At 45.5% G+C, this 144,179-nt stretch overlaps 3 protein-coding genes across 5 annotated transcripts; 2 read left to right on the top strand and 1 right to left on the bottom strand.

The window, feature by feature from the left end:
• Positions 1-36,898: 36,898 nt before the first annotated feature.
• det1 (DET1 partner of COP1 E3 ubiquitin ligase) lies at positions 36,899-54,240 on the top strand. Of its 2 annotated transcripts, XM_070859329.1 has the most exons (6): positions 36,899-37,205; positions 40,155-40,288; positions 42,700-43,810; positions 47,162-47,352; positions 51,903-52,094; positions 53,042-54,240. In XM_070859329.1, the coding sequence occupies exons 3-6, from the start codon at positions 42,725-42,727 to the stop codon at positions 53,229-53,231; spliced, it is 1,659 nt and encodes a 552-aa protein (XP_070715430.1). In that variant the 5' UTR covers positions 36,899-37,205; positions 40,155-40,288; positions 42,700-42,724; the 3' UTR covers positions 53,232-54,240. The 2 variants fall into 2 exon arrangements, with proteins under 2 accessions (XP_070715430.1, XP_070715429.1); XM_070859328.1 differs by lacking the exon at positions 40,155-40,288.
• Positions 54,241-63,797: 9,557 nt separating this feature from the next.
• mrps11 (mitochondrial ribosomal protein S11) lies at positions 63,798-92,064 on the bottom strand. 2 transcript variants are annotated; one of them, XM_070858454.1, is made up of 6 exons: positions 91,724-92,064; positions 90,031-90,159; positions 84,890-84,988; positions 78,638-78,767; positions 69,988-70,053; positions 63,798-65,046 (listed from the first exon to the last, which is right to left on the bottom strand). In XM_070858454.1, the coding sequence occupies exons 2-6, from the start codon at positions 90,141-90,143 to the stop codon at positions 64,939-64,941; spliced, it is 516 nt and encodes a 171-aa protein (XP_070714555.1). In that variant the 5' UTR covers positions 90,144-90,159; positions 91,724-92,064; the 3' UTR covers positions 63,798-64,938. The 2 variants fall into 2 exon arrangements, with proteins under 2 accessions (XP_070714555.1, XP_070714554.1); XM_070858453.1 differs by lacking the exon at positions 91,724-92,064 and adding an exon at positions 91,263-91,411.
• On the top strand, positions 91,835-101,749 carry mrpl46 (mitochondrial ribosomal protein L46). The gene is made up of 4 exons (XM_070858452.1): positions 91,835-92,103; positions 97,683-97,881; positions 100,797-100,970; positions 101,429-101,749. The coding sequence occupies exons 1-4, from the start codon at positions 91,861-91,863 to the stop codon at positions 101,689-101,691; spliced, it is 879 nt and encodes a 292-aa protein (XP_070714553.1). The 5' UTR covers positions 91,835-91,860; the 3' UTR covers positions 101,692-101,749.
• Positions 101,750-144,179: the final 42,430 nt, after the last annotated feature.

Below are 144,179 nucleotides of genomic sequence, written 5' to 3'. Positions count from 1 at the left end.
AGAAATCTCAATACTACAGGTGAGGAGAGAATATGATTATACAGGGTGAAAGCCTCAGAGATAGAAACAAAACTGACCATGAGGCAGAGAAAATACTCTTCAAGTGTTTGGAAGGCTGTGCAGAGCCTGAAACAGCAACATGACATGCTGAGGATCCAGTAAAGATTGAATCAGCAATACTGCTGTAATTAGCAACATGCACAGTATGAGACATTGGACCGTGACATCACTGATTGGCTCCCATGCAATAAACCTCTCACAGGACATAACAGAAGCAACCAAGGCCGTTAATCACAATGTAAACATTTTCAAAGAGACAGCAAAATAAAGTAAAAGCCCAGTTTTATTTCAGTCTGCTCTTGCACTCTCACCGTAGCCTCCGTGTGTAGTCTTTCAATTAATTCCTCTCTCCTTATTAGGTTTCCTCTCCCCTTTTAGGTTTCCTCCTGCACACTCCTGCTTTACTGTTTAACTTCTCTCAACTCCCTCAGTCTTTCCTTCTTCTTACAATCTACAGGCCTTTAAAACCCGAGTCTCTCGTCTTCTTTTCGACCCTTGCTGGTGTCCTGTACTTTGACCTTTCATCTGAGTTTCTCCTGAAAAAGATATAAAATTCCTGCTTCTTTCTGACTTAGGCATTCTCATGATTTGCTTTCAGTTTCCTTCCTTGAACTTTCATTGATGCCCATCTATATCTTCCTTCCATTGTCATCATGTCATATGACCTATTATTCCAGGATAAGTTAGTGTATTTTCATAAACCACCACAATATTACAAACAAGTCCATTGAGCCTTGTATTCTGCATTGGAACATAAGCCAAGGATGCATGTACATTTCAATAACTTATTAAACAAACATTATATTAATACAGTACCATGTGTTCAATATGATACACCATAGACCTGATCACCTGTAAAAAACATGATTTTATCACTTGTTTGTTATAGGGTCAGAAACAGCTCATTACTTAGATATTGTGCAACACTACAACCATGTGACAACAGGAATAGTCACTGTACAGAAGCTAGTGAAACTATCTGACAACCATTATTGATTTTGCAAATCACTAGATACATAAATCACTTGGTATGTGGGAATATAATCACATCCTGATTAAAAACTCAAAGGCCATCTATTCTTCCTAATCACATTCTTCAAATGCAATCTTAATTGAGTCAGATAATACTTTTATTACAATTCAGAAATGCTAATGCAATCTTCAAAGAGTTAATTGTTAACAAAATGCTGGCCGTGGATCTGTATTCAATGTACAGAGAGGATGAATTCATTTAGAAGGCAGCTATAATCTGGAGTTCTGCCTGGAGCATAAATAGGGTGGTCCTTCAGAGGAACAAATGTTGTTACCAGATTAATATACTGGACATTTTATGGACACGCAATCATTGCTGTCAACTCAAGAACCCATTTGTCTCAAACTGCTCATATAAGGTGTTGGTACTAGGATTTCAGTGTGAATTATCCCTGACAGAATGCAATGTATTCTGCTCAACACAGCAACATACAGTTGCTCCTGTGGGACATAAATAGAATGAGAGCAGTCTGATGCTGGAGGGGAAAGAAGGCTGGACACAGGGAATATGGAAATGGAAAACAGTCAGGTGAAAGACTGAGGCCATTGTACAGAATGACAGAAATTTTGTCAGCTGTGTGTCAGCTGTGGCTCATTTGGTAGTTGACTCCCATTTCTGAGTCAGAAGGTTGTAGGTTCAAGACCCACACAAAAATCTAGGTTGACATTCCAATGCAGTACTGAGGGAGCACTGCACTGTTGGAGGTGCCATCTTTCAGATGAGATGTTAAACCGAGGCCCTGTCTTCCCTTTCAGGTTGACGTAACAGCACTATTTCAAAGAGGAGCAGGTGAGTTATCCACAGTGTCCTGGATAATATTTATCTAACAATCAACATGACTAAAAAGCAGATTATCTGCTCACTGAAGCTGTTTGTGGGAGGTTCCTGTGTGCAAATTGGCTGCCGCATTTCCTACATTACAAAAGTGATTACACTCCAAAAGCTATAAAGCGCTTTGAGATGTCTGGTGGTCAGGAAAGGCACTATATAAATCCAAGTCTCTTTTTTCTACTCACACTCAAATGAACTTTTCATTGTAATAACACTTCTGATTTTCCCACCCAGTTCATCGTGATGATATTCTGTTGAATTGAAAGATCTCTTTATGGGGAAATTGTGTTGACTCCCAGTGAGAATTGGTATTGTTGAGGACATTTTGAATCTAATAAATGGTTCAGCTATTTACAGTAGATTGTCCCAATTAACAATAGTTTGCATGTACTGTACACATCAATGTTAAAGTATATTTTTAATGTTTTTGTTTAAAAATTCCCAACAGATTTGCAGATTTGTATTCATGTGCTTTCCGATCAAAACATCCCAAACTGAAGGCAGTTTTTTTTTTCGAGTTTCTCTCTTCCTCTCCAGAGGGGCTGTTTTTTTTACTTCATTGGCTGTAAAGCGCTTTGGGACGTCTGGTGGTCGTGAAAGGCACTATATAAATGCAAGTCTTTCTTTTTTTTATTATTTTTGAAAACAGTAAAAGACTAGGTAAATCAGGAAGCAGTGACTCGGTTGCACCAAGCTTGGGTTGGGAAAGCCTGGAGAATCTCGGAAGAAAGAAAGACTAAAGGAGATAAGAAGTTCCATCGTTTTGAGTTCCTGGGAGCGAATGTGTTCGATTAAGGGAAGGTGAGATAGGTCTTGATTCCAGCACAGTAACTGTGTAGGGAGGGAGGAATGGTGTGCAGAATATTAGGAGGAATCAGACAGGAAAGTTCAGATGAGCACTAATCATGGTATTGATAAAATAGAGAGGGGACAATGTAAGTCATGATGAGAAACAAGATGTTGCCGGCTAGATAGGGATCAGTCACCAGAGAGCAGATCTGTATACTGGATTGATAGATAGTGACTTAGTGGATGGATGGACAGGTAGATAGATAGGCACTGGACTATTGGGTGGTTGGATACAGGATGGATAGATGGAAGAATAGAAGACTAGGTAGATAGATACTGGACTAATGGGTGGATAGACAGATATTGGGGCTGAGAGATCGGTGCTTGGACGGGAGAACTGAACTGGGCTCTGGGCGCTGTCCCTCTCCCCCCGGTGCTGAAACTCGTCACAAATCTCGCCTCAAAAACAAGCCTCAAAGCGAGAGCAGCACACTGGCCTAGACACTGCTGCACAACCCAGGGGACCCCAGCAACCCCTTTGCGAATGTGGGGTAATAACTATAGCCCAGAAGAGGAACTGGGGCGGATCGAGCTGTAAATGCAAAAAAAACTTCTAACTGATTCTTGAAATAACTGCCAGATCCGCAGTTAACGGCGTTTTGCATATCAGTTAATACGATGATGAGTTTACCCGTATTTTTGCTTGTCTAAAATCGCTCTATCTGATTTTATGGAGCTTGCAGGAATGATCGGAGTTTTACGGAACTCAGTTGAGAAGACGCAGGTTTGTTAATGTAAATGTACTGAATATATAAAATGGCCAGGAGCAAATGCAGGTGTCTAGTAATCGGAGACTCCTTTAATGTTGCATTCAGACCCCTCAAAAAATAAATCTCTCGCCAATAAAGCACACCCATCCAGGACTTGTGCAAGTTGCCAGGAATTTGAAAGATAATGATGGTATTTTATTTGCAATAGAGTTCGGGTCGGAGCCGCCTTGTGAGTGGACACGAGTCTGTCTGTGAATGTACCGAACCTGCGTTGGACTGAAATGGATTCACAGCGAACAGTCTGCCCAAACTCTCACTAACCGAGTTTTATTATTCGGAGAGACGGACCCTCAGAGGTTGTGTGGGATTTATTTGAAAATATCCAGATATGCTGACAGATTTTTTTTAAACACTCAATCAGCTTATGTTTTATTCATGAATTACAGATGTAATCAGCATAATTTTACAAACAAACAGCACCACAAAGTTATTGGGGTAGGAGACAAATCTGCCCAGATAAATGGTTTATCGCACAGAGACAGACATACCCAGACAGACACAGAAAGAGACAGAGAGAGACGGACAGATTCGGAGAGAGGGACGCAGGAAGACATTCAGAAAGAGGTTCAAACACACACACACACCAAACAGAGACGCACACAGACATCGGGAGACGCAGAGACAGACATCGAGAGAGACACATCGACAGACATCGAGACAGAGAGACATACGAATAGACACAAAGACAGACAGAGAGAAACACACAGGGAGCAAGAGACACAGATACAGAGAAAGAAAGACACATACAGAAGCCTGAACACTTGGAGACAGAATGACACACAGACACAAGACACAGAGAGCCACATACTAAGCAGTCAGAGATCTATCCGATAGGCAGTCAAGGACTACTGGCGATTGAGAGCATCAAGTCTCCCGAATTAGCCAGAAGACCCTGCCCTGATAGTGAGGAACCAGGAGGAGTGTAGGTCACCTCTACCTCCATCCTTCTAATATCAGACTCTAAAGTTTAGGTCGGGATGTCGGTATGCGCCTGTGTATATGTCTCTACCACCCTGTATGTGTCTCTCTTGGTCTGTGCATATATAGTCCTCTAATTCTATCAGCAAAACTCCCCGACGCCTCTCCATTCCAGGAATGAAATACTGAAACATTCTTAATGCAATAAACTTCCAGCTAGTTAATCTCTGAGATCTTCTACAGAAAGCCCTTTGGCCGAATCGACAGATCAGAGCTGCATTTAGTCCGAGATGGTCACCTCCTTTTCTCCAAGTTTCTTGACCGTCCCCGCCTTTTTTTGTTGTTGTTGCTAATACTTCTTTGAACTTCCCATCCATGATGCAGATGAACTTTTTCAGTAACTGGGAAAAAGTGTGACAGCTCACGGCAGGACTGGACATGCAAAGGACAGAGGTGGAACCGAACCTGTTGAGGGTCATCCCGAAGGTCCATGGGCAATTTGAGCCACAATGAGATAACGCAATCCGGGCTAATTCGGGGCAAGACAGTTTAACAATCCATTCGAGCTAAAAATTATTCTGTTTTATATGTTTTTTCCGACTCTCTATTTAGCAACCTTTACCTCCAGTTCATTATCTAGCTGCCCATGTTGGACTCTCTGTCTTTCTACACAGTTAGAATTTCATTTCAACTGTACATTTAAAATAAAAACTCGTGTAGGAAATAGATTAAAATGGTTATTTTTTTAATGCTGGAATACAAGTAGCTGAAATAAAAGTTTGAATTGCAAACCTCCCTGCCTGCAAATTTACAGGCAAATGGAATTTAAAGATGAAATATACTGTCTGTTTAACGCCGGGACATCGATCACACATTTAGACATCCTATGAACACATTTAGTAAATATAAAAATTTAATATAGTTTGAATCAACCATCCCGGCGCCACCCCACAGACCCTTCCCTTGCTCACCTCTTTCTCTCGTGATCTTCTCTGCAACTCGCGGTCCATAGGTCTGTTAATGTCTGTAAGTGTAAGCTGACAGTGCTGCTGACAGAGAACTGGAGCCGAGCCGCTGCGTCACAGGATCGTTGGCTCTTGCCCAGACAAGCTCGCTGCTTGTCTTTATTAGCGGTGACAGAAGCAATCAGCCAGGGGGGACTGGGCTGGAGATGACAACCTCCCTTATATGTTAGGCTGGAACAATAGGCAGGACTTTTTTTCCTCCCCACCCTCCGCCATCCTATCCCCTCCCCACCTTCGGCAGGGGGCTGTCCGATTAAACTCCTTTTCCTCCTAGTCATCCCACAGGTGGCCTGTCAATTACACCGGAGCTCGTGGCGTCATCTTAAAAGGGGAATCTCATTTTCAAAAGAAGAGCCTCCGAGTTCGAGTCTCGAAATGCTGGCGAGACCCCCGGGGTCGCGAACAAGCTGCTTGCGGGAACATTTTATTGCGACGTTTGAAAAATAAATTCAAACTGGTGTGTGTGTGTTGCCTCGCTATGTGTCTTGCCCAGGGACCGACATAAACAAGTAAAAACACTGGGCGGGTGAACTATTTATAAAGGGCGCGCCACACTTAATCTTGATTTAAAAAAACCGCAAAATAAAACCTGCAGTACTCTTATGAGACCTGTTGCAATTTAATTTGAGAAATGTAATCAATTGTGCATGTGAAATATCATAGAGTTTATTCTCTCACTAATGCAGCCAGTGCACTTCAGGCCAGTTCAACGTATGTTGGGTGCATCTGCGAGACGGGTAAAGGTGTTTATATATACTAGCAGCACCTCACAAGCGTAAACGTGTTTATTATGCCGGGGTGTCTGTTTAATTTTTCAATTGTAAATTCATATATACATTTAAACAATATTCACTAACTGGGCACACTCGGTGCATTTTATTTTTGCAAACTGCTTTTTCTAATCCCACTTCAGCCGCTCTTGCCGCCCACACACTCGGGTGGTGCAAGGCTAAATTATTCTCCAAAACAAAAAACACATTTCTAAATAAATTCGTAAATCCTTTGGGCTAGATCATCTGAGCTGTTTGAAAAGCTGGATGCACGCATTTATATTCAATCCTAGTTGCATCTCAGATTCAGCAGAGCTGTGAAAATAATTATACATACAAATGTATTTTTGCAACCAAGATAGAATTGACCTCTCCCCAGTTGCAGTTGATATAAATCAGTATTGTGTGTGAATTCGATCAATAATCGAGTTGAGAATAGGAACAGAATAGAAACCTTTTACTACAAGTCCTGTATTAACCCTTTTTGCATTGTATTTGTGCTCAGCCCGAGGCAATGCGATTGAACTCCGCACCTCTGGGTTCGAGAGCCAGAAATGGCTCACGTCCCCACTCGGGAGGGGCAATTGTAACCGAACCCGAGAGCAATATTGCGCGGGATGTAAAACCAGCGTTCCCGCCAGGCGAGCTGCTTGGTCGCTGTCCAGCCATCATTTGCTCCAAAGTGCATGAGTGTGGAGTTTGGGTGAGAACAAAGTAAGGCTTAGCTGGGAGTCCCTCTCTCCCACAAAACGGCCTGTGATCGAGGGCTGGTTCTGACTTGAATCTGGCAAATATGGCACCATGCCGCAGCATCAGGCAGCCCTCGAGTCAACTTTGTTACCCCTACCCTGCCAAAATTAAACAGGAGCTGTGCATGATTCATGCAGCCAGTAAGGGGTCAGCCCGTGACTCTTTGCCCTGATTGCATAGAATATACAGTATAACAACAGGCCATTCAGCTCAACTGGTCCATGCTAGTGTTTGTGCTCCACAGGAGCCTCCTCCCACCCCTCTTCATCCAACCGTATCAGCAAATCCTTCCATTCCTTTCTCCTCAGTGTTTTTCTAGCTTCCCATGAATAAATAAGAATTGAGTATGGTTAGTACACCAAACGTTTCGCCCTTGTCACTCTGAATAAATTGCTAATTCAGGAACTGTTCCTTTAGGTTTATCATAAACATAACTAAAAAGGGAGATTTTCCTGAGTTGGATCCAAGTCATTACTTGGGATATCTTAAAACCTGACTTGTTGAATCAAGTCACCATCATTTCTTGCCTGTGCGGATCTCACAGTGGAAAAATCGAGATATTACAATTGGGCTGAATGCCCCTGAGCTAACGAGGGGGTAAAATCGCCCAATGTCCCTGTCCCTGATCACTATCCAGTGTCTCCTGCTGTAAATGCTTGTGGGAGGATATTGGTTGAGAACAGGATCAGTCTCAACTCTGATACTTCCCGTGGTTAATAGTCTGTTAACTCTCTCAGTTCTTATCCTCCTCCTGACTTGGAAAGATATTGGCCATTCCTTTATCATTGCTGGGTCAAAATCCTGGAACTCCCTCCCTAACAGCACTGTGGGATCACCTTCATTTTTATAGGCAGTCCCTCGGAATCGAGGAAGACTCGCTTCCACTCTAAAAGTGAGTTCTCAGGTCTCAGGTCTCACAGTCCAATATGGGAATTACAATCTCTGTAACAGGTGGGAAGGAAGGGGTGGGTGGGGAGCCTGGTTTGCCACATGCTCCTTCCGCTGTCTGCGCTTGGTTTCCACTTGCTCTCGGCGACGAGACTCGAGGTGCTCAGCGCCCTCCCGGATGCTCTTCCTCCACCTTTGGGCGGTCTTGGGCCAGGGATTCCCAGGTGCTGGTGGGGATGCAGCGGTTCAAGAAGGCAATTAGGGACGGGCAATAAATGTTGGCCTGGCCGGCGACATCCACATCCCGTGAATGAATTAAAAAATGGACTCGCTGCCAGGTTCACCAGGCTCCCATGGAACTGTGCCTGACCTGTGCCTTCCTGCAGGAGTAGAGAAGGGAAAACAAAACATGAAAGAGAGAGTTCGTTGTCATGCGTGCCCTTCGTTTTCTCAGAACTCATTTGCAAAAGCAGATTGGAAGGAAACAAGGGCTGCATGATACTCCCCCAGCCTGCCACCAGCAACATGTACACATAACTCTAACCGATGCATGCAGTGAGCACTTCTCCGAAACACACCACGCTTCTAATTTCATTAAACACCAGCTGCACATGGATTAACCAAACACCTGCTGCACTAACTCCAGCCCCTTGGACAGGCAGAGGTGGGGGAAGTGGGGGGGCGGGGGGGGGGGTGGTGGGGAGGGGGTGAGAGGTGGTGGAGGGGTGCGGGGAGAGGGGGGTAGGGGAAGTGGCAGCGACATGGGTAAATAAAACCAGGATGTAATTAATGCTTAGAAACAGCCGGTGCCGAGTGCATTTGAAATTTATCTTCCGAGCAATAAACACGCAAACATAGTTCGCCTGGAAGATCTGTATCCAGAACAATAACTTGTCTTTTCTCTTTCAGATGCCCACAGGCCTGCTATGCTTTTCTAGCATTTGCAGTTTGTTTTTATTTCCATATATTATGGAGCTCCCTGATGGCTTAGAGTAAATATGACTCCCTGGCCTCAGTCCCCATTGCCCGCTAGATTCAGGGCAGACCAATTTTGGAAAGAACTCCTCAAACAGGTGTTGGGATTATTATATGCAAAGGGGTCTGGATGTGCCTTTTTCTGCCTTTACCAATATGGCGGGTGGCGCACTCCTGGTGCGGAATGTGTGCGGGCATCCTGCCCACCTTATTGGATGCTCTGGTGCCCATTTTACACCTGTAAAATGGGCACACCATCAACCAATTTCTATACCATTTTGCCCATGTTAGCTCTGACTCTAAATGAAGCATGTAACATCACTGACCTGGCTCAGGGCTCTGATAGACAGATCAAAAGCTTCAGGTTGTTTAGCAAAATGCTGCAGATCAGATTAAATTAATCACTTTCTCAGATGAAATGCTTCTCTCAGGTCGTCATCTTTACTTTGCTGATTTGCAGTCGATGATATTTCTCACGGTGTCACAGAGGCAGCTTATTGACACAGTCAGTACAAGCTTCCTGTCAAATACACCACCTTCAACATTCAACTCTCCAGCACCGGGTCACCACGTCTGCAGTGTGTACCAACTACAAGATGCACGGCAGCAACTTGCCAAGTTTTCTTTGACTGCATCTCCCAAACCTGCCTAGAAGGGCAAGGACATCAGGCACATGGGAACACCACCACCTCCAAGTTCCTCTCCAAGTCACATGCCATCCTGACTTGGAAGTATATCGCCATTCCTTCATCGTCGCTGGGTCAAAATCTTGGAACGCCCTCCCCAACAGCACTGGGAGTACCTTCATCTCATGGACTACAGCAGTTCAAGAAAGCAGCTCACCATCACCTTCTCAAGGGCAATTAGGGATGGGTAATAAATGCTGGCCTTGTCAGCGATGCCCACATCTCAGGAATGAATTAAAAAACCTCCCAATCTGAAATGGACCCATGAAGTCTAGGCAGTTTGTAGATTCCTTCTCTGGTCTATGATGAGTTAGATTTCCTCAACTGGTTTTCAGTTGGGGCATATATTTCATTATTTTAAATTGTGAGTAAGATAAGGTACACTAGCCTAAAGATCTCGGCACGTGATGCGTGGGTTCATGGGTGGTAGGGGGTTGAGGGGGTGGAGCGTGGTGGGAGGTGCAGGGTGCAATCCCTGAGCCTGACTGGTGCCACACAAGCGGCCATGATATTAGGCCTTGGGCATTATTTCCATCAAGTGGCAGGTTGTGGAGAGTAAAGCATTGTTGAAGCATTGCTCAGGATTGGGCCAGAGTGACACTACCAGTGGCCATCGGGTAAGAGAGGAAATGGGGGGGGGGGGCATTTGTGGGTGGGGGGAGGGAAGGAGCGGTCACTAGCTGAGGGATAGGTTTCCTGACTGGGGAGGGGGTTCACTAGCTGAGGGGAGGGAGGGGGTGATCATACCAGGGGTGGGCGATCAGTTGGCGAAGGCGAGGTGGGCGAAGGGGCGGTCACTAGCCGAGGGATAGGTTCCCTGACTGGGGAGGGGGTTCACTAGCTGGGGGGAGGGAGGGGGTGATCATACTAGGGGTGGGCGATCAGTTGGCGAAGGCGAGGTGGGCGAAGGGGCGGTCACTAGCCGAGGGATAGGTTCCCTGACTGGGGAGGGGGTTCACTAGCCTGGCGATGTGGATGTTGGCCGGGGGGGTGATGGGGGTGGGTAGTCGATAGCTGTGGGGATGCGATCGTTAGCCAGAGGTGGATGATCGTTAGCAGGGGTGGTGGGTGGGGAAGGGGGCAGAGTTCGGACCTTGTGTCAGGGAGGGAGAGATCGGTGGCCAGGTCGGGAGGATTGGTAACCAGAGGGGAGCAAGTGCGAAGTGCGGCCTGCAACCTTTTAATGTGGGATTTGGAGAAGCACTCCCTGCTGCTCCCGACTCCATATTCAGGTAAACTTGGGCCTTTCCTGCTGGTTAGTGCCACGTTGGGCCATGTGTGTTCAGTATGTAGCGAGTGAAGCGCTGGGGTGATCGAAAATCAGGAACGGATCCTGCAAGAAGCGCGGGATCCTAATTCAAATCATTTATTTTCCACCTCCCGACACCAGCACAACCAACTTATCCAAAATTGGAAACCTTCCGGCTGGAAATGTGCCCGCACTTCCTGCTTGCCACGTTGGAGGCTGGGGAGGGGAGTGGGGGGGTTGGGGCGTTTAGCACCCAAAAAACAGGCCGAATTTCTAGGCCCCATAGGTTCAACCCAGTAAAAGCAAATTTAGGACTGGTATCAAGAAGCTTTTCTTCCACAAAAAGTGATCAACACCCGGAATAGATTCCTAAATAAAGGTGTGGAGGCAAAAATCCCCAAACCATTGAAGAACCCATTGGTTGCTGTAATGGGAGGACATTAGGGTCTTTCTGAATAGATGCACTAAGATAGGTGAATGGCGTCCTTATTTATATTTATCTTGTGATCCCGGGCATGGTAAAATCAGCCAGGGTTCCTGCTCCTGATTGCTAACCAGTTACCCAGGCTGCTAAATGTGTGTGTTTGTGTGGATGTCAGATAGGATCAAGCTTGAGAATTCTGGCTGATTTTTTCCCCCTCCTTGGCCTGTGGGTTGTGAGGCCAGTTGTAGCAGCTTATCTGTTGCAGGTTGAATCGTGGGACCTTCCCATGGCCTCACACCAGGCAAAGCAGCTGCCAATTGAATCTTTGGAAGAACTAGTTAGCTGTTTCATTTAAGTATGCAGGAAACCTAGACCATAGGAAGACACAGCGTGACCTACTCTGATGCAAAGTAACAAGTGCACTGCATACAATCAAACCTACTTCCTTGCTTTGATGGAAGGAGTTTCATCACTGGCTCAGCTCATTTCACATTGATCGATGCTCCACTGCAATCAGAACAGACTCGTCTCTAACTCAATATGGAAGCTCGAGCAGTCTTTAACCAGTCTCCGCCTGTAATGTATGCACCTGTGAGTATGCTCACAGGTTTGTCGAGCTGTTGCAGGCCTCCTCGTAGGATTGCTCCTGGGCATGGCCAAGGGGGCCTTCAACTGGTCCAGGCAGCGGGCGGTCGAGGGGGTCGTTCAGCCCGACTGCCTGCCTCTCTTCCGTGGCTACATCTGAGCCAGGGTGTCCCTGGTGATGGAGCACGTGGTGTCCACTGGTACGCTCGCGGCCTTTCGCGAGAGGGGGGAACCGGAGGAACTGGAGTGCATCATCACCCCCGGCAACCAAATTTTAATTTGATTCGTTTAATGTCTAAAGTGAATTTGTGAATTTGTCGGTTCTAGGTCCCTTTTAATGGAGGCACTTGATTTATAGTTTTCCTTAAAATAGTTGTCGAGCTGTTGCATTGTGAGTGGCTTAGCCAGTCACATGATGTTCACAAGACTCCATAAAACCCCAGTCAGTTGGATCTAGGTCATCCACCATGAGGCATACTGTTGTGAGCCTCGTGTATGAACTGGTAATGTGTAGTATGATTGTGGAACTTTTGTTAATAAACCAACTAGTTCTTAACAGCAATGTGTTGCTATGAATTCTTAAGCAAAGAACTCATGAAGCAAATATATTACAGTACTCATCAGATGGAGTCCGACAGCACAGAGAGATGTTCAAAGCAGCGATAAATTATTCTAAAATGTCACGGTGAGGTCAGTGCTTATGTAAATAATACTTATGCATCCCATAAACAGGAGCAATCGTGTCCCATGGTCATTGAACATCAAGGACATCATAGCTGAACCTGGTCTTGCATTCCCCTGGCACACTACACAGCAATGGTATCCTGTTGGCAAAAATGGTCAATTTCTATTGTTCACCCCCCAAAAAAAAATTCATGAGCCCTGGTGTGGAGCTGGAAAACAGCTATAGCACTTGGGGCAGCACCAACATTTCACCTTCATCCAAAACTCTGCTGTGCCCATTCATCCGTAACTCTGCTGCCCATATCCTAACTTCCACCAAGTCCCATTCATCCAGCACTCCCCTTGCTCACTAATCTACATTGGTTCCTGATCCAGCAATACCTCGATTTTAAAATTCTCATCCCTGTTTTCAAATCCCTCCATGGCCTCACCCCTCCCTACCTCTGTAGCCTCCTCCAGCCCTGCAACCCTCTGAGATACCTGCGCTCCTCCAATTCTGGCCTCTTGCGCATCTCCAAATTGAATCGCTCCACTATGGCGACCATGTCATCAGCTGCCCAGGCCTCAAGCTCTGGAATTTCCTCCCAAAACCTCTCCACCTCTCTACCTCTCGATCCTCATTTTAAGACGCTCATTAAAACTTACGTCTTTATCCAAGCTTTTGGTCATCTGTGCTAATATTCCCTTATGTGGCTTGGGATCAAATTTTGTTTGTATCACTTCTGCAAAGCGCCTTGGGACATTTTACTACATTAGAGACGCTATATAAATCCAGGTTGGTGTTGCAGATCCTACAAGCTGGAAGAAATAGAGGGGGAAAGTACTGGCTTCTGCTCTGTCACAGTGCTTGCCCAACTTTCTGGAGCATAGTTCCCAGATACCATACAGATTCCCATGCACCCATAGGAATTCTTGCTCTGCACCCTGGCACCCTTCACCCGCCACCCCCCCCCCCCGCCCCAACCCCCATACCCCCACTCTCTGCAGATGTGACCACTCTAGCCCAGCAGGGATGGGCTGTGCATAACAACGTGAGTGCAAAAAACACAGAGTGCTGAGGATATACAGCAGCCTCTGTGAAGAGAAAAGGATCAGATTAACATTTCAGGTGTGGACCCTGTGACTGATCTGATGCAGGAAAGATAACTTGTCCTTCTGTTGTTATTCAAGATTTAATTCTTTAAAGCAGTGTTGGACAGGTATTTGCGGATGAGGAACTTACAGGGTTAAGGACACAAAGCAGTGATGTGGGACTAAGCCGGACTGCTCTTTGACAGAGCCAGCATAGGCACGATGGGCCAAAAGGCCTCCTTCTGTGCTGTAAGTTTCTATGAATCTATGAATTTCAACAGTCGCAATTTTTCCTTTGGATCAGCTCGACTGTGATGCTTTCAGAATGTTAAATCTGCATTCAGTGTGCGACAGGCAGAACACAGGAAGATTCTGCTACAAGGAGCTAGGTGCACTGAAACAGATCCTATAAATAAGTAAAGATATAGATAAAACTAAGAAAGGGAGAAAGGAAGGACAGAAGGAAGAAAAAGAAAGGAATAAAATGAGTGAAAGGAGAAAAGAATGAAACAAAGGAGGGAAGGAAGAAAATGAAGGAAAGAAGATAGAAAAAGAGAGAAAACTGGCTAGAAGATTGAAATTGAAATGAAAGAGTTAACATTTGGGAGACTTGTTGTTCCTTTGGGGAGGGATAATAATAAGCAGTTGGGAGTTGCTTTGAACATCAAAAATCTCCTGGTCTGCAAGGAGAACAATACAGCAATCATTTCTGATCTGCACTCAGTCTGCTGCCGATGAAACACTTGCAGCACCTGAGAAACACATGCTTACTGCCACTGATTATGGAGGCAGTTCAGAGAAGGTTCACTGGGTTGATTCCTGAGATGAAGGGGTTGTGTTATGAAGAAAGGTTGAGCAGGTTGGGCCTATACTCATTGGAGTTTAGAAGAATGAGAGGTGATCTTATTGAAACATAAAAAATTCTGAGGGGGCTTGACAGGGTAGATGCTGATATGTTTCCCCTCGTGGGGGAATCTAGAACTAGGGGACATAGTTTCAGAATAAGGGATCGCTCATTTAAAATGGAAATGAGGAGGAATTTCTTCTCTCAGAGGGTCGTGAATCTGTGGAATTCTCTACCCCAGAGAGCTGTGGAGGCTGGATCATTGAATATGTTCAAGGTGGAAATAGACAGATTTTTGAATAATAAGGGAATCAAAAGTTATGGGGAGTGGGCAGGGAAGTGGAGTTGAGGTCAAGATCAGATCAGCCATGATCTTATTGAATGCCGGAGCAGCCTCGAGGGGCCGAATGGCCTACACCTGCTCCTATTTCTTATGTTCTTATGTTCTTATTATCACTTCTTTACTCAGTAAGGTCTATGTTACAGTTCCTCTGGAAAGGTTGGTACAGAAAGTAAAAAAAAATAAGCATGAATCTGTGGAAATATTTTACAATGGCTGCACAATTGTTTGACCGATAGAACCTAGAGGATAGTAGTACAGAGGTTGTCCCTGGGAGAATGTTATCAATGGGGTCCCATAGAGCCTACAGTGAGATGGGAGGGGGATGGAAGAAACAGATCCTGAGGGATGGGGTTGGGGGGGGGCGAGGGGGAACGAGGGACATAATTTGTATGTTATGTCATTCTGGATCTTCTAGTTCTTCTATCTCAACAACCCCCATTAAAAAAAATCTTAAACTTTTTTTTTGAAGGTAGTGCTGTTTTTAACTTACTGATCTCCCAGGGCTGAGCTTGGCTGTTGGAAGAGCATTTCATAGCGGAGACACAAAATAGTTTTCAGGCAATTGCAGAAGAGACGGGGGATCTTGACCAGAAAAAAAAGGTGTTTGAGCAGTGATCTTATTGCGATATATAAGAAAGCAGAAAAAGTAATTGAAGAATATTACATGAAATTAAATTGCTGGAGTAGGACAAGGGGACATAGCTTCAAACCAGCAAATGACAATTTAAGATTACTACAAGGAAAATGGATATAAAAGAAAACATGATTAACGCACGGGATAGACAGCCAAGAAGAGTTGTGGAGCTAAACCCCTGAATTGTTTAAAGAAACAATTGAATGCTGAAATGGGAAGTCTTCAGGGTCTCTCTGGATGGTTGAATTAAGATGGCCTGAATGGCCTTCCCAATCAATAGTGATCTTTACATAGGATTACACAGGTTATATGGCACAGAAACAGGCCATTCGGCCCAACCAGTCCAAGCCAGCGTTTAGCCTCCTCCCGTCTTTCCTCATCTAACTCTATCCTCATAACCCTTTATTCCCTTCTCCCTCATATGCTTATCTAGCCTCCCCTTAAATGCATCGATACTATTCACTTCAACCACTTCCTGTGGGAGCGAGTTCCACATTCTCACCACTCTCTGTTAAATAATTTTCTTCTGAATTCCCCATTGGATTTCTTCGTGACTATCTTATATTGATGGCCTCTAGTTTCTTTCCCAGACTTGGAAACATTCTCTCTATGTCTACTCTATCAAAACCTTTCATCATATTAAAGGCCTCTATTAAGTCAAGAGAAAAGAGACCCACCCTGTTCATCATTTCTTGGTCGGCGTCATGTGAGAGAGATTGCCGCGTGAGAGACAAGTGGAACGAGAGAGCTGGAAGAGGACTCAGAATATTACATTTCAAAAGATGCAGCATGGACTGCCTGTCCCTGAGCTTCCCACTACATTCACGAGAGAGACAATCAGATCAGCAGAAAATTTCATTTTGTTCGAATTTGAAAAAAAATTTAAATTGTAGCAACTGTCAATCGTTCGGGAACTAGGTTAATACCGATCTTCAGAGGAGGGCCCGTGGGCTGTTTATTGAGTGGGTGATCATCAAGGGGAGAGAGAAAGAAAAAAAACGTGTATGATACTTGCAATCTATAATCAGATTAACCAGGCAGCACAATCAATGAGAAGGTCAACATTACCATTTTACGCAGCACAGGGTTTAAAGGTTCAGGAAACAGATGTTCATCTGTATCAGTGTTACACAAATAAAGGCAGAATGGACCCCTGTTTGTTTTACCAGATCATGTGTAATTCATTCTGTAAAGTAACAGTGAACATATGTTTGATTTAACATGACCAGCACAGTCCTGTCTCCACACCCTCCCCACCTCCCCACCACCCCCGCTCATTATGCCATGTTTCAATTATTCACTCAGCACCCAAACCTCTTAATGATATTGCTTAATTGATTGATGATTTTCACCTCTTGCCCCCTCCCCTAAAGGCTGCAGGGTGTGGTCCTGAGCCCGAGAGACTAGAACCTTCCCAGGTTCCAACCCTGGTTGGCGCTACGTTAGCTCATATCGGTCACGTCAGCATTGGATATACGGCACAAAAACAGGCCATTCGGCCCAACCAGCCCAGGCCAGCAATTATGCGCCACTCGAGCCTCCTCCCGTCTTTCCTCATCTAAATCTATCCGCAACTCCCTCATATGTTTGTCTAGCCTCCCCATAAATGTATCTATACTATTCGCCTCAACCACTCCCTGTGGTAGCGAGTTCCACATTCTCACCACTCTCTGGGTAAAGAAGTTTCTTCTGAATTCCCTACTGGATTTTTTGATTGACTCTCTTATACTGATGGCAGTTTGTGGGGCGGGTGGTGCTATCTTTGATCTCAGCACACTGGTCTAGAGGAGGGGAAAAAATCAGCCAGGGTTCCTGCTCCTGATCACAACCTTATGGCCCATGTTGGAAGGGCACATGCATGGGTATTCAGTGAGGACATCCCAGGAACCATTCTTACAGCTGGGAGGCCCCTGTGAGAACTTCATCCTTTCGGGAAAATCGGAATGACTACATTTAATACCAAAGCAAAATACTGCGGATGCTGGGAATCTGAAATAAAAACTGAAAATGCTGGAAATTAAGCAGGTCAGACAGCTTTCCCTCTCCACGGATACAGCCTGACCTGTTGAGTATTTACAGCATTTTTTGTTTTTATGTCTGTAATTAAGTTGTACAGCCGATAACTGCAGTCCTCAAAAGGAGCCGCAATTTAATCTCACATCTGTTGATCATTTTTGAAGGAACCTCAATGTTGATAGGAGAGCAACTTTCACTCTGCCCCGATGTGAAACTGCACGAGTGAAAGAGGTCTGAGCCACAGCCGATCCAACATTCATGATGTTAATATTCTGTGGCTTCACAAGTATCTTTCTTTTATTCGCTCCTTTCCCCCTGAAGGGGCCAACTATCGCAGGGGTGTGCGTTCCACAAGAGCTGGCAGTACGTTGCTAGCTGCTCAGATGGCCATTCTTCGTGGGTGAGCCTAGGTGGGAAATTCAACCAGGGAGGGCATCACACACGAGCCCTCTCGCGCCCTGAGCCGATGTACGCATGCTTCACACAGTTAATCAGGAACAAGTCCGCACTGAAATCGACCTCAGTGTGGAAATCAGCCAGTGTCCGTGTTGCCGGCCAGCATCCAATGACACTTGGTGGACATGTCATGCCAGGACAGGCTGGGGCTTGGCTGTAATGCCGCACATGGTAGGATATCCGACCCACACTCACTGTCCTTGGCTCAGGTGTGCAGAACGGCCACCTGGTTGAGGTACCAGAGAGTGGTGAGCTCTGTGGAATCTGCAAGAGCCAGCGACTTCCGGGAGGGATATTGAGAAAATAGAAAGAAAACTCCTGGTTTGTGGGGAAGTTGAGGGGGGAGGAGGGGGGCACGATGGTTGTGATGATGAATCTGGAGACCCGACCACACAGTGTAAGTCACTGCATGTTCTGTGAAACGCTCACATGACTTCATGCCTGACTTGCTCAGGAACATCATTTCCAACGATCAAATGCAAGGTCCCACACAGAAGGCACTGAGCATAATGTGCTAAGTGAGACAGTTATTTGCAGGATCCTGGCAAGCATCTGATTAGATTTCTCCAGCTCAGATCACAGAGTGATAAATAAGGGGTTTGGAAAGGACGGAATCGTTACTGTGTCTTACATCCCCTTGCCACCACCACCCAGGTAAACTGTGAACCTTAGAATCACAAAAGGACTCGCTATCGAGTATGTGCCTGGGCTTTTATTGGAGCACAAATTACAGTAGCAGGTAATTTACCATCAGTTACACCCTGTGGATATTTTAATCCAGTATGATGCTGCAGACTCATTTTATGAATCTCAAATTATTAAAGCGAGCAGTATTGCAAACAAACGTTACAATGTGCGCTATCAACAGGGTGCCCTGCGTTTTTGGGTGTGCACATTGGGAAGATGTGTAAGTGCTTCCCTGATATTTATTCCCACTGGACAAGGCTCCTCACTCACAGTGGGCATTCATAAAATCACCCCTAAAACTATGCATAAAACTGTCAGCTGTGGCTCAGTGAGTAGCACACTTGCCTTGACTACCAGAAGGTTGTGGGTTCAAGTCCCACGCCAGGGACCTGAGCGCAAAAATATCTAGGCTGGCACTCCAGTGCAGTGCTGAGGGAACCTGTGCTGTTGAAGGTGCCGTCTTTCAGATAAGACATTAAACCGAGGCCCTGTCTGCTCTCTGCAGTGGATGTAAAAGATCCCGTGGCACTATTTTGAAGAAGAGCAGCGGAGTTATCCACGGTGTCCTAGCCAAAATTTATCCCTCAATCAACATAACAAAAAAATAGATTATCTGGTCATTATCACATTGCTGTTTGTGGGAGCTTGCTGTGCACAAATTGGCTGCTGCGTTCCTACATTACAACAGTGACTACACTTCAAAAGTACTTCATTGGCTGTAAAGCGCTTTGAGAAGTTTTTGGTAATCGTGAAAGGCACTATATAAATCGAAGTCTTTTTTTTAATAAACAAACACAGGTGGCAACGGGGGGAGGGGGGTGGGGGTGGTGGAATATGAAATAATGGAGGAGGGTTTTCTCTTCCCACCTTGTAAAGCAGGAAGGACTTGCATTTTTATGTTACCTTACTGCATCGCTCAGAAATGTCTCAAGTGCTTCACATACGATTAATTATTTTGACGTACTGTGATCTATTATGTAAGAAGAAAGTATTTTTGAAGTGTAGTGACTGTTATAGTGTAGGAAACGCAGCAGCCAATTTATGCACAGCAAGATCCCACAAACAGCAATGTGATAATGACCAGATAATCTGTTTTAGTGAGGTTGGTTGAATGATAAATATTGGCCCTAGCACATAGTGGGGAGGGGGGGGGGGGAACATTTCTTGTTCTTCTTCGAATAGTGCTATGGGGCCTTTTCCACCCACCTGAGAGGGCAGACAGGGTCTCAGTTTAATGTCTCATCCAAAAGACGACACCTCCGACAGTGCAGCACTCCCTCGTTACTCTACTGAAGTGTCAGCCTTGATATTGTGCTCAAATCCTTAGTGTGGGGCTTGAACCCACAACCTTCTGACTCAGAGTGAGAGTCTTACCACTGCCTTCAGCTGACACCTAAACATCTTAGATATGGGTATGACAAAAATGAAACGGTTTTGAATTAGATATTCATTCTCTCACAGTAGATAAGAGGCTAGAAACCAGGTTCACACACAAATGTTCCAGTTCATTTTAGTACAATCATTGTAACCAGCAGTCTGATGACAGGTGCCCTAGGGAGGGGCCATTCAATTCAAGTACAAACATTCTCTTTGACTTTTTCAAATATGCATCTATTTGTCAGCTCTTTTTGAATTTAAGACAATTACTTAAATTCTGCTTCATTTTTGAAGCTATTTATCAGCTTGCCCATTTGAAATCAGCGATTCTGTCTGAAGCCTTCAAAGGGAGATAGTCAGGCCAGATAGCTTGATAGATGGAAGAGAAACAGAAAGGAACCAATCATGAACTACTTATGTTATACTGCAGGGGGAGCTGGCTAAGCTTAATAATGACTGAGAAGAACGTGTCCTTTACATCACCTTCTGTATACTTACTACCACCTAGCAACCCTGGACATCCATTTTGCATGGGCCTGACTAACTTTGATGTTCTGCATAACAGGAACTGCAGGAAATGGTTTGCATCTGTAAATAATGAGGTTGGCACTTTCTACACTGCTGGTCCCCAACCCCTGGAAATGATACTTTGGTACAACGTGGCTGGAGTTTAAGTAGGACGGAACACCTGTTCCCTTGCCATTTCTAGTCATGCAGTTCACACCACTACAATGGGCACCTTGCAGTGGAGGAAAATTGGCTTCGCTGCTTTAAGCTCACGAGTGAAGAATTGCCACTTCAACGAGGAACCAGAGAGCAGCTGGTGTCCACAGAATAATGTCCTAGTGAGTCTGTGCCTTTAGGGGAAGGGGTGGAGGGATGGGTGGTTTTAAAAAAATAGTATCAAGATTTTTTGAAAGAGGCATGGTCCAGACCTCGTGTAATGTAGATTCTATAACCACTATGCACTGGGAATTGAGTTTGCTACAGAAAGGGGTCACCAGATGGATGAGGTCAATTTATAATATTCAATGGTCACCTGACATCACTGTCTGCTGGCTGAGTTTTTTTTCTGATAAAATCTCAATGTAGTATTTTGGAAAACAGCATAAAGGACTTAATTTAACAATTGAGTGGTTTATTATGCACTGCTTGAAGAGCTTTGCCTTTCAATTGAGCACTGAGTACTTTCCCAGTGAAGCGATCAGCCCTGTTTGTTCATTCCCAGTCTTTCTCCACTTTCCCACCGAGTCAGCCCCATGGCTCAATAGAAAGACGGCAAACTTCACAACATGCAGCCACACTTCAGGATGACGCATTGCCTAATTCCGTCTGCCCATCTGATTATTGATTTGTAAGCAATGCTCTGAAATTCATAGAAATTACAGCACAGGAGGACATTAGGCCCATCATACCAGTGCTAGCTATCTGCGTTAATCCCACATTGTTCTTCTTATTTGAATTAAATATCTTTTAAATCGGTTTTGCTCACTCAACTCCCCTTCACTTACCTCTCTTTGTTTCTCTATTTTATCTGGAGTGATGTACTTGTTGCTTGTCTACAGCTGTTTTTTTTTGTGCATGTTTATTTCATGTATTTTATAATTCATAAATAATAGTTACTAGGTAGAAAAATGGAAATGATTCCAGCACTTGGTTGTCCACACTGAGTGCTCGTGTGTGTATGAGTGTACAGCAGTCTGTGTGACTATGTGCAGTTCGTGTAGCTGTGGCTCAGTGGGTAGCACACTCACCTCTGAGTCCGAAAGTTGTACATACTATACATAAGAAATAGGAGCAGGAGTAGGCCATTTGGCCCCTCAAGCCTGCTCCGTCATTTAATAAGATCATGGCTGATCTGACCTTGGCTTCAACTCCACTTCCCTGCCTGCTCCCCATAACCCTTGACTCCATAATCATCCAAAAATCTGTCTATCTCCACCTTAAATACATTCAATGACCCAGCCTCCTCTTCCCTCTGGGGTAGAGAATTCCAAAGATTCATGACCTTCTGAGAGAAGAAATTCCTTCTCATCTCCGTTTTAAATGGGCGCCACTTTATTCTGAAGTCTCAGTCCAGGGGACCGAATTTGTTCAAGGCCCCCACCTGCCGAAGTACCACCCAAAGTGCCGCCGATGGCCACCGAGGTAGCGGACGGTACTTTGGGCGGGGTTTTCATCGCTGAGGTCCCTTGAAAGTCAGCAGACGTCAAATCAACGATGTATGCCGCCAATCTGGGTGGTCGCGGGCGGGCGGTCCCATTCTCGGCGGCAGGGGTGTTTGCGCCCAAGTGCCGCCGAGGATGGAGTCGGGCCCACAGAGGGTCGAAGAACTAAAAATAAAAATCATCAACAAAAAGAAAAAGAAACATCTGAGGACCTTCAGGAAACCCCCATCCAGGCAAGTATCTGTAAAGAAATAATTTCAAAACATTCCACTTAGCTTTTTTACAGATCGCTGACACTCACCATTCAGGACCGAGCAGCCTCCATGCAGCGGTCCACCGCCGTCCTGCCGCAAACTCCCGCCCGCACCAATCTGGCATCTCGGCGGGTGGGAGGCTACTTATGCGCATCAGCTGTCCGCAGGCGCTTCCCGATGGCTCTCCCCTCCCGCCCGCTCCAGGCCACATCGAAAATGGCACTGGGTGGTTCGAGCAGAGCAATGTCGGCGGCAGTCAGCGGCAGTAGGCGGTAAGTTGATCAATTTCGGCCTCCAGGGATTAAAGCACAAAATTCTAGGCTGACACTCCAGTGCCATGCTGAGAGAGCATGGAGGTCCCGGACATAAAAAATCCCATGGCACTATTTAGAAGAAGAGCGGGGGAGTTCTCCTCCGGTGTCCTGGCCAATATTTATCCCTCAATTATCTGGTCATTATCACATTGCTGTTTGTGGGAGCTTGCTTGTGTGCAAATTGACTGCCATGTTTCCCACGGTGACTACACTCCAAAAGTGGTTCTTTGGTTGTAAAGCGCTTTGAGACGTCCAGTGGTCGTGAAAAGCGCTATATAAATATAAGTCTTTCTTTCTCTGCCCCTGCCTTGGCTGAGATGCGATCATTCTGCACACTTCTTTTCTTGGGCCTCCCTGTGCCATGCACTTCCACTGGGGTAATGGACGTTGGCTGGGGGAGGCAGCATTTACACTGGGATAAGGGGCGTCGGCTGGGGGAAGGATGCACTTGCGCTGGGGTAAGGGACTTCGGCTGAGGGAGGCAGCATTTGCACTGGGGTAAGGTGCTTCGGCTGGGGGAGGCAGCACTTGCGCTGGGTTAAGGGGCTTTGACTGGAACTTGGTGGCTTTTGGGGAGATCTATCCTCTGTGGCTGCTGAAGTCAAAATGGATCGAATTACAATTTGCAAAGTCAGTCAGAGCTTGGGCTGGGTGGTTCCAGTTACACATTCCAGAGAAACTTCAGGGTGTGGCTTATCCTCCAATGGCACCAATCAGCAATAGGTTATGTGATAATGGAGAGCCAATCAGAGACAAATAAACACATCCATAAATCTGAGTCTTTCTTTCTTTGATCTGCCCTGCAGGTGTATGTCTAAGCATACAGGACTGTGTGTTTCTGTGTATATTTGGCTCTGTCCATGTGTGCAGTGTGTTATCTATGCATACACAAGGGACCTCGGGTCGTTTTCCATAGAGAAAAGGGTACAAAAAATAACGGAGAGCTGTATGAGGACTTCAAACAATTAAAGTTCATTTCTATCTCTGGATTAAATCTGCTTCATGGGACAGGCAGACAGGATCCAATGATCGGAAACACAGGACTGTGAAAGAATTGGACAAAACCAGGAATCCAGCAGAGAATTTCTGACGTTTGGAATAAATTGCCTTTAGTCTTTGAATGGGGAGTCTGGGCATGTTGGAGAGTCAGACTGCTTAAATCAGGAGAGAACAGAAGAAGAGCTCGAGAGGTTCGGTCACATATATGGTGCAATGGTGAAGGACACTGAGGAAGTGTCCAACTCCAACAATCAATCTATAGAATGAATACAATTGGGACAAGGACGAAGGAGGGTGAGCTCTGTTTGTTTTTGACTCCTGCTGAAAGCGTAGACTTGAGGTGAGGATTGTATCCTGCTTGACTGCGATGCCTTTTGTGGCCAAATAGTAACATACATATCAACACAGTCGTCTGTCAGCATTCACCATCAAGACCCCTGCGTGAAGAACAATTGCTTGGGTGAGGTACTGGAGGGCCACAATATCCACCGAGCTGTGCCCCAGTTAACGTCAGCACAACAAGATATTAAAGAGAACAGATAGGGTAGAAACTATTTCTGCTGGTTGAGGATTCCAGGAATAGGGGGCATAGTTTAAAAACTAGAACCAGACTTTTCAGGAGTGTAATCAGGAAACCCTTCTGCACACAAAGAGTGGTAGAAGTTTGGAGCTCTCTTCTGTAAATGGCTAGATCAATTGTTAAATTTAAATGTTAACCAAAGATATTAAGGGATATGGGCCAAAGGCGGGTATATAGAGTTAGGTTGCAGATCAGCCATGATCTCATTGAATTGCGGAACAGGCTCGAGGGGCTCAATGGCCTACTTCTATTCCTATGTAACAATAAAACTGCATTTATATAGCATCTTTAACGTTGTAAAACGTCCCAAGGTGCTTCACAGGAGCGTCACTGAACAAGATTTGACACCAAGCCACATAAGGACATATTAGAATAGGTGACCAAAAGCTTGATCAAAGAGGTAGATTTTTGAGCACAAAATAAAAGACAGACATTTGCATTGTGTGTTTTCTGCAATTTAATGATGTCACACTCTAAGCCTTCCCACGCAGTGATGCTTTAATGTTGTTTTTGAGTTTCTTGTGTTGCAAGCTTCCTTTTAAACATGAACATAATTGGATTTGATTCTTGCTGCGAGCGGCTCTGTGCATTCAGTCTGCTTAGAATCCCTCACCGGTAGACGGGCACCGAAAGTAAATCATTTCTTGCAGATGGTTAATGAGAAGAACTACTTGCCAATTGAAAGCTGAAAGTGCATCCTGTTCTCTATACAGATTATTGAATACACCCTCAGCTTTCTCCCTCGCCTTCGCTCTCGTTCCTCCCTCTCTCCACAGTTCTGAAATAAATGCTGTACTCGGGCTCATTACGAACATAACCCTGGATTGAGTGCCTGCACTCACCATAATATTCATCAAAATCCTTTTAGCAATTACATCAGGAGCAAGGTATAAAGTGTGGTGCTGAAGTGGCTGCTCATGTCACGTTGCGTTTTGGGGTCCTTCTTTCATTCTCTCTGTGCCTCAATTTACTTAGTGCAGGGAGGTGAATGGAGCTTAAGTGGAGGGAGATGCTCGGGCCATTGTCTGAACAAAATGCTTTTTATTTTAGTGAGTGTGACGGGGAGAGAGCCAGTTAAGGGTGTCCGCCAACATACTGCACCAGAGCGGCACGACACAACGGTCGTGTCCAGCAGTCCTTTAATGGCCAGCTCTCTGCCTCAGCCAAACAGGTAAAAGGTGCGTGGGATGGAGAGAACTAAGAGATGAATAAATCAGCCACTGCCCTGAATTGTTGCCCTCTCATCTTCCGATGTTTCCCGGGCCACAGTTCCAAGAATACCGGCCACCTCCAGATACCTTGCCTAAGTGACCCGTCTTCATGTGAACCTTGACACACGTGTGTCAGCTGTGTCTCAGTGGGTAGCAGCCATGCCTCTGAGTCATAAGGTTGTGGTTTCAAGTCTCACTCCAGAGACTTGTGCACAAAAATCCAGGCTCACACTCCAGTGAAGTGCTGAAGGAGTGCCGCATTGTCGGAGGTGCCACTTTCGGATGTGACGTTAAACCAAGGACCAGTTTACTTTCTTGGGTGGACATAAAGGATCCCACGGCACTATTTTGAAGAAGAGCAGGGGAGTTATCCCCGGTGTCCTGGCCAATATTTATCCCTCAGTCAACAACACTGAAAAAACAGATTATCTGATTATCACATTGCTGTTTGTGGGAGCTTGCTGTGTGCAACATTTCTACATTACAACAGTGACTGCACTTCAAAAAGTACTTCATTGGCTGTAAAGTGCTTTGGGACATCCTGTGGTCGTGAAAGGTGCTATATAAATGCAAGTTTTTTTGATGTGGGGCCGATGAGGTGGTCACTTCTCGTCAGACAGTTAGCTGTGCCTCAAATGAGTTGACGTTGCTCCGTAATCAGAGGTGGTCTCATTTAAAGAACTTAGTAGCTTAGATGGCCCCGGGGTGGGAGGGGCGGTTCGGGGTAGAGATGTTGAGGCCAGTAACCGGCTGCTGTATGTCTGTTTGGGGCCACCACTTCTTCCTGTGATATATGGATCGGAGCAGGAGGGACTCTCTCATTACTTGGTCACGGGAGGCCAAAGAAGAGATGGGATGGACAGGATGGTGTCCCCTCTTGGAAGGAGAAGGCTGCCCTCCAGTCAAGAAAGCTCTTTATTTGGAGCAGGCCTCTCTTAAAATACCTATTTTAAATTGGTACTGAGCATTGGGTGTGCCTGAGCAACTACATTATGGGGAGGACCCCATACTTGCATGGAACCTGGTGCCATAATAAGCCTGGAGGAGGAAGAAGTGAGTGAGAGAGGGAAAGGGAGATGGAGGATGGGGGAGATGGAGGATGTGGGAGAGAGGGTGTGAGTTCAGGGCCCAGAAGAGACGAAGGCCCGGGGCAGCACGGGCCAGCCCACATTGCAATATGTGTGCGCAACTAGATCCATGCAGCAGAGCTGGTCTCCAGTCGTCTTGGTTAATCCTTGCCACTGGACCAAGACCTAGTTCTGTCAAGCCCGTGTGGTGGCTGGTGTGCAATGGCCACCACACGTTAAAAAAATCCAAGCACAGGCATCTTCCATCCTTCAACATGTAGTTCGGGACCTGGAGTATTAGGTCCTTCATTGAAACACCTGTGAACTCATCCCTCTTTGGCGTGGAAGCAAGTCATCATTGATACGAGGGACTGCCTATGATGATGGGTGCACAGATGAGCTGCCTCTGTGCTTTGTTGGGGCCTTATAGCTGCTACAGTAATGGGGCTCCCGAACAGTACTTGCTGCCCCATTATGTGGGCAATTGGTGCCCGAATTGCATCAGCACCAAACATCACATGTATCAGCAAACTGTTTTTGACTGTGGGGATTTTATGGCCAATCACCCAATGTCTATGCAGAAGCACTTTCCCACAGGAGTCACTGAACAGTGATCAGCAGTGAGAATGCTGGCTGGTCCCCCCCCCCACACCACCCTTCTCTAACTGAAGCCAATTGTAACTGTTCGCACTCATCACAGGTCACACTGGATAATACACTCGGTGGACTTTTTTTAATACATTCTTGGACTGCTGGAAAGGTTGTATTTATTGCTGATCCTTAGAGACTCTGAGAAGGTGATGGTGGTCCTTACCCTTGGACCATTGCAGTCCTTGCCGTGATGATGCGCCCACAATTGTGTCCGGCCAGGAATTCCAGGATTCTGACCCGGCAAAGATGAAGGGATGGTGCTATGTGTCTAAGACAGAAGTGTGCCTGACTTCGAGGAGAAAGTTCAGGTGATGAAGTTCCCAGGACTTTGCTGCTCACAGTGCATCAGTGGTGGATATTGAGGTCAGTGGCAGGGGTGCCAATCAAGCTGACTTCATCCTGGATGGTATCAAGCTTTTGGAGTGATGTTGTGGTTGCAGCGTTCTAGTGAGCAGTGAGTATTCTGTCACACTCCAAATTTGAGCCTTGTAGATGGTGCAGAAGCTTTGTGGGATCAGGAAGTGAGCCAGTCATCGCAGAGTACCCAGCGTCTGCTCTACTGTTGTGGCCAACACAGGATAGAGTGTGTGTAAACCAATGGATAATACACAAGCTGGAACGTATTGCAAACTGAATAAGAATGTTATGCACCAGATAACATATAGTCCAGAGTATGTTACAGGATGGAGCATCTTGCACACAGGACAGCACACTGACTGGAATTACACACTGGATGCCACAGGCTGGAGTGCACAACACACTGGATAATGCACAAGCTTCAAGGTATTACACAGGATAACACAAAGGCTAGAATGATTACAGGATGGAGTATGTTATGCACAGGATGATGTGTGTTGCACGTTGGCTAACTCACAGGAACGGTGTGTTATACACTGGATAACGCACAGGCTGGAGTAGACAGAGATGGACCCTTCTACTGCAGGTCTCTATTTTTTTTATACATTTCCCGCGAGGCCATCATAGGCTCTTACCCTGCAGTACCCTTTTAAATTTTACAATGCAACTTGATTTACAATCCATTGCATTTTTCTAATTAGTGCCCATTGGAAGGTCTGAGTTTATGTTTTTGAGCCCCGAAAGTGATGAGACATGCTTTGGTTCAAGAGCTGTTGAAATGATTATTAAACTGTCTTTATTATTGTTGGAGCCTCAGCTTGGCTCAGCTGGTAGATCTGTCACCTCTGAGACAGAAGGTTGTGGATTTGAGCCCCGCTCCAGTACTCCAACTTATGATCTAAGCTGGTACTTGAGTGAAGTACCGAGAACATTGGTGCAGTTGGCATCTTTTGGAAGAGATGTTAAACTGAGATCTCACCTTGCCTGTTCAGGTGAGCCTTCAAACTGTAATGGTGAAGACATCAACAAGAATTTTCATTTAAGTAGCATGTTTAATATGGAACAATGTCCTCATGTGCTTCACAGAGGCAGAAAAAGAAAAGACTTGGATTTATATAGCGTCTTTCACGACCACCGATGTCCCAAAGCACTTTACAGCCAAGTAAATACTTTTGGAGTGTAGTCACTGTTGTAATATAGGAAACATGGCAGTCAATTTGCACACAGCAAGCTCCCACAAACAGCAATGTGCTAATGACCAGATAATGTTTTTTTGATTGAAGGTTAAATATTGGCCAGGACACAGAGGATAACTTCCCTGCTCTTCTTCGAAATAGTGTCATGGGATCTTTTATGTCCACTTGAGAGCAGATGGGAACTCGGTTTAACGTCTCATCCGAAAGACAGCACTTCCGACAGTGCAGCACTCCCTTAGCACTGCACTGGAGTGTCAGCCTAGATTTTTTTGTGCTCAATTTCATGGTTGAACCCACAACCTTCTGAATCAGAGGCTAGTGTTACCCACTGAGCCACGGCTAACACAGGAAAAACAGACACCAAGCCAAACAAAGGTAAATTCTGGGGGTGACCAAAAGCTTGGTCAAAGAGTTAAGTTGTAAGAAGAGTTTAAAGGAGGAGTGGCCAAAGGGTTTAACAAAGGAATTCAAGAGTGCTGGGACCTTGACGGCTGAAAGTATGGGCTGGTGATGCTGGGGTGAAGGAGAAGGGGGAATGAGTGAGACCGAAGTCAAGGGAAAGTATCTTCCAGTTGGAGGGCTGGAAGAGCTTAGAAATATGGAGGAGCAAGGCGATGAAGAGGTTTAAATAAATGGATGAGAACTTTAAATTTGAGACTTTGGGAGATAGGTAGCCAATGTTAAGTCAGTGAGGACTGGAGGGATGGGCGAGCTGGACATGGTGCAAGGGATGAATCAAGGGTGTGGGCAGAGAAATGAAAGTGTTACACCAGAGTATGATCTCACATTATGGCTCAGTGGCAATATCCAGTGAGAAGCTGAACCATAAAGGCCAAGATGATCGCAGGCTTGACCCGTAGTCTATCCTGAGTATAGGCTACAATAGGCCTCAGCATCTCCAGTGATCCTCGTGCTGTTCATTACTCCAGGTGGGAAGTATGTCTGTATGTCAGGGTGGGGACAGAATCAGGTCATCCTGCCTCCATAGCCAAATATCCGGACAACACTCATTGTCTTGTGCCTACATGAAAATGGTCACTTGGGTGGGGCACTGGGTGGCACCCTTGGCAGAAAAGGGCTACGGGGAAAGGGCGGGGGTGTGGGACTAGCTGAAGTGCTCTTGCAGAGAGCCGACACGGGCACGACGGGCCGCATGGCCTCCTTCTGTGCTGTAACCATTCTATGATTCTAGCACCCCAATACAAGTCAGTGTCTTTGGGGGAGGAGGGTAGAAGAGTGGGGAAAAGGTACAAAATAAATGGGAGGATACTGAGAGGTATGGAGTTACAGAGGAATCTTGGAGTGTATGTCCACAGATCCTTAAAGGTAGCAGGACAGGTCGATAAGGTAGTTAAAAAGGCATACGGAATGCTTTACTTTATTAGCCAAGGCATAGAATATAAGAGCAGGGAGGTTATGCTCAAATTGTATACAACACTAGTTAGGCCACAGCTAGAGTACTGCATACAGTTCTGGTCACATTACAGGAACGATGTGATTGCACAGAGGAGATTTACGAGGATGTTGTCAGGACTGGAGAATTTTAGCTATGAGGAAAGATTGGATAGGCTGGGGTTGTTTTCTTTGGAACAGAGGTGCCTGAGAGTAGATTTAATTGAGGTGTATAAAATTCTGAGGGGCCTAGAGTGGATAGGAAAGATCTATTTCCCTTAGCAGAGAGGTCAATAACCAGGGAGTAGTTGGTGGAAGGATTAGCGAGATTAGGAAAAACATTTCACCCGGAGGGTGGTGGCAGTCTGGAACTCACTGCCTGAAAGGGTTGTAGAGGCAGAAACCCTCATAACATTTAAAAAGTACTTGGATGTGCACTTAAAGAGCCGTGACCTACAGGGCTACGGACCTAGTGCTGGAAGGTGGGATTAGGCTGGGTAACTCTTTTTCAACTGGCACGGACATGATGGGCTGAATGGCCTCCTTCTGTGCCATAATTTTTCTATGATTCTATGAAAATGAGATGTGACTATTATTGATTTATTTATAGAAAAGCGAAATACTGCGGATGCTGGAAATCTGAAATAAAAACAGAAAATGCTGGAAATGCTCAGCAGGTCAGGCAGCATCTGTGGAGAGTGAAACAGAGTTAATGTTTCAGGTCGATGACCTTTCGGCAGATTTATTGATTTATTTAATCTGGATAAATATTCACATTCATAAAATGTTGGGATGACAACCGAGCAATCCCAGGTCAGGTACACGCAGATGGAGGGTAAAGGTCTTTCTATATACATAGCAGGGTAAAGCTCCCTCTACAGGCAGAGTGGGGTCGGTGCAGGGTAAAACTCCCTCTACAGGCAGAGTGGGGTCGGTGCAGGGTAAAGTTCCCTCTACAGGCAGAGTGGGGTCGGTGCAGGGTAAAACTCCCTCTACAGGCAGAGTGGGGTCGGTGCAGGGTAAAGTTCCCTCTACAGGCAGAGTGGGGTCGGTGCAGGGTAAAACTCCCTCTACAGGCAGAGCGGGGTCGATGCATCATCATCATAGGCAGTCCCTCGGAATCAAGGAAGACTTGCTTCCACTCCTGAAGTGAGTTCTTTGGTGGCTGTACAGTCCAATACGAGAGCCATAGATTCTGTCACAGGTGGGACAGATAGTCATTGAGGGAAGGGGTGGGTGGAACTGGTTTACCGCATGCTCTTTCTGCTGCCTGCGCTTGATTTCTGCACGCTCTCGGCGTTGAGACTTGAAGTGCTCAATGACCTCCCGGATGCACTTTCTCCACATAGGGTGGGTGGTCTTTGGCCAGGGACTCCCAGGTGTCAATGGTAATGTTGCATTTTATCGGGGAGGTTTTGAGGGTGTCCTTGTAACGTTTCCGCTGCCCACCTTCGGCTTGTTTGCTGTGAAGGAGCTCCGCATAGAGCACATGCTTTGGGAGTCTTGTGTCTGGCATGCGCCTTATGTGGCCTGCCCAGCGAAGCTGATCGAGTGTGGTCAGTGCTTCAATGCTGGGGATGTTAGCCTGGACGAGGACACTGATGTTGGTGCATCGGTCCTCCCAGGGGATTTGTAAGATCTTGCGCAAACATCATTGGGGATATATTTCCAGCGACTTGAGGTGTCTTCTGTACATCGTCCATGCCTCTGAGCCATACAGGAGGGCTGGTATTACTACAGCCCTGTAGACCATGAGCTTGGTGGTAGATTTCAGGGCCTGGTCTTCAAACACTCTTTTCCTCAGGTGTCTGAAGGCAGCACTGGCGCACTGGAGGCGGCATTGAATCTCTGCATCAATGTCTGCTTTTGTTGATAAGAGGCTCCCGAGATATGGGAAATGGTCCACGTTGTCCAGGGCCGCGCCGTGGATCTTGATGACTGGGGGACAGTGCTGTGCGGCGAGGACAGGCTGGTGGAGGACCTTTGTCTTACGGATGTTTAGCGTAAGGCCCATGCTTTCGCATGCCTCAGTAAATACATTGACTATATCCTGGAGTTCAGCCTCAGAATGTGCGCAGACGCAGGTGTCGTCCGCGTACTGTAGCTCAACGACAGAGGTTGGGGTGGTCCTGGACCTGGCCTGGAGACGACGAAGGTTGAACAGCTTCTGTAGTTTAGTTCCACTCCAGCGGGGAGCTTGTTGACTGTGAGGTGGAGTATGGCAGCGAGGAAGATTGAGAAGAGGGCTGGGGCGATGACGCAGCCCTGTTTGACACCGGTCCAGATGTGAATTGGGTCTGTGATGGATCCGTTGGTAAGGATCATGGCCTGCATGTCGTCATGGAGCAGGCGAAGGATGTTGACAAACTTTTGGGGGCATCCAAAACGGAGGAGGACGCTCCATAGACCCTCGTGGTTGACAGCGTCAAAGGCCTTTGTAATGTCGAAAAAGGCTATGTATAAGGGCTGGCGCTGCTCCCTGCATTTTTCCTGCAGCCATCGCGCTGCAAAGATTATGTCCGTTGTGCCCCGTAGGAGATGAAATCCGCACTGTGACTCCGGGAGGAGCTCCTCGGCCACAGGGAGAAGACGTTTGAGGAGAACTCTAGCGACAACCTTCCCACTGCTGATAGCAGGGAGATTCCCCTGTAATTGCCGCAGTCGGACTTGTCCCCTTTTTTAAAGATGGTTAAGATCACTGTATCTCTGAGATCTCCCGGCATGCTCTCCTCCCTCCAGATGAGAGAGATGAGGTCATGTATCCGCGCCAACAGCGCCTCTCCGCCATACTTTAGCACCTCAGCAGGGATTCCATCCGCTCCCGTAGCCTTATTGTTCTTGAGCTGTTTTATGGCTTTTCCTACCTCGTGCAACGTTGGGGTTTCACTGAGGTTGTAGCGGGTCGCATGTTGCGGGATGGAGTTGAGAACACTTGAGTCAAAGGCAGAGTCTCGATTGAGGAGAGGCAGGGTAAAGCTCCCTCTACAGGCAGAGCAGAGTCAGTGCAGGGTAAAGCTCCCTCTGCAGGCAGAGCGGGGTCGATGCAAGGTAAAGCTCGCTCTACAGGCATAAGTACACACAGTCCTCTGGGGAGGTGTGATCAGCAGAGAGGGAGTAGAGAAAACCAACTCCAACGGTACCATCATCATCATAGGCAGTCCCTTGAAATCGAGGAAGACTTGCTTCCACTTTAAAAGTGAGTTGTCAGGTGGCTGAAATTATAGTCTCTGTCACAGGTGGGACAGACAGTGGTTGAAGGAAAGGGTGGGTGGGACAGGTTTGCCATACGCTCTTTCCGCTGCCTGCACTTGATTTCGGCGACGAGACTCGAGGTGCTCAGCGCCCTCCCGGATGCTCTTCCTCCACTTCGGGCGGTCTTGGGCCAGGGACTCCCAGGTGTCAGTGGGGTTGTTGCATTTTATCAAGGAGGCTTTGAGGGTGTCCTTGAAAAATTTCCTCTTCCCACCTGGGGCTCGCTTGCCGTGTAGGAATTCCAAGTAGAGCACTTGCTTAGGGAATCTCATGACGAAATGCTTAGAACATGTTCTTGTCATAACCAACACCTTGTTCCATCAGAGAGACAAGTACAAGGCCTCATGGCAACACCCTCGCTCCAAGCATTGGCATCTGCTAGATTACGTCATCGTCCTAGCGAGGGACCACAAGGACGTCCACATCACCCACACCATGACAGGGTCGACAACTGCTGGACTGAGCACCGTCTAATCCACTCTGTCATTTCCATCAATGTAGCCCCAAAACAGCGACAGCAACAGAAACGCTGCTGCAGGAAAATCAACGCTGGAGCACTCAAAGATCCTGCTAAGAAAGCCCTATATAGCCAGCGCCTCACAACCAACCTGACGACTCCCAGTGACCCAGAGATGCAGAGTGGCCACAGCGCTCCATAATTAGCACCTGTGAAGAGACGCTTGGTCACTCCACCAGGAAACCTCAAGACTGGTTTGACGAGAACGACCAGGAGATCCAGGAGCTAATAAGCCGCAAGTGCAAGGCATTCTTGAACTGGAAACAGCAACACAACTCGAGAGCAAGAAAGCAGCTCTATAGACGTCTGAAGGCCGAAGTCCAACAGAAAACTCGCGACCTAAAGAACAGATGGTGGGTGGAGAAAGAGCGAGAGATCCAGCAACTATCTGACAACCACGACATGCGTGGATTCTTTAGCACAGTCAAGACCACCTATGGCCCAAGCATCTAATTTGGAACGAGGAGAGCATGCCAGGTGATCTCAGAGATGCCGTAATCATATCCATCTTCAAGAAAAGTGACAAGTCTGATTGCGGTAATTACAAACGAGTTTCCCTGCTGTCTGCCACAGGGAAAGTCATCGCACGAATCCTCCTCAATCGACTTCTTCTTGTGGCTGAAGAGCTCCTCCCAGAATCGCAATGTGGATTTAGCCCACTAAGGGGCACAATGAACATGATCTTCACTGCACGTCAAATTCAAGAGAAATGCAGGGAGCAGCAACTACCCATGTACATGGCTTTCTTTGACATCACAAAGGCCTTCGACATTGTCAACCTATGGAATGTCCTCCTCAAATTTGGCTGCCCTCAAAAGTTTGTTATCATCCACCGTCTGCTTCACCATGACATGCAAGCCATGATCTTGACCAACGAATCCACCACAGACCCAATATACGTGCTGTGTCATCGCACCAACGCTCTTCTTGATCTTCCTTGCTGCAATGCTCCATCTCACCCTCAATAAGCTCCCCGTTGGAGTGGAACTAAACCACAGAACAAACGGGAAATTGTTCAACCTCTGTTGCTTCCAGTCCAGATCCAAGGTCGTCCCATCCTCTGTCATTGAATTACAGTATACAGACGACGCTTGCGTTTGCGCACACTCGGAGGTCGAACTCTAAACCACCTTCACCGAAGCGTACGGGAGTATGGGCCTCACACTAAACATCCATAAGACAAAGGTCCTCTACCAACCTGACCCCGCCACACAGCACTGCCCCCCGATTATCAAGATCCATAACGAGGCCTTGGACAACGTGTACCATTTTCCATACCTCAGGAGCCTCCTGCCAACAAGGGCAGACATCGACGACAAAGTCGAACACCGCGTTCAGTGTGCCAGTGCAGCCTTCAGTTGCCTGAGGAAGAGGCTGTTTGAAGACGAGGATCTCAAACCTGGCACCAAGCTCATGGTCTACAGAGCAGTAATGATACCCGCCCTCCTATATGCTTCAGAGACATGCATGTACAGCAGGCACCACAAAGCACTGGAGAAGTTTCACCAACGTTGCCTCTGCAAGATCCTGCAAATCCACTGGCAGAATAGATGCACCAACGTCAGTGTTCTCGCTCAGGCCAACATCCCCAGCATTGAAGCACTGACCACGCTCGATCAGCTCCGATGGACGGGCCACATCATCCCGCATGCTTGACACGAGGCTTCCAAAACAAGCGCTCTACTCAGAGCTCCGACACGGCAAGTGAGTCCCAGGTGGGCAGAGGAAATGCTTCAAGGATACCCTCAAAGCCCCCCACCGACAACTGGGAATCCTTGGCCCAAGACCGCTCAAAGTGGAGGAAGAGCATCGGGGAAGGCGGCGAACACCTCGAGTCTCTTCGCTGGGAACACACAGAAGCCAAGCGCAAATAGTGGAAGGAGTGCATGACAACCCAAGCACACCACCCACCCGTCCCTTCAATCACCATCTGCCGCACCTGTGACAGAGACTGTAGGTCCCGCATTGGACTCATCAGTCACCTGAGAACTCATTAGTGTGGGCCCCTGGCCTGCGAGCACCATCGGAGCAGGCCTGGGAGCAGAAGGAGCAGCGTGGCGGCCTAGCCCAGCAGGCTGAGCAGCCCCCGGCCTATGAGCACCATCGGAGCAGGCCGGGGAGCGGAAGGAGCAGGTACAACTCCAGGGAGCAGCACGAGCTGGAGCAGGAGAGCAATGGCAGTGAAAAGGGACATCACCAAGATCCAGGTAGGTGATTGGAGCGTGGGCAGATACAGCAGGAGTGGCGAGGTCGGGGCAAAGGAGCGGCGAGAGATTGTAGAGGGACAATCTGCGATACACTGCGATATGTGTGCGCACTAGGTCCGTGCAGCAGAGCTGGTCTTCAGTCATCTTGGTTAATGCTTGCCACTGGACCAAGACCTAGCTCTGTCAGACCCGTGTGGTGGCTGGTGTGGAACGGTCACCCCACGTTAAAAAAATCCACGCACAGGCATCTTCCACCCTTCAAGATTTAGTTTGGGACCTGGAATATTAGGTCCTTCATTGAAACACCTGTGAACTTTTTGACGTGGAAGCAAGTCATCCTCGATTTGAGGGACTGAAGAAGAAGACATCAGAGCGGGGTAGGTGCAGGGTACCGCTCCCTCTACAGGCAGAGCGGGGTGATGGCGGGTACAGCTCCCTCTAGCGGCAGAGCTGGGTGAGTGCAGTTCCCTCCAGTGGCAGAGCGGGGTGGGTGCAGGGTACAGCTCCCTCTAGCGGCAGAGCGGGATGGGTGCATGGTACAGCTCCCTCTAGCGGCAGAGCGGGGTGATGCCCGGTACAGCTCCCTCTAGCGGCAGAGCGGGTTGGGTGCAGTGTACCGCTCCCTCTAGCGGCAGAGCGGGATGGTGCAGGGTACCGCTCCCTCTAGCGGCAGAGCGGGGTGGTGCAGGGTACCGCTCCCTCTAGCGGCAGAGCGGGATGGTGCAGGGTACCGCTCCCTCTAGCGGCAGAGCGGGGTGGTGCAGGGTACCGCTCCCTCTAGCGGCAGAGCGGGGTGGGTTTACAGGCCGAGCGCCCTCGAGGCCCGCTGGAGTCTCTCAGTCATCAACCTGTTTGTGGATTGGAGCGGCGGGAGAAGGCGGCGCTAATCGCGCGTTGACTGGAACCGTGGACGTGCAGCGCGGTGCACTGTGGGATAGGCAGCTGACGCCGGAGGAGTCCCGGGAGCGGTGTACTGTGGGATAGGTGGCTGGCGCCGGAGGAGTCCCGGGAGTGGCGCGGTGAGAGAGGTGCAGTCCGCCCCTCTGAGCCGGAGGGTGTTTGGGCCGCGGAGCTGGGCGGTGGGTGGGAGGCCCGGCTCTTACACCGTGGATCAGGTGAGTGCAGTGAGGAGCGGGGCCGGGGCTCAAGGACACACCGGGAGCCCTGGCAACCGTCTCTGGGCTTCAGGCTCTGGGGCACCAGGCTCTGGGCTTCAGGCTCTGGGCACCAGGCTCTGGGCTTCAGGCTCTGGGCACCAGGCTCTGGGCTTCAGGCTCTGGGCTTCAGGCTCTGGGGCACCAGGCTCTGGGCTTCAGACTCTGGGGCACCAGGCTCTGGGCTTCAGGCTCTGGGGCACCAGGCTCTGGGCTTCAGGCTCTAGGGCACCAGGCTCTGGGCACCAGGCTCTGGGCACCAGGCTCTGGGCTTCAGGCTCTGGGGCACCAGGCTCTGGGCACCAGGCTCTGGGCTTCAGGCTCTGGGCACCAGGCTCTGGGCACCAGGCTCTGGGCTTCAGGCTCTAGGGCACCAGGCTCTGGGCACCAGGCTCTGGGCTTCAGGCTCTGGGGCACCAGGCTCTGGGCTTCAGGCTCTGGGGCACCAGGCTCTGGGCTTCAGGCTCTGGGGCACCAGGCTCTGGGCTTCAGGCTCTGGGCTTCAGGCTCTGGGCACCAGGCTCTGGGGCACCAGGCTCTGGGCTTCAGGCTCTGGGGCACCAGGCTCTGGGCTTCAGGCTCTGGGGCTTCAGGCTCTGGGGCACCAGGCTCTGGGCTTCAGGCTCTGGGGCACCAGGCTCTGGGCTTCAGGCTCTGGGGCACCAGGCTCTGGGCTTCAGGCTCTGGGGCACCAGGCTCTGGGCTTCAGGCTCTGGGGCACCAGGCTCTGGGGCACCAGGCTCTGGGCTTCAGGCTCTGGGGCACCAGGCTCTGGGGCACCAGGCACTGGGCTTCAGGCTCTGGGGCTGGGGCACCAGGCTCTGGGGCAACCGGCTCTGGGGCTTCAGGCTCTGGGGCACCAGGCTCTGGGCTTCAGGCTCTGGGGCTGGGGCACCAGGCTCTGGGGCAACCGTCTCTGGGCTTCAGGCTCTGGGGCTTCAGGCTCTGGGGCACCAGGCTCTGGGGCTTCAGGCTCTGGGCATGGGGACACTAGGCAGTGATAATATGAACCTGGCTATGCTACTGAGAACCCAAATAATGGAGCAGTGTGTATCTGGCCATTAATTCTGTTATTGCTGCCCACTTTCAGTTCAAAATGTTAATTTGAGGTTAGACTTTAAGAACGATACAAGTTTACTCCACTAATGTACCCTCCAAAGTCTGACCAATTCTTAATGATCATGTTCCCAGAATGCTAAATTTATTGGCTTGAAGCAGCGGTTGCAATACTGCTAGTTTGCAGTGATATGTCATTTGCAGTGATTATGTAGCCCTATATTATCATCGTAGGCAGTCCCTCGGAATCGAGGAAGACTTGCTTTCACTCTTAGCATGAGTCCTTAGGTGGCTGTACAGTCCAATACGAGAACCACAGTCTCTGTCACAGGTGGGGCAGACAGTGGTTGAAGGAAAGGGTGGGTGGGGAGTCTGGTTTACTGCACGCTCCTTCCGCTGCCTGCGCTTGATTTCTGCATGCTCTCGGCGACGAGACTCGAGCTCAGTGCCCTCCCGGATCCACTTCCTCTACTTAGGGCGGTCTTTGGCCAGGATCTCCCAGGTCTCAGTGGGGATGTCGCACTTTTTCAGGGAGGCTTTGAGGGTGTCCTTGTAATATTTCTGTTGCCCACCTTTGGCTCATTTGCCATGGACGAGTTCCAAGTAGAGCGCTTGCTTTGGGCATCTCATTTCTGGCATACGAACTATGTGGCCTGTCCAGCGGAGCTGATCAAGTGTGGTCAGTGCTTCACACCACAGCATATATTGTAGCACATTGATAGAAGGAAAACCTGCGCCTTTCATGACCTCAGGCCGTTCCAAAGGGCTTTCCAGCCAGTGAAGTACTTTTAAGTGTAGTCACTGTTGTAATGTAGGACTGTAAGACAAAGGTCCTCCACCAGCCTGTCCCCGCCGCACAGCACTGCCCCCTCAGTCATCAAGATTCACGGCGCGGCCCTTGACAATGTGGACCATTTCCCATACCTCGGGAGCCTCTTAGCAACAAAATCAGACGTTGATGTGGAGATTCAACATCACCTCCAGTGTGCCAGTGCAGCCTTCGGACGCCTGAGGCAAAGAGTGTTCGAAGACCAGGCCCTCAAATCTTCCATCAAGCTCATGGTCTACAGGGCTGTAGTAATAACTGCCCTCCTGTATGGATCAGAGGCATGCACGATGTACAGAAGACACCTCAGGTCGCTGGAGATATATCACCAACGATGTCTCCGCAAGATCCTGCAAATCCCCTAGAAGGACAGGCACACCAACATCAGTGTCCTCGTCCAAGCTAACATCCCCAGCATTGAAGCACTGACCACACTCGATCAGCTTCGCTGGGTAGGCCACATAGTTCGAATGCCAGACACGAGACTCCCTAAGCAAATGCTCTGTGCGGATCTCAAACGAGCCAAAGGTGGGCAGCGGAAACGTTACAAGGACACTCTCAAAGCCTCTCTGATAACATGCGACATCGCCACTGACACCTGGGAGTCCCTGGCTGAAGACAGCTCTAGGTGGAGAAAGTGCATCTGGGAGGGCGTTGAGCACTTCGAGTCTCAATGCCGAGAGCGTGATGAGGTCAAGCGCAGGCAGCGGAAGAAGCTTGCGGCAAACCAGTCCCACCCACCCCTTCCCTCGACGAATGTCTGTCCCACCTGCAACAGGGTCTGTGGCTCTCGTATTGGACTGTTCAGCCACCAAAGAACTCGCTTCACGAGTGGAAGCAAGTCTTCCTCGATTCCGAAGGACTGCCAATGATGACACTGGGTAGGAAACGTGGCAGCCAATTGCATACAAGAAGCTCCCACAAACAGCAATGTGATAATGACGGGATAATCTTTTTTGTTGTGTCGATTGAGGGATAAATATTGGCCAGGACACTGGGGATAACTCCCATGCTTGTCTTTGAAATAGTGCTATGGGATCGTTTACGTCTCATCTGAAAGTCGGCACCTCCAACAGTGCAGCATTCCCTCAGCACTGCACTGGAATGTCAGCCTAGATTTTTGTGCTCAAGTCTCCCGAACCCACAATCCTCTGACTCTGAGGTGAGAGTGCCAATAATTAATTCAGTGATTGTACTTGGCTGGAGGGGTGCATGTGAAAGAGTATTTAGTGTCCCTTGTTGTCAGTCATGGGTAGCTCAGTCATTGTGAGAAGCTCTGCCCAAAAGGCCATTACTATCCCATTAACACATTTTCCTCTGCTGCATTCTATAGGTAAGCTTCTATATTTACTTTACAGCCAAAACAGACTATGTTGCTGTATTTCCAGCACAGAAGTTAAATTCAGTGCGAGGATTGAAGAAAGTACTTAAAGGAGAAACAATATTTAAGATCAGGCAGTCGGTCACAGCCTGAAGAAGTTAAGCTATCAAGCCCAGATTAACTTAATATAAGGGAAATCATTAAAAAGAAAGAAATGCCTTTCATGACCACCGGACACCTCAAAGCGCTTTATAGCCAATGAAGTACTATTGGAGTGTAGTTACTGTTGTAATGTGGGAAACGCAGCAGCCAACTTGCACACAGCAAACTCCCACAAACAGCAATGTGATAATGACCAGATAATCTGTTTTTTGTTATGTTGATTGAGGGATAAATATTGGCCAGGACACCGGAGATAACTCCTCTGCTCATCTTTGAAATAGTACCAGGGATCTTTTACATTTACCTGAGAGAGCAGACAGGGCCTCCGGCAGTGCAGCACTCCCTCAGCACTGCACTGGAGTGACAGCCTCGATTTATGTGCTCAAGTTCCTGGAGTGCGACTTGAACCCAGAACCTTCTGACTCCGAGGCGAGAGTGCTACCCACTGAGCCACGGCTAACACAGCTGTAGTGCCCGAGGATTGGAAAGTAGCTAAAAAGAGGCATTGGCACAACCCAGGGAATTACCGGCCAGTTGTTGAAAGTGAAATAATTGGAAGACATCTTGAAAGCGGGGATGAAACACCAAGGGGCCAATTTTAACTGAGCCTGCCCGTCGGGAAACTGACAGGATCGGGGGCAACACTGGTTTACACCCCACCCGATTTTACTTTCCGTTGAAGTCAAGGGAGAGTAATGCTGGGCAGGGTGTAAACCAGTGTTCCACTTGATCCCGTGTGTTTCCTGCCTGGCAATTTAGGTTGAATTTAACTCGCCTAGATATAGAATATAATGAAGGAGTTAGATCCAAGATTTCAAGTCTGCATTCATAACTATAGTTTCCCATCCCTGGCATCACTCAGATGAATCAATGCTCTGTACTCTATGCTTTGATGTCCTTGGTATTGATGTGCTGTAGGAAAAATCTCTGTGTTGCGTGAGACCTTTGTGTGATATTCTGAATCAATCCTCTCATCACATCCCTATGGACTGCACCTTGACATAGTAGGAAGGCTTGCGTGCTGTTGAGAGTATAACTGCTGATGGGGCCACTCCTGCCAGACAGGTGGCAAGGTAGGAGCCAGACTAAAGGCAGTCCACTGGTCCTCCTGGCTTGCGAGTCAGGCTAACGACCTGTCCCTATACGGAAACCAGTCTGCTACAGACGTAAATATAAACATCGACCGTGGAATCCACGATCTGCTGGATATAAGGCAAGACAGAGCAATGAAGTCAAATTTTGTTCTGGACAGACTGAAAGAAATAGATTGCTTCACATGCCACTAGGCGCAGGATACCCTAACTAACTAACTAACTAAAGTTAGGGTAAATGGAGATAAATAATTTCTGCTGGTTGGGGATTCTAGGACTATGACGAAAAATTAGAGCCAGACCTTTCAGGAGGGAAATTAGGAAACACTTCGACGCACAAACTCTCTTCTGCAAATGGCAATTGATGCTAGATCAATTGTTAATTTTAAATCGGAGATTGATAGATTTTTGTTAACCAAAGGTTAAGGGATATGGGTCAAAGGCAGGTATATGGAGTTGGGTCACAGATCGTCCATGATCTCATTGGATGGCGGAACAGGCTCGAGGGGCTGAATGGCCGCCTCCTGTTCCTATGTTCATTGCTGCCATCACCAACAACAACAACTTGTATTTATATAGCGTGTTTGACATGGTAAAACATTCCAAGGCGCTTCACAGGAGTGTTATAAGACAAACAAATACATTTCACCAGTGTTGGACCTCTAGTGCTTCATCTGGTGGTGGATAGTTAAAACTGCTCCCTCTGGGAACAGTCCAGGTTTAGAAGGACAGAATTTATAATTGCCTTGTTTTACAGTTCAACTGGGCAAAGTACAAAAATGTCAAGGGACCACATATGCCATTTTATTAAATCCCAGCAACAACATTAAGCATGAAGTATATAAATAATCAGTAAATAATTAACTGTGGCAATAATTCAGTGAGAATCCTGCTCGTAAAGTTGTTGTTAGTGACACTTCTGTCTGGTACTATGAGTACTGACCCAATGGCAGACTGGCTATGACTCTCTGCTTTTCAATGTTCTGTGTGCTGTTGCAGAGACAACATGTGGTGATGGCTGAGAATGGATGATGATGAACCTACCATCAAACCTCGTCGAATTGAGAACCAGAATGTCGTTTACCGTCTGGAGCGGCGGCGGGTCTATACGGGCAGGCCTGGCGCTCACTGGTACATGGTGCGTTGCCTGCACCAGAACGTGTTCCCCAACTTCACCGTTGTCAACGTAGAGAAGCCGCCGTGTTTCCTGCGCAAGTTCTCTCCTGACGGACGCTACTTCATCGCCTTCTCCCTGGACCAGACCTCGCTGGAGATCTACGAGTACCAGGGATGCCAGGCGGCCGAGGACCTGCTCCAGGGGTACGAAGGCGAGATCATGCTGAATGGCGCCAATGACTTGCAGTCCGTCAACATCCGCGGCAAGCTCTTTGAGCGCTTCTTCGTCTTGCTGCACGTCACGAGCGTGGCCTCGAACGGGGAGCACCTGAACCGCGAGTGCAGCTTGTTCACGGACGATTGCCGGTACGTCATCGTCGGCTCTGCTGCTTACCTCCCCGAAGAACCCCATCCCCTCTTCTTCGAGGTTTACCGAAACAATGAGTCCGTTACGCCAAACCCTCGCTCTCCCTTAGAGGATTACTCTCTGCACATCATTGACCTGCACACGGGGAGTCTTTGCGACACCAGGACCTTTAAGTGCGACAAGATCATTCTCTCGCACAACCAAGGGCTTTACCTGTATAAGAATATCTTGGCTATTCTTTCCGTGCAGCATCAGACCATTCACGTGTTCCAGGTTACCCCGGAAGGAACGTTCATTGACGTTCGAACCATTGGGCGCTTCTGCTACGAAGACGACTTCCTTACCGTCTCGGCTGTGTACCCCGAGGTGCAGGGTGACGTGCAGAACGCCACCTCACGCCCCTTTAAGGAGAAGACGCTGAACTCTTTGAAGCACCGGTTGCTGGTGTACCTGTGGCAACGGGCCGAGCACGATGGCAGCGCTGCGGCCAAGCGTCGTTTCTTTCAGTATTTCGACCAGCTGCAGCAGCTGCGCATGTGGAAGATGCAGCTTCTGGACGAGAACCACCTGCTGATCAAGTACACGAGTGAGGACGTGGTGACCCTCCGGGTCACAGACCCCTCCCAGGTACAGAGGCAACACGTTACAGCCCCTCACCGCCCCAGTATAATGGGGCTTAAAGTGACCGGTGCAAGGAAAAGAAAGACTTGCATTTATTTCCTGCCTTTCACGACCACCGGAAGCCCCAAAGCACTTTACAGCCAATTAAGTACTTTTTGAAGTGTAGTCACTGTTGTAATGTAGGATACTTTGGTGAGAGTTGGAGGGAGGGGAGAGGAAGAAATCTAAACCACGAGTAGTATCCTTCATTCCCCCTCCCCACCCCATCTCAGTAATATAGTCTAACATCATCGCTATGGACGTTTTCAGGAGCTCATCCATCACGTACCATATGCTACAAAAGTAACCCCTAAAAGGATAATTTATCAAAAAAAAAGCACTCAGCTCGAGAAAAGTGAATTACGCAAATTAAAGAGACATTGAAAGGTGGCTACCATTTAATGAAGCAGATTGAACCCTTTCCTGACCATAAATGAATGCTTCTACACTGTAGCAACATCCGTGATCTTGAATTTTTGGACACACTGCAATGATTTGAATAACCACAGACTGGGTTTAATATTCTTCGATTAATGCCCATTGGTATAACGTAGAAACATAGAAAATAGGTGCAGGAGTAATCCATTCGGCCCTTCGAGCCTGCCCCACCATTCAGTATGATCATGGCCATTGAGATAATGCAAGTATCAGCTGTGGCTCAGTGGAGTTCTGAGTACAAAAAATCTATAGACTGTGCAGTGCTGAGGTGCCATTTTTCAGATGAGACGTTAAACCAAGATCCCATCTTCTTTTAAGTGAACGTAAAAGATCCCCTGGCACTATTTCGAAGAAGAATAGGGGAGTTATCCTCTGTGTCCTGGCCAATATTTATCCCTTGGCCAATATTTATCCCTCAGCCAACATAACAAAAAACAGATTATTTGGTCATTATCACATTGCTATTTGTGGGAGTTTGCTGTGCATAAATTGGCTGCCGTGTTTCCTACATTACAACCGTGACTACACTCCAAAAGTACTTGATTGGCTGTAAAGCGCTTTTGAGACATCTGGTGGTCGTGAAAGACGCTATATAAATCCAAGTCTTTTTATTGCAATTAAACGTTCAGAGTAATTCAGATAAATGCTCCTCCTTAGGATAGAGAAATCAGTTTGTTGCGCTTTAATACTGAAATTAAAACATCAAATGTTGGATATACATGGCAGCATTGGGAAAGGTCCCCTGCAGGCCGCTCACCAGCTCCTCCATTGTAAATACCACACATGCGCACTAAAAGAAACAGGCCACGCAGAACAAAGCGCAGCTTACAGGGAACATTGTAAGGCTGGTCAGTCAACATCATGTGGAGGAAATGGGTTAAAATTTTGTTCATTTTAGAGGTTAACAACTGTCCCCTGGATCAGTCTCGGCAGAATCTGTGCTGAGCCAGCGCAATGGTTAATGCAACAACTGAACTGGGAGGGTAAAATCAGCCGGGCTCCCATAGCTGGAAAGTATAATTTTAGATGTCCGCTTGAGTAAGGCACGGGCTGTGAAGCCTTCCATTGTTGGTAATCTTGATGTGATATTCAATCTTGAGGTAACTTTTTAACCCCATATAAAAGAAAGACTTGCATTAAATAACTTCTCAAAGCGTTTTACAGCTAATGAAGTACTTTTTGGAGTGGAGTCATTGTTGTAATTTGAGAAATATCCCATCACCAGAGATTGAGTTGATTAAGACAATACTCGCAAATTTAGAAGAAATGAGAGGTGATCTCACTAAAACATACACAAGATTCTGGTGGAGATTAACAGGGTAGATGCTGAGAGGTTGTTTCCCCTGGCTGGTGAGCCTAAAACGAGGGGCATAGTCTCAGGATAAGGAGCCGGCCAATTAAGACAGCGATGAGGAGGAATTTCTTCACTCGGAGGGTTGTTAATCTTTGGAATTCTCTGCCCCAGAGGGCTGTGGAGGCTTGAATTGTTGAATATATTCATGGCTGAGATCGATACATTTTTGGACTCTAGTGGAATTAAAGGATATGGAGATCAGGCGAGAAAGTGGAGATGAGGTCGAAGATCAGCCATGATCTTAGTGAATGGCAGAGCAAGCTTGAGGGGCCGTATGGCCTACTCCTGCTCCTAATTCTTATGTTCTCTTATCACCACACATTGCCTCTCTCTGTTTCTACCGTAGTCTCTCAAGCTGAAACCCTTGCGCTAGATTCTGCTGTTCTACAACAGTCTTCACAGGCTCCAGATCCATCCAAAACTCGCAACACTTGTCTTCTGTCCTACATTAAGTTTCATTTGTCCATCACCCCATCCCCCAATGTAGTAAATTTAAAATTCTTGTCTTTCTCTCTAAATGCCCCACTCGACCTGTGCAAGCTCCTTCAACCCTAAAACCCTTTGCAAATACTCTGTTCCTCTTACTCTGGCTTTTTATTCATACCTTGCTTCGCACCACCGTTGGTGGTCGTACCTTCAGTTACATTGGTCTTGTTTTCTGGAATTCTCTCCCTAAGATTCTTTGTCTTGCCACCTCACTTCCCACCATCTTCTCAAAGTCTACCTCTCCACCTACACTTTCCACCTCATCATCTAATCTCTCCTTTCCTGGGGCTATTCCCAACACCCATCTATGTAGCCCCTCGGATGCAATACACAAATTCAATTTGTTGGTATCCCACTGCCAGCGTGAGATACTGGAGGAGGGGAACAAAGGGTAGGGGGGAGAAGCCCTTGCATTTAAAAGTAACATTTTAAAAAGCTTGTCGACAGAAAGACTTTCATTTATATAGCGACTTTCATGACCACCAGATGCCTCAAAGCGCTTTACAGCCAATGAAGTTCTTTTGAAGTTTAGTCACTGTTGTAATGTAGGAAATGCAGCAGCCAATTTACGCACAGCAAGCTCCCACAAACAGCAATGTGATGATGATCTGTTTTTAGTGATGTTGATTGAGGGATAAATTTTGGCCAGGGCACTGGGGATAACTCCCCTGCTTTTCTTCGAAATAGTGCCATGTGATCTTTTACGTTCACCTGAGAGAGCAGACGGGGGTCTCGGTTTAACGTCTCATCCGAAAGACGGCACCTCCGACAGTGCAGCACGCCCTCAGCACTGCACTGGAGTGTCAGCCCTGGAGTGAGACTTGAACCAACAACCTTGTGACTCAGAGGCGAGTGTGCTACCCACTGAGCCACAGCTAACACTGAGCTGTTTCCGTACACCGGCCAGATTTACAACGCCACCGGGTATTGCAATTTCCCTCCAGACAATGTCCTTGGCTGTCTGTGAATGCTCATTGATTAGTACAGGTACATTGCTGACCGAACTCATTTCTCCTCTTTGTCCTGTTCTGCCCCTGCAGCCGTCGTTCTTTGTCGTGTACAACATGGTGACCACCCGGATCCTGGCTGTGTTCGAGAACACTTGCGACGAGCTTCTACAGCTATTTGAAAATTTCTGTGACCTCTATCGAAATGCCACACTGCACAGCGAGGCCGTACAGTTCCCGTGCTCTGCGTCCAGCAATAATTTCGCCAGGCAGATCCAGCGAAGGTGAGTAATCCTCCTGCCACCTGTTTCACTTTGTTTCACTTTCTGTCTGTATTTGTAGGCCAGAGAAAGGCTGACTATGCTGGCAATGTGAACACATGTGTTACGGGTTAGCTTTGGATATGTTCCCTTACATTGCATGCTGATGTTTCTCAAACACTTTCCTCTGTTTACATAAAAATGAAAAAATGAAACTGCTGCAAATCTGAAAATAAAGCAGAAAATGATTGACCAGCAATCTATTTCTATCAGCATCTGTAAAGGGAGGAAGCAGATCATTGATGTTTGTGGTGTGTAACCCTTTTTCACAACCTCTCCCTGCTTGCACTCTGTCCTGGATACAGAATCTGTAGTACAACAAATATATAATGCAGAGTAAAGTTCCTGCATCAACAACTTGTATTTATATAGCACCTTTAATGTAGTAAGTTGTCCCAAGGCCTTCACAGGAGCATTATCAAACAAAATTTGACACCGAACCACATAAGGAGATATTAGGACAGATGACCAAAAGCTTAGTCCAAGTGTTGCTTAACTGGGAACCAGTGTAGATCAGTGAGCACGGGGGTGATGGGTGAACAGGACACAGGCAGCAGAGTTTTGGATGACCTCAAGTTTATGGAGGGTAGAATGTGGGAGGTCAGCCAAGAGTTCGTTGGATTAGGTTTTTTAAGGAGCGTCTAAAGGAGGAAACGGGCGGAGAGGTTTAGGGAGGGAATTCCAGAGCTTAGGGCCTAGACAGCTTAAGGCACGGCCACCAAAGGTGAGGCCATGGAGCGATGTGAAAAAAAGGATGATAATTTTAAAATTGATTTGTTGCTTAAGCGGGAGCCAATGTAGGTCAGCAGCACGAGGGTGATGGGTGAACAGGACTTGGTGCGAATTGGGACACGGGCAGCAGAGTTTTGGATGACCTCAAGTTTACACAGGGTAGAATGGGAGGTCGGCCAGGAGTGCGTTGGAATCTAGAGGTAACAGAGACCTAGATGAGGGTTTCAGCAGCAGATGAGCTGAAGCAGGGGTGCAGTCGGGCGATGTTACGGAGGTGGAAATGGGCACTTTTGGTGTCAAATATGACCCAAGGTTGCAAACCGTCTGGTTTAGCCTCAGTTGCCAGGGAGACGGATGGAGCTGGTGGCTAGGGAATGGAGTTTGTGGCAGTACAGTGCCACACTGCAGCAATGTTGTAACGTTAACATCACTACTGGCTGTGTGGGGGGGGTGGTGGGGGAGGAGGAAGGGGGGGGAGTTGGGGGGGGAGTTGGGGGATGCAGAAAGAGATGCCCACCTGTCGAGACCAACACTCTGTGTTTTTGCTCACTGGCCTGTAAGGAGACCTGGAAGAAGGGACTGAGTGTAACATAGCCAAGTTTGCTGACGATACAAAGATGGGAGGAAAAGCAATGTGTGAGGAGGACACACAAAATCTGCAAAAGGACATAGACAGGCTAAGTGAGTGGGCAAAAATTTGGCAGATGAAGTATAATGTTGGAAAGAATGAGGTCGTGCACCTTGGCAGAAAAACAATCGAAGAGCAAGTTATTATTTAAATGGAGAAAGATTGCAAAGTGTCGCAGTACAGCGGGACCTGAGGGTACTTGTGCATGAAACACAAAAGGATAGTATGCAGATACAGCCAATGGAATCTTGGCCTTTATTGCAAAGGGGATGGAGTATAAAATCAGGGAAGTCTTGCTACAGCTATACAGGGTATTGGTGAGGCCACACCTCGAAATACTGCGTGCAATATTGGTTTCCATATTTACGAAAGGATATACTTACTTTGGAGGCAGATTCACTAGGTTGATTCCGGAGATGAGCGGGTTGACTTATGAGGAAAGGTTGAGTAGATTGAGCCTCTACTCATTGGAATTCAGAAGAATGAGAGGTGATCTTATCAAAATGTATAACATTATGAGGGGGCTTGACAAGGTGGATGCAGAGAGGATGTTTCCACTGATGGGGGAAGACTAGAACTAGAGGGCATGATCTTTGAATAAGGGGCCGCCCATTTAAAACTGAGATGAGGAGAAATTTCTGCTCTCAGAGGGTTGTAAATCTGTGGAATTCGCTGCCTCAGAGAGCTGTGGAAGCTGGGACATTGAATAAATTTAAGACAGAAATAGACAGTTTCTTAAACGATAAGAGGTTATGGGGAGCGGGCGGGGAAGTGGAACTGAGACCATGATCAGATCAGCCATGATCTTATTGAATGGTAGAGCAGGCTCGAGGGGCCATATGGCCTACTCCTGTTCCTCTTTCTGATGTTCTTATGAGACAGTGTCATGGATGGAGTGGCTACAGTCACACATTGAAAGCCCAGATCACTACATCTTCATGGTTGTTCATCTGTTGCTCTATTGCTGTGGATTCAACACTGCAGTTTGAAAAGGAGCTCTATTGCACAGCACTGGCTGCCTTGGGCTCAGTTACCTGAAGTAGTCCTGCATATTACAGAGAACACTTAAAGCCAGAGCTTATGTACACTCTTCTGCCTCGTGTGTGCTGAAACATCCTGTGTAGCAAAGTTGTTCAGAACGATTTTCACTGGGTTACGGTGACTGGGAATGCTGAGAATGAAGGAAATGCAGTGAAATGTGAATGCTCATTGTGTTAATCAAATCTAAAATGTCGACTTTGACAATCCTTTGACTATTTCCTGACATTTCTGTTGCTTTGCCTATTTTATTTCTGCTGTGATGCTGATTGCTGGTGATGCGGTGGGAACAAATTGGACGAGTTACAGTGCCAGATAATATGAAGGGGGTGAGCTAACTAACGTGCGTTCACCTATACAGGTGCGTGCACCCGTCTATCTTAGACAAACATGCACACTCAGATGTACGTTACTCAGACAGCTGATGTCAATTGCGCTAGTCACTGTGTGACTACCCACAGGATGTCGACAGTGCTCACTGCTTAAACAAAGAAAAGAAGCCACAAATCTCAAACCAGGGTTCTTTTAATTCTTTGAATGAGTTTAGGGTGAAAATCGGGCTGTGCAATATTGTAATGAGCATGCTGTTTGGAAATTCTTTTTCCTGTTATTTTAATGAAGATGTTCATAGGACATGGGACCATCACACTAACACTAACTTGTTAATACATCCATGACTCGAGGCTTCAACCTTTAAAGGGGTACTTCTGGAGATTTTCTCTAATATCATTCCATATACAAAACCATTTGTAATATACATTGGAGTTTAGATCCTATATAAATAAGGACATAAGAAATAGGAGCAGGAGTAGGCCATTCGGCCCCACGAGCCTGCTCCGCCATTCAATAAGATCGTGGCTGATCTGATCTTGGCCTCAACTCCACTTCCCTGCCTGTTCCCCATAACCCTTGACTCCCTTATCATTCAAAAATCTGTCTATCTCCAACTTAAATATATTCAATGACCCAGCCTCCACAGCTCTCTGGGGTAGAGAATTCCAAACATTCACGACCCTCTGAGAGAAGAAATTCCTCCTCATTTCCGTTTTAAATGGACGACCCCTTATTCTGAAACTATGCCCCCTAGTTCTAAATTCCCCCACAAGGGGAAACATCGTCTCCCTGTCAAGCCCCCTCAGAATCTTATACCTTCCAATAAGATTATCTCTCATCAACTGAGATGAGGAGGGATTTCTTCTCTGAGGGTTTTAAACCTGTGGAATTCTCTGCTTGAGAGCTGGGTTATTAAATATATTTAAGGCAGAGATAGGCAGATTTTTGAGCGATAAGGGAATAAAGGGTTATGGCGAGCGGGCAGGGAAGTGGAGCTGAGTCCATGATCAGATCAGCCATGATCTTATTAAATGGCGAAGCAGGCGTGAGGGGTCAAATGGCCTACTCCTGCTCCTATTTCTTACCACCTTCTAAACTTCAATGAGTATAGGCCCAACCTGCTCAACCTCCTTAAATAATGGGGGGGGATATACTTGCATTGGAGACAGTTCAGAGAAGGTTCATGAGGTTGATTCCTGAGATGAATGGGTTGTCTTATGAAGAAAGGTTGAGCTGGTTGGGCCTATACTCATTGGGAGATACAGAACCTTGCTCAACAGAAATGTTAACACAACAATTTGGAATGGTAATTGTTGACACATCTCAGATCGATTCCTTATCCTGAGACTACGGCTCGTGGTTCTAGACTCTCCAGCCAGGGGAAATAAACTCTCAGCATCTATCCTGTCAATAAGATAGTCACTTGTACATCAAAGTGATTCATTGTATGTGAAACTGTTTGAAATGTTTAGGAGAGGTATAGAAGCTGTGTTTTCTCATTCTCTCCCTCCTTTAACCCTTGCTGGTACTGTAGCTGCTTCAGTTCTGCTGGGGACTTTGACCGCCCTTTCTATGAATCCAGTAGTCCGTCTTAACACTGGGGAGAGTTCACTTGCACAACTTTGATTGTTTCTCGGTGTTTGCTCGGCTCTCTTTGCACTTTATATCCGCAGACTGTGTCAGAGAGAAGTCGAGACGTTCATCCAGGTCAGTGTGGACTTTGTCTCTACAAACTGCAGCACCCACACACTCCAATCTGTGAAACCTTGCCCTTTATTTTCAGATTTAAAGACACTATCGTGAACGCCAAATACGGGGGTCACACTGAGGCGGTGAGGCGCCTCCTCGGGCAGCTGCCTATCAGTGCGCAGTCCTACAGCAGCAGCCCGTACCTCGATCTCTCGCTCTTCAGCTACGATGACAAGTGGGTCTCCGTCATGGAGAGGCCCAAGACTTGTGGCGATCACCCCATCAGGTAATGTAATCCACTCCATTTGGGCAAGGGGGGACATCTGGTTAAATTGATATTCCCTGGTTGAATGTTAAGTGGACATACACAGAGTACTGGTTTTAACTGTTTTAAGTCCATATAAACTATGGGGAGTTACAGTAGGAGCACAGGCTATACATGGAGTCGCCTTCATAGAATTTTATAGCACAGAAGGAATCTACTCAACCTATTGTACCTGTGCTGCCTCTCTGAAAGAGCTATGCACTTAGTCCCAATTACCTTATCCTTTTCCCATGTTTTTTTAAAATGTTTCTTTTTCAAATATTTCTCCACATCCCTGTTAAAAGGTAATCTGGATTCTGCTTCCATCATTGTGTCTGGTAGAGTGTTTCACATCATAACAAAGTACTCTCCCTGGCACCCTATTATTTTTGTGTTTCCTCCTTGCCCGCGAAGATTTCTTCCCTCCTCCTATAGTTGCTGATTTGCTCCTGATGTACAGATCCACAGATGAAGGCTTCCCTCCTTTAACTTCATCCAAGTGATCATTCTTTACATGTCAGCTTAACCAATGAGACGGTATATTCATCAGCCAAGCCCGATCCTGTTCGCTCCTGATGTCCTCCTTTTCTCACGAGTCACTGCATAGTGATCAGGAGTGGGAACCCCGGATGATTGTCACCATCCCTAACCTAGGGAGGCCAGTCTTGGCAGTACAACTGAGCTCAAGCTCACTCGGCACAGACCAGGGAGGGAAGCTAGGACCTTCTGGTCTGTAAAGCTCAGTACCACGCTGGGTGGTGCAGTTAATGGTCTGCATGGCTTAATGGAGCACTTCCCAGGGGAGCACTTAAGCCCTTCACGCCCCAGCTCCATTTATTGCTGATCTCAAAGCTGTGACTCTTAACATTTCAATCATTGTGCAGCTGACGTTGACAACAACAACAAAAAAATTGCCTTTCTGTTTTTAGATTTTATGCTCGGGACTCGGGGCTACTCAAGTTTAAAATCCAAGCAGGGCTGCTGGGACGGCCAATTAACCACACAGTGCGACGCCTGGTAGCCTTCACTTTTCATCCTTTTGAGCCATTTGCCATATCGGTGCAGAGGACGAACGCAGAGTATGTGGTTAGTTTCCACATGCGGCACACGTGTGTGTGAAGACAGTGTGCAGCATTTGTACTGCTCAGTTTCTCTGTACTTTTTGGGGGGGCTTCATGAAGAGATCTCAATAAAACTCTGAAACTACCAAAGGTAGAGCTTTGAAGAACGCCAGTCAAAAGTGGTAATACTCCCAAGTACCTACCCCTTAAAGGGGCATGTCAGATTCAGGCCTCTGATTCATCTTTGACACCTAACCCGCTGAATGACCAGGAGCTTTAATGCAGTTGTCATCTCAGCTGAAAAGGTAAACCTCATGTACGTGGTGTGTCTGGAGTGTTGTCCCTATCCTTGTGCGTCTGTCACTCATTTTCAGTTTATTATATACTAGATGTTAAAACAATGGTAGACCTGGTCATTCGAATGGTTAACTGCTGGGTAGAAAATGATGGACGCCGTGCAATAAACTTTGTCCGTAGTATTGCCAATTTGGGAAAAAGAAGTCCCATTTCAAATTGGGAACCACCGATGGATGAGTCTCATGATGATCCTTGGTCGGGGGAGGTGGGGGGGGGAAAACCTGGGAATGCTAATGTAATCAGTATAAGAGCAGCAAATGCTGGAAATACACAGCAGGTCATTCTGATTTGGGAAATGAGAAAATCCAGATAAATAACCTTTCATTGGAAGCTTCCAATCATTAGATGGGTCCCAGCCAGCATGTTAACCTGTTTTCTATTTCCATCAGTTTTTTTATTTCCCAATATTCGGGTATCGACCATTGTTTAAGTGAAACTGGGTGTAAATTACCAGCTCTGTCCAATTTAAGGTACTGTATTCTCTTTTATTTCACCAGTGACGTGAAATTGTTGTACCAAATTTCATTTTATGTGGAAGTGTCCCTGGTACAATGCAACTCTTAAAATTTGTTTTTTTTAATATAAGAATTAATGTATGATGGATTTCTAATTTTACAAATGAAATATTACATGGGCTTTAAACTTATTTTTTCATATGAACGCTACATTTTGAAAACACCTTTTTATGTGTGAACTTAATCACATCAACTCTGTCAATAAAGTTTTTAGAAAATGGTGTGTTTGCTTTTCTGCTGATTTCTTATTTCACCTGTACACATGCACTTAGTCACGATGTAGAGGTACACTAGATACATTATAGGAACAGGACAGGAACACATGCCTGGAGACAGGAACACTACATGGACAAGTGCCAGAAACCATTACATCTTCAGTCACCGGCTCTCCTGTTTCCCCAATGAAAGGTACTTTGCGATATCACTAAAACAGATTATCTGGTCATTATCGCATGTCTGTTTGTGTGAGCTTGCTGTGCACAAATTGGCTGCTGCAACTTTTGCATTACAACAGTGACTACACTTCAAAAGTACTTCATTGGCCGCAAAGCGTTTTGGGACATCCTTGAAAGGGCGCTATATAAATCCAAGTTCTTTCATTCTATTTCAGTGTTGGTATTTAGCACCACCAGCCCCCCTAGCGAAGTAAAGCTCGCTCTGTACTGCTCCAGCAGCCATCTTGTGGCCTTGGGGTGAGATTATCAATTTGGTGTCACAGTAGGGGCAGTTTTGATCTTTGGTCCCCACACATTAGGAACTGGATTGACTGCTTCATACTCCTAGTATCATCATCAATCATCATAGGCAGTCCCTCGAAGCGAGGATGACCTGATTCCACGCCAAAAAGGAATGAGTTCACAGGTGTTTCAATGCAGGACATAATATTCCAGGTACTGAACTACATCGTGAAGGATGGAAGATGTCTGTGCTTGGATTTTTTTTAAGGTGTGGTGGCGGTTGCACACCAGCCACCACACGGGCTTGACAGAGCTAGGTCTTGGTTCAATGGCAAGGATTACCCAAGACTAACTGGAGACCAGCTACGACCTGTACAGCCAACATCCCATTAGTCTGAGGTAATCAGGGCCCAGGAGAGGCGCGAGTTCGGGGTCAGAAGAGGGGTGGGCCTAGGGGCAGCACGGGCCAGCCCACACTGCAATATATGTGTGCACTAGGCCTGTGCAGCAGAGTAGGACTCCAGTCGTCAAGCACATGTGATGGCTGGTGTGCAACGGCCACCACACGTTAAAAAAATCCACGCACAGGCATCTTCCACCCGACACTGTAGTTCAGGACCTGGAATATTAGGTCCTTCATTGAAACATCTGCGAACTCCTTTTTTGACGTGGAAGCAAGTCATCCTTGTTTTGAGGGACTGCCTATAATGCTGAGAGATATGTTTGGACAGTCTCAAGTGAGTTCCTAGTGGACATCAGCCTACAGATCCAAATTGCTCCTAATTCACCACTAATTGGCAATCTTACATGGGCACAGGGGAAAGGGAAAAATGCAGCAATGCAGAAGGGGGTACTCTTCTGAGGTGGGGGCTGAGGCATAAGGAAAAAATAGGTCTTCCCACATTATCCTGTATGTGAGATTGGCCTCTCCCGAACTCGGGTGTCACTCAATGTGCCTCTGCTGATGCCTGCTCTTCGATTACATCCGTCTCTAATCCCATTTTCCTGCCATGTCTCTATGTCTGATAAGGAGTGGGAAGATTTCCAGCTTTAGAAAGAAAAGGTGACTAATTGAGACACGGGTGCACAATGTGAGACAGTGCCAGCTAATCTTCAGCTTGGCACTTTTTTACAAAGACTTAAAAAAAAACCATTAAATTTTCCATGATCTGCAGTGAATTTGCATGTTAATAGGTTAGAGAAATAAAAACAGAAAATGTTGGAAATACTCAGCAGGTCAGGCAGCATCTGTGAAGAAAGAAACAGTTAACGTTTCTGGTTGATGCTTTTCATTAGGGGATGGGAGGACACTGAGATCAATGACAGTAATATTGAAGGGTAAATTAAGATTCCATCATTCAGGCAGTTTTTTCCTCGTGAAATTAGTTAAGTGTTACTGTGGAACAGTTACATTGAATGCCTATTTTAGCAGCTTTGAAAGTATATAAGTCCCCAGGCCTCGATGAAATGCATCCCAGGCTGTTGAGCAAAGTAAAAGAGGAAATAGCAGATGCCGTGACTATCATTTTCCAATCCTCTTTGGATTTGGGCATGGTGCCGGAGGATTGGAGGACTGTTAATGTAATACCCTTGTTTAAGAAGGGAAAAAGGGATCGGCCGAGTAATTACAGGCCTGTCAGCCTAACTTCAGTTGTGGGAAAATTATTGGAAAAAATCCTGAAAGCCAGGATAAATCTACATTTGGAAAGGCAACGGTTAATTAGGGACAGTCAGCACGGATTTGTTAAGGGAAGATCGTGTTTGGCTAACCTGATTGAATTTTTTTGAGGAGGTAACCAAGAGGGTCAATGAGGGTAGTGCGTACGATATAGTGTATATGGACTTTAGCAAAGCTTTTGTTAAGGTCCCACATGGTAAACTGGTCACGAAGGTTAAAGCCCATGGGATCCAGGGCAAAGTGGCAAGTTGGATCCAAAATTGGCTTGGAGGTGGGAAACAAAGGGTAATGGTTGATGGATATTTTTGTGACTGGAAGGATGTTTTCGTGGGGTTCTGCAGGGCTCAGTACTGGGCCCTTGCTTTTTGTGGTATATAGCAACGACTTAAATCATACTCCCTATATTTAAATCTAAGAAGTTTGCAGACGACACTAAAATTGGCTGTGTAGTTGATAATGAAGAGGAAAGTCATGGGCTGCAGGGGGCTATCAATCTACTGGTCAGGTGGGCAGAACAGTGGCAAATGGAATTTAATTCCGAGAGGTGTGAGGTAATGCACTTTGGGAGGGCTAATAAGGAAAGGGTATACACATTAAGTGGTAGGACACTTAATAGTGTAGATGAACAAAGGGACTTTGGAGTGCTTGTCCACAGATCCTTGAAAGTTGCAGACCAGGTGGATAAGGTGGTTAAGAAGGCATACGGAATGCTTGCCTTTATTGGCCAAGGCATAGAATATAAGCAGTGAGATTATGCTTAAATTATATAATACTTTGGTTAGGCCGCAGCTGGAGTACTATGTGCAGTTCTGGTCACCGTATTATAGGAAGGACGTGATTGCACTAGAGAGGGTACAGATGAGATTTACTATGATGCTGTCTGAAACATAGAATGAAACATAAAAACATAGAAAATAGATGCAGCAATAGGCCATTCGGCCCTTTGAGCCTGCACTACCATTCAATAAGATCATGGCTGATAATCACCTCAGTACCCTTTGCCTGCTTTCTCTCCATACCCCTTGATCCCTTTAGCCATAAGGGCCATATATAACTCCATCTTGAATATATCCAACGAACTGGCATCAACAACTCTCTGTGGCAGAGAATTCCACAGGTTAACAACTCGCTGTGAAGAAGTTTCTCCTCATCTCGGTCCTAAATGGCTTATGCCTTATCCTTAGACAGTGTCCCCTGGTTATGGACTTCCCCAACACCGGGAACATTCTTCCTGCATCTAATCTGTCCAGTCCCGTCAGTATTTTATATGTTTCCATGAGATCCCCTCTCATTCTTCTAAACTCCAGTGAATACAGGCCCAGTCGATCCAGTCTCTCCTCATACGTCAATCCTGCCATCCCGGGAATCAGTCTGGTGAACCTTCAATAGCAAGAATGTCTTCCGCAAATTAGGAGACTACAACTGAACACAATATTCCAGGTGAGGACTTACCAATGCCCTGTACAACTGCAGTAAGACCTCCCTGCTCCTGTACTCAAATCCCCTAGCTATGAAGGCTAACATGCCATTTGCCTTCTTCACCACCTGCTGTACCTGCATGCCAACTGATGTACCATGACACCCAGGTCTCATTGCACCTCCCCTTTTTCTAATCTGCTGCCATTCAGATAATATTCTGCCTTTGTGTTTTTGCCACCAAAGTGGATTTCCTCACATTTATCCATATTATACTGCATCTGCCATGCATTTGCCCACTCACCCAATCTGCCCAAGTCAGCCTGCAGCCTCTTGGTATCCTCCTCGCAGCTCACACCGCCACCCAGCTTAGTGTCATATGCAAACTTGGAGATATTACACTCAATTCCTTCATCTAAATCATTGATGTAAATTGTAAATAGCTGGGGTCCCAGTACTGAGGCCTGTGGCACCCCATTAGTCACTGCCTGCCACTCTGAAAAGGACCCGTTTATCCCGACTCTCTGCTTCCTGTCTGCCAACCAGTTCTCTATCCACATCAATACATTACCCCCAATACCATGTGCTTTAATTTTGCACACCAATCTCTTGTGTGGGACCTTGTCAAAAGCCTTTTGAAAGTCCAAATACACCACATCGACTGGTTCTCCCCTGTCCACTGTGCTAGTTACATCCTCAAAAAATTCTAGAAGATTTGTCAAGCATGATTTCCCTTTCATAAATCCATGCTGACATGGACGAATCCTGTCACTGCTTTCCAAATACAGTGTTATTTCATCTTTAATAATTGATTCCAACATTTTCCCCACTACTGATGTCAGGCTAACCGGTCTATGATTCTGTTTTCTCTCTCCCTCCTTTCTTAAAAAGTGGTGTTACATTAGCTACCCTCCAGTCCATAGGAACTGATCCAGAGTCGATAGACTGTTGGAAAATGATCACCAATGCAACCACTATTTCTATGTCGAAATCTCGACTAGGGCCACCTACTTAAGTACTCTGGGTTGCAGACTATCAGGCCCCGGGGATTTATCGGCCTTCAATTCCATCAATTTCCCTATCACAATTTCCTGACTAATAATGATTTCCTTTAGTTCCTCCTTCTCCCTAGATCCTCTGTCCCCTAGTATTTCCGGAAGGTTATTTATATCTTCCTTCGTGAAGACAGAACCAAAGTATTTGTTCAATTGGTCTGTCATTTCTTTGTTCCCCATTATAAATTCACTTGATTCTGACTGCAAGGGACCTACGTTTGTCTTCACTAATCTTTTTCTCTTCACATATCTATAGAAGCTTTTGCAGTCAGTTTTTATGTTCCCAACAAGCTTCCTCTCATACTCTATTTTCCCCCTCCCAATTAAACCCTTTGTTCTCCTCTGCTGAATTCAAAATTTCTCCCAGTCCTCAGGTTTGCTGCTTTTTCTGGCCAATTTATATGCCTCTTCCTTGTATTTTACACTATCCTTAATTTTCCTTGTTAGCCACTGTTGAGCCACCTTCCCCATTTTATTTTTACTCCAGACCGGGATGTACAATTGTTGAAGTTCATCCATGTGATCCTAAAATGTTTACCATTGCCTATCCACCGTCAACCCTTTAAGTATCATTCGCCAGTCTATTCTAGCCAATTAATGTCTCATACCATCGAAATTACCTTTCCCTAAGTTCAGAACCCTAGTCTCTGAATTAACTGTGTCACTCTCCATCTTAATAAAAAATTCTACCATATTATGGTCACTCTTTCCCAAGGGGCCTCGCACAACAAGATTGCTAATTAGTCCTTTCTCCTTACACATCTAGGATGGCCAGCCCTCTAGTTTGTTCCTCGATATATTGGTCTGGAAAACCATCCCTAAAACACTCCAGGAAATCCTCCTCTACGGTATTGCTACCAGTTTGGTTAGCCCAATCTATATGTAGATTAAAGTCGCCCATGATAACTGCTGTACCTTTATTGCATGCTGGAATGGAGAATCTTTGTTGAGGAAAGATTGGATAGGCTGGGTTTGTTCTCATTGGAACAGAGGAGGTTGAGAGGAGACCTCATTGAGGTGTACAAAATATTGAGGGGCCTGGATATATTAGATCGTAAGGGCATATTTCCATTGGTGTAGGGGTCTATTACGAGGAGGCATAGTTGTAAGGTGGTTGGTGGAAGATTTAGAGGGGATTTGAGGGAGGGCATTATGCAGAGGGTTGTAGGGATCTGGAACTCACTGCCTGGAAGAGTGGTGGATGCAGAAACCCTCACCACTTTTAAGAGATGGTCGAATGGGCATTTTAAAGTGCCGTAACCTGCAGGGTTACGGAACGAGAGCTGGTAATTGGGATTAGACTGGATAACCTTTTGTTGGTCGGCGTGGATATAATGGCAAGTACTGCAGGGAATCGAATACAGCCAGGGTGATCTCCTGGACTAGTTTCGATCGCCTGGATGGGTCAGAGAGGAATTTTCCCAGATTTTTTTCTCCCTAAATTGGTCTGGATTTTTATCTGGTTTTTGTTTCTCCCTGTAGATCACATGGCCCCGGTTGGGGTGGAGTGTAGAATGTTTCAGTATAAGAGGTGTCGCAGTTGTGTGAGGTGGACTGGGTGCTCTTTGCCTTTCCGCCATTGTTCATGGGTTTATATGTAACCTTCAGGGTTGCTGACCGAGGGCCGTGCAGCTCTTTGTCGGCCGGCACGGACATAATGCCAAAATGGCCTCCTCCTGCGCTGTAAATTTCTATGTTTCTATTGCTCCCCGATGGTTCAATGAACGAATGCAATACCTGCTGTGGTACTGACCTGTACAGACCAGGAAAGGCTTCAGTTCAGTGCTGAATTTTATAGTTCTTAAAACATATATGTACTTGTTCTTTTATGAATGTCCAGGATCAGAATAGAATCATAGATATTTACAGCACAGGAGGCCATTCGAACCACTGTGTTTCATTATATTAGCCCCAAAGTTCAATAATCCCATACTCTTATACCCCTGAATTGCATCCTTCACCAAAAAGCTATCGAGTTCCCTTTTAAAATTGCTGACACTACTTCAATGTCTCCATGGGCAGTCTGTTCCACACATTCAGCACCCTCTGTGTGAAGCAGTTAATCTGTTCACCTCTTTTAGCTCGAGTCTGTGTGTCCCCAGTGAGTTTCTGGCTATTTCAAACAATTTGGAATCTTGAAATCCTCGATATGGCATCCCCTGAGTCTTGCTTTTTGAAAGATAGTGTGTGTATGTCACGGCAAAAGGAAAAAGACGCTAAGTAACTGCCGTTCTTGTGCCAAGGTGAGGAGTTACGAATGACAAAAAAAGCTGTGTTCTGCTGACAGGCTTAATAGGATCTAATGACCTGAGTGACTAGACGGACTCTTCTGCCCTTTTCAGAATTGAGCAGTCTACTAATTGCTGTTGTCTTGGCAACCCAGAGCAGTGCAATGGAGATAGTTGTTTGCTTCAAATTCGTCCCTCTCAGAAAATTGCCAGAAATACACAGCATCTCGAGAGAGTAGACAGGTGAACATTTCAGGTCGAGATTTGTCTTCTGACATTCTCCACTTGAATCGGCAACCTACCGTTTATTTTTCCAGACACTAACAGAGTGTTGTATATTACTGTCTTTTTCTCTTTTATTTCACGTTAATAACCCCACTTTTTTTTCAACTTCCCAATTTTTTTATGGTCCTGGCCAATATTTATCCCACAATCAGTATCACTAAAGCAGATTATCTGGTCATTATCATATTGCTATTTGTGGGAGCTTGCTGTGTGCATATTGGTTGCCTACATTACAACAGAGATGATACTTCAAAAAAGTACTTAATTGACTGTAAAGTGCTTTGGGACATCCGGTAGTTGTGAAAAGGCACTATATAAATGCAAGTATTTCAATTTTTTTTGATGCTGTGTGAAGTAGTCTCATTCAGCACTGGGCTGTGATCTAGTCTTTAACGCACTACAAGATTTAGTACTGAAACTAATTGTCCTGTGTTTTTTTTTAAACTGTCATGTTCTGAAATGATTTTTCAAGCTAAAAAGTACATTAGTTGGGCTAGTTATTAATACGCCTCTTGAGTGTGTAAATGCTTGTTGTGGTACTGATTCATATAGAGCTGGAAATTCTTGTGCATTAAGCCTGCCCCGTGCTAGCTCTTCAATTGGAGCTATCTAATCCAATTTCCTTGCATCCTTTTATGAGAGACTGGGAAGAGATGAACGTATCTCCGAGATAAGTGAGCTTATCGCGGCTTAGTACAGCTTAGGGGTGTTATAAATTGCCCCTACGGCTGTACCAGGCGGAGAAGTTAGGGAGGTGGCAATTGGCCTACCGGGAAGTATGTGTGGACACCAGTTGAGCACAGGATTGGGCGTCTATGCGATGCCCTCCATTGACGAATAGTCCAAGAACACTCAGTTTAGGCTCGTACACAAAGTGCGGCCAACTGGGTGGAATCCCAGAGTCTGCCTGTAGAACCACACTCCTGCACAAGTCAGCACCTTTAGGATAGGAAGGGTTTAAAGTTGGTGAGAACAAGACGGGGGGGGGGGGGGGGGCGGGAGAGAGAATTAAAGAAAACAAATAGAAACAGGGAGCAAAGTAGGGATAACAAGAAAAACTGCCGAAAATCTTAAATACAAGCATTCACTGAAATATTTGCAGTGCTCGTCTCTGAAATAGTGGCTATATGTTCGCTAAAAGCTCATTGAACATCAAGCGCATTCTGAGTGGGTTCATTGGCGATCTGCAAAGCTAAAACCGACTGCAATTTTGTGCACCAGATACTCAAGTACAGACTGCTGAAGGAAAGCTGAAAATGTACTTTAATTATAAGGGATAGACAAGATGAAAAGCTCTAAGTGCACTTTGTAGTTTAAGTAAATTTATTTCCTGTTTTTTTTAGACAAATACATGTGCTGAGGTTTCAGGGATATCAAATGTAAAGGTCAAGGGGAATGAGTTAAGCTACTGTTCTGGCTATTAGGCCGCTGATGGTAAACTTTGCAGTGTGCCTTTCCAAAGTGAGTGCTAATTATGCAGCCATAATGCTAAGTGAACAGTGCGTTATGTAAATACCAAATACAATGATTGCAGTGAAATTGTCTGTTCTTCAGAACGTAACACTGTTGAATAATTTCAGAACGTTTCCTCCGCAGGGGTGCGAGTGAGAGAACACTTTCATAGAGTATCTGACGGAAAAGTTTTCAAGAGTACTGCAACAGGGGATGTTTATTTTGTTCCTCGGGGGCTGCTCTGTTATATGCTCTATATTGCCCCAGCAAGTAACCCCATATACTTCAACCCAATCTCAGAAGAGTGCTCCTATTACACTAGTGTGGCATTTTTTACATTTTCCATATTAAGAACACAAGAACATAATTAGGAGGAATAGGCCATATGACCCCTCGAGCCTGCTCCACCATTCAATAAGATCATGGCTGATCTTAGACCTCAACTCCACTTACCTGCTGATCTCCTTATCCCTCCATTCCCCGAGAGTCCAAAAATCTATATATCTATCTCGGCCTTGAATATACTCGACCAATCCACAGCCTTCTGAGGTAGAGAATTCTAAAGATTCACAACCCTCCGAGTGAAGAAATTCCTCCTCAACTGTCTTAAATGGCTGACTCCTTATCCTGAGACTATGCCCCATAGTTCTAGACTCTCCAGCTAGGGGAAACAACCTCTCAATATCTACCCTGTCAGTCCCCCTCAGAATCTTATATGTTTCAATGAGATCACACCTCATTTTTCTGAACTCCAGATTATAGGTCCAATCTACTCAATGTCTCCTCAATTAGTTTACTGCTGAATTGGGAGTGGTGGGGTTGACACTATCCAAATCATTTCATGTCGGACTCTTGCAGCCAACAGTAGGGAATATTAACCCAACCTGTTGCATTTTAAAAGCTGGGAAATAAACTCAGTAAAGGAGATGATTCTTGAGAAAGTGAGTCTAGTAGAACAAAATAAAGAACATAATTTATTCTATGGTTAAACTGGCATTCCAGTCAGGCACTCAGCATCGATACCAAGTACTTGTTTTTGGAACATAATTACAGCAGAAATGTTTTCGTTCACTCTGGCACTAGATCCCCACTGATTTAACCCAGCAGGTAGCTGTCCTTGGACCCTTCCACAGCTCAATTAGTGCGTGAATACAGCGCGCAGTCTCGCAACCAGCTCGGTGTGTCCGCAATCAACACTTACGTAAGGTCAGCAGTTTGGCCCCAGCCCTGCTGTCCTTTGCTTCATTTCAAACAGCACCTCATCTAATCTGCAGCTGCTTTCACTGTCTTGACAGTCATTTAGGAACGGGAAGAAATGTTCATTAATGTCTTTAATGTATTCCTGAAGGTTTTACATATAAGTGGCAAGTTTGCTGGGATAGAATGAAGCTTTGCATTCAGCAGCCCCCCTGCTGAATGCAAAGAAGAGCTTTAATTATTATTAAAGGCTTTTGATGAACAATAAGCCATTCACGCTACCACCTGAAATCAATATGAATGATGCTGCTCTGAGCTGAATTTGATGATCTTACTATTCAAACCGCACTGGGAACACATTGGACATTAACAGATTAGAGCAGGACTCACGTACGGGGTGGTGAGCAACAAAGCAGACGGTTGCACGCACCTGAATTCAATCCGTTTCTATGAAACTTGAATCAGTGTCAAATTTTTCTCCAAATTATCAGTAAGTTAACACAGCAATTGTTGTTTTTTTTTTAAAAGGGGCACTGTCACCCAGATTTTCAGGTTTACAGTGAAGAAACAACCAAGCAGAAACAGGAAGTTATAGAATGCAAAACTAGTTGGATTTCTCCATTTTTCACAGTTTATTTTATGACAGGTTCTTACGATTCTTTTTGTGCTCATCACGGTGAGCGGTGCTAGTGCTGAGGAACTGAACACTTTCTACTTCAGGGCCTTCAATACGAACATATAAAATTGGAACCCGTCTCCTCAGCATTTACCCAGCACAGTCAGTTTTTATTGCTACGTTCGCCCTCTGATAACAGGTTAATTTGAACTCCAACATTTGACTGCAGCTCGTGTTGAATAGGGGACATTCTGGAACAAGTAGCCGGTTTTGTTGATTCCTCTTAGCTTCACATCCTGCGAGCTTTCCGTGGTCGACAGCCATTGTGGGGAACAGGAGTGTTGTCTGTGATTGAAACTACCTGGAGGCCGCCCATGCTTAATCCTTTTATGGCAGACTGCAATGGAAAATAAAAGGGGTGAAGCCAGGAACACAACAATGAAGCTGCACATTTGCTACACACACATCCTCAAATGTATTTAAATAAAACTCATTTACTTTGAACATTTTATCAAAGACAATTAACTGATAATTTGCTGCGTTTATCCCATTAATGGCTCTGCCCACAAGGTCCCAAGTTCCAACCACAGATCTCACCCAAAGTGGCAGTGAGAACACTAAATGGACATCAGCCCCCCCTGGGCTAGGGAGCGGAAAAAAAACAAAGCATCCAGGGGTCCTGCTGCTGAACACTATCGCGTGACCTCTGCTGGAAGGTGCACCTGTGGTCATGGGGAGAAGATGCGAGCAGCTGTGAAGCTCACCACAATTGTATAGCATGTTGACTCAATGTTTAGGCTTAGAGGTGAAGAATGGCCACTTAGGTGTGGCACTGAAGGTCGGCTGGTAATTGTGGAACTGTACCCCAATTAGAGTTCGTGCCTTCAGGACAGGAGAGAAAACTAGGGAGAGAGCAGTGTACAAACGGTCACAGCGTAACACCAATCAGATATAAAGCAATGAGACCTGGAGTAGCATCAATCAGAGTAACAATCAGGCAAGAGTAACAATCAGACAACAGTTAATACCAATCAGATGCAGAGTAGCACCAATCAGATACAGAATATCAGATACAGAGTAACAGCAGACAAGTGTAACAACCAGACACATTACAAATAGCAAATAAATCTTACAATAAATTAGTATAACAAAGGATCTGTGAATAAGTAAAGAACCATCTCAGGAACTGCAAAGGGCAAATGATTTACATAAACAGAAAATCAATTGGGGTTAGCAAGCTGCTCTAGCCCAGAGAACTGAGCTGTAGGTCTGATTCCCACCATCAAATAATATTCAAGGTAGGAATTTACACAGTGACTGAACTTCACTGGGTCTTGATCAGAGTCCTAGCTAGATTGGCCACTGACATCCCATACTCCAATGGGTGTAGTTATCCACATGTGCAATGTCATGTGGTTTCCTCCTCACCCGTCCCCCAACCACCGTTGGGCCTGGTGCTGCAGATCCGCTCAGGAACAGGAAGCACACTTATAGATCATGGTCAGGGGGTAAACTTTACCTATATGTATCCAAAGGACACAGAACAAGCAGGAGGACCACAGGTGAATCACAACCCATATCGGCCTCAAGTTACCCATACTACTAATGCTAATCTTTGCATTGCACGATGAGATGGATGGAATCGTGGGATGCATGCAACATAAAGAAACAACACCTCATCACTGACCCAACAGCAGAGGTCTGTGGCTTTGACCTCCCTCAAAGACAGTGGGCAGCACTCAATTCAATCTGCACAGAGCACAGACGATGCAGCGCCTGCTCCACAAGTGAAGATGAGGGACGACCCGAAGTGCGATTGTGGCCGTGAGTCCCAGACCATGGAACATGTCACATCAACCTGCCCACTGAGATCTGTTGTGAGAGGCAACTCATTTCTGCACTCGGCATCTCAGGAGGCCATCGAATGGATAGCCAAACTAGACATCCAATTATAAGCTTTTCCCGTCATATGAAACAACAACACTGAGTAGTATGTGGTGGGAAAGACTAAAGGCTGGATCAGGGCCTAACACCAATTTATCGAAGACAAGGTAAGAATTCCAGAACACTTGAAATAATTTGACTTATTTTAGGTGCAGGAATTTATAATCCCTGGGAGTGAATACATGCAGCAAGGTCCCCTCCAACCCCCCTCTCCCACAGATTAAAATACAGGGAACAAGAGAGAAAAAAAGGCCTGAAGCTGTCTGTTGTTTATCCGTGCTACAAGTATACTTATTTAATAGTTCGCCTCCTCAACTCTGCCTACTGTCATATAGTCTTAGTGCTCTCATACCAACACACGATGCTCATCATCTATCTAAAACCCAGAGGGAATTAGATAAACACTTGGAGAAATATATTGAAAGGGAATTGGGATTAGAGTACAAAGCCCTAACATGGAACGACCATACAATGGGCTAAATAGCCTCCTCCTGTACCAACATTTTTGTAATTCTACAAATGTACGTGGTGCAAACTCTAGCAATTATCCCACCAATCAGTCATACATGCAAGTAAGAGGAAATCAAGTGTTTGAAGGATTAAAGTCAGGAAGGAGAGAATAAAACTCAGCAGGGAGACCAACAGTGGTGCAATCGTACAGTGAACAGTCTAATGCCATTAGTAGATGCAGCATCAGGCCTGGTTTTCTAAATAAACGTCCCCAGTTAATTTACTAAGAATTAATCAGTGGGTGACCTGGGGGATAATAATAAGGAATAACTGTTTGTGTGGAGAGTTCCGAGAGGTCGCAGAGCCTCGAATACATTTTTAGCGGCATTGGGGAGCAGAGAGAACAGGCTTGCTGAGCCAAATCCATTTTCTTGCTTTGTGCTTTCTTACATAAACTTTCCCACTCTTTAAAATTAGCATTTTTCAGCAGCCCCCCCCCCCCCCCCCCCCCCCCGATGACATGGGTGATAGTGGTTAACTGCAGCTGTGATTCTATGGCCTCCCTGTCTAACGTGTGCATTTTCCTCCTTTCATAATTTTAGTATTTCTAATGAAATCGTAAAGGTGCTTGAATATAGTGACTAGAGGAAGTGACCCCTACAACTCACACAAGTAATGTTTGTTTCAGTAATGCTCTCATTTCACATTTGCTAAACCTTTGTATGAAGAACTAGTGCAGACCCATCTTCTGTTTCTTTACTTGTCCCATTACCACCCCTTTTTGACTTTCCCCCTTGTCACTGTGGCCATTTAATCACTCTGCAAAGAAGGGAAAATTGTGATACCAAATGTTTAAGCAATTGTGTTGAGAACACAGGAATTAGGAGCAGGTGTAGGCCGTAAGACTCCTCGAGCCTATTTCACCATTCAATAAGATCATGGCTGATCTTCGATCTCAACTCCACCTTCCTGCCCTATCTCCATATCCCTCGATTCCCCCAGAGTCCAAAAATCTATCTATCGCAGCCTTGAATATACTCAACGACTGAGCATCCAGTCCCACTCCAACGTGCACGACCCTTAATTTCCTTCTGAAGTGACTGAGCAAGCCACTCAGTTGTATCCAACCACTATCCCGGAAGTCCCTACCTAACAGCATTGTGGGAGCAACTACAACACAAAGAATGCAATGATCACCTTCTCTGGGAAACTAGGGACAGGCATTAAAGACTGGCCTTGCCAGCAACACCCACATCCAGAAAATGATTTTTTTTTAAAATGTGGATTTGAATCTAAAGCAGACTGATGGGAAGAGTTTCTTCTGCTGGCTGTGAGGATTTTCTCAATGAGCACAAAAATTCTGGGAAATAAATAATGCCTCAGAAATGGACTGTATCTGTCAGATTTAAACTCTATAGGGCTGTATTTTCGGCTTTTAGGATTTCGGGGTGTTAATGACGGAGGGGCGGTCCTGATACCGCCTGGAAAAAGTTTGCGCCTCAGTCAGAAAAATTGGGCAGCTGGGCCCTGAGTGTGGGGCGGAGCAGTAAGGGAGGCGTTGCAAACCTTTCTTACGGCGCTAGGCCGGCTGAGCATGCGAAAATCCCGTGCTAAAGAGCCGACCTGGGAGCGCTCAGAGAGGTCAGAGGAGAAAAGAAACCTGAAAAAAACCCACCAAAAACATTCCCAATACATAGCCCACGCCACCATAACATAAATCGCAAAAAAAGAAAAACCAATCACATTTACCCGAGGTCGACATTACTTACCTCTCTGCAGCCGCTACGGCTTGGAACGCCCGCTTTCACAGGCGGTCCTACCAGGGCACGCTATGCAGCGCTACGGCTTGGGCGAGACTTAAAAAAAATAGAGCCGGTGTCCAACCAGGGGCATTGCAGACTGGCTCGCCTCCTTCGGACGCTAATGCCCCACGACCCGCCGAGACTGGCCTCTGAAAACCCCGGCGGGGCGCTGGAAGTTGGCCGCCCGCCCGGACGAGCTCACCGCCGCCATTGCCGCTCCTCTGGAGTCAAAACAGAGGCGGACAGCAGCGGAAAATCCAGCCCCGTGTCTGCGTGATTTCTTTCTAATTCTATGCATGCTTCAGGGAGAGAGTAGAGATTGTCGTGCAAAACAGCGGCAACAGTCTATAATAGTTAACATCTACGATTAACCTCAGAACCCGAGTTAAGGAATGAAAACTTAGCTCCCGATCGCTATCCAGTGCTTCTGGGCTAAGGAGGGGAAAATCAGACTGGGTTCTGCTATCCGATGGCTATGTAAACACAGAAGCCATCAAAGTCAAGCCTGCTGCTGTCTCCACTTGTCAACACATGTGCACGTGTGAACCTTGGGGGGAGGACAGTAGCAGGCTTGACGGTAATATCCTTTGTGGTTGTACAGCCAGCTGATTCTCATTGTCCAAGTTCATGCCCGCTCAGGCAAGGTACTGGAGGACTTCTTTTGGGAAGAAATCAATACGTCCAGGAGAGGAGGGGAAAAAACAGAGGGTTGTGGCGAGATTTAAAAATATATACCAGCAGTTTTTCAGTGCATTGCACAACTTATTATGTTCAGTATTAATGCCATATCATGGACTGTATTAATCCAAGATAAGCTTTGTTTCAAATTTCCTAAGGACTCGCTATTTTTCAATGTACATTAGGCTTCTAAATAGCTTGGTTGTTGTCCAGTTGGAACAGTCCCGTGGAGTTAATCTTGTATATTATTTTGTGTATTGGTGCACACTGCAATAAAGCACTTCAGAAGAAAATATTATTGAAATATGTAGCAACAGGTTGCTGAGCAAATACATGTAACGATCTCAGGGATGCGCTGGTGAAACATTTCCCTTCACTGCTGCACGAGGCAGAGGGTAACAAGAATCAAGAGGTCCGAAGGGAACAGCAGGATCCATTTTAGCAGTCTAAATTCTGTAACTCACCATCCTGCCAGGTCCCAAACCCTTCACCACCACACGCACGAAGGATATTCCCTGATCAGTCGCTTTCTGCCAACAAAATCAAAACAGCAATATTTTATTTAGGATTATTTCTTTTAAAAGCAATGATAATGCTTTAAAAAAAAAGTTATTTCTCCTGCCCACTGCTCTCCCTAATCATCGGTGCCACCTTATTCAATCCTGCTCTGATACTGCACAATAGCAGCTTTTGAAATGCTCTCCTTCTGATTTTCTCTCTAACACTAACCAATCTGTTATTGTCTGCTTTGAGTGTCAGCTGTGACTCAGTTGGTAGCATCTTCACCTGAATCAGAAGGTTGTGGGTTCAAGCCCCACTCCAGAGACTTGAACACAAAAATCTAGGCTGACACTCCAGTGCTGTGCTGAGGGAGTGCTGCACTGTCAGTGCTGCAGTCTTGCGGATAAGACGATAAACCGAGGCCTTGTCTACTCTCTCAGGTGGGCATAAAAGATCCCATGGCACGATTTCAAAGAAGAGCAGGGGAGTTATCCCTGGTGTCCTAGCCAATATTTATCCCTCAACATAACAAAAGCAGATTATCTTGTCCTGGTGCACGCAAATTGGCTGCCGTGTTTCCTACATTACAACAGAGACAACACTTCATAAAAGTACTTCATTGGTTGTAAAGTGCTTTGGGACGTCCAGTGGTCGTGAAAGGTGCTATATAAATGCAAGTCTTTCTTTTCTTTGTTTGGCTCAGTTGGTAACACAACTAGGCCCCATCTGCCGGTTATGATTCTATGGTACTGCTAGAAGAACAAGGACATTTTTCCAGTGTCTGCTTGGTTGAAAATTGGTTTACCTCGCTGTAATTTCTGGCATCGGCCTAATTATATTGAGGGCAAGCTTCTAGTGTTATGAACCCTTCAGCTGGGGAGCTCACCATTCGGGTAGGAGCTGAGTACTAACGTGCTACAGGATTTAAAAGGCCCGCAGCAGCTTAAAACAGGACAGCATACCCACAAATTGTTCAGCCAGGAATAATGTTCCCATTCAGCTGCACGGTGCACAGTGCTCTGGAAAACCCGGGCTGTCGGCTCACCAGCTTTTAAATGCAAAAAACGCGCACTCACGGATTTCTGACTGGGCTGTGCAGCCAGTTAAAGGGATGGCATGGCCTCCAAAAAATTACAGGGCACATTGGCCAGGAGATGTAAAACTTTCATTCTCACAGCATGTTTGTGAGATCTGCAGCAGGGCACAACGTTCTCTAATTCATAGATGAAGCAGAAGTACTCGATGAAGTTTGGCAAAAGAGGGAGACATGGCTTGGTCAGAATACTGTAGGCCCTGAGAGCAGCACAGCACAGGGCAGTCAGAGCCAATATGACCTCTGTTTCTCTTGTCGGAGCTTACACATGTCTGTCTCAAAAGTATGCCACAGAAATCTGTCCTAGTTAGTACAAAAGAGTTATATTTAGATGTGCTTAATTTATCAGTACAACTGGTCAGTGTATGCTTCCCCATGTCATCTTATGTTTTAAAATTCCTAACTACCTTCCTTAATTCTCCTTCTGAACCTGGCAAAAGCTTATCCTTGCAGCTTTCTGACTAAAACCTGACTACGTGTCTCTGTCCCTATCTTTTATTTCCATGCATTAAGTGGGGAAGGGCCTGCGTCAGAGATGTAGGCCAATTATCTGTCATCTCAGTGCTTTTAAAAAAAAACTTGAATGACTATACCTCTTAAATACAACCCTTAAATATACTTCTTTCCCCAAATCGTCTGTGGAAAAATGGTCAAACATATTTCAAAATCTGGAATGTCTGCATATATAAAGTCTTTAAATTATAGACAGATAGGGTAAATAAGTTGGTGGATTGGCAGTGGTGTTGCCCATGGCAAGTCTGGTGACGCGCTGTGTTCTACAGACAAGAGTGTTACGCCCGGTGATATGCAATGTATTATTTGGAGTGGGGATATGTCCTTTTAAGGCCAGAAATTCTAATTGTTGTAAAGTATACAGAACCTCTCCGGTTAATCAGCATTTGGTGCATGGTGAAGTCAATCAAAATTGAATCACTGTTCAGGACCAGGATGAAATAGCTGCCCTTTCTCCTTTTCTTTTTAAAGTGCAATTGCAAAGATTACTTTTTTCAAGTCATTGGCACTCCGATGTTAAGGTATTTTCTGTTAATAGTGTAGTTTCTATGTATATTCCAAATGACTGGTTTTCTTTTCCTCGTTTAAAACAATTGCTGGAAGAAATTTACATATCATTAAATGTGACCGAGAAACATGACACAGGAAAGGTTACAAAAAGTCAATGGGCACACACCATTTTTTAATATAAATTAAATTACCAGTGAATCATTCACAGGGGGATGCTCAGAGCAAATCAGAGGATGTGCTGTTATTGAGTGACACGAACATGTTACCAAAGTATGTGCCCCTTTAAGGCTACAGAACCCTGGTTGAGTCCAGTCAAACATTAACTGCTGTTGAGGCAGATCAGAACCCAGGCTTGAATTGTAATTAAGAACATGCAGCCATTGTGGCTCCAATATTGTGTGTTCTAAGAGTTTTCTGTACATTGCAAACGACTGTCTTTGTTTATACTCAAGCCAGTTCATGAAAGGAACAGGTCGTGTGGTTTACAAGCGAGATTGAATGAAGTGAGTGCAATTTCCTTTGACTGTTTACTTGCTGTCTTTAAAATAAAGCAGTTCAACGATTAATATCTGGCTTCATCTCACTGAGTGTTTCTAAAGTCCATCTTCAAATACTTGAGAAGCATACAAGGACATGGGTGAAATACTTGCAATCCAGTTATGTTCAAATAGAGTCCTACTGTTATAATCTTGAGTTACACTATGGTAAAATTAGATATTTAACTGTATGGGAATGCTCCTGAACATAAGGCGCTGACTGCTTACAGGAGTGAATAGCACTATTGTAATCAGGAGAATATTGATCACAAATTTAAAACTTGTACCATAACATGTATAGATAGATACATTCGAATCACTATTTCACCTTGCACTGTTTCGTGTGTGTACTTTTGCTCCCTGTTAATTCATGTTTATACAGTAATAGCACCCCCTGCTGGAGCTATTCCTTAATATGCAATATAAACCTGCCACGTCCCACCATTTCCGAAGTGTATGACCGATGAAAGAACCATAAGAATATCTGATAACCATATTTCAATCGTTAAAAATTTCAGCTAAGCATTTGAACAGATTTTAAACTTTTAATGAAAATGCACGGCCACTTTTTGGGTTCTTAATGCACCTTTCACACCTAAGGCTCAAGCCTCGTGTGTGTGTGTGTGCGTGTGCCTCCTATAGCTAGTGACATGCTTCCAGGATTAATGTTCCCTTAAGGTGCGCGGACGGGCAGTAATCTCGGTCCTGCACAGGCTGCTCACCAGCTTTTGCATTATAATTACCGCACATACGCAGAAATTTAAAGGGATTGCGCATTATAAGAAACAGGCTGCGAAGCACAACTTTATGGGATATATTTCTCAGGATCCCTCACAAATACTGAAACACTACCGTGGACCCTCTTATCCAACTTCCGCAAGACAGTGTGCGGTACCCAAAAGAAAACAAATGCTAATATTAGTATATAGAAGCAGCTTGCTAGTAAGTAAACATAGATTGAAAACCTAAGCTTTACACTAACAGTAACTCAGAAATAGCGAGTTTCATTTTTTTTGGCAGAGCTAAAGTGATGGTAAAGTTTATTAAAACAGATTACAGTGCTAGAAGGCAGACACTGCTTCATAGATTCATTAAACTGAATATTTATGACTTTAAAAAATTAGAAACAAACACTAAATTACTAAAATGTTAGAGATTTGCTGTAATTTTTGCAACAAATATAAGACAAGTGAGTCTCGCTGAAAACTGAGCTAGTGAGGCTCAACAGAGCTCATCTTATTGCAAACAGAGACACTATTGCAGGACCAGCACACAACTAAACAACTGACGACATCGAAGCAAGAAAAGGTCTTTTAGCTGATCCACCTCACTAATCATCCAGATCATATTATAAGGCACAATCTGAGCATATTTAAAAAACACTGGCAAATGGAGCCACTCATTTCATTGAATAGTAATCACATTCACCATTTTCTTCCCTGAAAAAACAGATCAGGCTGCAGAAAAACAGCACACATTTCTAAATGGAGTCAAAGCTAATTATATACAATTGTGGACTCTTCTCATGTTGCCACCTGATCAATTTACATGTTTGCACCTCCAACGAGATATTTAAGAATATGTTTTTATTTCAAGATATTAAGTTGCCATCATAACAGATAACCAACTACCCAAGTTGCAATGCATATAGATGGTTAAGATAACCTGTCCAATATCACATTTCATTGGAGTTTAATTCTTTCCCAGCTGGCAACTTTTTACTGTGGCCTCTCTGGTCCTTTGCAGTCTAGGTTAACTTTAAGTTTTGTTCCTGCTTGGTTGCTGGTACAAAGCTAGTCAACACAGTGAGCAGACGGCCTGTAAGTTAGTGGGGTTAGCACATCAGAATAATTGTTCATGGCAGACTCACAGCTTTGGTCTTGTACAGGGAGCTGGGATGTGCAATCTGGCCATCAGCTCAAATTTAAAGGGATGTGAAGACTTAAAGCCAAGTGACTACCTACAAGGACAAATGTGGGTTTGGTCTTGGCAAAACTACAAAATGGAATTTTAAATATTGGGGGGAGGGGGGGAAGGGAGGAAAGAGAACAAGAAAGTAAAAGGAAATCCAATGTCGAGGCATAAAACACATCCAGTGGGCATATAACAGAATGGTACAGCACCTGACTTCTTGTTTAGTGGCTGGCAAAGTGCGTGTGCATTGGTATTAGGTGGGTACAAGAAGGTTTGCCTTTTATGGGACTTCGGGGCTTCCTCCCCAGAGGACAGCAGCACACCATTCCTGGCAACAGGTGATAACTGTGCTCAACGCTATGCACACTTCCTGTAGGGCCTGGGAACAGGTGCAGAAAGTGAGGGCACACTGAGGGAATCTGCCAAGGTAGCAACATGACACTGCTATATAGGGGTAGATGGCCCTATTGAATGTTGCCGGTCACTCTGTTCCACATTTACAGCTCACTCAAGCCAAGTCTTCACACGATCTTACAGCCTTTTTGTTGCACCTCATTCATATGGGATTAGGATACTGTTCATATGGAGGATAAACATCAACACAGGCTGGTTGAGCCGGGTGACCCGTTACCGTGTTGTAATTTCTATGTAATCCATGAAGCTCACATTCAAGATGCAAGGTACAATTGAAAGTCTTGCCACGCTCACATCTTCCAAGGACAATATATCTCAAGGCAGCTTAACAGGCCAATGTGTGGTCACTTATTGATACAAGGTTGATCTGTAGACCGGGTACAAGTCTGTCACCGAGCATGTGCCCCTTCAACTGCCAGCATCTCATAACTACTTCTTCTCTGCTTGTACAACAAGAGGGCGCAAGCCAAACCTGAGGAAAAGCCTCCGTGAAGTGCGGGTTACAAAGGCACATCTCCACTGCTGTACAAGTAACCGTGACAGTGTTTACAGGCCGGCATCCTTGGGGCAGATCACATCAAATGCAGGCAGACCTGCCTCTGGACACTCCTACAGAATGTCTCCTCATCCTCCAACTCAACTGAGAGTAAGAGGAATTCCTATACTCCAAGTTGAGGGTGCTGAAAGAGTTCAATTCCCTGCAGGGGTAGGAGGTGACATTTGTTTTTAAAAATATCTAAAAAAGCAAAACAACAAAAACGACAAACAATGCAAGCAACTAAGTGCAACGGAAACCCAAATCAGACCAAGAAATGCTGCTCCTCCCAAAACTAATCATCAACACACCTCCAACAGAACTCATCATTAATGTCCACGAAGTGAGGTTTGAAATGCACCTACTTTTTACTTTCTCAAGGAATGAATGTTGCTTCTGTGGGGCAAACCACACAAAATGGGGGCTCGGGAGCTCCTGTCGTCATTGGCATATTTTTCAAACCTGTAATGTGCTTGCACTATGCTGCCAGCAACAGCATCGTAGCCCCATTGCAGAAACCTGATCCGAGTTGCTGAGTAGACAGAAGGGCTACCCCGGAGTATGCCGTCCCCTCCGCCCCATCACCACTCCCTCCCCCCTGCCCTCCCACTTGTGCGTGACCAGCACACAAGTTCACATTACCCCTACAGTAAGTTCAGGGTAGTCTTACACCAACACCAGCTCCGCCAAATAGGGCCCCAGAAAACAGGATTGGGATATAATATTTTGAAAAAAATATTGATAAATTATACAGGTACAAGGATCCATTCCGCTTCTAAACAGCAGAAAAACATAGGCTGACGAGCAGAGTGAAAAATCCTGGGCAAAATTTCTGTAATCAATGGCTTGCTATTTCCCCATAGACAGAACCAATGTATAATGTATGGAGACAGTGGCAGATACCATCAATTATTGCTGAGATCCAACCTGCCATCAATCAGGATACGGTATGTGGACTATTTTCAGCCACTCGGAATGGGGGAAGGTATTGAACAGCAACAGATTTTTGTCAGGAAAAGGGGAATTGTTATTGATGAATTTATGTGCTCAACAAGACAAGAAATGTTACTCCTGAGAAATGGAACCAGTATCGACATCAAGACCTCTCTGGCGAGGCCGAGATTGGGTTAGATGTGGAGCAAAGCTCCCTCTACGCTGCTCAATCAAGCACTCCCAAGGCACATCAACTCCATCTCTCCTATGGTAATGATGTCCCAATACCAAAATCACAAAGCAAACCAGCAGATTGGAAAACTGCAAATGTAATGCCCCTAATTAAAAAAGGCAGACAAAAAGCAGGAAACTATAGACCAGTTAGCCTAACATCTGTGGTTGGGAAAATGTTGGGAGTCCATTATTAAAGAAGCAGTAGCAGGACATTTGGAAAAGCAAAATTCGGTCAGGCAGAGTCAGCATGGATTTATGAAGGGGAAGTCATGTTTGACAAATTTGCTGCAGTTCTTTGAGGATGTAATGAACAAGGTGGATAAAGGGGAACCAGTGGATGTGGTGTATTTGGACTTCCAGAAGGCATTTGACAAGGTGCCACATAAAAGGTTACTGTACAAGATAAACGGGGTTGCGGGTAATATATTAGCATGGATAGAGGATTGGCTAACTAACAGAAAACAGAGAGTTGGGATAAATGGTTCATTCTCTGGTTGGTAATCAGTAACTAGTGGGGTACTGCAGGGATCAGTGCTGGGACACCAACTATTTACAATCTATATTAACGACTTGGAAGAAGGGACCAAGTGTAACGTAGCCAAGTTTGCTGATACAAAGATGGGTGGAAAAGCAATGTGTGAGGACACAAAAAATCTTCAAAAGGACATAGACAAGCTAAGTGAGTGGGCAAAAATTTGGCAGGTGGAGTATAATGTTGGAAAGTGTGCACTTTGGCAGAAAAAAAATCAAGAGCAAGTTATTATTTAAATGAAGAAAGATTGTAAAGTGCTGCAGTACAACGGGACCCGGGGGTACTTGTGTATGAAACACAAAAGGATAGTATGCAGGTACAAGTGATCAGGAAGGCCAATGGAATCTTGGCCATTATTGCAAAGGCAATGGAGTATAAAAGCAGGGAAGTCTTGCTACAACTATACAGGGTATTAGTGAGGCCACACCTGGAATACTGCGTGCAGTTTTGATTTTCATATTTACGAAAGGATATACTTGCTTTGGAGGCAGTTCAGAGAAGGTTCACTAGATTGATTCTGGAGATGAGGGGGTTGACTTATGAGGAAAGGTTGAGTAGGTTGGGCCTCTACGCATTGGAATTCAGAAGAATGAGGTGTGATTTTATCAAAATGTATAACATTATGAGGGGGCTTGACAAGGTGGATGCAGAGGATGTTTCCACTGATGGGGGAGACTAGAACTCGAGGGCACAATCTTAGAATAAGGGGCCGCCCATTTAAAACTGAGACGAGGAGAAATTTCTTCTCTCAGAGGGTTGTAAATCTATGGAATTCGCTGCCCCAGAGAGCTGTGGAAGCTGGGACATTGAATAAATTTAAGACAGAAATAAACAGTTTCTTAAACGATAAGGGGATAAGGGGTTACGGGGAGCAGGCAGTGAAGTGGAGCTGAGTCCATGATCAGATCAGCCATGATCTTATTGAATGGTGGAGCAGGCTCGAGGGGCCGTATGGCCTACTCCTGTTCCTATTTCTTATGTTATTATGACATTTCCATTTCCCACACCAGTCTTCTTTGCGGCTTCTCCAAAAATCACCAGTTGAATGCCAACTTAGAGGCAGTTTAGTGCTGTGGGACCATGCCTACTATCAACTGGATCGAGACTACCCAAGATCATTTCACGTAGAACCCATACAATCAGCAAAATGAGAAAACAATTACATCAGTTTGGGCTGATTGAACTCTTCAGCTGAAAGGTCACAGTTTTAAGCCACTGTGCGATGGAGCCCCTGAAAGCAGTTTAGTGAATCATGCGCATAAGAATTAGTAGAGCCAAGAAAAAAATGGAAATGCAAGTGCTTTTGCAAGGTTTCCTAGATGCAGCAATGAAAAACAGAATCAATCCATGAAACCGGTGTAAACCAAGCATTGATACTGGAAAAGGAAAGCTGCTTTACCGCTGCTGCTGAAATGCCGGCAGTCTGAGCTGCAATTGGGGTCCCCTTCTTTGTATTCTTAAACCCTTCGGTACCACATGAAGTCCGCACCGTGCTCTGCCCCTCGTGGGTAACAACATGAATGTGTGTGCTTAGAAAAAAAAACAATAGCGTGAAAAAGGTAGAAAAAGGGGAGGAAAAGAGTCACTGGAAATTTGCTAATCATCTTTCAGTTACTGCATACTTCTTTTAAATTGTGTTCATTGAGGTAAAGAACGTTAGTGCTGATACATAATTCCATTTGGAACAATCCCAGGTCAAATACAGCAAGGTTGCATGCAGATGAAAGATTTCTCCATTCTGCCAGGGTCCCAGAAGAGGTCCATATCCCATACTACATTGTGGCATTTCCCCCCCGCCCCCCCCCCCCATTTCCCAAAAACTCACACTCGAACCTCTCTAGGTAAGATTGTCAAATACTACCGATAGTTTAGTACTGTGGGTACATTACCTGTGGGAAATGGGTTGCGATGACCCCAATGTCATTTCAGCCAGTCGAAGTGACCTTCATCCAGAGTCTAGGCTGTACTTAAACTTAGAAGTCATAGGCCAGTATCCAACTCACTCCTCCACCCAGTCCTCCCATGGAATAGTCTAATTATTTTTTAAACTACAACAAAAAATTATAAAAAAGTGTTTTTATCATTAAAAAAAACACCTCAAGACACTTCAAAAATTGTTCAGCCATGAACTCATTGAATGGCGGTGCAGACTCGAAGGGCCAAATGGCCTACTCCTGCACCTATTTTCTATGTTTCTAAAAAGGTATAATCAAAAATTGGATGTCACAGCAAAGAAGGATATATTAAGTGGGGTGACCAAAAGTTAAGTCAAAGAGATGAGTTTTCAGGAGGGTCTTAAAGCAGGAGAGAGATGTGAAAAGGAAAGGGGTTTCGGGAGGGAATTCCAGAGCCTGGGGCCTATGTGGCTTGAGGCACAGCTGCCAATGGTGGGGTGGAGTGTGGGGGATGTACAAGAGTCAGAAGAAAAGAGATTCTGGGGGGAATTGTAGGGCTGGAGGAGGTTATAGAGATAGGGAAGGATGCGGCTATGAAGGAATTTAACCATGAGGATGAGAATTTAAATTTGAGGTGTTGGTGGATTTGGAAGGATGAATGAGCAGGGTGGTGCAGGATAGGATACGGGCAGGAAAGTTTTTGATGAGCTGAAGTTTATGAAAGGTGGATGATGGGAAGCCAGCCAAGAGAGCATTGGAATAGTTGAGTCTGGCAATGACGAGCATGAAGGTTTCAGTGGCAGATGGACTAAGGCAGTTAATGTTACAAAGATGGAAGTAGGCGGTATTTATGATGGAGAAAATGTAGGATTTAAAGCTCAGCTGGGGGGGGGGGGGGGGGGGGGCGTTGAACAGGACGTTGTCTGAGACAACAATAACTTGTATTTATATAGCACATTTAATGTAATGAAATGACCCAGGTGCATCACAGGAGTATTATGAGACAAAAAAAAATTGACACCGAGCCTCAAAAGCTTGGTCAAAGAGGTAGGTTTACAGTGCGGTTCAGCCTGAGACAGTGGCTGGGGAGTGGTTTCAATTGGTGGCAAATGTACAAATTTTGGGGTCGGGGCCAAAGGTGATGACCATTCTTCCCAATGTTTAGCTATGGGAGATTGCGGGTTATCTAAGATTGGACAATGCAGAGGCAGTGGAGGGTTGAAAGAGGTGGTGGCGACGTAGAGTTGAATGTCATCAGCGTACATGTGGAAGCTGATCCCATGTCTGTGGATGATATCACCAAGGGGGAAGCATGTAGAGGAGCAAAGGGTGAGGCCAAGCAGAAATCCTTGGGGACTCCAGTGGTAATGATGCAGGGGTGGGAAGAGAAGATTTTCCCAGAAATGTTATGGCTTTAATCAGATAGGTAAGAATGGAACCAAGTGAGGTCAGCTCACTGAACTGGACAATGGAAGGGAGGCTTTAGAGGATGGTGTAGACAACCATGTCAAAGGCTGCAGAGTAGTTGAAAAAAATAGACCACAATCAAGTCACAGAGGATGTCGTTTGTGACTTTGGTTATGACCGTTTCGGTGCAGTGGCAGAGGTAGAAATCTGATTGGAGAGATTCAAACAGGGCGTTATTGGAAAGGTGAACACATGTTTAGGAACACCTTCAAGAAGTTTGGAGAAGAAAGAGAAGTTGGAGATGGGGCAGCAATTTGCCCCAAAAGGACATGGGGGTCAAGGGTGTTTTTTTTTTTGAGATGGGGATTGATGAAGGTGTTTTTAAATGAGAGGGAAACAGTACCCGAGGAGAAGGAACCATTTTCAGTCAGACTAGGAAGCTAGGAAAGGAAGTTGGGAGGCAGAAGTTTAGAGGGAATGGGGTCAAGGGTGCAGGAGGTAGTCACATGAACAAAACAAACTCAGACAGGGGGACTAGAAAAGAGGATACCCCGAATGGAGATTTTACTTCCTGGGAAAGGAGAAAGAGGAAGCAGAAAAACATTAATTGTTAACCTCTAAAACTGAGCGATCTGCACAGAGCGGGATTAAACAGAGTGGACTTAACCAGAGTGTTTTATTTGGGAATTTGGAAAGAGTGGGAATTCGGAGAAGAGGGGAAGGACCTAATTGGAGGCGGTATCAGCAACCTTCAACAATTTCCAATAAAAAAACCAAGGAGTGACGTCACGGGAGAGTAGGTAGGTGAGTATTAAGGTTTTTTTCTTTCTAACCTAGGACAGTGGTTTTAACTAGGTGCGGGAAACTATAAAGTACTGTATTAAGTTTATAACTTAACTAGTTAAACTAATGAATATAACTATAAATAATCATTGAATAAAGACTTTAACTAATTAAATAAATAAAATAAGGTTAGACTAAGATATAGCAGAGCAGTAATACAAAAGCAAAATACTGCAGATGCTGAAATCTGGAATAAAAACAGAAAATGCTGGAAATCTCAGCGGGTCAGGCAGCATCTGTGGAGAGAAAGCAGAGTTAACATTTCGGGTCGATGACCCTTCGTCAGAGCGACAGAGTTCTGACGAAGGATCATTGACCCGAAATGTTAACTCTGCTTTCTCTCCACAGATGCTGCCTGACCCACTGAGATTTCCAGCATTTTCTGTTTTTATTATAGCAGAGCAGGTTGTGTGTCTGGACTGTAGTGTGTGGGTGTTTGTGGATAGCGGGACTGTCCCGAGCAAACACGTCTGCAGGAAAAGTCTCACATTTCGAATCTCTCTGGCTCAGACACTCAGATACAAGGGAGGGGGAGGGATTTCTGGACTGTATTATCCAGAATACAGCCACACCCCAGAGGAAAGCACAGGTTCAGGAAAGACAGGGTGTGACTGTTAGGGAGCCGGGTAGCAGGGGTTTAGGAGAGGTTGAGAAGGAGGTCCTGCAGACTCTGGTCCTGTCCCAAGAGGATGATGTACTCACTACCTGTGAGGACGAAGAGAAACTGCAAGGAGGACAGCCACAATGCAGACCAAGGCACCGCTGCTCAGAAGACTGTCCGTGAGGGGGTCGGGGGTGGGGGGGAAGAGCAGAATAGAAATGTGGTAGTGATAGGGGACTCTATAATTAGCGGGTATAGATAGTGTCCTCTGCAGCCAAGAGCGAGAATCCCGAAGGGTGGGTTGGCTAGGGTAAGGGATATCTCATGGCGGCTGGAGAGGAACTTGGAAAGGGAGGGGGTAAATCCATTTATCAGGGTCCATGTTGGAACAAACGACGTAGATAGGAACAGGGAAGAGGTCCTGCTGAAAGAGTATCAGGAGTTAGGCTCTAAATTAAAAAACACGACCTCGAGGGTAATAATCTCTGGATTATTGGCTGAGCTATGTGCAAATTGGCACATCAGACAGATCAGGAGAATTAACACATAGCTAAAGGGCTGATGTGGGAAAGATGGGTTCCTTTTCATGGGATACTGGCACCAGTTCTGGAACAGGAAGAGCTGTACTGATGGGACGGACTCCAGCTGAACCAGTATGGGACCCGTGTCCTAGAATAAAAGGGTAAATAGAGAGGTGGCAAAGGCTTTAAACTAGTAAGATGGGGGGAGGGATCTACAAGAAACGTAACTATCCTAAATATAAACAAAACAGGAAAAGAGAGCATAGGAAAGAATAAAGTAAGGGAAGTCATTGCTGGTAAGGGAATAAATAGTTATAGAATAGGAGTCTAAAAAGATGGTTAAATACAAAGTGAGAGGTAATCCTATTAAAAATGAGTTAAACTGTCTGTACAGCAATACACACAGTGTCTGTAATAAAACAGGGGAGCTGGAGGCAATCATGCATTACGAGGAACCAGACATAGTAGGGATTACTGAGACATGGCTACAGAAAAATCAGGACTGGGAATGAAACATTGCAGAGGGAGCAGACAATGGGAATGCAGTTGATGTAATTCATCTAGATTTTCAAAAGGTCTTCGATAAGGTACCCTATAATAGACTGATGAATAAGGTCAGAGAATGCAAAGTCAGGGGACAATTAGCAGAATGGATAGCTAACTGGCTTCAAGACAGAAAGCAGAGAGTAGGGGTAAAAGGTAGCTATTCACAGTGGCAGAAGGTGGGTAGAGATGTTCCACAAGGATCAGTGCTGGGACCACTGTTGGTCACAATTTATATTAATGACTTAGAATTTAGAATCAAAAACACAATTTATAAATTTGTGGATGACACATAATTGGAGGGAGGAGAGTGTGGGGATAGTCAATACTGAGGAGGATTACAACAAACTACAGGAGGACATTAATAAACTTGCAAAATGGGCATATAATTGGCAAATGAAGTTCAACACAGATAAATGTGAGGTATTACATTTTGGTAAGAAAAATAGGGAGGTCACTTATTACTTGGAGGGTGCGAGTCTAGGTGGGGTAGAGGAACAAAGGGATCTCGGAGTACAAATACACAAATCACTAAAGTTGCGACACAGGTTAGCAAGGCCATAAAAAAGCAAACCAAGCACTAGGTTTATTTCTCGAGGCATAGAATTGAAAAGTAAAGAAGTTATGCTAAACCTATATCGAACCTTAGATCGGAGTACTGCGTAGTTCTGGTTGCCTTATTATAAAAAGGATATAGAGGAAATAGAGAGGGTGCAGAGAAGATTTACAAGGATGATACCAGAAATGCGAGCATATACATATCCAGAAAGGATGAACAGGCTGGATCTCTTTTCTCTTGAAAATGAAGTCTGAGGCGTGACCTAATAGAGGTCTTTAAAATTATGACCGGTTTTGATAGAGTTGATACAGAGATAGTGTTTCCACTTGTGGGGAAGTGCATAACTAGAGGCCATCAAGATAAGATAGTCACCAAGAAATCCAATAAGGAATTCAGAAGAAACTTCTTTACGCAAAGAGTGGTGAGAATGTGGAACTCACTACCCACAGGGAATAGTTGAAGCGAAAAGTATAGATGCATTTAAGGGGAGGCTAGTCAAGCATGTGAGGGAGAAGGGTTATGCTGATATTTTTAGATGAGGAAAGGCAGGAGGGGGCTCGAGTGGAGCACAAACGCACGCATGGACTGGTTGGGCTGAATGGCCTGTTTCTGTGCCGTATATCCTATGCAATCTTATGTAATAAAATCATTATTGCCAAACCTAAACCTAGGATGCTTTCGTTAGGAAGGAGTTATTGGTATTTTCAGAAAATGAACTTACTATATTCTGAATGTATTGATTAAAATTTTTTAAAGTTAATTCAATGCCTCAGGTATTGCTGGTGCTTTATATGTTTTTTATAGATTTAATTCTAAATTGTAATGGTTTCTGCATCAACCATTTTGAATGAATTATTGATTTTACTTGAATGTTCACTCTAGTGAGAGACACTGGAGCTGCAACACCAGCTTTAAGGTTGCTGTCTGGCATTCTGATTTTTCGCTGCCATTACTTCTTCCCACTCGCACCCGCCGTGAAGCTTCTCTCCTGAAAGCACTGACTGTTGCTTGGGTGCCAGCAGCCCTCCAGCACCTCACCAAAGTGACCATTTTTCATATGTACAATGATAGCCCGAAGCAATTTGATCACACGGTGCATCAACACCAAGCCCAATCCTGTGGTCAACCAGGAGTCAATGGTGATCAGCAGTAGGAATTCTGACTAACTTTTTCCCCTTTCTTAGCCTGGGGCAATGAGGTCCAATTATAGTGCCCCAAACCACTACCCGGCTCAGATTAGCAAATCCTGCATTTGTCAGTCAATATCTGATCTGATACTTACTTATTATATGTTGCCTTGATATGCACTATGTGTAGATCCTCATATTTTTTGCCTCCCCAGCGCAAAAGACTCTCCTGTCCTGGCATTGGAGGTAGGATACTGTGAACGACACACAAATAACAATCATTCGACAGTACAAATAATCTGTAGATGAGAAATGGCCTTTTGGCTCACTGCGTTTCAGTCCAATCAGTCCTCATTGGGCAGCCCTTCATTATTGTTGTACATTTTGTGACAATGTACTTTGCTCCTGTACCAATGAATGACTATAAACAAGTAATTGCAAGCTCGGAGGAATGATCAATAATGAGGATCTTTACTTTCGGAAGGCAAGTGGCAAGTACTCCTTATTTAATCTCCTGTTTGGAAATGTCATCACTTATATCAATATCCAGTAGCCTACTGGACTGCAATGTTGGGTCTTCTAATTGGATATACCACTCTACTTACAAAGACAGGCAGGTCCATCATGTATCAGCATCCTTCCTTGTCCTGCATGGTAAACCCGGTTGCGCTGAGAAACAACAGCATTCAGTAACATCTGTGACTAATCTGTGCAATAGCCAACGTGCTGTTAAGAATTTGTAAGCATGAAGTGAATGACAGTTTTACAACATCCAATGCAAAGCCAGTTGGAAAGCAGTTGAATATATTCCAGACTAGGATCGATAGATTTTTGGGCACTGAGTGAATCAAGGGATACGGGGATAGGGCGGGGAAAGTGGAATTCATGTAGAAGATCAGCCAAGATCTGGCTGAACAGGCTCGAGAAGCTGTATGGCCTGCTCCTGCTCCTATTTCTTATGTTCATATTCACACAATACCAATTTGTACAAAATTCCTTCAAGTCGTACCAGCACACAATGGCCCAGAATTTGCTGTCGGAGGCTTCCCACAGGCAGATGCATCTGACTGTGAACATTTCTACAAAAGTAACCTGTTATTCCCAGAGTTTTGGAGACTACTTTGGTTCTGTCTTTACGAAGGAAGACACAAATAACCTTCCGGAAATACTAGGGGACCGAGGGTCTAGTGAGAAGGAGGAACTGAAGGAAATCCTTATTAGGTGGGAAATTATGTTGGGATTGAAAGCTGATAAATCCCCGGGGCCAGATAGTCTGCATCCCAGAGTACTTAAGGAAGTAGCCCTAGGAATAGTGGATGCATTGATGATCATTTTCCAACAGTCTATCGATTCTAGATCAGTTCCTATGGACTGGAGGGTAGCTAATGTAACACCACTTTTTAAGAAAGGCGGGAAAGAGAAAATGGGTAATTACAGACCAGTTAACCTGACATCAGTAGTGGGGAAAATGTTGGAATCAATTATTAAAGATGAAATAGCAGGGCATTTGGAAAGCAGTGACAGGATTGGTCCAAGTCAGCATGGATTTATGAAAGGGAAATCATGCTTGACAAATCTTCTGGAATTTTTTGAGGATGTAACTAGTAAAGTGGACAAGGGAGAACCAGTGGATGTGGTGTATTTGGACTTTCAAAAGGCTTTTGACAAAGTCCCACACAAGAGATTGGTGTGCAAAATTAAAGCACATGGTATTGGGGGTAATGTACTGACGTGGATAGAGAACTGGTTGGCAGACAGGAAGCAGAGAGTCAGGATAAACAGGTCCTCTTCAGAATGGCAGGCAGTGACTAGTGGGGTGCCGCAGGGCTCAGTGCTGGGACCCCAGCTATTTACAATATACATTAATGATTTAGATGAAGGAATTGAGTGTAATATCTCCAAGTTTGCGATGACACTAAGCTGGTTGGCGGTGTGAGCTGTGAGGAGGACGTTAAGAGGCTGCAGGGTGAATTGGACAGGTTAGGTGAGTGGGCAAACGCATGGCAGATGCAGTAAAATATGGATAAATGTGAGGTTATCCATTTTGGGGGCAAAAACACGAAGACAGAATATTATCTGAATGGCGGCAGATTAGGAAAAGGGGAGGTGCAATGAGACCTGGGTGTCATGATTCATCAGTCACTGAAAGTGGGCACGCAGGTACAGCAGGCGGTAAAGAAGGCAAATAGTATGTTGGCCTTCAAAGCTAGGGGATTTGAGTATAGGAGCCGGGAGCAGTTGTACAGGGCTTTGGTGAGGCCTCACCTGCAATATTGTGTTCAGTTTTGGTCTAATCTGAGGAAGGACGTTCTTGCTATTGAGGGAGTGCAGCGAAGGTTCACCAGACTGATTCCCAGGATGGCAGGACTGACATATAAAGAAAGACTGGATCGACTAGGTTTAGTTCACTGGAGTTTAGAAGGATGAGAGGGGATCTCAAAGAAACATATAAAATTCTGACTGGACTGGACAGGTTAGATGCAGGAAGAATGTTCCTGATGTTGGGGACATCCAGAACCAGGGGACATAGTCTAAGGATAAGGGGTAAGCCATTTAGGACTGAGATGAGGAGAAACTTCTTCATTCAGAGAGTTGTTAACCTGTGGAATTCACTGCCGCAGAGAGTTGTTGATGCCAGTTCATTGGATATATTCAAGAGAGAGTTAGATATGGCCCTTACGGCTAAAGGGATCAAGGGGTATGGAGAGAAAGCAGGAAAGGAGGTACTGAGGTGAACGATCAGCTATGATTTTATTGAATGGTAGTGCAGGCTCGAAGGGCCGAATGGCCTACTCCTGCACCTATTTTCTATGTTTCTGGTCCTCGACCTCTATACGAAGGCCTGTGTAGAGGCTCACGTATCCCAGCAGCGTATGGCGTTCTTACGCATCACTGGGATCACGTGGGCCAGCCAAACCTATCAGGCGTAGGGGTATTTCCATTCAGATTCCAATCACATCACCATAAGTATGAATGGAAATACAGGTACAACATCCCGAAACCGGAAACCTCAGGACCGAGGCCATTCCGGTTTTTGGGTTTTTCCGGATTTCGGAGAAAAACTCTTGACGCCCCGAATGCGGAAACCCCTGGGCCGAGTGTTGGGTATTTCTGAATTTACGAGAAGAAATCCAACGTCTTGAATCTGGAAACCTCGTGGACGATTTTCGGGTATTTTTGGATTTCGGAGACATTACGACGTCCCGATTCCGGAAACCGTTGGGCCTAGTTACGGGTATTTCCCGATTTCGGAGACAATCGGACGTCCCGAATCCAGAAACCCTTTGGCCGACTTTCGTGAATTTCCGGATTTTGGAGCATTACATCCGACGGCCTGAATCCGGCAACCTCGCAGCCGAGTCTGGCCGGCCCGCGTATTTTTTTGGATTCCTGCTTGATTAAAGGTATGTACAGCTTAAAAGTCTGGTTTTCGGGAAATATTTCTGGATTCCGGACAACGACTCTTGCAATCTGCACAATGTCTGGCTTCCGTAACTCTGGATTTCAGAAGTTCTACCTGTACTCCCCAAAACACACAAGCACTTAAGATAAATTGAAAAAAAGACATCACATATTTAAAATTAATTAAAATGGAATTTAATTATTTAAAACAAAATTTTAATTTTTTGAAAAATAAATTTACATAATTTAAAGGGTCTAAAAATGAACTTAACTTATTTAATAGGTTTTGAATGTTTAATTATTGAAAAAGATGCATCATTCTGTGCTTTAAAAGTCTTACGCTGATAAAAGCAGGCCTAAGGCTTTTATGTAAGAGTTTGAAGGACACTTGCTGGGCAGGAGTTGGGCAAATAGCCCAAGTCTCTGCACATGGAGGCCCTTTAGTTTTGGAGGCGTGCTATCGGTCTAGAGGATTCTTGACAGATTGCAAGTTCCGGGTTTAGGCGCATGCACTTCGCATGCCAAACCCAGAACTTGTGGGGGATCACATCGATGCATGCACAGCTCGTACCCACCCGTGGGGAGCGCGAATTTAGTCCCACATGTGCCTGTTCCATACTTACAAGGTACAACAGCAGATTCTTTACAATGCTCTCCAAAATATCCTCACCATAAGGTATTGACTGCTGTTGAGGAGTATGGTTTTATGGATACAGGTAGCCCTCTGATTCCTCACATAGGTGGCCATTCTCCATACTGGCAGCTTGTCTCAGTGATAGCACTCTCACTTAAATGGCAGGTAAATCGAGTTGCAATACAGATCAGCCATGATCCAATTGAATGGTGGAACAGACTCGAGGGGCTGAATGCCCTACTTCTGTTCCTAGCACTCTCGCCCAAGTCAGAATGCTCTGGATGCAAGGTCCACTGCAGAACCTGACCACATAATCTAAGCCATACTGTGGGGCGGCTGCATTACCAGAGGTATTGTCTTTTGGTTGAGACTTTAAACCAGGCCCTACCTGCCTGTCCAGGTAGACATAAAAGATCCCATGGTACTTTATCACAGATGAGTAGGGAGCTCTTCGGTGCTATGGCAAACATTTTTCCCTCAACAAATGCCACCAAAATAGATTAACTGGTCATTTATCTCACTGCTTTTGTAGGACCTTGCTGTGTACAAATTGGTTCCTTGTTTGATTACAAAACAATGACGAAAGTTCAGAAGTGATTTATTAGCTACAAAGCAATTTGGGATTTTCTGAGCATAGAATATAAATGTCAATTCTTTCTTCTTCTAAAGTGCATGTCAACAAGCTATTCAAACAAGAGGGAAATCACAGTCCAGCCCAATCCTGTTCTAACCCAATGTCCACTTTCAAACAAGGGTCAGTGGACAGCGACCATGAATAGGAACCCTGGCTAATTTTTCTGCTGCAAATAAACACATCCTTTTTTAATGCAGGTAAAATGCCCAGCCTGTCTTTGAACTGGACAATAGGTGCTTAACCTTTTCCTGTCTGGTAGTAGTACAGAACTTTTCCAGATATCCTCTGCTTAGCAAGTGCTGTAAAAATCTAGAATGTGCGGCATTTCAATTGACTTCAGCCCGTCTCGGCTAGAGAGCAGAAAAATTAACCAGGGTTTTGCTCATCAGTCCGACTGTCAATATCAAAATGGGGCCTGGCTCCACATAAGGGGCCAAATCATTTTGCCTGGGATCTTTATTAGGATCCTGTCTCAGAAAACAGGAGTTTTCTTGTTCAGTTTTCAAACATCAGAATTTCTGGATGACCACTCTGAAATTGGATTGTTTGGTTCAAAATTAGACATTTGATTGCCCCCAACAGATATCTAGTTTAAAACAGTGCAGCTGACAAAGGAGGTGGAATACCTGAACTCTGCTGAATGCCTGGCTTGCGTTAGCTCTGTGGAGCTGCTCTCCTTTTCTGCTAGTTCCTGTAGCTTCTGTAAACTTGTGTGTACCAGTCGGCTCTGGACCTCCATTGAACTAACATGAGAACTGGGAGAAGAAAATGTAGGCAAGTTAGCACGAATGCACAGTAAAGATTTAAACAAAGAAAATAAACTGAATTTACTTTAATTACTGCAATATCCAGAACTCATACTATGACCGTGAACAATGAACATTTGATCCCATCCGCATCTTCCTTTGCTACTGAAGTCCTTGTTTCAGCCCCACTACTTTAGTTAAGCGCATAGAGGCCAAATATTTCCACAACTTTTCTTTCTATATCAGTAATGAAAGCTGCTGCATTTTGGCAAAGACATTAAACCCATCTGACTGGTTTAGGTGGATGATCAAGATCCCATGACTCAACTGGAAGGGGACCGGGGAGGTGTCAATGCCCTGGTCAACATGCTTCCTCAAACACCAACAAAACCAGATCGATTGGTCATTCAAGAACAACTTGCATTTAAGTAGTACTATTTGAATTAGACATAGGGAAATTGAGGCAGACCCAGCAGGGGAAGATTAGGAGGGATGACGCAATGGATTTTTATAAGGTGGGAGAGGTGAAGTGCTTCAGAGACTGAGTTCCAAGAGTTAAGATTGAGGTGGCTGAAGGCATGGCCACTAACGATGGGGTAAATGGAACAGGGTTGGATGGAAGGCTGGAGTTAGAGGCATAGAGTGTTTGGGAAGGGATGGAGCAGATTGCAGAGAAAAGGTGAGTTGATGCTTTGGAAGGATTTATAGACAAACACTGCTTTGAGATACTAGGAGCCAATGCAGGTCAGTAAGGACAGGGGTGGTGCAAGAATGCGGGACAACATACACATGTGTTTTTGTACAAATTGAAATTTATGAAAGATGGGAAGACTTGCATTTCGTGACCTTGGGACATCCCAACGCACTTTACAGCCAACTAAGTACTTTTTGAAGTGTAGTCACTGTTGCAATGTAGGAAACGCGGCAGCCAATGTGCACACAGCAATGAGAGAATGACCGGATAATCTGTTGTTGTTGTTTAGTGAGTGGGACTAAATGGCCAGCTAGTCGGGGCACGACGGGCCGAGTGGCCTCCCGCGCTGTTCAATCAAAGGGCGGCTGGTGGCCATGGAAACGGGGCCTTGCCCTGGCTGGAAGGCGCAGCTACTTACCGGCCGCCCGGAGCCAGCTGCTGCAGCAACCCCCGGCCCAGCCGCCACAATACACACCGCGCCCCCAACATTTTGTGCTCGGGTGCCCGTGCTGTCACCAAGCTCCGCGGCTTCCTCAGCTCGGCTCAGGCCCAGTGACCTCACGTGACCCCGCGGGCCGCCACCAATACCAAAGGGGCGACTCAGTACCAGTGCACGCATTCATTCTCTCGATTTAAAAACTCCCCACAGAAAATAACGGCGGATTACATTCGCACACTAGTTGCATATTTTATAAATATTCAGCTTTGAGTACACGATTATTTTGAAGTATTTGACATGAGGCGACAACCCCTCCACTCCTCACAGTACTTGGTACCGTCCTGGGCGCTGCCTGTTCCACCTATTTATTCATAGGGGACACAGAAATAATTTGCTGTGGAATATGCCGCGATTTTCAGTTGTTCGCGTGTTGTGATTACCAGCAGACTTTTATTTCTCGGACGATGCCGGTTGCGGTGTGAGATGGTGATGTTACAGCCGGACTAGTACTGTGTGGTTATGGTTGTAGTTGGTGTCTCCACCCCCCAGTGCGCGTGGTAGCGGCGGTGAGTCGAAGATGGCGGCCGCGCTGCGTCGGCTTCCCGTGCTCGGACTCTGGCTCAGGGGGCCGGCGGCGGCGGCTGCGCGAGGTTCGCCTCTCCATTCCTTGAAGGTGACGGGCGGCCCAGGCCACGACACCGACGCAGGCTCGGCGGTGCTCGGTTGGCAACGCTGTGGCGCGGTGTGCCTGCAGCGAGCGGCCGTCCTGTCGCGGGAGGCCAACCCGATGGAAAGCGCGTTCGCGCGGCTGCTGGAGCAGGTGGGTGCGCGGATACGCGCACAGTACGATGGCGCGCCGCGGGAGTGCAGGGTCCACGCATGCGCACCTGTGCTCCTCCTGGAACCTGCCAACAGGCCATTCAGCTCATCGAGTCTGTACCACCATTCACTTAGAAACATAGAAAATAGGTGCAGGAGTTGGCCATTCGGCCCTTCGAGCCTGCACCGCCATTCAATGAGTTCATGGCTGAACATTCAACTTCAGTACCCCATTCCTGCTTTCTCACCATACCTCTTGATCCCCCTAGTAGTAAGGACTACATCTAATTCCTTTTTGAATATATTTAGTGAATTGGCCTCAACAACTTTCTGTGGTAGAAAATTCCACAGGTTCACCACTCTCTGGGTGAAGAAGTTTCTCCTTATCTCGGTCCTAAATGGCTTACCCCTTATCCTTAGACTGTGACCCCTGGTTCTGGACTTCCCCAACATTGAGAACATTCTTCCTGCATCTAACCCGTCTAAATCCGTCAGAATTTTAAAAGTTTCTATGAGAACCCCTCTCATTCTTCTGAACTCCAGTGAATACAAGCCCAGTTGATCCAGTCTTTCTTGATTGGTCAGTCCCGCCATCCCGGGAATCAGTCTGGTGAACCTTCGCTGCCTTAAGTTAGGAGACCAAAACTGTACACAATACTCCAGGTGTGGCCTCGCCAAGGCCCTGTACAACTGTAGTAACACCTCCCTGCCCCTGTACTCAAATTCCCTCGCTATGAAGGCCAACATGCCATTTGCTTTCTTAACCGCCTGCTGTACCTGCATGCCAACCTTCAATGACTGATGTACCATGACACCCAGGTCTCGTTGCACCTCCCCATTTCCTAATCTGTCACCATTCAGATAATAGTCTGTCTCTCTGTTTTTACAACCAAAGTGGATAACCTCACATTTATCCACATTATACTTCATCTGCCATGCATTTGCCCAATCACCTAACCTATCCAAGTCACTTACAGACATTACAGAAGGATAACCCCATAATGAACCAGAGATCCTGCAAAGTGTTGAAGTTGGCAGAGATCACAAGCCAAGAAATACACAGGCCTCTTATTTGTGGTGTGGCAGCACCAGATCCAGGACACAGCAAATTTTCAAATCAAACTGAGTGCATCAAGTGAATGGACTGAGCAAGATTAAAGCCAGCCGGTGACAGTATTGGATACAGTAACTTTGTATATATAGCCTGCCCGGCAGGAAAACTTAGCTCATGGTTAATCTGTACCTCCACTCCTTTGCTCCACATCACTTGGTACTCTTACACCACCCCCCCAAAAAAAAACCTCTTTACCATAATAAATACATTTTAAAAATCTATCAATCTCACTCTTGGATATTTTAGTTGACCCAGCATCCATAGCCTTTAGAACCATAGAAATTTACGACACGGAAGGAGGCCATTCGACCCATCGTGTCTGTGCCTGCCAAATAAGAGCTATCCAACCTAATCCCATTTTCCAGCTCTTGGTTCGTAGCCCTGTAGGTTACCGCACTTCAAGTGTATAAATGGGATGAGCGTTTCTGCCTCCACCACTCTTCCAGGCAGTGAGTTCCAGACCCCCACCACCATCTGGGTGAAAAACAGTTCTACTCAACTCCCTTCCAATCTTTGTACCCATTACTTTAAATATATGCCCCCTGATTATTGATATCTCTGCTAGGGGAACTAGGTCCTTCCTATCCGCTATCTTGGCCCCTCAATTTTATACACCTCAATCAAGTCTCCCCTCTGCCTCCTCTGTTCCAAAGAAAACAACCCCAGCCTATCCAATCTTTTCTTATAGCTAAAAATTTCCAATCCTGGCAACATCCTCTTAAATCTCCTCTGTACCCACTCCAGTGCAATCAGATCTTTCCTGTAATGCGGTGACCAGAACTGTACACCGTGCTGTAGCTTAATTAGTGTTTTGTATGGTTCAAGCATATCGACTCGGCTAATAAAGGAAGGTATCCCGTATGCCTTCTTAACCACCTTATCTACCTGTTCTGCAACCTTCAGAGATCAGTGAACATGCACTCCAAGGTCCCTTGGTTCCTCTACACTTTTCAGTATTCCACCATTTATTGTGTATTCCCTTGCCTTGTTAGCCCTCCCCAAATGTAATACCTCACACTTCTCCAGATTGAATTCTATTTGCCACTTATCTGCCCACCTGACCAGTCCATTGATATATTCCTGCAGTCTAAACTTTCTCTTCACCATCAACCACACGGCCAATTTTTGTATCATCTGCAAACTAAGGGGGAGAAGGTATCACATTTCCAGTACCTATTGTGTGATAAATGCTCCCAATTGCACTCCTGAATGGCCTAGCTCTAATTTTAAGATTGTGTCCCCGTGTATTTGTTATCCCTAATTGTGATTTTATTTATGATGAGACATTGGTGCAGAGTAATGGAACACTTGCATGGTGTGACACTATACCATGCTGTGTCCATCCATCAGACATTCAAGTCAGTTAATAAGTGTTGGAGGGTAACGCTCCCTCTACACTGCTCCATCGAACATTTTAGGTCACATCTTCATAACACAATTATTGTACAAAACCAGAAAAAAAGAAAGAACTTGCATTTATATAGCGCCTTTCTACTTGCATTTATATAGCGCCTTTCACTAGGCTGATTCTGGAGATGAGGGGATTACCTTATGATGATAGATTGAGTAGACTGGGTCTTTATTCGTTGGAGTTCAGAAGGATGAGGGGTGATCTTGTAGAAACATTTAAAATAATGAAAGGGATAGACAAGATAGAGGCAGAGAGGTTGTTTCCACTGGTCGTGGAGACTAGAATTAGGGGGCACAGCCTCAAAATACGGGGGAGCCAACTTAAAACCGAGTTGAGAGAGAATTTCTTCTCCCAGAGGGTTGTGAATCTGGGGAATTCTCTGCCCAAGGAAGCAGTTGAGGCTAGCTCATTGAATGTATTCAAATCACAGATAGATAGATTTTTAACCAATACGGGAATTAAGGGTTATGGGGAGCGGGCGGGTAAGTGGAGCTGAGTCCACGGCCAGATCAGCTATAATCTTGTTGAATGGCGGAGCAGGCTAGATGGCCTACTCCTGTTCCTAATTCTTATGTTCTTATGTTCTTATTAATGTTGGGGAAGTCCAGAACCAGGGGTTACAGTCTAAGGATAAAGGGTAAGCCATTTAGGACCGAGATGAGGAGAGACTTCTTCACCCAGAGAGTGGTGAACCTGTGGAATTCTCTGCCACAGAAAGTTGTTGAGGCCAGTTCACTAAATATATTCAAAATGGAGTTAGATGTAGTCCTTACTACTCGGGGGATCAAGGGGTATGGCGAGAAAGCAGGAATGGGGTACTGAAGTTGCATGTTCAGCCATGAACTCATTGAATGGCGGTGCAGGCTCGAAGGGCCGAATGGCCTACTCCTGCACCTATTTTCTATGTTTCTATGTTTCGTGACCTCAAAGCCAATGAGGTACTTTTGAAATGTACTGTTGTAATGTAGGAAATGTGGCAAACAATTTGTACATAGGAAGTCCCACAAACAGCAATATGATGATGACCAGATAATCTGCTTTAGTGATGTTGGTGAGGGATAAATATATTGGTTCAAAAATTGTGCTCGGAGGCCTCTGACCTGGAAAAAATCAATGAAAATGCTTGCCGCTCCCGGAGGAATGTAGGATTCAGGTCGGAGATCTTTATTCACTGTGCAGCGCACGGGAACATATCTTCCACATACGGACGCATATGCTGGAATCACGTGGACCACCAGTCACCATCTAGTATTCTCATTGATAATAATGGGAGCTCTGTTTGTACGGGCTCCCATTACTGTCAGTGAGAAAACCCTCCTAAAACAAGCAATGCATCACAATTAATAAAAAAGAACACCTCACACATTTAAAATTAATTGAAATTGAAAGTAATTAAATGTTTTAGAAAATAAATTATTTTTTTAATAGGTTTAAAAGTAAACTTAGCTTAATGGATAGGGTTTTTAATATAAAAATGAGTGATTCAATTTAATTTTTCTATGTCTTAAAACTCTTACGCTGGTAAAAGTAAGCTATACTCACTGGGCATGAGTTGGGTTGCGCAGATGTCCTCCCAGGGATGCGTAGGATCTGTCTAAAGAAATTTTGACAGATCAGAAAAGCCGGTTCTCGGTGCATGCGCATTGCACCAAGAGAAACGGCTTTTACGAGGCCTCGTACGCACCCGGCAAGGCCACAATTTTCGGCCCATTGTGTTCAATATTTAATGGTGAAGTGATTATGAGTACTCTGACTTTAAGATCAAAGTTCCTGCTTTCTTCCCAATGCCCGTACAGGGCATAAATCCCTTGTGGCGTTGCCCATAACCATTAATCTACCGACGTTGGTACAGTTTATCCTGTTGTGAAAATTATTCATGGCTTCTAACACAAGTCATTGGTGTGTAGTAAAATAACCACTGCATCATTAACAGAATGGAAAAGTTGTTACCTTGTCTTGTATATTGATCAGTCATCACCAGCCCAACATTTTTTTAAAATTATGCCTAGCTTGGCACAATACCAGTCTGTTCATCAGGTTCCATCTGTGTCAGTACCGAGTTATTTGACCTCAGCTGGGGCAGTAATATGGGTGCTGCCAGTGAAGGGAAAAATCATCCAGCGTTGCTGCTTGTGATTCAGTTATTTCTGATGGAAAGTGCATTCACTCCCTCCATCACCGATGTACCGTGGCTGCAGTGTGTACCATCTACAAGATGCACTGCAGCAACTCACCAAGACTTCTTCGGCAGCACCTCCCAAACCCGTGAGCTCTACCATCTAGAGGGACAAGGACAGGAGGCGCATGGGAACACCAGCATCTGCACTTTCCCCTCCAAGTCGCACACCTTCCTGATTTGGAAGTATATCGCTGTTCCTTCAGCCGTCGCTGGGTCAAAATCCTGGAACTTCCTCCCTGACAGCACTGTGGGAGTACCTTCACCAGAAGGACTGCAGCGGTTCAAGAAGGCAGCTTACCACCATCTTCTCAAGGGAAACTAGGGATGGGCAATAAATGCTGGCCTTGTCAGCGACGCCCACATCCCAGGAACGAATATTTTAAAAAATATATGTGAAAATATCAAACTTGGCTGTGATAACTGCCACGGACTAATAGCTTGCCGACATTCAGTACGTCTAGATGTACACTTGAAGAATGACTACAAGGCTGAGGTATTGAAGGGCTGCTTAGTGCCTGTGACACTGTACCCCATCGAGTCAGTACCCTCAGAAAGAGAGAAAATTGGATCCTTTTTAAAAAAAAATGACGAGGAATGTGCAATTACTGGAAATTGTACCTTGAGGTTGAAGCAGCATGTGTCCTAATCTAATACTTCAATTGGGGAAATTGCCGGGTTTGTGGTGGTGGTTATGCCAGAATTTTTTTAAAATATTGCCTACTGATGCTGTGAGAGCACCCTGAATTATTCTATTGTTTTCTAAGTTTGATTCTGCTTGTTGCACTTGAAACACTTGACCTGGAGGCTACTGTTTTAGAAAGCCCGCTGGTAAGTTCAGTTCCCTGAAATGCAAGTGATCTCTTCTACCTTTCATAGATAGAACTGGAGAAAAGCCTCTACTCTGATCACGAGCTCAGAGTCTTTGAAGAGGAAGAAAAAATTCAGCGAAGGCAGGCAGTTGACTACGATTCGGACGAGGAAGAGGATATTGGCCAAGACATCGTGACTGGCCAAGATCTGGAAGATGTGTGGGAACAGAGGCTCAGACAGTTCAAAGTTGCTGATAGAGTACTAGGTCAGTGTCTTTTTCTACTCAACAGTGTTTCTTCATATTTGTAATGAAGTGCCCCAAGTTCTTGGGCTCATTAGTTACCATGGGCTCAATTTTCCCCAAAGCTGCTTTTTTTTTTTTGCGTACTTGAAGAGTTACGCCCATTTTTTGGGGGCCCAACCACGGCAAAAAAGTTTCCTCGTTTGAATTGTTAATTTTGGCGCCGCCTAGCCTGTCCTTTAGCTTTGGGGGTGGAGCCTAAGATCTGCGCCAAAAAGATCGGGTTGTCATGGTAACCAGGGACACACTGCAGGCTGAGGTTCGACAGTGAAACATACAACAGCCAGCTCGCAGCAACCTGCACAAGCACATTACACGTTGCAGCAACTTACCACCATTAAATTATTAAAGTGTTTATGAGAAAAGTCTTTCCCCCCTGATGCCAGTGTCGGTACCCGCTACTATCCCAGGCCGAAGGACCTCCCGGTGCTGGTACCCGCTACTATCCCAGGCCGGAGGGCTTCCTCCCTCCCGGTACCCGCTCCTAATTCTGGCCGAAAGGCTACCCTCCTCTCTCCCTCTCTCTCCCCTCTCTGCTGCTGCTGTCCGGGCCCTGGAAGTGCATCTGCTGCGCTGATTTCCTTACCTGCGCCGATTTTCTTAACTGCCCAGAAGGTTTTTCCACAGAGGTCACATACACCATACCAAGAAAAATTGGAATAAATCGGAGCTGGCCAAATTTGCTTAAATGGCCAGAATTGGCGCGGGTGGCAGGTTACGCCTCCAATGAGGTTAAAAAAACGAACCTAAAAAAAACGTAATGAACTGAGTTACACTGGCGCACAATCTTTGGGGAAACTTGGATTTAAAAATTTAGGCCGATAAAAGCGGTGCGTGCCAAAAAAACAGCGCAAATAACTGGGGAAAATTGAGCCCCATGTTTCCGGCCAGGGATACAGCATGTGCCGTCCAAAGTTTTTCATTGATCAAAAAGGCATTGCATTTGAATCAATGTCTACACAATTTCAATTCAGTGATTACTACATGATTGTCTCCCAATTCCTACTTCAACTCATTTTCCAGAGCCTTAAAACTGTAGAACTCCTTACTTCCCTCAGTCTTTCCTTCCTTATACAATCCTGACTTTTACAACTCAAGTTTGGTGCCACCGAATCACTTTGTTTTCATTTATCTCATCTTCTGTCCGACTCTTCTGTCCTCTTGAGCACCCTGATTATAACTGCTCAACCATCAGTGGCCGTGCCTTCAGCTGCCTGGGCCCTAAGCTCTAGAACACCCTCCCTCTCTAGCTCTCTTTCCTCCTTCAAGACACTCCTTAAATCCCACTTCTTTACCTAAACTTTTGGTCACCTGCCGTAATTTCTTCTTATGTGGCTCGGTGTCAAATTTTTTGTTGTCTTGTAATACTCCTGTGAAGCGCCTTGGGGTGTTTTACTACAATAAAGGCGCTATATAAATACAAGTTGTTGTTGGTCGGGTAAGATTGCGATAGATGATGGAAAACATCCAGTACGTTGGAATATATTCTTGGAATTTTCAACATTCCATCTTTACATGTTAAAAAGTTTTGGACCTCTTAACATTTCTTAATAATTAACTACAGTTAGAAGGTCAACATCTTGATTTTGATCCCTTCGTAAAAGCTCATCTGTGTATTCATATCTGTTTTCACAAACAAATTGACCTGTCTTCCAAGAATTGCCATTTTGACAGGTTTCTCACCCCTGTAGCACCAGACTGCTTTGTTGCTGTTTTCCTGTGAAACCTTCGTTCTCCTAGAATTCCAGTACTCCAGAATAAAGTAGTATGATTCAGATCGCTGGTTCAATTTGCTGCAGTGTACTGTATTGTGGCCTTGAACCTTTACCTAGGTATTCCTGTAATTAAAAAAAAAAATGATTTGTGTTGGAGATTGCAGTCTAAAGTGGCTGGTGTTCAACAGAATGTGATTCCCGATGTTTGCAATGCAGTCACATCTTGCTGAGTACGGCACACTTTAAATTGCAGTCTCACTGATCTTTCACATTAATCGCCTTGGGGAGAAGGCTGCAACGTTGTTGAATTTCATAATAAAATTCCTGCTGGAATGCAGTTTTGAGTTGGAGGAACTTTCAGCATAAAGTAATTGCATGTGTATCAGGACTCGGTTTAAGGTAAAGTTGCACAGATTAAAAGCCAAGTTCGAAAAAGGCCCATCTGAAACCACGGGGGTTTTGTTTGTAGCCAGGCTCTGCAGACAGAATGCTGTTCGTTGTGGAGCCTGTCTGCTAGAAAAATAGACTGTCCATCATTGTGGATTTGTAATCTCAGTGCTCGGGGACATATTGTAGTGATTTATTTGGCTTTCAAAACTACCCCTGACAACCACAAAGCACTTTTAATTTTATTCTTTCGTTCAAATGTTCTGAATGACTGTCTGGGAGCGTGACAAGTGCTGTCATTATAGAGAATACACAATGGCAGGAATACTATTGAAGGGTTCCGATGTTATGTCCAACTTCAAAAGCGGCAAAGAAAGACTTACATTTATATAGCGCCTTTCACGATCACTGGACATCTCAAAGCGCTTTACAGCCAATGAAGTATTTTTGAAGTGTAATCACTGTTGTAATGTAGGAAACGCGGCAGCCACTTTGCAAACAGCAAGCTCCCACAAACGGCAATGTGTTGACCAGTTAAACTGTTTTTGTTATGTTGATTGAGGGATAAATATTGACTCCAAGACACTGGGGATAACTCCCCTGCTCGTCTTCGAAATAGTGCAATGGGATCTTTTACGTCCATCTGAGACGGCAGGCAAATCCCAAAGAGAGTCCCATACTGACGAAAGGTCATCAACCTGAAACGTTAACACTTGCAACAGTGCCGATGGCTGCCCAGGCCATTATTCAAAATGTGCTTTTCTACCTGTCTCTTAGAAACTGACAAGAAGAACGACAGATCAACATTGAACAGGCGATTGGACGAAAAACTTGTATTATTAATAAAGGAAAAAGTGGGGGATGAAGAGGTTTGGTTGCTGCCACAGAGTGAATGGAAACCAGGGGAAACCATGAGGCAGACTGCAGAGCGCACCTTGTCTACGCTATCTGGTAACAACTTTTTTTGGTAGCTTTTTATGCATAATGGTCTGTTCACTTAGAATCATAGAATGATGCAGCATAGAAGGAGGCAATTTGGTCCATCGTGCCTGTGCCAGCTCTTTGATAGAGCTCCCCAATTAATCCCACTCCCATGCTCTTTCCCCATAGCCCTGTAGATTCTTTCCTTCACTTATTTATCCAATTCGCTTTTCGACATTACTATTGAATCTGCTTCCACCACCCTTTCAAGCAGCGCATTCCAGATCACAACAACTCACTGTTTATATTAAAAAAAATGTTTCCTCATGTTGCCTCTTTCCCCCCCCCAATCAGACATCTTTCCTTCTTAATTATATCAATGCCAAACATATTTAAGTTTGTTTCCTCTCACAATAAAGGGAGCCAGCACCTTTGGACTATCATGTTTTAATTAATTTTTCCCCACCTCCTTTTTTAAAATTTTGTAGGAGATGAATTGCGAGCAGTTTTTCTGGGCAACGCTCCGGCTGGCTTCTATAAGTACAAGTATCCTACGGCTGTGCGAACTTCTAGCAATGTGGGGGCCAAAGTGTTTTTCTTTAAAGCCTTGCTGATAAATGGAGACCTCAAGACACGAAAGAAGGGAGACTATGTGTGGGTAACTAAGAGTGAACTAAAGGACTACCTCAAACCGAAATACTTGCAGCAAGTTAATCGCTTCATCTTTGATACCGCAGCAGTGGACATGTAGAAGATTTGCCTTATTTTGCTAAAATGGATTCATTGTGAAAATTAAATTATGTGCTGAATTTTATGTTTCTTCCGCTATGTTCTCTTAAATCATCATATTTTGGGGAGTTCCTGAGTCTTTTGTTTTCATTTCTTGGGTACGGTAGCATAGTGGTTATGTTACTGGACTCGTGATCTGGAGACGTGAGTTCAGATCCAACCACAGCAGCTGGGGAATTTAAATGCAATTGATTAAATAAATGTGGAATATAAAAGCTAGCATCAATAATGGTGACCATGATAATACCGGATTGTCGTAAAAGCCAATCTGGTTCACTAATATCCTTAAGTGAAGGAAATCATCCTTGCCTGGTATGGCCTACGTGTGGTTGGCTCTTAACTGCCCTCTGCAAATGGCCTAGCAAGCCACTCCGTTATACCAAATCGCTACAACAAAGTCACTGTGGGAGTACCTTCACACGGACTGCAGCAGTTCAATAAACGCCTCACCGCCATCTTCTCGAGTGAAGTTGGGAATGGGCAATAAATGCTGGGCTTGCCAGTGACTCCCACATCCCGTGATTGAACAAAAATTGACTGGGGATGTTCCATGTTCAAGCCTCAGTTTGTACTCGGTTGATTGCAGTTGGAATGCTTCAATTGCCCTTGATGCCCTTGCTTAGGGAGGAAAAAAATCACATAGCAGTCCCATTACTATCTTATGACTTCTGCTAGAAAGTATACATTTGGAAATCAGTTCAAGGACAGGATCACACTTGACTGTGATGTCCCCACAGTCGAATTGCCTGACCACACTTGCTGTTCAGCCACTTGGAGGAGGTTTGCTTCTGCCTGTTGAACTGTACCCCAGTGAGGAATCAACACCTTTGGGAAGGAGGGGAGAATATTGGAGGGGGGTGGGGAGGGGAAATCCCAAGTCCAGGACATTGTTCTGTTCCTGTAATTTGTCCGTATAAAGTTCACACCCTCAAACATAGAGTCAGGGAGCACCACTCCCCGACCTACACTTTTCTTGTCTATTCCCAGCCATCAGGTAGTTCCCCCTCGTGCAAAATCACAGGCTTCAGATTAGTCTCAACCTGAAGCTGATTTTAAGGCACAAACCTTGTTTAAATATTGTATTTGCTAAGTGTATGTCTGTGTATAATTGGCAAATACAGTACATGTAATAATGAATTTTGCACTTAAAAATTGGTTTTAGGCTGAAGGGTGCAGGTTGGGTTGCTTTCTCTCGAGCTCGCCCTTCTCCAATGCACCCACCTCAAGGCTGCCAGATCCCATTGGTGTACTTCTAGGATCTTATGCAAATTTTCTTTGGTTTCATGTCATTGCCGACTCCCAATAAGCCAGATCGCGAGTCCCACATGAAGCAACGTGAGCCTTTTCCTGCCCACTATATCAGGGAGGCTTTTAGGGTGTCCTTGTAATATTTCCTCTTCCTGCCTTTGGCTCATTTGCCGTGAAGGAGTTCTGAATAGAGCGTTGCTTTTGCTGTCTTGTGTCTGGCATGCGAACAATGTGGCCTGCCCAGCGAAGCTGATCAAGTGTGGTCAGTGCTTCAATGTTGGGGATGTTGGCCTGGTCGAGGACGCTAATGTTGGTGCGTCTGTATTCCCAGGGGATTTGTAGGATCTTGTGGAGACATCATTGATGGTATTTCTCCAGCGACTTGAGGTGTCTACTGTACATGGTCCATGTCTCTAAGCCATACAGGAGGGCGGGTATTACGACAGCCCTGTAGAAGGAAACGTTACCAGGGCACCCTCAAAGCCTCCTTGATAAAGTGCAACATCCCCACCGGCACCTGGGAGTCCCTGGCCAAAGACCGCCCTAAGTGGAGGAAGTGCATCCGGAGGGTGCTGAGTACCTCGAGTCTCATCGCCGAGAGCATGCAGAAATCAAGCGCAGGCAGCGGAAAAAGCGTGTGGCAAACCTGTCCCACCCTCCCTTATCCTCATCGACTATCTGTCCCACCTGTAGCTCTCGTATTGGACTGTTCAGCTGCCTAAGAACTCATTTTTAGAGTGGAAGCAAGTCTTCCTCGATTCTGAGGGACTGCCTATGATGATGATGATTTTGTGCCCAATATATATGTCAATTTACCAAGACCCGGGGTAAACAAGTAAATGAACTGTATTTAATACAAATGATTGCAGTAATTGTAAACTTTACGAAGCTTCTCAATCTCAAAAGAACAGAGACACTGCTCCTACACTAACCTTCAATATAAACCTGGTCCTTGAAATATGGATGTTCACTTACTACGTGGTGAAATAGGATCACAGAGCACAGTAGCTTTGCTGGTTTCAGACTGAGTGCAGACTCTGAGAAAGTTAGAAGCAGATGTACCATTCCAAATCCTTCGATGCTACAGTGAAACAAAGGAGATATAAAAACAATTTCTCTCAGCTATATTATAATTACAAAGGATGTGTGAATTAAATGAAATAGTTTAATTCATTGACTTGTGTTAAATGCCATGAATGATCTGCTGGACAGCTTCCCATCCACGTACAATAGCAAGAAGCAAATCAAGGTTTCCAAACTGATACCTATTTGCCTCATCCTGAGTGCATTGTGCACACTATGCAACTTTCAGAAACAGCTAACAGTCACTGACACCCTGTGTGTGCTTTGACCAGCAAAAATAATCTAATAAAAACATCATAGATGTCAAAGCATCATTTTTGTTGCACCAATGTCCACCTCCAAATGCTTTAAGATCCTGGAACGTCCCCACTCCACCCCCTTGGGTATCCTAGGCCCTTGGAGCTCCTAGTCAGCACTATCAGACTGGATATTTCTCACTTGTGCTACCAGATTGTGTCATCCCTACCCCCATAATCAGTGCCACCAGATCCTGTTACCTCACGCCCCAATGCTACTTGACCACACTACCACCGAGGCATATGAAAGCATAGGCCTTACGCTTAACATCCGTAAGACAAAGGTCCTACACCAGCCTGTCCTCGCCGCACAGCACTGCCCCCCAGTCATCAAGATTCACGGCGCGGCTCGCGACAACGTGGACCACTTCCCATACCTCGGGAGCCTCTTGTCAACAAAGGCAGACATTGATGCGGAGATTCAACATCGCCTCCAGTGCACCAGTGCAGCCTTCGGTCGCCTGAGGAAAAGAGTGTTCGAAGACCAGGTCCTCAAACCTATCACCAAGCTCATGGTCTACAGGGCTGTAGTAATTCCCGCCCTCCTGTATGGATCAGAGGCATGGACAACTTATAGAAGACACATCAAGTCGCTGGAGATATATCACCAATTATGTCTCTGCAAGATCCTGCAAATCCGCTGGGAGGACAGACGCACCAACATCAAGTGTCCTCGCCCAGGCTAACATCCCCAGCAGTGAAGCACTAACCACACTAGATCAGCTTCACTGGTCAGGCCACTTAGTTCGCATGCCAGACACGAGACTCCTGAAGCAACTGCTATAGGAGGAGCTCCTTCATGGCAAATGAGCCAAAGGTGGGCAGTGGAAACGTTACAAGGACACCCTCAAAGCCTCCCTGGTGAAGTGCGACATCACCACTGACGCCTGGGAGACCCTGGCCGAAGATCGCCCTAGGTGGAGAAAGTGCATCCGGGAGGGTGTTGAGCTCTTCGAATCTCAACGCTGCAAGCGTGAAGAGGTCAGGCACAGGCAGCGGAAGGAGCATGCGGTAAATCAGTGCCACCCACCCAACAACCCCCCTCCCCCTCCCCCTTCCCCCAACAAATATCTGTCCCACCTGTGACAGGGTCTGTGGCTCTTGTGTTGGACTGTTCAGCCACCAAAGAACTCACTTTAGGAGTGGAAGCAAGTCTTCCTCGATTCCGAGGGACTGCCTATGATGATGATGATGATGATGACTTGACCAGGTCATCCCTAGTACTGGCATATCCTGGGATTCTATTTTCCCCCAAATGCTTCCAGACTCTGGCACCTCTTTTTCATGTGCTGCCACACCCAGGCATCATTTGCACCAAGTGCTGACTTTTGGACTCTCTCCATTACTGCCAAAATTGGGATTCCTCCACCCCCGCTCAATACTGCTAGGTCCCAGGAACCATCCAGTAAAACAAATCCCACATTCCACCCCTTGGCATGAATGCGGCCCAGATTCCCACGCGACAATGCTGCCATACAGCAGAACTATCCCCCAAAGCCGTCAAAGCAGAACAACCACCATGACTGCTATTAACCGGCACATGTCACCCCCTTACAACTGATAAATGCCATATAGCAACCTGCTGTCTGTTATATTGATTGCCACCTATGCATCCTAGGCTTTGAAAAAAGGTAAAGAGTTAAAAATATAAGAAGCTAAGCCACTTTTACAGTTTTCAAGGAGGAGAATGTCAGACAGTTGGGGGACATAATAAGAACATAAGAATTAGGAACAGGAGTAGGCCATCTAGCCCCTCAAGCCTGCTCCGCCATTCAAAAAGATCATGGCTGATCTGGCCGTGGACTCAGCTCCACTTACCCGCCCGCTCCCCATAACCCTTAATTCCCTTATTGGTTAAAAATCTATCTATCTATGATTTGAATACATTCAATGAGCTAGCCTCAACTGCTTCCTTGGGCAGAGAATTCCACAGATTCACAACCCTCTGGGAGAAGAAATTCCTTCTCAACTCGGTTTTAAATTGGCTCCCCTGTATTTTGAGGCTGTGCCCCCTAGTTCTAGTCTCCACGACCAGTGGAAACAACCTCTCTGCCTCTATCTTGTCTATCCCTTTCATTATTTTAAATGTTTCCATAAGATCACTCCTCATCCTTCTGAACTCCAACAAGTAAAGACCCAGTCTACTCAATCTATCATCATAAGGTAACCCCCTCATCTCCGGAATCAGCCTAGTGAATCGTCTCTGTACCCCCTCCAAGGCTAGTATATCCTTCCTTAAGTAAGGTGACCAAAACTGCACGCAGTACCCCAGGTGCAGCCTCACCAATACCCTGTACAGTTGCAGCAGGACCTCCCTGCTTTTGTACTCCATCCCTCTCGCAATGAAGGCCAACATTCCATTCGCCTTCCTGATTACCTGCTGCACCTGCAAACTAACTTTTTGGGATTCATGCACAAGGAAGCGGGTAGGTCCGAGGGCCTCCTCGTAGGACTGCTCCTGGGCACGGCCAAGGGTGCCATCAACCGGTCCAGGCAGCGGGCGGTCGAGGGGGTCGTTCAACCTGACTGCCTGCCTCTCTTCCGCTCTTACATCCGGTCCAGGGTGTCCTTGGAGATGGAGCACGCGGTGTCCACCGGTACGCTCGCGGCCTTCCGCGAGAGGTGGGCACCGGAGGGACTGGAGTGCATCATCACGCCCGGCAACCAAATTTTAATTTGATTTTACGTTTTAAAGTTTAATTTGTTTTCATTGCCGGTGCTTTTAGTGTCCCCCTCCCCTTTTATAGGGGGCACTGGAAAAATTTGATTTTAGCGCCCCAAAAAAAAAACCAAAAACAAAAAAAAAAAAGGGGCCTTGAAAATGTCTGCTGTGTCACCCAGGTCGGGTGGCATGGTTTTAATGTTTTATGTTTTTGCAGGTTAACTCAAAAGAGTTTCATGCACAAGGACACGGCCAAGGGTGCCATCAGCCGGTCCAGGCAGCGGGCGGTCGAGGGGGTCGTTCAACCTGACTGCCTGCCTCTCTTCCGCTCTTACATCCGGTCCAGGGTGTCCTTGGAGATGGAGCACGCGGTGTCCACCGGTACGCTCGCGGCCTTCCGCGAGAGGTGGGCACCGGAGGGACTGGAGTGCATCATCACGCCCGGCAACCAAATTTTAATTTGATTTTACGTTTTAAAGTTTAATTTGTTTTAATTGCCGGTGCTTTTAGTGTCCCCCTTCCCTTTTATAGGGGGCACTGGGGAAAATTGTGATTTTAGTGCCCCAAAAAAAAAAACCAAAAAAAGAAAAACACAAAAAAAAAAAAAAAGGGGGGAAAAAAAAAAGGGCCTTGTACATGTCTGGAGTGTCACCCAGGTCGGGTGGCACCGTTTAATGTTTTATGTTTTCGCAGGTAAACTCAAAAGAGTTTCATGCACAAGGACCCCCAGGTCCCTCTGCACCGCAGCATGTTGTAATTTCTCCCCATTCAAATAATATTCCCTTTTACTGTTTTTTTTTCCAAGGTGGATGATCTCACATTTTCCAACATTGTATTCCATCTGCCAAACCTTCGCCTATTCGCTTAACCTATCTAAATCTCTTTGCATCCTCTCTGTGTCCTCTACACAACCCGCTTTCCCACTAATCTTTGTGTCATCTGCAAATTTTATTACACTACACTCTGTCCCCTCTTCCAGGTCATCTATGTATATTGTAAATAGTTGTGGTCCCAGTACCGATCCCTGTGGCACACCACTAACCACCGATTTCCAACCCAAAAAGGACCCATTTATCCTGACTCTCTGCTTTCTGTTAGCCAGCCAATTCTCGATCCATGCTAATACATTTCCTCTGACTCCGTGTACCTTTATCTTCTGCAGTAACCTTTTGTGTGGCACCATGTCGAATGCTTTTTGGCAATCTAAATACACCACATCCATCGGTACACCTCTATCCACCATGCTCTAATATCCTCAAAGAATTCCAGTAAATTAGTTAAACATGATTTCCCCTTCATGAATCCATGTTGCGTCTGATTGATTGCACTATTCCTATCAAGATGTCCCGCTATTTCTTCCTTAATGATAGCTTCAAGGATTTTCCCCACTACAGATGTTAAACTAACCGGCCTATAGATACCTGCCTTTTGTCTGCCCCCTTTTATAAACAGAGGCATTACATTAGCTGCTTTCCAATCCGCTGGTACCTCCCCAGAGTCCAGAGAATTTTGGTAGATTATAACGAATGCATCTGCTATAACTTCCGCCATCTCTTTTAATACCCTGGGATGCATTTCATCAGGACCAGGGGACTTGTCTACCCTGAGTCCCATTAGCCTGTCCAGCACTACCCCACTAGTGATGGTGATTGTCTCAAGGTCCTCCCTTCCCACATTCCTGTGAGCAGCAATTTTTGGCATGGTTTTTGTGTCTTCCACTGTGAAGACCGAAGCAAAATAATTGTTTAAGGTCTCAGCCATTTCCACATTTCCCATTATTAAATCCCCCTTCTCATCTTCTAAGGGACCAACATTTACTTTAGTCACTCTCTTCCGTTTTATATATCGGTAAAAGCTTTTACTATCTGTTTATATGTTTTGCGCAAGTTTACTTTCGTAATCTATCTTTCCTTTCTTTATTGCTTTCTTAGTCATTCTTTGCTGTCGTTTAAAATTTTCCCAATCTTCTAGTTTCCCACTAACCTTGGCCACCTTATACGCATTGGTTTTTAATTTGATACTCTCCTTTATTTCCTTGGTTATCCACGGCTGGTTATCCCTTCTCTTACTGCCCTTCTTTTTCACTGGAATATATTTTTGTTGAGCATTATGAAAGAGCTCCTTAAAAGTCCTCCACTGTTCCTCAATTGTGCCACCGCTTAGTCTGTGTTCCCAGTCTACTTTAGCTAACTCTGCCCTCATCCCACTGTAGTCCCCTTTGTTTAAGCATAGTACGCTCGTTTGAGACACTACTTCCTCACCCTCAATCTATATTACAAATTCAACCATACTGTGATCACTCATTCCGAGAGGATCTTTTACCAGGAGATTGTTTATTATTCCTGTCTCATTACACAAGACCAGATCTAAGATAGCTTGCTCCCTTGTAGGTTCTGTAACATACTGTTCTAAGAAACAATCCCGTATGCATTCTATGAATTCCTCCTCAAGGCTACCCCGTGCGATTTGATTTGACCAATCGATTTGCAGGTTAAAATCCCCCATGATTACTGCCGTTCCTTTTTCACATGCCTCTGTTATTCCCTTGATTATTGTCCGCCTCACCGTGAAGTTATTATTTGGGGGCCTATAAACTACGCCCACCAGTGACTTTTTCCTCTCACTATCTCTAATTTCCACCCACAATGATTCAACATTTTGTTCATTCGAGCCAATATCATCTCTCATAACTGCCCTGATATCATCCTTTATTAACAGAGCTACCCCACCTGCTTTCCCTTCTTGTCTATCCTTCCGAATTGTCAGATACCCCTGAATGTCTAATTCCCAGTCTTGGCCACCCTGCAACCACGTTTCTGTAATGGCCACCAAATCATACCCATTTTAATGATTTGTGCCGTCAACCCATTTACTTAGGGAGGGATAAGTAGGGAAATGAGAGGAAGTGGGGAGAGGTGCTGTTCAATGGACTGTGTTAGCGCCGAGTAAGTCCTCTTAGTGGGAATGGTGCCAAGGACTAGACAATCCAGCCAGTTGGGTGGGGGAAATGATGAAGAAGAATTCAGATCGGTCGGCCAGAGAAGATTGAGGCATAGGACAGCCAGCCATTGGGCTAGAGAATACCTGGCAGTGAACTGGGTGGTGTGGATGGGAAATGTCAGGATGTGCTACTGTAGTAGGGGAACTGCAGCCAGTTTGGGGTGTGGGGGGATGGGGAGGGGGGGGTGGGGTGGGGAGGAGGAATTGACAGCCAGCTGACGAGTTGGAACAGTTACTACAGCTAATGGGGAGGATACAGGCAGTAATGAATGAATGGGAATTTGGGCCAGTGGAAGTTCGAGTACAATCCATGATTCACTGCTCATGGAGGGAAGGGATCTAGATCAGAGGGAGAGGTGCAGGTATTGGGTGGGAGATTTTCTTTCCTGCTTTTTCATGACTTTTGTCTCATATGACTGCTGTCTCCTTGGACTCTGTCTTTCAGCCATCATGTACCATATCCTTTTGATGCACGTTTTGTGCATGGAGTGGGTGAACATGTTCTAATCAGGGGTGGGGATGAGGGGACAGGACTGAAAGATTGCTCAATGGGTGGGAAGGTGGCCAAAGATTTGTTGATCAGGGAGGACATCTTGCTCAGCATGAGGGGGGAGGAGACGGAGAAATTGGTGGCCAAATATTTGCTTACGTTTGTGGGCGATGAATCTCCACCATTGCAAGAAAGAAAGACTTGCATTTATATTGCCTTTCTTGACCACCATACGTCCCAAATTGCTTTACAGCCAATTAAGTACTTTTTTTTGGAAGTGTTGTAATGTAGGAAACACAGCAGCCAATTTGCGCACAGCAAGCTCCCACCAACAGCAATGTGATAATGACCAGAGAATGGGGCCGAAATTCAGTGTCTGGATAAGACCTGTTACCGCCGTTTTGCGGCGGCCATGCCGTGGAATCCAGTGACCGCCGATTTCTGGGCGAATGGACGCAGCAAGTTAAATTAAGCAGGGTTTTTTTTTCTGGCGGTCCCCCCTTCCGCCACACCACTGCCGAGTGGCCGTAAGTGCGTCATCAGTGCGCGCTCCGCCGGGACCCCCTACATCTGTCCATATTCAGCCCGAAAAATTGAATTCCTCCCGAGCGGTGCCCCCACCGGCATTCTCTATCGGCGCACCTTCTATTCTGACTGCGAGCACTGGCTGCGCGGCAGGCACTGCCGCGGCCGCCATTTTATGTTTTTTGCCGGCCGACTTCCATGTCTGCCGGACTATTGCGCCCCTGGGTTTGGCCGGGCCGCCAACAGGCAGCCTGGCACCCCTCTTGGACGCCAGGCTGCTGGCCCGGCCGAAACCCTCCCTGGTGGCCCGGTATTCGCTGATTACCTCCCCTTTAAAGCAGGGGAGATACGTGCTGACGCAGATGCGCAATGATGTCACCATCACTCCGCCGCTGAGTGATGGCGGCAGAGAATCTGTCCTGCTCCACTTCCGCCCCTCACCAGCAATTGCCGCCGCACTTCTGCCCACATTATGACCGGCTTCCGGTCCACTCCGGAAAAAATGGCAAACAGGTGAAAACCGCCTCATCGGACCCGACGGTAAAAACTTTTAAAAACGGAATGTGCGCCAGCTTTCTGGCTGGCATGAATTTTGGCCCCAATCTGTTTTATTGATGTTGATTGAGAGATAAATATTGGCCAGGACACCCCTGCAGGGGTTCCGCAGCTTTCGAGATGTTTCTTCTAAAGACCTCTCTGCCACTATCGGGCCACTGACATTGCTCTGTTTATTATCAAACAAAATATTTCAATCATTCCCCCTGAGGTATTTCTTTAGGGCTCTGCTTCTACTTGGCATTACTTCCTCAGTTCTGCTGCTACCCATGGTTGGATTCAGTTGGCTACTTTGCTGATATTATAGGGGCTTCTACTGACATGTTTTTTCTACTATTTGTTCTGCTTAGTTGGAGGATTCTCTCAAGCTCCCATTGGGGCTGTCATGTAATGTTAATTAACCTGTCGCATATAGCACGCACGTTCTGCGTCACGCTTCCGATAACACTTTCCTGTCACATTTTCTTGATTGACTCATAACTAACCAGTGGCAAATTAGAAATGATGAGGTTGGGAATGCACGCATCGAAAGCACGAAAAGCGGCGATAAAAACTACCACTGAGAAAGCACTAAAGGCTAGACTTTTCACTTCACATCGCTGGAACATCACCCATATATCACCCAAAACGGCCTGCTATTGCCCATTTTGATTGAAAAGTGGAAAGTTAGGCTGAAACTTCGCCTGAAAATTCTCCCCCCCACAACTTTCGGCTCACATCGCTGAGGTGATCGCCCGGACATCACCCAGCCCAACATTTGTCACGTCGCCGGGCTGATCGCTCGCCGAGAACATCGCTGGAGAATAGTTGCTTTTTCCTGGCCTTCCTCACAGAACTCGGCACTACGGACACCATTTTGAATGTCGGAGGAAGGGAGAAGGCTGCTAAAACAAGGGGCTTTTAACATCCTTTTACTGATAGATCCACTCATATTTATACTTATATTTATGTTTAAATGTACAACAGTTGCATTAATGTCTTAACTTAATTTTACTTATGTTATTAAAAGACAATGCACAACAATTGTAAGATTCAACAAAATATTATTATTAGCAATTTCAATTTTAAACACCATCACCCCCACCCACCCAGCCCCCCCCCCCCTCCTCACCCCCCATCTCCCCCAACAGCATCAGTCACAAGAAGAAGAACAAGAAGAAGAACATGAACAACCCCCTCCCCACATGCGGCCACATTGCCACATTTCCCTCCAGATCCTGGACACCCCCATGTCCTAGCCCCACCCGCCTATTTTGGTCCCCCAGTACCGAGACGACGCGGGCATGCAGCGGGCAACAGCAAGACTTCCTGCGTGGTGGGGGTGATGGTGGCACGATCGGCTGTTGTGGGGGTGTTGGAGGGGAAGACGCAGCACGGGCAGGGGCATCGTGTTCCAGGTCAAAAGGAAGTGCTTCCTCCTGACTCGCTTGTGTGGTGGGGGTTGTGCTTCGATCGATCACGGCACCCTGGGGTGCAGCGCCGTGCTCAGTCAGCAACGCATACCACAAGGCATTGGTGGTGGTGGACTGTGCACGCATCTCCTGCAGCGTCTGCTGCATTGCCTACGTTTGGGCAGCAGACATCTGGAAAAATTCCCTCGCGAACCGCACAAACTCCTGGAGACGCTCGCGATTTATCATGACCGTCTCCTCGCACAGGGAGATCAAGCCCTCTATCCAATCGTCCATTGCAGGCGAGTGCTGAGCTCGCTGACCCGACTTCTGTGGGATCGACGTGCGCACCATAACACGCCTTGGCATGGCCGTCTGCACGCCGCTTGCTCCCGGTGCCTCTTCACTCGCAATAGCAACTTCCACAGTGGCTGCAGGTTCATCCCCCTCTGTGGCTTCCTCCATTTCTTCCTTCTCCTCCTCTGGCTTGGTCGTATCCTCCTCCTCCTCCTGTACGGCCTCCACTTGCGCTTCTGGTTGACCTTCAAAGCACAATTGAGCCTATTGAGCTTATTAGAACAGAAGGATACACATTACCGACAAGACTTTACACAATAATGTATCATGTGGATTTAACTGCCCCAGAAAACCTGCCGTGGCTGCATCAGTCGCAGATGGACACAGGGGTTTATGGGGAGTGTACAGAGAAGGGGAGAGTTGGCCAGATTATGTTCTTATTGCTTATGTTCTTATGTTGTCAACCTGAGAGTAGCACAAAGGCTGCATTCATGACATGACATTACATCATCCATATATTGCACTTTAATTAAATGATGTTACATTACTTTAAAACTGTTTCACACATTACTCACGTGACGCATGGGAGAGTCCCGCAACACCACGGATGTTGGCCGAGCGACTGGTGGTCCCCACCAGCGCTGCTGCACGCTCCTCCAGCTCACTTAAACTCTGCATATAAGCAGGGCCCGCTCTGGTGCACCTCCGCTGCGTCCTGTTAGATATCTTCTTCTGCAGACGTGAAAAGAGCCTGGCATAAGCTAACTGACTAGGTAGTTTCATGGAAAGACAACAGCTTCAAACATTACATGCAAATGAGATCCACAATTGATGCACGGTTATAACAAAGATCAGCGTGTTTTGGAGCTACATATGTATATATAAAAATGTATGTATGTATTTAAGAATTTTCAAAATTTAATTCAATCCAGGAGATTTACTATTACAGTTTTAATTACAATCTTCATCAATACAATATAAAATCTGTACTTACTCTAGCTGATGCCACGAGACTGTCCCAGCACTTCCGGCACTGGTCGGGCCCCCTCACCTCGTGGGATGCCAAGGAGACGATGTCCGCAATCTTGGACCACAGCTTCCTGTATGCCCGAGGTGGAGGTTTGCCCTTAGCACCCTGGGTAAGTTCTGCCCACCTGGAGTGGACCTCCTCATTGGCCTCATCAGAAAACAGCTTTGCCCTTTGCCGACCCCCATCCATGCTCTCGGATGATGATGATGATGATGACATCGCTGCAATTTATCAAAATCTCCAACTCGCACCAAAAAGCACTTTATCCAACTCTCCAATGGCTTATCAAAAGTTTATCAAAATGGTTTATCAAAACTTCACAAAGCTCCTCTCTTGAACTCCAAAGACTCTCTTCTTTATCTCCCCTCTCTCTCTCTCCCCAATGGCCTTCTGTGCAAGTGTGGATGATCCCTCACCTGAAACGTGGGAAAACCTGTTACCAAAAAGAAATCGCACGCGCAGAAGGCCGTTGATAGGGAAGCTTTTGCCTTCCACATCGCTGGCCATTCGTTGGGCGAGCGTCACATCGCTGACCTTTTGCATCGCCCATTTGACATCGCTGCCCTATCGCCGATTGGAAAATTGCCATCCAAAAAAATGGGCGATGAGCCAGCGATCGGTAAGCCTGGGACATCGAACATCGCTGGAACATCGCCCATTTTTTGGGCGATAGACAGCAAAGTGGAAAGTCTAGCCCTAAGGGTTCACGAAAGTAACCAATTCTGAATGAGCAGTTAGGGGAAACTATGATTAAAAGAAAGGGAAGGGTGAGCCGATCAAATTCCCCTAGAAAAACTTTCAAGTCATTTTTGCTATTTTTCCTCAATAATGTTCTAAGCAAAATAAAAATGTCAAACATGACATATTTTGCACTATTATGATTACATTTACTGATTTACTGGTCATCTGTCTCTTTTAATGACTTCACTCGAGCTTTTTGATTGGTCTCAAAAGCCTCAGCATCAGATGGATATTTTTTCCCACTGAAGTAGTTGAGAGGAATTACCACTACAATTTGCAGTTGGCAGATTTTCACAGCTTGCATCAATTGGTTGAAGCAGAAGGTGGTCTCTCCTCATTCCGTGAATGGTTGTTAGTGTTTTGCGCCCTTTTCGAAACAACCTGGAGATTGATGTCCTAAAGCTTTATTTCAGTTAATTTGCGCGTTGAAAAGATTGACTGCTCTTTTTCTGGTATAAATTGCTCAATTTTTAACTCATGGGCCAAGCGGCACTTGTGATTAATTTGGATACTTTTGTTGATATTTTGAAAGTAAAGCAAAGACTTTTCTCAGAGGACAGTCAGAATATTTTTTTTCCAAATGATTTAAACTAACTGGAAGATGAATTTGAATTATTGGTTCCTCTTGATTAGCTACTATCCATGCCAATCACAACCTGCCCCTCCCCTCTTCATTTTGGCTCCAAATAAATAAGTGTACAAATTTTGGGGTTATAACCTCCCCCAGCTCTACAACCCTCTGAGATCTCTGCGCTCCGCCAATTCTGGCTTCTTGCGTATCACTGATTTTCTTCACGCCACCGGCCGTGCCTTCAGCTTCTTGGGCCCCAAGTTCTGGAATTCCCTTCCTAAACCTCCCCGCCTCTCTCCTCCTTTAAGATGTTTCTTAATATTTACCTCGTTGATCAAGTTTTTGGTCACCTGTCCTAATATTTTCTTATGAGGCTTGGTGCCAAATTTTGTTTGATAACATTCCTATGAAGCGCCTTGGGATGTTTATTTATGGTGCTATTTAAATGCAAGTTGTTGTTAAATGTCAAAGAAATTGAATAGAAACTTGCCAATTGCATAAACAGTGAGATTTTGAGCTGTTAAGAGATTTTTTTGTGTATGGAAATTTGTATTCGTTATCGTATAACTCAGTAAATGCACTTATAGTGCATTAAGTGCTTTAAGGTGACAACTTGCATTTATATAGCGCCTTTATTGTGGTAAAACATCCCAAGGTGCTACACTGAGGTGTAATCAGGCAAAAATGGAAGGCGAGTAGAAACTTAAATGACTGGAAATGCAGCAGATGCACTCGTAACACTCCAAAATGGACTGGTTATGGGAGGAAGCTGACTGGTAGGAATGTGGTGGGAAGGGGTGTGGACCAAAAGTGATCAAGCTTTTATGGGCCGCCCTCCATCTCCACAAGTCTGTCAATAATCCCACTAATACTGCTGGACTCCAGGTCTCCCCTTGCCTGTTTTCCTTGACCTGGAGACTGCTCTCAGATACCAAGACTTCCCCGCTAGTGCTCAGAACTGCTGGACCTCCCTCCCAGTACTGGTAGACTCTGAGATTCCTTCCTAATGCTCTAGATCCTTGGACTGTCCTAAGTGCTCCCACTGTTACCACGTGTGTTAACATCTACATATATAAAGGTTATGTAATTGTATGAATTTGCAAAATATATTTATTTGCTATGTTAAATCTCTTACATATATTTAATTTCAGTGTCATATTTTCTTTTGTCATCATTTTTGTCGCAAATTGTGACACTAACACCTGATGTCATGTCTAAAAGTAATGCCCATCTACATTCCTCTTAATGGGTCACACCTCCTTTATTATACTTAGCTTTCAGTCCTCCTACTGTCAGCAAGGGCAGACATTGATGACGAGGTCCAACACCGCCTTCAGTGCACCCGTGCAGTCTTTGGTCGACTGAGGAAGAGAGTGTCTGAAGACCAGGACCTCAAATCCGGCACCAAGCTCATGGTCTACAGGGAATTAGTGATACCTGCCCTCCTATGTGGCTCAGAGACATGGACTATGTACAGCAGGCACCTCAAAGTGCTGGAGAAGTACCACCAGCGCTGCCACCGCTAGATCCTGCAAATCCATTGGCAGGATAGACGCACCAACGTCAGTGTTCTCGCTCAGGCCAACATCCCCAGCATCAAAGCGCTGGCCACGCTCGATCAGCTTCGTTGGGTGGGCCACACCATCCGCATGCCTGATACGAGACTCCCAAAGCAAGCGCTTCGACACGGCAAGCGAGCCCCAGGTAGGCAGAGGAAACGCTTCAAGGACACCCTCAAAGCCTCCTTGATAAAGTGCAACATCCCCACTGACTCCTGAGAATCCCTGGCCCACGACCGCCCAAAGTGGAGGAAAAGCATCTGGGAAGGCGCTGAGCACCTCGAGCCAAGAACAAGCAGAAACCATGAGTCGATAGCGGAAGGAGCATGTGTCAACCCAGGGCCCCCCGACCGCCCTTTCCTTCAACCACTGTCTGCCCCACGGTGACAGAGACTGTAGGTCCCGCATTGGACTCCTCAGTCCCCTGAGAACTCACTCTTAGAGTGGAAGCAAGTCTTCTTCGACTCCGAGGGACTGCCTATGATGATGATGATGATAATTAGGTGGCAATGTTACTGTTGTTTTATTGCTCCTGTTCATGCCTTCAAATGGTGAGAGATTAGGAAATGTTGGTGTTCAGAGGGACCTGGGTATCCTTGTACACAAACCACTGAAAGTTAACATGCAGGTACAAGAAGCAATTAAGAAAGCAACTGTTATGTTGGCCTTTAGTACAAGACAATTTTAAGTATAAGAGTAGAGACATCTTCCTGCAATTATACAGTGCTCTGGTGAGACCGCACCTGGAGTATTGTGTACAGTTTTGGTCTCCTTACCGAAGAAAGGATATAGTTGCCATTGAGGGAATGCAATGAACAGTCACCAGACTGGTTCCTGGGATGGGGGGATTGTCCTATGAGGAGAGATTGAGTAGACTAATCCTATATTCTCGAGAGCTTATTCTCTACAGGGCTTGACAGGGTAGATGCAGGGAGGATGTTTCCCCTGGCTGGGCAGTCTAGAACCAGGGGTCATAGTCTCAGAATCAGGGGTCGGCAATTTAGGACTGAGATGAGGAGAAATTTCTTCACTCAGAGGGTGATGAATCTGTAGAATTCTCTACCCCGGAGGGCTGCGGATGTTCAGTCATTGAGTATATTCAAGCCAGAGATCGATAGATTTGGGGATATTAAGGGAATCAAGGGATATGGGATAGTGCAGGAAAATGGAGTTGATGTAGAAGATCAGCCATGATCTTATCGAATGGTGGAGCAGGCTCAAGGGGGCCACATGGCCTACTCCTGCTCCCCTTTCTTATGTTCTTATGTTATTCAGCTTCCCTCAGCATTGCCCAGCATCATTTTGCCTGTTGCCAGCACATACAAATGATCAAGAAAAACCCTTGGAGCCTTTAAATACCATTTGGTATATTTTTCTGCTCAGATTTTCCCTGATCCTTGTATGTGCCTAGAGGCACCTGAGAAAAAGTAAATAAATAGCAGGATGCCATTCTGCAACCTGGCTGCTTGATGTGTGTGAAAAATGTAAAGAAAGCATTTGGAGCCTTAGAGGAGACTTTTAACCCATCTCTATGATGTTCTTCTGCTCAGCTTGGTGCCTTAAATATGTTAGGTGGCTCCTGCTTTCTTTTTGTTCCCGTTAAATAAATAATAAACTAATGCAGTGTCATTTCAGCTGCTTGTTTCTGGTAATGTGTAAAAAAATGTCAAGAATAGACTTCCAGCATTGGAGGAGGCTTTTAATTTGAACTTGTGTGTCTTCTGCTGAAGTTTTGTTTTTAAGTGTGCTCCCATTCCTGATTATGAATTGGTGGAACAGCCTTGTGGCTGTGATATTAATACATAAATATGTTAAGGACGATGTAATAATAATCATTCATGGTTCACAGAAAAATGATCAGAGTTGCAAAGTTTATTGTCTAATGCATCGGTAAAAATCACAGAATACAGTACCACGCAAGATTGTCTTCTTAGGTTATTGTAAAGCAGTGGTCCTGATATATGGTATAACACCCTGTTGCTATAAAACCTGACTCACTATGAGCAATACCATGGGAAATCTGCAAATATGTATTACATATCTGATCTCCAGTGGTGTTGTATATGGGGAGTCAAGTCTAAGTGTAATTTTCAGTGAAGTGGTGTTCGAGGTTGGGTGGTATTTGGATCAAAGCATGCAGATATTGTTCAGTCCTCACTTTTAAACTCATACATTCTGTCCTTATCGATATATTTCCATTTTTAATTCCTATGTCTATATTTACAATGTAAATATTTCATGCTGTAATTACACTCTCCTGCCAGTGGTGGTGCTGCAGTGTCATGACTGGCAAGAGAGAGTAGCTTACATAGGCACTTCCATTATAAATGAAAATATAGGAATTTATAATAGAAGTTGTCAGTAATTGTACGCAGATGTAGGGCTTTTAATATATTAAAGATAAACAGCAGACCTTCATGGCATTGCTCACAGGGTCTGGGGTGAGGAGGTAGGGTGATGGGTAGTACCTCCTGACTCAAGGGCAGCATTGCTGAAGAACTGCCAATTCCTTACGTTCTTGGAGGCACAGGGAATTCAGTGACACATGCTGCCAGGTCAGGTTGGGATACTCACTTATTGTCGTTGCAAATTTCGCAGGCAGTGCTCACATAATTGCAAGTATCGTGGCTGTTTTCTGGGGCCAATTCTCACGGCAGATGCTTGCAGCAGAGGAAAATGGTGGGATGGAGGGTGTGGATTTGGATTTTGGGAACAAGGAAAAAAACTTAGGGCAGTTCAGGAAGGGCCCGGATGTGGGAAGTACTCCGGTGAGGCTCACCTGCAGTCCTCCTGTCCTGTTCTCACTCCAAGTCCTGATTGTCATGTTGCAGGTGTTGCCATTAGGTCGATGGGCCAGGCTCAGTGTTCTCGATCAGACCAACATCCTCAGCATTGAAGCACTGACCACACTCGACCAGCTCCGTTGGGTGAGACACATTGTCCGCATGCCCGACACAAGACCCCCAAAGCAAGCGCGCTACTCCGAACTCCTACACAGCAAGTGATCCCCAGGTGGGCAGAGGAAACATTTCAAGGATAACCGCAAAGCCTCCTTGATAAAGTGCAAAATCCCCACTGGCACCTGGGAGTCCCTGGCCAGAGACCGCCTAAGTGGAGGAAGAACATCCGGGAGGGCGCTGAGCATCTCGAGTCTCGTCACCGAGAGCATGCAGAAAGCAAGCGTAGGCAGCGGAAGGAGTGTGCGGCAAAGCAGACTCCCCACCCACCCTTTCCTTCAACGACTGTCTGTCCCACATATGACAGAGACTGTAATTCCCAGATTGGACTGTACAGCCACCTGAGAACTCACTTTTAGAGTGGAAGCAAGTCTTCCTCGATTTTGTGGGACTGCCTATGATGATGATGATGGGCCAGGCTGCTCATGTGTTAAATGTGGGATGGCTGCTTCTGTGTTCTGGGTGTGGAATCTGCTTCTTGTCAATAAAATAACATGGTTAGCATGGACCATTCTGCATGTAGGAATAAACTCTGCAATCATATAGGCATACAGGTATATAGACAGACAGATTTCCTTTCTTTTTTATTCATTCTGGGGATGTGGGCATCACTGGCAAGGGCATCATTTATTGCCCATTCCTAATTGCCCTTGAGAAGGTGGTGGTGAGCTGCCTTCTTGAAACGCTGCAGTCTGTGTGGTGAAGGTACTCCCACAGTACTGTTAGGGAGGGAGTTCCAGGATTTTGAACCAATGACGATAAAGGAACGACTGATATATTTCTAAGTCAGGATGGTTTGTGACTTGGAAGGGAGCTAGGAGTTGTCTCTTGAGTGATCTAGAGCTGAATAGAAGAAAGCAGTCCAGGGATTAATCAGTCAGTGGAGATCCAGAGACAAATCTTTGAAATCTACCACAGTCATATCATTATTGGTTTGGCATTTCAAAAGTAACAAATTGTATGAAGAGCTTTTGGACATTTAAGAACATAAGAGCATAAGAAATAGGAGCAGGAGTAGGCTATTTGGCGCCTTGAGTCTGCTCTGCCATTCGATAAGATCATGGCTGATCTGATCATGGACTCAGCTCCACTTCCCTGCTCGCTCCCCATAACCCTTTATCGCTCAAAAATCTGTCTATCTCCGCCTTAAATATATTCAATGACCCAACCTCCACAGCTCTCTGGGGCAGAGAATTCCATAGATTTACACCCCTCTGAGAGAAGAAATTCCTCCTCATCTTAGTTTTAAATGGGCAACCTCTTATTCTGAGACTATGTACCCTAATTTTAGTTTCCCCTATGAGTGGAAATAAACTCCCTGCATCCACCTTGTCGAGCCCCCTCATTATCTTATATGTTTTAATAAGATCACCTCTCATTCTTCTGAACTCCAATGTGTATAGGCCCAACCTACTCAACCTTTCTTCATAAGTCAACCCCTTCATCTCCGGAATCAACCTAGTGAACCTTCTCGGAACAGCCTCCAATGCAAGTATATCCTTCCTGAGGGTGGATTCACTCTGGAGCATCCACGATGCTGAGAATGACATAAGTGGCACGTGTAGTGAGTTGGTCTTACCGCATGAGAAGGATCTACAGCCAGCTAGGGAATGGAAGACCAGCAGGAAGAGTAGTACAAAGAAGGTAGTGCAGGGGTCCCCTGTGGTCATCCCCCTGCAAAACAGATACACTGTTTTAAGTGCTGTTGAGGGAGATGACTCATTAGGGGAGAGCAACAGCAGCCAAGTTCATGGCACCGTGGCTGGCTCTGTTGTACAGGAGGGCATAAAAAAGAGTGGGAGAGCGATAGTGATAGGGGATTCAATTATAAGGGGAATAGATAGGCGTTTCTGCGGCCGCAATCGAGAGTCCAGGATGGTATGTTGCCTCCCTGGTGCAAGGGTCAAGAATGTCTCCGAGCGAGTGCAGGACATTCTGAAAAGGGAGGGAGAACAGCCAGTTGTCGTGGTGCACATTGGTACCAACGACATAGGTAAAAAAAGGGATAAGATCCTACGAGACAAATTTAAGGAGCTAGGAGTTAAATTAAAAAGTAGGACCTCAAAAGTAGTAATCTCGGGATTGCTACCAGTGCCACGTGCTAGTCAGAGTAGGAATCGCAGGATAGCACAGATGAATACGTGGCTTGAGCAGTGGTGCAACAGGGAGGGATTCAAATTCCTGGGGCATTGGAACAGGTTCTGGGGGAGGTGGGACCAGTACAAACCGGACGGTCTGCACTTGGGCAGGAACGGAACCAATGTCCTAGGGGGAGTGTTTGCTAGTGCTGTTGGGGAGGAGTTAAACTAATATGGCAGGGGGATGGGAACCAATACAGGGAGACAGAGGGAAACAAAAAGGAGACAAAAACAAAAGACAGAAAAGAGATGAGTAAAAGTGGAGGGCAGAGAAACCAAAGGCAAGAAACAAAAAGGACCACTGAATATAAAAGGGCTGCAGGAGGGGTAAAAACTAAAAATCATGGTTTAAAAACTAGGATGAAAACACTCTACCTAAATGCACGCAGCATTAGAAATAAAGTAAATGAGTTGACGGCACAAATCATTACAAATGGGTATGATTTGGTGGCCATTACAGAGACATGGTTGCAAGGTGGCCAGGACTGGGAATTAAATGTACAGGGGTATCTGACGATTCGGAAAGATAGGCAGGAAGGGAAGGGAGGTGGGGTAGCTCTGTTAATAAGGGATGATATCAGGGCAGTTGTGAGGGATGATATTGGCTCCAATGAACAAAATGTTGAATCATTGTGGGTGGAGATTAGAGATAGTAAGGGGAAAAAGTCACTGGTCGGCGTAGTTTATAGGCCCCCAAATAATAACTTCATGGTGGGGCGGGCAATAATCAAGGGAATAATGGAGGCATGTGAAAAAGGAACGGCAGTAGTTATGGGGGATTTTAACCTACATATCGATTGGTCAAATCAAATCGCAGGGGGTAGCCTGGAGGAGGAATTCATAGAATGCATACGGGATTGTTTCTTAGAACAGTATGTAACAGAGCCTACAAGGGAGCAAGCCATTTTGGATCTGGTCCTGTGTAACGAGACAGGAAAAATAAACGATCTCCTCGTAAAAGATCCTCTCGGAATGAGTGATCACAATATGGTTGAATTTGTAATACAGATTGAGGATGAGGAAGTTGTGTCAGAAACGAGAGTACTATGCTTAAACAAAGTGGACTACAGTGGGATGAGGGCAGAGTTGGCTAAAGTAGACTGGAAACGAGGACTAAACGGTGGCACAATTGAAGAACAGTGGAGGACTTTTAAGGAGCTCTTTAATAATGCGCAACAAAAATATATTCCAGTGAAAAAGAAGGGCGGCAAGAGAAGAGATAACCAGCCGTGGATAACCAAGGAAATAAAGGAAAGTGTCAAATCAAAGACCAATGCGTATAAGGTGGCCAAGGTTAGTGGGAAACTAGAGGATTGGGAAGATTTTAAGCAACAGCAAAGAATTACTAAAAAAGCAATAAAGAAAGGGAAGATAGATTACGAAGGTAAACTTGCGCAAAACATAAAAACAGATAGTAAAAGCTTTTACAGATATATAAAACGGAAAAGAGTGACTAAAGTAAATGTTGGTCCCTTAGAAGATGAAAAGGGGGATTTAATAATGGGAAATGTGGAAATGGCTGAGACCTTAAACAATTATTTTGCTTCCGTCTTCACAGTGGCAGACACAAAAACCATGCCAAAAATTGCTGGTCATAGGAATGTGGGAAGGGAAGACCTTGAGATGATCACTATCACTAGGGAGGTAGTGCTGGACAGACTAATGGGATTGAAGGTAGACAAGTCCCCTGGTCCTGATGAAATGCATCCCAGGGTATTAAAAGAGATGGCGGAAGTTATAGCAGATGCATTTGTTATAATCTACCAAAATTCTCTGGACTCTGGGAAGGTACCAGCGGATTGGAGAGCAGCTAATGTAACGCCTCTGTTTAAAAAAGGGGGCAGGCAAAAGGCAGGTAACTATAGGCCGGTTAGTTTAACATCTGTAGTGGGGAAAATGCTTGAAACTATCATTAAGGAAGAAATAGCGGGACATCTGGATAGGAATAGTGCAATCAAGCAGACGCAGCATGGATTCATGAAAGGGAAATCATGTTTAACTAACTTACTGGAATTCTTTGACGATATAACGAGCATGGTGGATAGAGGTGTACTGATGGATGTGGTGTATTTAGATTTCCAAAAGGCATTCGATAAGGTGCCACACAAAAGGTTACTGCAGAAGATAAAGGTACGCAGAGTCAGAGGAAATGTATTAGCATGGATAGAGAATTGGCTGGCGAACAGAAAGCAGAGAGTCGGGATAAATGGGTCCTTTTTGGGTTGGAAATCAGTGGTTAGTGGTGTGCCACAGGGATCAGTGCTGGGTCCACAACTGTTTACAGTATACATAGATGACCTAGAGGAGGGGACAGAGTGTAGTGTAACAAAATTTGCAGATGACACTAAGATTAGTGGGAAAGCGGGTTGTGTAGAGGACTCAGAGAGGCTACAAGGAGATTTGGATAGGTTAAGCGAATGGGCGAAGGTTTGGCAGATGGAATACAATGTCGGAAAGTGTGAGGTCATCCACCTTGGGGAAAAAAACAGTAAAAGGGAATATTATTTGAATGGGGAGAAATTACAACATGCTGCGGTGCAGAGGGACCTGGGGGTCCTTGTGCATGAATCCCAAAAGGTTAGTTTGCAGGTGCAGCAGGTAATCAGGAAGGCAAATGGAATGTTGGCCTTCATTGCGAAAGGGATGGAGTACAAAAGCAGGGAGGTGTTGCTGCAACTGTATAAGGTATTGGTAAGGCCGCACCTGGAGTACTGCGTGTAGTTTTGGTCACCTGACTTAAGGAAGGATATACTAGCTTTGGAAGGGGTACAGAGACGATTCACTAGGCTGATTCGAGAAATGAGGGGGTTAACTTATGATGATAGATTGAGTAGACTGGGTCTTTACTCCTTGGAGTTCAGAAGGATGAGGGGTGATCTTATAGAAACATTTAAAATCATTAAAGAGATAGACAAGATAGAGGCAGAGAGGTTGTTTCCATTGGTGGGGGAGACTAGAACTGGGGGCACAGCCTCAAAATACGGAGGAGCCAATTTAAAACCGAGTTGAGAAGGAATTTCTTCTCCCAGAGGGTTGTGAATCTGTGGAATTCTATGCCCAAGGAAGCAGTTGAGGCTGGCTCATTGAATGTTTTCAAGTCAAAGATAGATAGATTTTTAAGCAATAAGGGAATTAAGGGTTACGGGGAGAGGGCGGGTAAGTGGAGCTGAGTCCACGACCAGATCAGCCATGATCTTGTTGAATGGCGGAGCAGGCTCGAGGGGCTAGATGGCCCACTCCTGTTCCTAATTCTTATGTTCTTATGTTCTTATGTTCCTTAAATACGGAGACCAAAACTGTATGCAATATTCCAGGTGTGGCCTCACCAATACCCTGTACAGTTGTAGCAGGACTTCTCTGTTTTTATACTGTATCCCCCTTGCAATAAAGGGCAACATTCCAACATTTCAACACAAGAGCATAAGATGCTGCATGAATGTAAATAGTAGTGTACAAGTCTGCTTAAAAATTTTTTAGAATTGATATTATATGACATCAATCATTAACAGGGTAAGCAGCAGTGCATGGAAGGGATCTGATTTAAAGAATTCTAATTGACCTGTCACTACCAAAACCTTGGGTCTTGTTCACAGAAATTGCAGTTTGTAATTTTACTCTGACTTGTGTTTTTTTCCCTGATTTTGTAGTTATCCATACTGTACAGCATTGCATTTCAAACATTTCGGTGCAGGAGACACCACATAAATATTGATGCACCTCTGCTAAATTTGGCACACTCTTGGGTAACGGCTGCAAACACTGACATGATGGACTGAATGGCTTCCTTCTGTTCCATAATTCTCCTTGATTCTCTGTTTTTTTTCTATGAATCCTGGGGACCCATTACAAACATCGATAAACTTCTGGGGACCCCTATCCTAACTCTCAATGCACAGGTCAGCCGCTCAAAGGAAAACACTGCTACTGCAGCAAGAAATGTCCTTTGCATTTGTGCACACCAGCAGGAATCATCTGCTAATAAAGTAATAAGCCAACAAAATAGAGAAAAAAAAAAAGGAATACAGAAGAGCCAGTGCTCAGGGTGTACACTGCACCTGCCACCAGATAGACATAAATCTAATGACCATGGGTACCGAGGGGCCGGAAATATAAAATAGTCATGAATAAATCCAAAAGGGAATTCAGGAGCAACTTCTTTACCCAGGGAGTGGTGAGAATGTGGAACTCACTACCACAGGGAGTAGTTGAGCCAAGTAGCACAGAAGCATTCAAGGGGAAGCTAGATAAACACACGAGGGAGAAAGGAATAGAAGGATATGTTGATGGGGTTAGATGAAGAGGGGTGGGAGGAGGCTCGAGCAGGGCATAAAAATTGCCATGGACCTGTTGGCCCGTTTTAGTGTTGCCAATAATTTGTATGTGGAAAACCTGTACAATTGAAATATCTGGAAGTGATGTCCGAGTTTGGAATTATTTTCTGATCAGTTTAGCTTTAACTTCTGACTGCAAAATGCTTCATCCAAAATTCTGGCACACGTCCTTTTTTTGCACTGTCCTGCTCACCTATCATCCCTGACACCAGTGGCTCCCCGCCTCCCCTCCGTGCACTGATTTTGAAATCCTCATCCATCCTCAAAGCATTCACATGATGTAGGTGACTGAGGTTAGAAAGAATCTCGTTGCAAGTGGATCTGACAGACATTTGCTGAAGACGAGAGAATTGGAGCCATCGATGTTGGTGTTGTAAGTGTCAGCTTGTGGACCAGAACGCAAGCCTCTGCTGTCAAATGCTATTAAGGTTGGCGGAACAAAGAGCTAGGAAATTAATGTGTCAACCCTGTCAGTGTTACATTCATCTGTGTCAGTCAATGGAACAGATTGCTGCAGTGGTAACAGTGTGTACAAAGATAGCCTGCTGCAGTGGTAACATAAGAAATAGGAACAGGAGTAGGCCATACGGCCCCTCAAACTTGCTCCGCCATTCAATAAGATCATGGCTGATCTGATCATGGACTCAGCTCCACCTCCCTGCCCGCTTCCCATAACCCCTTATCCTCTTATCGAATTAGAAACCGTCTATTTCTGTCTTAAATTTATTCAATGTCCCAGCTTCCACAGCTCTCTGAGGCAGCGAATTCCATGATTCACAATCCTCTGAGAGAAGAAATTTCTCCTCATCTCTGTTTTAAATGGGCGGCCCCTTATTCTAAGATCGTGCCCTCAAGTTCAAGTCTCCCCCATTAGTGGAAACATCCTCTCTGCATCCACCCTGTCAAGCCCTCTCACAATCTTATACATCTCGATAAGATCACCTTTCATTCTTCTGAATTCCAGTGAGTAGAGGCCCAACCTACTCAACCTTTCCTCATAAGTCAACCCCCTCATCCCCGGAATCAACCTAGTGAACCTTCTCTGAACTGCCTCCAAAGTCAAGTATATCCTGTCATAAATGTGGAAACCAAAACTATTCCAGATGTGGCCTCACCAATACTTTATATAGCTGCAGTAAAACTTTCCTGCTTTTACACTCCATCCCCTTTGCAATAAAGGCCAAGATACCATTGGCCTTCCTGATCACTTGCTGTACCTGCATACTAACCTTTTGTGTTTCATGCACAAGTAACCCCAGGTCCCGCTGTACTGTGGCACTTTGCAATCTTTCTCCATTTAAATAATAACTTGCAGTTTGATTTTTTTTGCCAAAGTGCATGACCTCACACTTTCCAACATTATACTCCATCTGCCAAATTTTTGTCCACTCACTTAACCTGTCTATGTCCTTTTGCAGATTTTTGTGTCCTCCTCACACATTGCTTTTCCTCCCATCTTTGTATCATCAGCAAACTTGGCTATGTTACATTCAGTCCCTTCTTCCAAATCGTTAATATAGATTGTAAATAGTTGGGATCCCAGCAATGATCCCTGTGGCACCCTACTAGTTACTGGTTGCCAACCAGAGAATTAACCATTTATCCTGACTCTCTGTTTTCTATTAGTTAGCCAATCCTCTATCCATGCTAATATATTACCCCCAACCCCGTGAACTTTTATCTTATGCATTAACCTTTTATGTGACACCTTGTCAAATGCCTTCTGGAAGTCCAAATACACCACATCCACTGGTTCCCCTTTATCCACCCTATTCGTTACATCCTCAAAGAACTCCAGCATATTTGTCAAATATGACTTTCCCTTCATAAATCCATGCTGACTCTGCCTGACTGAATTTTGCTTTTCCAAATGTCCTGCTACTGCTTCTTTAATAATGGACTCCAACATTTTCTCAACCACAGGTGTTAGGCTAACTGGTCTATAGTTTCCTGCTTTTTGTCTGTCTCCTTTTTTAAATAGGGGTGTTACATTTGTAGTTTTCCAATCTGCTGGGACCGCCCCAGAATCCAGGGAATTTTGGTAAATTACAACCAATGCATCCACAATCCCTGCCGCTACTTCTTTTAAGACTCTAGGATGAAAGCCATCAGGTCCAGGGGATTTATCTGCCTTTAGTCCCATTATCTTACTAAAACCACCTCCTTTGTGATTGTAATTGTGTTAACTTTCTCCCCCGCTAGACTATCCACTGTTGGAATATTGTTAGTGTCCTCTACCGTAAAGACTGATACAAAATATTTATTCAGAGTTTCTGCCATCTCCATTACTAATTCCCTGGTCTCGTCCTCTAAGGGACCAACATTTACTTTAGCCACCCTTTTCCTTTTTATATACCTATAGAAACTCTTGCTATCTGTTTTTATATTTTGCGCAAGTTTACTTTCATAGTCTATCTTCCCTTTCTTAATCATTTTTTTAGTCATTCTTTGCTGGCTTTTAAAAGCTTCCCAGTTTTCTGTCCTCCCACTAGTTTTGGCCACTTTGTATGCCCTTGTTTTTAATTGGATACTGTCCTTTATTTCTTTAGTTCGCCACGGATGGCTATCTTTCCTCTTCACTTCTTGAGAGTTGTGAAATATCTCCTTAAATGTACGCCACTGTTCATCAACCGTCTTACACTTTAATCTATTTTCCCAGTCCACTTTACCCAACTCTGCCCTCATACCTTCATAGTCTCCTTTACTTAAGCTTAGTACGCTGGTTAGAGATCCAACTTTCTCACCCTCCATCTGAATTTGAAATTCAATCATGCTATGATCACTCATTCCGAGGGGATCCTTTACTAGGAGATTATTTATTAATCCTGTCTCATTACACAGGACCAGATCTAAGATAGCCTGTCCCCTGGTTGATTCGGTTACAGACTGCTCAAGGAACCCATCCATTACACACTCTATGAACTCCTCCTCAAGGCTACCCTGACCAATTTGATTTGTCCAATCAATATGGAGGTTAAAATCACCCATGATTATTGCTGCTCCCTTTTTACAGGCCCCCACTATTTCCTGTTTTATGCTCCGACCAACAGAGTTGCTACTGTTACAAAGTGTGTACAAAGATATCCTGCTGTAGTGGTTACAGTGTGTACAACGATATCGAGGCACTTGATTCTTTTAAACTGCAAAGTTCCAGGACTCGGGCCACACCTCCAGTAGGTTTGTAGTTGGAGCTCGTGAAGTGACAAGATCTCGGGTGTTGCAGGTGGAACTTTCACATTGTTGCAACTGTGCTCTTTAAACAAATAAATAAACCTCTCTGCCTCTCTACCTCTCTTTCCTCCTTCAAGATGCTCCTTATAACCTACCTCTTTAAACAACCTTTTGGTCATCTGCCTTAATTTCTTCTTTTGTGGCTCAGTGCCTACGTTAAAGGCGCTATATAAATAAAAGTTATTATTATTTTTATTTAGGTGTCGGCCGAGGCTGAGTTAGTAGCGCTCTTGCCTCTGAGTCAGAAGTTATATAGAATTACATAGAATGTACAGCACAGAAACAGGCCATTCGACCCAATGAGTCCTTGCTGGTGTTTATACTCCACACAAGCTTCCTCCCACCCATCTTCATCTAACCCTGTCAGCATAACCTTCTAAACCCTTTCTCCCTCGTGTACTTATCTAGCTGCCTCTTAAATGTAGCTTTGCTATTCGCCTCAACTACTCCTCGTGACAACAACATCCACATACTTGCCACTCTCTGGCTAAAGAAGTTTCTCCTGAATTCTCTATTGGATGTATTCGGGACCATCTTATAATTATGTCATCTAGTTTTGGTCTCCCTTATGAGTGGAAACATCTCCTCTATGTCTACCCTATCAAACCCTTTCATAATCTTAAAGATCTCTATCAGATTGTGGGTTCACTCTAGTGACTTGGGCACAAAATCCAAACTGACTTTTCAGTGTAGTACTGAGGGAGTGCTGCATTGTTGGAGGTGCCGTCCTTCAGATGAGACGTTAAACTGAGGCCCCAGCTGCAGTCTCAGGTGGATATAAAAGATCCTATGGCACTATTTTGAAGAAGAGTGGGAGAATTCTTCAGGTGTCCTCCTGGGCAATATTTATCCCTCAAACGACGTCAATAAAACTGATTATCTGGCCATTATCTCATTGCTGTTTGTGGGAGCTTGCTTTGTGCAAATGGCTGCCGCGTTTTCTACATTACAACAGTGACTACACTTCAAAAGTAATTTGTTGGCTGTAAAGCATTTTGGGATGTCCTGAGGTCGTGAAAGGTACTTTACCAATGCAAGCATTTCTTTTTTCTTTTTATCTTGTCATTGTGACAAACTATTTCCTCATTATATTCTCCTGTGAATCACAGGAGCTGAATAAACTTCACTCACTCTGATCTGACTAGTCTTTTTCTTAAAAAAGTGTTTCCTCCCGTTATCTCCACTTCTCGTCTGAAGGTACTGGCTTTTCTACCGGGAAAGAAGAAGGCAAAGAAGAACTCGAATTCACCTAGCATCTTTCATATCCTCAGGTCATCCCAAAGTGCTTCAGAACCACTGAATTATTTTGAAGTGTAGTCACTGTCATGTCAGCAAATGTGGCAGCCAATTTGCGGCAGTGTGGCTTCACAAACAGCAGTGACATGAAAAGCTAGTTCATCTCTTGTGATAATGTCAGCTGTGGCTCAGTGGGTAACACTCTCACATCTGATTCAGAAGATTGTGGGTTCAAGTCCCACTCCAGGGACTTGAGCACAAAAAAATCCAGGCTGACACTCCAGTGCAGTGCTGGGGGGCACTGCACTGTCAGAGGTGCCGTCTTTCGGATGAGAATGTTAAACCGAGGCCTCGTCTGCTCTCTCAGGTGGACGTAAAAGATCACATGGCACTATTTTGAAGAAGAGTAGGGGAGTTCTCCCTGGTGTCCTGGCCAATATTTATTCCTCAATCAACACAACAAAAACAGATTATCTGGTCATTATCACATTGGTGTTTGTAGAAGCTTGTTGTGCGCAAATTGGCTGCCAGGTTTCCTACATTACAACAGTGACTACACTCCAAAACTAATTCATTGGCTGTAAAGCACTTTCAGACGTCCGGTGGTCATGAAAGGCGCTATATGAATGCGTGTTTTTTTAGTGCTGGTTGAGTGAGGAATGTTGTCCAGGATGTCATGAGAGCTCCTCTGCTCCTCTTCAGAGAGGCCATGGAATCTCTCATGTACACCTCAAGAGCCAGTTTAACACCTCATTCAAGAGACAGAACTGCCAACAATTAAACGCACCTCCTTAGGTTAGCACTGAAGTGTCAGCCTAGATTATCTGCTCAAGTTTCTGGAGTTGGTCTTTAATCCACAAGTTTCTGACTCAGAGGTTAGGATTATATCACTGAGCCAAACTGACACTTAATGTTCTACAGACACTGACAACGCTATGAGGAGAGATTGAGCAGACCAGGACTACATTCTCTAGAGTTTAGAAAACTGAGAGGTGATCTCATTGAAACATACAAAATTCTTACAGGGCTTGACAGGGTAGATGCAGGGAGGATGTTTCCCCTGGCTGGGGAGTCTAGAACCAGAGGTCACAGTCTCAGAATAAAGGGTTGGCTATTTAGGACTGAGATGTGGAGAAATTTCTTCACTCAGAGGGTGGTGAATCTTTGGAATTCTCTATCCCAGAAGACTGTAGGGGCCGGGTCATTGAATATATTCAAGACAGAGATCGTTAGACTATGGGATATTAAGGGAATCAAGAGATATGGGGATAGTGCAGGAGTTGAGGTAGAAGATCAGCCATGATCTTATTGAATTGTAGAGCAGGCTCAAGGGGCCGAATGGTCTAGTCCTGCTCCTATTTCTTACGTTCTTTGGTACTTTGTTAAATTGCCCATCTTGATGTATGAGCCTAGAAATGAGGCTATTTGACTATAGGGATGTTAGAGGGTAAGCCTAATTCTGTTCTGTCCTTGTCCAATGTCCCCATATGCACTCTTCAGCATAACAGCTGACATGTTAAACAAAAATCGCCCCCCATCTCTTCCAACTGCTGTTTGAACATTTTGGAGTTTGGAGTTGATCAGTCTCAAATTGGCTGCTGAGATATTGTTACACTACAAAACTGAATAGATTTAAAAATAAAAGGCTTCGTGACTCACATTGGGTTATGTGAACCAGGGCTGCAGTATAACGTACATCAGGCTTTTTGTGCCAATAGATTGGAGATGTGAATGTAATAGATTTTCAATTTGCCTTCACAGGGGTTGCTTATATAATGCAAGCCCCTTGTTGCTATGGCAGGGTTTGAGCTGTGCAACAAACACCACGTTCGAGCAATAAAATGTACTGAATAAAGTGTGAGGCTGTGATTGATGGTGCAGTAATGGTCTGGGCTGATTTGAGGGAAACATAAACCAGGAGAGGTGTTTTAACGAGTGGCCGAGCCCATATTGCACATTTTTACCCTATCGTCCAAAGTCAAACTGAAGGAGTCTCAACAAATCAAAGAGGGTCTGATGCACCGCTTTAGCAGCTATCAGTTATACAGTTATACACCTAGTTCAGAGAATCATAGAATGGTTACAGCACGGAAGTGGCCATTTGGTCAGTTGAGCCCATGCAGCTCTTTCAACAGCACCGCAGCTCGTCCCACAGCCCCGCCCTTTCCCCGTAGCTTTAAGAACATAAGAACATAAGAAATAGGAACAGGAGTAGGCCACACGGCTGATCTCTGTCTTGAATATATTCAATGAACATATTGCAAATGTTTTTCTTGCAGGTACTTATCCAACTCCCCTTTGAAACCCGTGATTGTTTCATTTTCCTCCTGTTCGATTGTAAATGTAAAGTATTCACGGAATCAGAAATGTCAGTGCAAAATGAGGCTAGTCAGCCTGTATGGTGCCAGCTCCGCATCTAATTCCATTTCCCTGCTCATTCTCTGCACCCTTTGATGTCTGTCTTCAAGTGTTTATCTAATTCCTTCCTAAATACCACGATTAGCAGCTTCGTATTCTATGACTCAATTGCACGGAAAGATTCCTTTCAACCTCCCCCTTTATATTTCTAATACTAATCCTGAGTTCATGCCCCCTTGTTACTGATTCACCAATCAGTGGAAATAATCTTTTACTCTCTTAAACCCTTTCATAATTCTGAACACTTCTCTATTCTAGAAAATAGAACCTTCATGTTTTAAGTCTTTATTATTAACTATATCTTCTCATCCACGATATCATAGGTCATTTAAGTTGCACCTTTTGATTCTACTGTACTACGTTATCATGTCTTCTCTAGTTTCAATTTCAGCCATAGCTGTTGCCCTTTGCATGTACAGGTTGAACCTCCCTAATGCAGAACCCTCGGGACCTGGCCTGTTTTTTCCAAATGAGGGGTGGTCGCGTTAAATTGGATGGTACAGGAACTGAGCAAGGGGACATTGGGGCTGGCTGGATTGGTGCGGCAGAGAGATCATGGGGGGGTGGGGGAGCGGTGGATCGCGGGGTCAGGCCAGCGATTGCGGGAGTCGGCAGTGAGGAAGGACTTCAATTTGTTCATGTCGGAGTTCTGCGCATGCGCCACCTGGTGGCCGGGAATGGTTCTGGACGAGGGGTGGTTCCGGATAAGGGAGTTCTGGTATAAGGGAAGTTCAACCTGTATTAAACATTGTATATTCTTAAACAAAAAATATTCCTCTACTGGCTTGGTGGGTATATGTAATGAGCAAGACAGACTGGACATCCCCAGGCTTGCTCCTTGGGCCTTCTAGTAAGAATTACCTATTTTTTAATCACTCACAGGATGTGAGTATCGCTGGCCAGGCCAGCATTTATTGCCCATTCCTAATTGCCCTCGAGAAGGTGGTGGTGAGCTGCCTTCTTGAACCGTTGCAGTCTGTGTGGTGAAGGTACTTCCACAGTGACTGTGGCATAGCAGTTTGTTACAACTGTTAACTGCCATTTCAGAGGGTAAGTTAAGAGTCAATCACATTGCTGTGGTTCTGGAGTCATATATGGGCCAGACCGGATGGCAGATTTCTTTCCCTGAAGAACATTAGAGAACCAGATGGTTTTTTAAATGACAATCCAGCTTTTTATTCTAGATTTATTTAAATTAATTAACACGAGTCCGGGGATTTCGGGAGGCCTACAAAGGCCAGCGGGAGTTCAAGCAGTTAGTCGGAGAGGCGGGAGCTCAGAGCAGCGCGCGTCCGGGGATTTCGGGAGGCCTATAAAGACCAGCTGGTGCAGCTGCAGCTGGCAGGCAAAATAGAAGTAGAAAGAAATCGAAAGGTGACATCACAGCCAAGGGGGTAAGTGATTGGCTGGTGATTGGTAAGTAGTTTTTCTTTTTCTTTTCTTTATCGGTAAGTAACCTTTTAGCCTTTTTGCCAAATTAAGTTAATCTAAGGGTTAAGTCATGGCGGAAGAGCTCAGACACATATTATGCTCCTCCTGTACTATGTGGGAAGTCAGGGACGCTTCCGGTGTCCCTGACGACTACATGTGCGGGAAGTGGATCTGCCTGCAGCTCCTGACGGACCGCATTGCGGCACTGGAGCTGCGGGTGGATTACATAGAAACATAGAAACATAGAAAATAGGTGCAGGAGTAGGCCATTCGGCCCTTCTAGCCTGCACCGCCATTCAATGAGTTCATGGCTGAACATGCAACTTCAGTACCCCATTCCTGCTTTCTCACCATACCCCTTGATTCCCCTAGTAGTAAGGACTTCATCTAACTCCTTTTTGAATATATTCAGTGAACTGGCCTCAACAACTTTCTGTGGTAGAGCATTCCACAGGTTCACCACTCTCTGGGTGAAGAAATTCCTCCTCATCTCGGTCCTAAATGGCTTACCCCTTATCCTTAGACTGTGTCCCCTGGTTCTGGACTTCCCCAACATTGGGAACATTCTTCCTGCATCTAACCTGTCTAACCCCATCAGAATTTTAAACGTTTCTATGAGGTCCCCTCTCATTCTTCTGAACTCCAGTGAATACAAGCCCAGTTGATCCAGTCTTTCTTGATAGGTTAGTCCCGCCATCCCGGGAATCAGTCTGGTGAACCTTCGCTGCACTCCCTCAATAGCAAGAATGTCCTTCCTCAGGTTAGGAGACCAAAACTGTACACAATACTCCAGCTGTGGCCTCACCAAGGCCCTGTACAACTGTAGCAACACCTCCCTGCCCCTGTACTCAAATCCTCTCGCTATGAAGGCCAACATGCCATTTGCTTTCTTAACCGCCTGCTGTACCTGCTTGCCAACCTTCAATGACTGATGTACCATGACACCCAGGTGTCTTTGCACCTCCCCTTTTCCTAATCTGTTACCATTCAGATAATAGTCTGTTTCTCTGTTTTTACCACCAAAGTGGATAACCTCACATTTATCCACATTATACTTCATCTGCCATGCATTTGCCCACTCACCTAACCTATCCAAGTCACTCTGCAGCCTCATAGCATCCTCCTCGCAGCTCACACTGCCACCCAACTTAGTGTCATCCACAAATTTGGAGATACTACATTTAATCCCCTCGTCTAAATCATTAATGTACAGTGTAAACAGCTGGGGCTCCAGCACAGAACCTTGCGGTACCCCACTAGTCACTGCCTGCCATTCTGAAAAGTCCCCATTTACTCCTACTCTTTGCTTCCTGTCTGACAACCAGTTCTCAATCCATGTCAGCACACTACCCCCAATCCCATGTGCTTTAACTTTGCACATTAATCTCTTGTGTGGGACCTTGTCGAAAGCCTTCTGAAAGTCCAAATATACCACATCAACTGGTTCTCCCTTGTCCACTCTACTGGAAACATCCTCAAAAAATTCCAGAAGATTTGTCAAGCATGATTTCCCTTTCACAAATCCATGCTGACTTGGACCTATCATATCACCTCTTTCCAAATGCGCGGCTATGACATCCTTAATAATTGATTCCATCATTTTACCCACTACCAATGTCAGGCTGACCGGTCTATAATTCCCTGTTTTCTCTCTCCCTCCTTTTTTAAAAAGTGGGGTTACATTGGCTACCCTCCACTCCATAGGAACTGATCCAGAGTCAATGGAATGTTGGAAAATGACTGTCAATGCATCCACTATTTCCAAGGCCACCTCCTTAAGTACTCTGGGATGCAGTCCATCAGGCCCTGGGGATTTATCGGCCTTCAATCCCATCAGTTTCCCCAATACAATTTCCCGACTAATAAGGATTTCCCTCAGTTCCTCCTCCTTACTAGACCCTCCGACCCCTTTTATATCCGGAAGGTTGTTTGTGTCCTCCTCAGTGAATACCGAACCAAAGTACTTGTTCAATTGGTCCGCCATTTCTTTGTTCCCCGTTATGACTTCCCCTGATTCTGTCTGCAGAGGACCTATGTTTGTCTTTACTAACCTTTTTCTCTTTACATATCTATAGAAACTTTTGCAATCCGTCTTAATGTTCCCTGCAAGCTTCTTCTCGTACTCCATTTTCCCTGCCCTAATCAAACCCTTTGTCCTCCTCTGCTGAGTTCTAAATTTCTCCCAGTCCCCGGGTTCGCTGCTATTTCTGGCCAATTTGTATGCCACTTCCTTGGCTTTAATACTATCCCTGATTTCCCTTGATAGCTACGGTTGAGCCACCTTCCCTTTTTTATTTTTACGCCAGACAGGAATGTACAATTGCTGTAGTTCATCCATGTGGTCTCTAAATGTCTGCCATTGCCCATCCACAGTCAACCCCTTCAGTATCATTCGCCAATCTATCTTAGCCAATTCACGCCTCATACCTTCAAAGTTACCCTTCTTTAAGTTCTGGACCATGGTCTCTGAATTAACTGTTTCATTCTCCATCCTAATGCAGAATTCCACCATATTATGGTCACTCTTCCCCAAGGGGCCTCGCACTACGAGATTGCTAATTAATCCTCTCTCATTACACAACACCCAGTCTAAGATGGCCTCCCCCCTAGTTGGTTCCTCGACATATTGGTCTAAAAAACCATCCCTTATGCACTCCAGGAAATCCTCCTCCACCGTATTGCTTCCAGTTTGGTTAACCCAATCGATGTGCATATTAAAGTCACCCATTATAACTGCTGCACCTTTATTCACTCTGGCGCATGCATGATGCTGAGAATGACGTGAATAGCACATTTAGTGAGTTGGTCTTACCGCAGGAAAAGATTACTCAGGCAGATAGGGAATGGGTGACCAACAGGAAGAGCACTAGAAGGAAGGTAGTGCAGGGGCCCCCTGCAATCATCCCCCTGCAAAACAGATACACCGCTTTGGGTACTGTTGGGGGGGATGACTCATCAGGGGAGGGCAGCAGCAGCCAAGTACATGGCACCATGGATGGCTCTGCTGCACAGAATGGCAGGAAAAAGAGTGGGAGAGCGATAGTGATCGGGGATTCAATTGTAAGGTGAATAGATAGACATTTCTGCTGCCACAACCGAGACTCCAGGATGGTATGTTGCCTCCCTGGTGTAAGGGTCAAGGATGTATCGGAGCGGGTGCAGGGCATTCTGAAAAGAGAGGGTGAACAGCCAGTTGTCGTGGTGCATATAGGTACCAACGATATAGATAAAAAAAGGGATGAGGCCCTACAAGACGAAATTAGGGAGCTAGGTGCTAAATTAAAAAGTAGGACCTCAAAAGTAGTAATCTCAGGATTGCTACCAGTGCCACGTGCTAGTCAGAGTAGGAATCGCAGGATAGCTCAGATGAATACGTGGCTTGAGGAGTGGTGCAGCAGGGAGGGATTCAAATTCCTGGGACATTGGAACTGGTTCTGGGGGAGATGGGACCAGTATAAACCGGACGGTCTGCACCTGGGCAGGACCGGAACCAATGTCCTAGGGGGAGTGTTTGCGAGTGCTGATGACTCGGAGTTAAACTAATATGGCAGGGGGTTGGGAACCTTTTCAGGGAGACAATGGAAAGTAGAATGGGGGCAGAAGCAAAAGATAGAAAGAAGAAAAGTAAAAGTGGAGGACGGAGAAACCTAAGGCTGAAAGCAAATAGGGCCACATCACAGCAAAATTCTAAAGGGGCAAAGTGTGTTAGAAAGACAAGCCTGAAGGCTCTGTGCCTCAATGCGAGGAGTATTCGGAATAAGGTGGATGAATTAACTGCGCAGATAGCAGTTAATGGGAATGATATAATTGGCATCATGGAGACATGGCTCCAGGGTGACCAAGGCTGGGAACTCAACATCCAGGGCTATTCAAAATTTAGGAAGGATAGACAGGAATAGGAGGAAAAGGGGTGGCATTTCTGGTTAAAGAGGAAATTAATGCTATAGTAAGGAGGGACATTAACTTGGATGATGTGGAATCAGTATGGGTGGAGCTGCGGAATACCAAGGGGCAGAAAACTCTAGTGGGAGTTGTGTACAGATCACCAAATAGTAGTAGTAAGATTGGGGACAGCATCAAACAAGAAATTAGGGATGCATGCAATAAAGGTACCGCAGTTATCATGGGTGACTTTAATCTACATATTGATTGGGCTAACCAAACTGGTAGCAATATGGTGGAGGAGGATTTCCTGGAGTGCATTAGAACAATATGTCGAGGAACCAACTAGGGAGCTGGCCATCCTAGACTGGGTGATGTGTAATGAGAAAGGACTAATTAGCAATCTTGTTGTGCGAGACCCCTTGGGGAAGAGTGACCATAATATGGTAGAATTCTTTATTAGGATGGAGAGTGACACAGTTAATTCAGAAACTAGGGTCCTGAACTAAAGGAAAGGTAACTTTGATGGTTTGAGGCGTGAATTGGCTAGAATAGACTGGCAAATGATACTTAAAGGGTTGACGGTGGATAGACAATGGCAAACATTTAAAGATCACATGGATGAACTTCAGCAATTGTACATCCCTGTCTGGAGTTAAAAATAAAACGGGGAAGGTGGCTCAACCGTGGCTAACAAGGGAAATTAAGGATAGTGTTAAAACCAAGGAAGAGGCATATAAATTGGCCAGAAACAGCAGCAAACCTGAGGACTGGGAAAAATTTAGAATTCAGCAGAGGAGGACAAAGGGTTTACTAAAGAGGGGGAAAAATAGAGTACGAGAAGAAGCTTGTCGGGAACATAAAAACTGGCTACAAAACTTAGAACAGTATGTTACAGAACCTGAGGCGTGAGTCCGGGGATCAGCAGAGGCCTATAAAAGGCCGCGAGAGGCAGCGGGAGTTCGTGGTCGATGAGGCGTGAGTACGGGGATCAGCAGAGGCCTATAAAAGGCCGCGAGAGGCAGCGGGAGTTCGTGGTCGCCAAGGCGTGAGTGAGTCCGGGGATCAGCAGAGGCCTATACAAGGCCGCGAGAGGCAGCGGGAGTTCGTGGTCGCTGAGGCGTAAGTCCGGGGATCAGCAGAGGGCTATAAAAGGCGTACTTGTGAGGCCACAGGGAGAAGGCAAAAAAGAAGTAGAAAGAAACAGAAAGGTGACGTCACAGCCTAGGGGGTAAGTGATTGGCTGGTGATTGGTGAGTAGTTTTTCTTTTTCTTTTTTTATATTAGTCAGTAACTTTTAACATTGTTGTTGCCAATTTAAGTGTATCTAAAGGTTAAGTCATGGCAGGAGAGCTCGGTCGGGTGTTATGCTCCTCCTGTACCATGTGGGAACTCAGGGACGACTCCAGTGTCCCTGACGACTACGTGTGCGGGAAGTGTATCCACCTCCAGCTCCTGACGGTCCGCGTTGTGGAATTGGAGCTGAGGGTGGATTCACTCTGGAGCATCCACGATGCTGAGAATGACGTGAGTAGCACGTGTAGCGAGTTGGTCTTACCGCAGGAGAAGGGTCCACAGCCAGATAGGGAATGGAAGACCAGCAGGAAGAGTAGTGCAAGGAAGGTAGTGCAGGGGTCCCCTGTGGTCATCCCCCTGCAAAACAGATACACTGCTTTGAGTACTGTTGAGGGGGATGACTCATCAGGGGAGGGCAGCAGCAGCCAAGTTCATGGCACCGTGGCTGGCTCTGTTGCACAGGAGGGCAGCAAAAAGAGTGGGAGAGTGATAGTGATAGGTGATTCAATAGTGAGGGGAATAGATAGGCATTTCTGCAGCCGCAACCGAGACTCCAGGATGGTATGTTGCCTCCCTGGTGCAAGGGTCAAGGATGTCTCGGAGCGGGTGCAGGACATTCTAAAAAGGGACGGAGAACAGCCAGTTATCGTGGTGCACATTGGTACCAACGACATAGGTAAAAAAAGGGATGAGGTCCTATGAAACGAATTTAAGGAGCTAGGAGCTAAATTAAAAAGTAGGACCTCAAAAGTAGTAATCTCGGGATTGCTACCAGTGCCACGTGCTAGTCAGAGTAGGAATCGCAGGATAGCGCAGATGAATACGTGGCTTGAGCAGTGGTGCAGCAGGGATGGATTCAAATTCCTGGGTCATTGGAACCGGTTCTAGGGGAGGTGGGACCAGTACAAACTGGACGGTCTGCACCTGGGAAGGACCGGAATGAATGTCCGAGGGGGAGTGTTTGCTCGTGCTGTTGGGGAGGAGTTAAACTAATATGGCAGGGGGATGGGAACCAATGCAGGGAGACAGAGGGAAACAAAAAGGAGGCAAAAGCAAAAGACAGAAAGGAGATGAGGAAAACTGGAGGGCAGAGAAACCCAAGGCAAAGAACAAAAAGGACCACTGTGCAGCAAAATTCTAAAAGGACAAAGGGTGTTAAAAAAACAAGCCTGAAGGCTTTGTGTCTTAATGCAAGGAGTATCCGCAATAAGGTGGATGAATTAACTGTGCAAATAGATGTTAACAAATATGATGTGATTGGGATTACGGAGACGTGGTTCCAGGATGATCAGGGCTGGGAACTCAATATCCAGGGGTATTCAACATTCAGGAAGGATAGAATAAAAGGAAAAGGAGGTGGGGTAGCATTGCTGGTTAAAGAGGAGATTAATGCAATAGTTAGGAAAGACATTAGCTTGGATGATGTGGAATCTATATGGGTAGAGCTGCAGAACACCAAAGGGCAAAAAACATTAGTGGGAGTTGTGTACAGACCTCCAAACAGTAGTAGTGATGTTGGCGAGGGCATCAAACAGGAAATTAGGGGTGCATGCAATAAAGGTGCAGCAGTTATAAGGGGTGACTTTAATATGCACATAGATTGGGCTAGCCAAACTGGAAGCAAATACGGTGGAGGAGGATTTCCTGGAGTGCATAAGGGATGGTTTTCTAGACCAATATGTCGAGGAACCAAATAGGGGGGAGGCCATCTTAGACTGGGTGTTGTGTAATGAGAGAGGATTAATTAGCAATCTCATTGTGCGAGGCCCCTTGGGGAAGAGTGACCATAATATGGTGGAATTCTGCATTAGGATGGAGAATGAAACAATTAATTCAGAGACCATGGTCCAGAACTTAAAGAAGGGTAACTTTGAAGGTATGAGGCGTGAATTGGCTAGGATAGATTGGCGAATGATACTTAAGGGGTTGACTGTGGATGGGCAATGGCAGACATTTAGAGACCGCATGGATGAACTACAGCAATTGTACATCCCTGTCTGGCGTAAAAATAAAAAAGGGAAGGTGGCTCAACCGTGAATATCAAGGGAAATCAGGGATAGTATTAAAGCCAAGGAAGTGGCATACAAATTGGCCAGAAATAGCAGCGAACCTGGGGACTGGGAGAAATTTAGAACTCAGCAGAGGAGGACAAAGGGTTTGATTAGGGCAGGGAAAATGGAGTACGAGAAGAAGCTTGCAGGGAACATTAAGGCGGATTGCAAAAGTTTCTATAGATATGTAAAGAGAAAAAGGTTAGCAAAGACAAACGTAGGTCCCCTGCAGTCAGAATCAGGGGAAGTCATAACAGGGAACAAAAAAATGGCAGACCAATTGAACAAGTACTTTGGTTTGGTATTCACTAAGGAGGACACAAACAACCTTCCGGATATAAAAGGGGTCAGAGGGTCTAGTAAGGAGGAGGAACTGAGGGAAATCCTTATTAGTCGGGAAATTGTGTTGGGGAAATTGATGGGATTGAAGGCCGATAAATCCCCAGGGCCTGATGGACTGCATCCCAGAGTACTTAAGGAGGTGGCCTTGGAAATAGCGGATGCATTGACAGTCATTTTCCAACATTCCATTGACTCTGGATCAGTTCCTATGGAGTGGAGGGTAGCCAATGTAACCCCACTTTTTAAAAAAGGAGGGAGAGAGAAAACAGGGAATTATAGACCGGTCAGCCTGACATCGGTAGTGGGTAAAATGATGGAATCAATTATTAAGGATGTCATAGCAGTGCATTTGGAAAAAGGTGACATGATAGGTCCAAGTCAGCATGGATTTGTGAAAGGGAAATCATGCTTGACAAATCTTCTGGAATTTTTTGAGGATGTTTCCAGTAGAGTGGACAAGGGAGAACCAGTTGATGTGGTATATTTGGACTTTCAGAAGGCTTTCGACAAGGTCCCACACAAGAGATTAATGTGCAAAGTTAAAGCACATGGGATTGGGGGTAGTGTGCTGACGTGGATTGAGAACTGGTTGTCAGACAGGAAGCAAAGAGTAGGAGTAAATGGGTACTTTTCAGAACGGCAGGCAGTGACTAGTGGGATACCGCAAGGTTCTGTGCTGGGGCCCCAGCTGTTTACATTGTACATTAATGATTTAGATGAGGGGATTAAATGTAGTATCTCCAAATTTGCGGATGACACTAAGTTGGGTGGCAGTGTGAGCTGCGAGGAGGATGCTATGAGGTTGCAGAGTGACTTGGATAGGTTAGGTGAGTGGGCAAATGCATGGCAGATGAAGTATAATGTGGATAAATGTGAGGTTATCCACTTTGGTGGTAAAAACAGAGAGACAGACTATTATCTGAATGGTGACAGATTAGGAAAAGGGGAGGTGCAACGAGACCTGGGTGTCATGGTACATCAGTCATTGAAGGTTGGCATGCAGGTACAGCAGGCGGTTAAGAAAGCAAATAGCATGTTGGCCTTCATAGCGAGGGGATTTGAGTACAGGGGTAGGGAGGTGTTGCTACAGTTGTACAGGGCCTTGGTGAGGCCACACCTGTAGTATTGTGTACAGTTTTGGTCTCCTAACTTGAGGAAGGACATTCTTGCTATTGAGGGAGTGCAGCGAAGATTCACCAGACTGATTCCCGGGATGGTGGGACTGACCTATCAAGAAAGACTGGATCAACTGGGCTTGTATTCACTGGAGTTCAGAAGAATAAGAGGGGACCTCATAGAAATGTTTAAAATTCTGACGGGTTTAGACAGGTTAGATGCAGGAAGAATGTTCCCAATATTGGTGAAGTCCAGAACCAGGGGTCACAGTCTAAGGATAAGGGGTAAGCCATTTAGGACCGAGATGAGGAGAAACTTCTTCACCCAGAGAGTGGTGAACCTGTGGAATTCTCTACCACAGAAAGTAGTTGAGGCCAATTCACTAAATATATTCAAAAGGGAGTTAGATGAAGTCCTTACTACTTGGGGATCAAGGGGTATGGCGAGAAAGCAGGAAGGGGGCACTGAAGTTGCATGTTCAGCCATGAACTCATTGAATGGCGGTGCAGGCTAGAAGGGCTGAATGGCCTACCCCTGCACCTATTTTCTATGTTTCTATGTTTCTAAAAGCTT

The sequence above is a fragment of the Pristiophorus japonicus genome, chromosome 17 (genome assembly GCF_044704955.1).
Source record: "Pristiophorus japonicus isolate sPriJap1 chromosome 17, sPriJap1.hap1, whole genome shotgun sequence".
NCBI lineage: Eukaryota > Metazoa > Chordata > Chondrichthyes > Pristiophoridae > Pristiophorus > Pristiophorus japonicus.
This window is presented reverse-complemented; position numbering and strand designations above follow the sequence as displayed.

Bases quoted from the DNA above. Each gene is read 5' to 3' on its own strand.
- det1 (XM_070859328.1), top strand. From the start codon at position 42,725: ATGGATGATGATGAACCTACCATCAAACCTCGTCGAATTGAGAACCAG. The intron at 47,353-51,902 runs GTGAGTAATCCT...CTTTATTTTCAG, and splicing joins GCCAGGCAGATCCAGCGAAG to ATTTAAAGACACTATCGTGA. The intron at 52,095-53,041 runs GTAATGTAATCC...TTCTGTTTTTAG, and splicing joins TGTGGCGATCACCCCATCAG to ATTTTATGCTCGGGACTCGG.
- mrps11 (XM_070858453.1), bottom strand. From the start codon at position 91,333: ATGTTGGGGGCGCGGTGTGTATTGTGGCGGCTGGGCCGGGGGTTGCTG. The intron at 90,160-91,262 runs GTAAGTAGCTGC...TTCTTCTCCCAG, and splicing joins CAGCTGGCTCCGGGCGGCCG to TTCTCATGTTAGTTCAATGG. The intron at 65,047-69,987 runs GTGAGTTACAGA...TTTCCATTGCAG, and splicing joins GTTTGGGACCTGGCAGGATG to TCTGCCATAAAAGGATTAAG.
- mrpl46 (XM_070858452.1), top strand. From the start codon at position 91,861: ATGGCGGCCGCGCTGCGTCGGCTTCCCGTGCTCGGACTCTGGCTCAGG. The intron at 92,104-97,682 runs GTGGGTGCGCGG...TACCTTTCATAG, and splicing joins TCGCGCGGCTGCTGGAGCAG to ATAGAACTGGAGAAAAGCCT. The intron at 100,971-101,428 runs GTAACAACTTTT...AAAATTTTGTAG, and splicing joins CACCTTGTCTACGCTATCTG to GAGATGAATTGCGAGCAGTT.